Below are 116,290 nucleotides of genomic sequence, written 5' to 3'. Positions count from 1 at the left end.
TCTGGAATGTTCCCATGGTGCCAGTTTTATCTAAGTGGATGATTAGAAGTCTTGGAGCCAAAATGATAACTGCCAGATAATATCAAATGAATCAAAGAAAGAAAACCCACCATGGGAAAGTCATCTAAAGTGGCCCTATGTTCCTGCAGTGGGTGGATGATGCCAACTATATAAGGTGACCAGGTAATGATCCATCTAGGTAAGGAACAACTTCTGCATTCCCAAATCACAGTTCACTATCTTGGTACAAAAACAAATAAATCCAAAACATGCAAGGCATAGGTGGTCATGAGTTCTTGATTTGTTCCAAATAACTGTCCATGGCATGAGTATTATAGTTCCCAGGAATTAAAAGCTTTAGAAATCTGAGCAACATCTATGAGTCTAGATCCAGAGGCAAGGATACTGTTGGGTGCCAGCGTACAGGGTACAGCAGACATGTGGAATGCAATCTTCAATCTGTAGCATCTTTGAGAAAAGACAGGATTAAAACTTAAGTGTTGTTAAAGTAGATCATTAATACGTACAGTTTAAGTTAATCTAACTTTAAATTTAAGCAGAAATAATGTATATATTTATATATGTAAGTATTTAGTGTCACAACCCCTGGTATGCCCAAATATGGGAGGAAGCTTACTGCTTCCTTTCTCTGTCCATCGGCTCGTCATAAGAGACCATCCAGACAGAAACCCAATATTTTTACTGTTGCCTTTGTTACATTTGTGTTGCATTTGTGCTGATAAATAAATAAAGGGAGACTAGTATAGATCTATTTCAAGCTATTTAGCTCTCATCAGCTAGCCATACCCTTACTGGGATTTGAACCTGGGCTGTATTACATATTAGGCAGATGTGTTAACCACTAAGCCACATGTAAGTATATAAGTATATATATACTTATATATGTAAGTATATATAAATATTATATATCTATATATAATATATATAGTATGTATAAATATATTATAACTATATATGCTGGTATAAATGATATACTGTATAAAATATGTACCGGTATGTGTGTTTGTGTATGCTTGCATATGCGTATGTGTATATATATGTATATGTATGTATGTATGCATGTATGTATGTATGTTTTTTTATTTGTGCTGATAAATAAATAAAGGGAGACTAGTATAGATCTATTTCAAGCTATTTAGCTCTCATCAGCTAGCCATACCCTTACTGGGATTTGAACCTGGCTAGCTGATGAGAGCTAAATAGCTTGAAATAGATCTATACTAGTCTCCCTTTATTTATTTATCAGCACAAATAAAAATACACAAATATAACAAAGGCAACAGTAAAAATATTGGGTTTCTGTCGTGATGGACTCTTGTGACGAGCCGAAGGACAGATGATGGAAGCAGTTAGCTTCCTCCCATAATTGGGGCTTACCAGGGGTTGTAAAAAATCTAATAGTATGTATGTATGTATGTGTATACATACGTGTGTATGTATGTATATGTGCGTGTGTGTGTGTGTGTGTGTATGTGTGTGTATGTGTATATATATATATATATATGCATGCATACACACACACACATCTATATCTATGTCTGTCTGTCTGTCTGTCTGTCTGTCTGTCTGTCTATCTATCTATCTATCTATCTATCTATCTATCTATCTATCTATCTATCTATCATTATTACATATTGAATTGCTCCGGAAGCTTTCATAGCATTGAATTCCTAAACAAACACAGGATCCATCAGGAAAACATGTTGCTGTTTAATTTCCTTGCATTTCAAGCTATTCCCAGGTGATAATGTTTTAAAAAATATTTTAAAGTGTGATTGAATTTCAGATTTAAAGCTGCAAGAGGTAAACATTTGCTATCTAATCAGTTGGTTATAGAATAAAATTAATACAGCTGAGCCTTAAGCATCTCATTATTTCCCTTTCCTGATTTCCCTCTCTGTTTTGGAGAGGGACTGCCTCTCAGAACTCCTCTCTTGATATCTTCAAGGCTCTTCTTTGTAATTAAAATTTTGTTCAAGTCTGTGGTGGTTTCAAGAATGGGAAATGCAGCTGCCGTGAAACATGAAACCCTATCGAATATTCATACAAGCAATGTGAATTGGACGGAGGGTTAATCTTTAAAATAAGTAATTGCATGAAAATACAGTGTTGATAATTGAAGAGCAGTAGAAAACAAAATGACTCACAATAGAGAAGAAAATAAGCTAAGGATACACATTGTCTCAGTTTATACCAGAAAATACCATATAAAACAATTTGGAAAAGTTGAGAGATGAAATCAATATTGGAATTCAAAACACTAACTATTTGATATTTACAGATTACCTCATTTTGTGACCTGGAAGTAAAGGAGATTTATAAGAGTCATAATGAAAATGAAATGTTTGAATTCATGCTAAATATTAAGAAAGTAAAAGTTACAGTATGTCCACCTGCAGGTTTAGCAAACTCACATTTGACAGTAAGGAAAGATGGTAGATACTTTCGTTTACTTGGGTAAAGAAAAAGACAAAACTGAACTGTATTCTTAAGAAATAAAAATAAGATTATCCCTTAGAAAGTAGGCAGTAAGTGTCAAAGTAATGAATTATAAGATATTTTTTCCCAATCTCAGCAAAGATCAGAAGAACTAAAGCTGCAGTTTTTCCAAATAAGAGTTTTCCCTTTATTTCAAATTGTCTAAGTTATCCTAATAATAGCATGTCAAGAATTTGTGATTATATAATATAAATATCATTGCGTGGAAATAATATAATTTGTCAAGACTTACAATTACACAATAAAAAGTGGGGGAAAGACCTTTTTGTCTTGCTAGAGGCTTAAGCCTATTCTTTGCTTTCACACCACAAAATTGTCTACAGCCAAAGTATACCTACAAGGATAATTTCCTGATTTGTATTTCCTATTTGTTCAACTTTTTCCACTTCTGGCATTAATCCTCATTCAATGGAACAAAAATCAAAGGATTTGCTAGATTAAATTTTAAAGATTACTAATTTCAGCAAGAGGTTTGCTAACTATCGCTCAACATTTCAAAATCATGAATTTTAAAAAAATGCTCCTCTCAATAAGCCTCAGTACTTGTTTAAACATCACACTCAATGGAGATGGAATTAAGAAGATCATGCACAAAATCTCATTAGCCTCCTGTCGAAGTTTAGTGTGTCATGTAACACACCTCTAAAGAGTGTCAAAAGCTAGAAATTACAAGCTGGGTCATGAATTACATCCACCTGAGAAATAAAACACTTTATGAGTAATTGACTATTTATAAATCCCTTTTCTACACTGAGTACAAACATTTCAAGACAAGTTCTAATAATTTGCAGCTTGATTTTGGGGAAGTGTCCCTAACTTCTTATTTTGCTCAATCTTAGAAATGTAGTTCTTAAAACATCTTTTTGCTGGTTTTCTGTTTACCCTTGCCAAACTGATTGCTTGATTTCATATAGCTGTTATGTTTAATAGAGACTGAAATTCCATTTCTGCTTAATCCCTTAATTAAAAGTTAATCCAATCACTCAAACCTGTGATCTGTTTTTTTTCCCCTTATTCTCACATACACTTACCCATATTTTTCAAACTATAAGACGGACCTTTTTCCCTCAAAAAAGAGGGTGAAAATCTGGGTGTGTCTTATACACTGAATACAGCATTTTTGCCCTCCCAAAACCCACCCCCTTTACAAAAATGGCCATGCATAGCCTTTAGGAGGCTTCCAGCTCCTGGGGGCGGGGGAGGGCAGAAATGAGCAAAAAATGGGCCGTTTTTTGCTTATTTTTGGACCCCTGCAGCCCCCCAGGAGCATTCTACAAGCCTCCTAAAGGCTATTCATGCCCTTTTTTTGACAAAAAATGGGCTCATTTTTGGGAGGTCTGCAGAGTACAAAAACTTTTTTTTAATTAGCCTCTTTAAAATCTTGGTGCATCTTATACTCCAGTGCATCTTATACACTGAAAATACAGTATATAAATATCAGAAGCTATATTAAATAAAAATCCAGTATAAAATGTTTAGTTTTTACTAATGCAAAATGTACAATGTTGATGAAAATTTGTACTTGATAAAATGTCAAGCCAAACAATTGGATTCTTCTTTATAGCTCTATACATCATTATTTTGCCACATATCACTTGGACTAGTTACTCTGGTTTTTCTGCTACAGCTTGTGTGAACATGAATGAAATGCCTTCTTTAATTTTTGTTACACTGAATAGAGGTATGTATGTATGTATGTATGTATGTATGTATGTATGTATGTATATAATTGATTTTACAAAAAGTAAGAGTTGAAGTTCAGTCTAGTCTAAGAGAAAAATTCTTCATGAATATAAATTTAGAGGTGGGTAGCATAAATGTGGCTGCATATATCAAGTCTTCCCATATGGAATAGCTATTTATAACCTTTTAGTATTAGTCATTTTGTCTGATTGGCTATGTCTAGTCCAGAAGGACTGTCATTCATTGGCAGAATTAATGGATTCTAACTCGTACAAGATCTCATCGTTTACTGGCCTATTGTTCCTCAAATTGATACACTTTATAATTAATCTTTTAGAACTATAATAGCCACACTATTCTTCAAGTATAAGTATTTGCATGAAAATAGTAGTTTTGGTTTTAAAACCATGCGGTTGAAATTTTGAGTATGAATAATTATAATTACACGGAAGATAAAATTGCATTCAATACAGATGCCAGAATGCGTTCTCATTTTCTTTTCTTTGCCTGTGTGTATTTTCTCTATAGTACAAAATCCAGTGTTGGAACTTCATTTTTGCCCTGATTCTGCCACTTTTTTTTTGCCTGTATATCCTTAAAGAAAGGTCCCTAACATTCCACATAAAAATCCTCAGACTGAAAAAGCATGTGGTCTCTGTGCTACGTTATTAACATGGACAAGTAAACAAGATCACATCCCACTAGTTCCTATATCAGTTAGTGATTCATACTTGGGCGCAAATGAAAACCCGATTTCTTATACAGTGTCAGCTCTTCAAGGCAGACAAGACAATGAAAGCATGATTATCAATGCTAATGGTATTTTTACTAATCAATTTCGTTGTATTTATTTTGTACAACGACAATAAAGGCTATACTATACTATACTATACTATACTATACTATACTATACTATACTATACTATACTATACTATACTATACTATAAGGTTACACAGTAACAGAATCTTATAAGTTTGAATGTGCCTCCCTCTCTTTCCTTTTATCTATGGTAGAACTAGGGAAGGTCAAATCTGAGAAGTTTTGTCAAATTACATTTCTGCCGCAAACTTAATTTTCTTTTGTCTTATCATTGACTTGATTCCAGTTGTTCCTCGTATTCCTCAGGTTTACTCTTACAGATCATTATCTAGGACCTTAAATGTTATAGTTCAGGCACTTCCTTCTACAGCTTCTTCCACATAAAGTAATGTTAGGGACCAGAATAGAATATTTCCATTCCATTCCACTTTTGAGCTAACTTCTGTAATTTTGGAGATGGGGACCTTCTCGGGTATCAATATTATTCTTTAGTTCAGCCATCTCCCATTAGTAATTCTCCAAAAGCGAATCTCTTGGCACAAAAATGTTATCAGAAATTGCATAGTTTTTACTACTCTTAATATGATAGATTAATCAGTGTTAAAAGTATGCATTTTGTCAGTGACTAAGATACTGAGCTTGTCAATCAGAAAGGTCGGCAGTTCAGCAGTTCGAATCCCTAGCGCTACATAATGGAATGAGCTCCCGCTACTTGTCCCAGCTTCTGCCAATCTAGCAGTTCGAAAGCATGTAAAAATGCAAGTAGAAAAATAGGAACCACCTTTGGGGGGAAGGTAACAGCATTCCGTGTGCCTTCGGCATATAGTCCTGCCAGCCACATGACCATGGATACATCTTCGGACAACACTGGCTCTTCAGCTTTGAAATGGAGATGAGCACTGCCCCCTAGAGTTGGGAACAACTAGCACATATGTGCGAGCGGAACCTTTACCTTTACTTAATTCAATCAACCAATTACTGATAGAAAGTAAACAAAATTGCTTTTGCTGGAAACTCTAAGTATGGCTTGATGCTAACCATGGATATAGTGCCATGGCAAACTATGGGGGAAAGATTACATACCCCTGACTCATTTGATTCCCAATTCATCCCTAAATATCAACAGAGAGTGAAAACAAATACAGAACAGAAAAGACAATACTGCAGATACAAATTATCTTTGCATCTATTCAAGCCATCTGGTTCTTGTTCACAATCCAATGTAATAGTAATGACACATTTTTCATTCCTAATGAGGTGAATGTTTCACCAAGCATTAATTAGATTGCTTGTATATGAAGGTAGGTCAACCAATGCAGCGGCACCATTCATTGCCGCTTATGCTTTTGAAAAAGATACTTTCAAGCCTGAAGTATTGCTTGTGTCTCTTTATCTGCTTTATTGCTAACCTCAGTGGAAATATAATCAATCATTTTAGGGCCCTAGACAATTGTACAGAACTAAACTTGCAAAGAGTTTTATTACACTTGCAAATGTATGCCTTCTCCTCCTCTTCCTGCTATTAATTTTACCAATATTGATAAACAAATAAAGTTGCTTCTGGCATATGGAATATAAAACTGTTCAAGGTATTAATGTGCTTGGCCTACCAAAAACTGCATAATTGTAAGATTTGAAATATGTAAAAAATACAGTGAAGGGTTTTTTAACTGTTATTGCTACTAAACAAACGGCATGTAAATTAATGTCTTAACATGTTGAGATGTGAATTGCAAATATAAATGATAGTAATAAATATAAAAGCAAATGAAGATTTTTAAAGTAGTTGTCAATCATTGTTTTCCAGTACAGTTTCCTAACACAAACAGGATTAGCTTTTATTTCACAGAAAATAATATAAACCACCCTACAAATAATAACACGAGATAGAAAAAACTGCTATAAATTTAGCCTTGGCAGTTATTGTTATTTGGATTCAAATTACTGAGCAGTTATTTTTACAGTTCCAAATGTGAGAAATGTAAATTTAGAGTGCATTCCCTCAGGCCACATAGCAAACAACTTCTAAAACAAAAGTTACATTGTGAGGATAATATTCCTACAGCATTGATTTTCAACTGTTCCAAAAAATAAGGGCAAGTCAGTCCACTTTTGATTCGTAAGTCTTTCATTTCATTTCTACAGTATAGTCATCTGAATATGTCAGCACCTCTGCATTTAATTTTTATTTATAAAAATATTTCTAAGTCATCCTTTGGCTAGAAAGGGACTCCCAAGGCCAGTGACAATTTAAAACATAGGACTTATATTCTACAGAACAAGAATACACAGATGTGGTAAGGTTGGCAGCTGTCTGGGCTTTCTGTGGCATACTATGTGAAATGTTTCTCAACTATACTTCAAAGGCTCGGTAATCTAGTCAGGACAATATTAATGGGTGACTCACTAGGGCTAAATCTGTCTTCTCCATGAAGGTGCATATAACTGGAACATCAAGTGAAGGAAGCCAAGGGTATTTCTACAGCCCCAATAAGTACTTTGACAGTATCACACCACCTTTAGTTATATGTATATGTGAAATAAATATATTTTTATTAAGAAGCATATACTTACATTTCTGTCTAATTAAGGATTATTAATTAAATGAAACAGCAAAGTTAAGACCAGAAAAATACGTTAAATGAAGTAGAACTAATTTACCTAAAATCAGTTGGCAGCCAAGAGGAACAAAAAGCTTTTAAGGGACTGTTTAAAACACAATCCGGATGACATCTTAGGAAATGTCATTCTTTCATTTTTACACACTGCACTTTATTGGATAGTGTAAACACTGAAGGACCTCAAAGGAAACTATGAACAGGCTTACAGAGGTGGAGGCAAATTTTCATAGCTCTTGATCCCAACCCAACTAATGCTTTATAAGTAAAATGCTTGAATTGTGCTCAAAGCAAGGCCAATGAAATAACTACTATATTTTGTACTAACTTTGGTTTCTCAACTACACTTCAAAGGCTCAGTAATCTAGTCAGGACAATATTAATGGGTGACTCACTAGGGCTAAATCTGTCTTCTCCATGAAGGTGCATATAACTGGAACATCAAGTGAAGGAAGCCAAGGGTATTTCTACAGCCCCAATAAGTACTTTGACCTTCCAAGAGCAATGGCAGGATCCACATAGCTTCAAAGATGTCCCCATTCATTTAAATGGAGTACAATCTCATTAGTAGATTACTTCTGTCTTACCTGTGAAATAAATCCAGTTTATTAAGCATAAAAACAAAGGCTTCAACCAGCGGTGGGATTCACTTACCTTCCTACCGGTTCACAAATATGAGTGCACTCGCTGCATCTGTGCCTTCTGTGCATGCACAGTGCTCACACATTACATTGGGGCCAGTGGGCGGAGCCTCTCACATCCACCATTACCGGTTTGCCCAAACCAGAGAGAACCAGCTTAATACTACCTCTGGCCTCAATGTATCTATAGTTCTGAAAAAACGTATTCACTTTTTCTGGATTTTATAATCTGCATTCTGCTGATATATAAAAGGACTTGAAATCAACGAATAAACCAAAGTTTGGTGCTACTTTCATTTATTTCATAAACAAAGTCATTTAGCATGTGATTTGCCATACTACAACTTCTTAGATTCAGCAATGTATTGTGGGAAGTTATCATCCAGCCCTCTCCCAGAAAAATGAAATATCCTAGGAAATATTGAAAAGGCAGAATATTTCTCTGGATATGAAAAGAAAGAAACATATTTTAAAAGACAGAATAGTTGCCTGTAGCTTCCTGCCCATCCCCACTGTTAATGGCCATTAAGAAGACCAAGCTAATCCCTTTTACATAATAAAGACTTCTCCACTGCAGCCCCAGGGGGGGTGGGAGTAAAGGCATGATAATATCGACCCTTTACTCAACTGACCACATGGCATCTGATAACTCAACTAAACCTGGATTCAAAACACAGCCCAGAGAGTTGCCGCTGCATGGCCCTATGGGAGTCTGACAACCAATCAGAATACATTTCTTACACAGGAACAGGAAACAGAGAGGTGGGACTAAACAGGTTATGAAAAGCCTAGCAAGCCCCTCCTTCAGCCCTTCTCTTCTTCTCCACCAACATTGAAGCATGCGATCACCTTTTCTATTCAGGGCTCAAGCCATGTGGCCCTGTCCAACAATAAACCATCTTTCCAAGCAGCCTCCATGTCTCCAGTGTCTTTTTCCCCAGTTGGAGCCGAACCCAGAAGGACATTTCTTTCATCAGTATCACACGACCTTTAGTTATATGTAAATGTATTGAAATGCTCCCTATAATTGGTGATCATGTTATTCCACACATGTGGAAACTAGGGGGTATTCCTCCATGATGAACTGACAGTAACATTTGACCAATCTAACCCAAGCAATCAGAATGAAGAAGCAACAAATGTGATGGAGCTGATTCCTGGCAACTTTTTAATCAGACTTTATTATTCAGTATAAATATCTGAAATTCAGATATTTTTTTAGTGGTTCATCTGGTTTTCACTGTGTTCCAATATTAAGTTTTAATTATACTCCTTTGAGGAGAAGCAATCTCTAAGCTTCCATGAATATATAACCATGCAGCCATCCATCATCTTTGGGATTTCTATGGAATCTCTTTGCTGGGTGTGATTATGATTAATTCCTTTAGTTAAAAATCTCTTGCAAAGGCATAAGAATCTGCATAAGGTAAACACATACATGCTTTAAATAAAAAAACCTACAATTTACTTTAGCTAGCAATTTTTGTTATTCATTTGACAAAAGGTTATGCATAATGCAAATAAATAGCAGTAGACTTAGCAATAGCAGTAGACTTATATACCGCTTCATAGGCCTTTCAGGCCTCTCTAAGCGGTTTACAGAGAGTCAGCATATTGCCCCCAACAATCTGGGTCCTCATTTTACCCACCTCGGAAGGATGGAAGGCTGAGTCAACCCTGAGCCGGTGAGATTTGAACCGCTGACCTGCTGATCTAGCAGTAGCCTGCAGTGCTGCATTTAACCACTGCGCCACCTTGGCTCTTATTATGCAAATATTTGCATAATTCTACCCGGACCAGAAGTTGAACCAAATAAAACAAGGTGACTCCTTCTATATCCTAAATAAAAGATTCAAAGCTGGAAACTTTATTATGGTAATAACAAATTAATTTGTAATGACACATACACACTTCTGCCTGACTCACAATGTTTACAGTTATAAAAGTTGTTCAGGAGACACTGTTTACCCAAAGAATCTTTTTAAATGTTCATTCTGAGCTGACTCAAATATTTGTATACAATCATTTGCTGGAAAAATGTCATAATCCAAATTATGATATTCTTTCTGGCCCAAAGGTGGCAATAAAGATTTGATTTGATATCATTAATGCCTTCCAGGAAAAAACAATGCTAATTGCCCAAATGTTATTTTAGAAAACAGATCATAACATTCAATATAAATTTTCAAAACTAAATTCAAGGGGAAGGCTTGTTTTAAAGGAGAATGTTCTCAGTACGAAAGAAAACACACTTGATATTACTGGTGTTCTCTGAGCAGAGTTACTAGCCCTAAAGGACCTAAGGAAGAGTTGCTATTAAGGAAATCATCAGATAAAATTGTTTGTTGTGGTGATTCATAGAGTGGCAATGTAGGAACTACCAAACAAATATTTAATACACCATTGTTAAAACAAACCTTGTGTTTACCCATGGAGCTGAAATTGCATAGTGATTACTCCCATAATCTCCTGTGCCATAGAAGTGTTAGATCAGTGATGGCTAACTTTTTCCCCATCGCATGCCAAAAGCAGAGGAGTGCAGGGGGATCATGCGCGGCATGCCCACATCCATAATGCTATGTGTGCTGCCCCTGCGTGCATGTGTGCGTGACACCCCCCCCCCACGTGCATGCATGCATGAGCCCCGCCCTCCCCCTGCTTTTTGCATGTGAGGGACCCATTTTTCGTCCTCCCCAGGCTCCAGAGGCTTTCTTGGAGGCACTCTGGAGATTTTCCCTGAAGCCTCCAGAATGCGAAAATCGGCCCTACGGGCAAACCAGAACTTCAGGAACGGACTTCCAGTTTGCCCATAGGGCCATTTTTCTCCCTCCAAAGCCTTCAGGAGGCTTTCCTGGAGCCTCCGGAATATGAAAAATGCCCTGATGTGCAACTCGGAAGTCCGTTCAGGAAAGCTTCCGGAGGGCAAAAAATGGCCTTAAAAGAAGGCTGAAGTCAGTTGGCCAGCGTGCGCATGCGCACTAGAGCTGACAGGGCAACGCCTCTAATGCCCTAACAAATGGCTCCACATGCCACCTGTGGCACGTGTGCCATAGGTTCGCCATCACAGTGTTAGAATATGGAGGATACTTTGGACTACGACATCCATAGTCAGAGAGAGGTCTATATTGATTTGGGATAATAAGAAAGTCAAATAATTTAGAAAACACCAGGTTCCCCTCCTTATCTTAGAAGAGTCCCCAATCTGGAAATTGCGTTCTTCAACATAAACAGGAATAGAAATAGCTGACTCTGAACTTCACTGCTGTAGATAAATGGGCCTTTTGCCAAACCTTCACTAGATGGCATCTAATGGACACAGAAACCCTTAATATTTGCTTCCAGTCAACAGTCCTATTGCAACTTACATTATTGACTATCTATCCATTGACAGAAAACTATCAACATAATATTCCAGCAGATAACATACCAGTAGTCTGCATAGAATTTGTATTTACTCTCAATTCCTCTCCTGCCTCTAGTGTTTCCCTTTTAAGTCAACCGACCTCCTTCCAAAGTACTAGAGGGCAAAACTAGTACAGGATTTATATACCTAGAGGTCATATTCCAATAGTGTTTTAATAATGGAAGAAATGCTTCTTTACTATTGGGGAAACTAAAGACAATTTAAAGTGGAGTTTCTCATGAGTTGGAAACCAGATAAAGGCAAAGTCATGGGGAATGTGGCATAAAAATTCTGGCACAACAAAGATAAGATGCAGATGAAGACACAATGCCTTATACCACTGCCATTTAGTGATTGGGGTGTAATGCATAATGCACACAATGCATAACGTGTATTAGTCTGACGCCAAGAGACAACTGTGATCAGAGGACAGTGGTGGGATTCATTTTTTTTTACTACTGGTTCTGTGTCCGTGGCTTGGTGGGCGTGGGCGTGGCTTGGTGGGCATGGCTTGGTGGGCATGGCAGGGGAAGGATACTGTAAAATCTCCATTCCCTCCCCACTCCAGGGGAAAGTTACTGCAAAATTCCCATTTCCTCCTGATCAGCTGGGACTGGGGAGGCAGAGAATAGGTGAGGGTGGGGCCAGTTAGAGGTGGTATTTACCGGTTCTCCGAACTACTCAAAATTTCCTTTATTGGTTTTCAGAAGTGATCAGAACCTGCTGAATATCACCTCTGCCAGAAGAGCCAGCAGCAATAGCATTGGATGATTAGGGTGCACCAGCATAAAAAAAAAAGCTGTGAAAGAAAGAGAGGAAATTTCATCTATTGCTGCAGAAGAATCTAATCCTGATTTTCAACTGTGGCTGACAAAAGAGATCTGCAGGAGGAGGAAGAAGCTACCAGCTGCCGTAGCAGTAGCTGCAATGTACTGTAAGTGGCCCTCTGGGCTGGGCCAAGACCTACCACTCTTTTTACATGGGGATGATGCTCAAACAAAAGTTCCTGGACAGTTGAGGGCTGTCAGTGTGACAAACCAGGGCACTCTCTTCTCCAGCAGGGTAGAGGTCTACAAAAAGGGAAGGGAAGGGCAAAAAATAAAGAGAAACAGAAAGAAATGGAAAGGAAAGGAACAACAACAACAACAACAACAACAACTGATTGTTGCAAATTAAACCGAGCTTTTTGGATAATAAACCTGGCATCTTGTATAAATCAGGTAAAAAAGAAAAGGTTTCCTTATTACTGTGCAAACAGCAACCAGAAATTTAATTTGCTAGATTGTTCTACTCCTTTTCTGGCTTCCTTTCGGAGCTGTGCTATAGAGGAACAAATGGAAAACTACCACACAAGTGATCTGAAAAGCTTTCTGATTCTCCGAGGGCCCTACTAATATATTTAATATATGAGTTTACAATGATATCATCTGATTACTCTGTCATGTGTCCAGACTGCATTTCAAACCAGCAGAAAATAACAGGAAACATTTCTGTGTATAAATTGCCCATGAGATAAAGATGGCTTTCGGGCTCTGTTCACTGCAGTGATAACAATCAGTGCACAATAAACCATTAGAGATAAAATCTCTTTTGTATGAAGTCTGAGTCCTTGTGAGTTCCTAGACACATCTGTATAATTTTGGGGGGGCAATCATGAAGAAATGCCTTCCCAGCTTAAGTTTTCTCCCCTTTCGGTCCTGGATTTCCTAATACTTTCCTATCAGAGCTATCCGAGGTAGGGGTCGGGGGTGGGGGGGGGCAGGACAAACGACAAAGATAAGAGTTGTGCTGTAAGGCCTGCCCCTTTTGCTTCTTCCTGATGATAGACTGTTCCCCATTTCTGGCAGGCCAAGGGACTGATGCTCAGAGGCATCTTGGGGGAAGCAGCACTGGCTGTCTCGAATGGCCTCCTAGTAGAGATCAAAGAAGCTTGTCTCTTGAAAGAATCAGAGTTCTTCTGGAGGGCAGGTTGACATAGATTGTTTGGGCCCATACGTTTTATGGTTTTTGGTAATGTTTTGTCACTCTTGTTCTCCATGAAGTGTTTTCTCTGTTTTGTAAGCTCCTAAGAGTCTGATTACATTGCAACAGGATGGAAATCTCATAATAAGTTTGACAAGCAAACAAACAAATAGTAGCCCCAGATCCATGGTGAATGAGGAACATCTGCCCAGGGGTGGGCTGCTACGGGTTCATACAGGTTCCAGAAAACCTATAGCTAACATTAGGACGGTCCCGAGGACGGTCCCGAGAACGTCCAAATGCCACCCCTGGCTGGCCCCGTCCACCACGCCAAGCCCATGTCCACCCTAGAAGTTTCCACGCAGCCCATTTTGGATACGAGGTAAGTGCAGATCCCGTGCAGAAGTTCAGGGACCGGGGGAAAACAGGCCCTCCCGGAAGGCCTCTGGAGCATGGGGGAGACAGTTTTCGCCTTCTCAGCAGCTCGAGTAGAGACTCCAGAGCCTGGGAAAGGCAAAAATACCCCCCTCCCCCACACTGCACTGTGGTGCAGGAGGCCACACCCACCCAGCAGCAACCGAACAGAGAACCAGTTGCTGAAACTTTTGAAGCCCACCCCTGCATCTGCCCCTGCTCGGGCCAGCAGCAGGATGCAAAGGGGTTTGCTTTTGCCAACGTCACACAAAGGGGCTTGCTTTTGCTGGCTTTGTCCAAAGGAACTTTTTGGCACAAAGGGGCAGGGTGGGCACACCTTGTCAGCAGTGGAGAAAGAAGATGGCGAAGGTCAGCTACAGCCGCAAAGTGCAGACACAGATGAGGAGAGATTGGGGGTGGAGGAATTAAAGAACCCTTATGGTTGTAATTGTAGTTGAGCTGCCAAGAACCCATCCAAATTTTTGATCACATCAGCATGGGGACAGTGCAATGGCTGTAACTTTGGGTTTTGGTCATAAGTCCTTTCACCATAGTAGTTTCAAATGGTCATTGAATGAATGGTTGTAAGTTGAGGACTATATGTAATCTGTTCTTCAGCTGCGAGCACCAACCACACAGCATAGCCAAGTCATCTAGAGACTCCCCCTCTTCCCCTGCAGTTCAGTTCAAACTCTGTCTGAGTTTCTGGGAATGCAGTCAGCACAAATACTGTATTCCATCACAGAGAGCTGACCTTGATATCTTAACTGCTCTGGTATTGGTGGAAATATAGAATGATTTATATTTTATATAACATACAAAATCTCTTGATAAAATAGTTGTCTATACTAGATGTTCCAAGTTCTATGGATTTTATATTTTATAGGCTACATAACTTGATGTAAAGTTTTATTTTAGAAAAAACTTGGAATAAATTATTTTGATGCTCTGTGTATATTGTGTTTTGCATGCCTAACAGTTTACTAAATGTCTAGAATAATTTATACCACCAGTGAAGCTATTGATTCTCCACTAAAATTGCATAAATTCTAGGAATTTGAATTGTTCCTTGAGCCCAACCCAGGGAATCATAAACAACCTCTCAGCAATCATGTAAGCATATACCAAATACAAATTGGAAAACTAATCTTCCATCTTTTATATGTGTCTCCAAAAAAAAAAAAAAAAACCAGACCTCTTAGACATTATTAATGTCTGACATAATATAGGAAAAATATGTCCTCAACTTCAGAAAATAGAAAATTGCTTCACATTAACTCCTTCAAAGCATCACTGAAAAAGTTGTAAGATTATTCCATAAGTCTTGGTTAGTGAAATATGTAAACCTAGCTTCTGCTTTTCTATACTTCTTGTCCTTGCTAGCATATTCTTTGACAAGAAGAAGTATATAAAATAAGTTATGATAAAAATGTTCCATGTTAGACCTCCCATTATTATTATTATTGTAGTTTTGGAATATATTTTGAAGGTTTTGTGCTCCCCAGGCTCAAAATCAAGAAAACACACAGCTTCCAAGCTGACTTCTTTATTGTTTCACACTTACAGACAAAATCTTACATATATTATCTGTGTTGACAATATACTCTGTGAACTATTATGGAAGCGGCTCTCCTCACCCTCTTCTTGTCAGACAGGGAGTCTTTGACTTAAAACCATAATTGAATAACCACAATTTTGGTTGTACGTTATGATGGTTGTAAAGTGGGTCACAATGCTTGATTTTACAACCTTTTCTGGTGATCGTTAGTGACTGTGGTAGACATAAAGTAAACACCATGGTCGGAATATTAAATCTGAGTCATAAGTAGCAGAATAATGGCAGAATAACAAGAGTTGGAAGGAACCTTGAAGGTCTTCTATTGCAAACTCTGCTCAAGCAGAAACACTATAACATTTCAGACATTTGGCTGTCCAATCTCTTCTTAAAAACCTCCAGTGTTGGAGCATTCTGGAGGCAAGTCATTCCACTGATTATTTGTTCTAACTGTCAGGAATTTTTTCTTTAGTTCTAGTGTGGTTCTTGATTAGTTTCCAACCATTGCTTCTTGTCTTGCCTTCAGGTGCTTTGGATAATATCTTGATTCCTTCTTCTTTGTGGCAGCTCCTTAGATATTGGAATACTGCTATCATGTCACCCCCTAGTCCTTCTTTTGATTAAATAGACATACCCAATCCTGCAACCATTCTTCATACGTTTTAGCCTCCAGTCCCTTAATTTTCTATATTGCTCTTCTCTGCCCTTTTTAGAGTCTCAACATTGTTTTTATATTGTGGTGACCAAAACTGGGTGCAATATTCCAAGTGTGGACTTACCAAGGCATTATAAAATAGTACTAACACTTCATGTTTCTGTCAGAAAGAGATTCTATTCCTCTGTCAACGTAGCCTAGGACTGGACTGGCTTTTTTTGGCAAATGCAGCACACTGCAGCTGCCAAAGTAATTGTCCACTTGGACTTTAAGATCCCTCTCACAGTTACTTCTATTGAGCCAGAAACCATTTATTCTATTCCTCTGCATTCAATTTTTCTTGCCCAGGTATAAAACTTTAACATTCTCAGGGTCCACTGTAGGTTTGAAAGGTCACTAAGCCACCAGTCATAAGTTAAGAACTACTGTATATCTGGGATGAATTGCCTATTATCCTTTGGAATGCGCCACCTCTCGCCTGGGAATCTATCTCCTCACAGGTGCCTTTGGAATCATATGGAAATATTAAGCAAGATATCCCAATGTTTTGGCTACAAACTCTTTTGCACATTTGCACATCTATTGACAACCTTGCCATAGTTGCAACAGGTCAAGGAGTAGCTGCTTTTAAATGATTTCTTTTTATTGTGGTTTTATCAACATTTTCCATTCTGTATTTTGTGTGTGTGTGTGTGTGTGTGTGTGTGTATAATGATATATTTATGTTTATATATGTATGTTAGGTAAGCTCCCCATTGGGAGAACGAGTATGTTCAGCAAAGCGTTGTGAGAGTTGGGTTGGAGAACACACAAACCAGCATACAGAGACACTACAGTTTAAATAGGCTTTTACTTTCGTGGAAATAGAGATATCAGAGTCCATCAAACAGTCCAAGTCACACACGGATAAGTCAGTCAGTCATCAATGTCTTTCAGTTAAGGGATAATCCAAATAACAGAGTCCAGTAACATGTAATCAGTCCAGTAATCAAAGTTTGCTAACAGTTGCAAAACTTATAATAGCTCACGGCACTCAGATCAGATCAGCATCTAACAAACAGACAGAGAGCTAACAGTTGTTCTGGCTCCCTCTTATGGCCAATTGAGGAAAACAGCACTCAATCATATTTTACAGTATGGTTTAAAGAAACAGATATAACATTGTTACACGATTTATATATTTCCAACCCAACCTTTAGAATTATATTCATATATATATATGGAATATATATATGAATATATACATATATATACATATACATACACATACATACATACATACATACATACATACATATATGTTGTATTTGTGCTGATAAATAAATAAAGGGAGACTAGTATAGATCTATTTCAAGCTATTTAGCTCTCATCAGCTAGCCATACTCTTACTGGGATTGGAACCTGTGCTGTATTGCATCTTAGGCAGATGTGTTAAACATTAAGCCACAGAGTTCCTCTCCTTATCAGCTGAGCCAGGGAGAAAGGTATATATTTAAAGTCACAATCCCTGTTATGCCCAAATATGGGAGTAAGTTTACTGCTTCCATTATATATATATAATTTTTTGCAAGCTACTTTGAACATATTTTGTAGATGAGTGTGAAATACAAAATAATAATATTGATAACTTCCACAGGGTTACATAACCATTACAGTTCAAACATTTAAGGACAGGCAAAGGTTTTCAAAGGAAGGATATTACAGCCAAAAGCCATTAATGGGCATGGTATTAAATGATGACATATAAAACAAGAAATAAGCATGTGCTAATTAGTTCTGCTTGCATAGTTTGGAAATGAAATGCTGATCTTGACTGTGAGTCAGAAAGGCGTCATTTGCACTTGTTTGGTGTATTTTAACAGTAACGTTTATTTCCAATCATTTAAGTGGAACTCACTAACTGACCTATACTTAGCTGCTTGTTCTTCCCTGGATCTCACTTTAAAAACTGATGTTGCAATGGGAATTTTCTAATTCTCTGATAATGGCTGATCTTGCAGTTTAGTTGCACATCTTCATTACGACATCAGAAATTTTATATTTAAACCCACATATGATTTTCTCCTGAATCTGGTGATTTTTTCCCCCCGTTTGTTAACTTATTTTCTATCAACACCATATCTATATGATATCTTCGTTACAGAAGAGAGCCAAAAGGCTTGCAGCTTTAACTATAAATGTTTTTAATTTTATTCAGACATAACCAAATTCATATTGTGTTTCTGTAGAACGCAGGCCTTCTTACACCTGAATCACAACTGGAGCTTCTTATTTAGTGTTGGAAGAAATGTCCTTCTGGGTTCAGTTCCAAGTGGGACACTGGAAACATGGAGGCCACTTGGAAAGATAGTTTAATGGTGGACAGGATCACATAGCCTGAGCTTCTGGGTAGAATCACATGGCCTAAGTTCCTGAGCAGAAAAAGGGTTGAGAACCTGAGAGTCCCTGGGTTTTATGCCCTCTCTGAGGCCCTTCCTCTCTGTTTCCTGTTCTTGTGTAACAAATGTATTCTGATTGGTTGTAAGACTCCCAGGGGTGGGTGGTCTTAGCTAACTTTGTAGGTAGTGTGCTAAGTTTGGTTGAAACTTGGTGGGTGGTTCAATGAAGGGTAATGAGAGGGGGTAGATCTTCGTTATGTAGAGTAGGCTGACTCAGGCCTTAATGCCCATTGACAAAGGTGGGAGAGCTATTATGTAAGAATGAATCTGTTTCCTGCCTAAAAACATGTTTCTCTGGCTTTGGTCTTAATGGCCCATTGACAAAGGCTCTGTGAGTTTCTACTTCTCTTTTTAGAGGAAATATTTTGCCTTTTTAATATTTCATAAAATATTTCATTTTCTAGGAAAGGGGTGGGTTTTTAACTTCCTACAGTAGTGAAATTTTAGATGGCAAGGACAACCAGGTTATTTAGCTCAGGATTTTCACAGGAACATTGCTGGATGGGTGACCCAGTCCTCCTCCTCCAAAGTAAAAATTGCTCAAAGCTATATGAGCTCACACAAACATTTCTTTCCAAGACAGGAGACCAACCAAGCCAACTTTGGATTCATGACAATTTTGTGCCTCAAAAGAGTGCTTTTTGAGGGAAGCGTGTTTTACTATATATATTGTGCTCAGAAGAAGTAGGAAATAAGCCTCACCATGGGATTTAGTATAATGAAGTACTGAGAGCTTATATTTGGACTAGTGGGAAATACAAACTGTTGAAATGGTGCACTTGAAGTATTGTAATAACATCATTGCAATATAAAAAGCATAGTGAAATTATCAACAGGTATAGTACTGTGTTTTCCCCAAAATAAGACAGGGTCTTATTTTCTTTTGACCCCACAAAATAAGAACATGGCCTTATTTTCGGAGAGGTCTTATTATTTTTGAGGTGCAGGAGGCAGCAAGCGTGGTCACCTCATGGCTGCTGCTGTGTTGCAATATTTTCAGGGAGGGCTTATTTTCAGGGGAGGGCTTATTTTAGTGCATGCGCTCTAAAGCCCGATTGGGCTTATTATCCAGGGAGGTCTTATTTTCAGGGAAACAAGAGTATTTCACTATGCTAACGTAAAGATTAATTCATTATTTTTAACCCAATTATATATTTAAAGCATATTTAATACCTTGTAATTGATCAATTTCATTACCTCAGCAGTTTGAGCTAACTGTACGTTTCTCTGTAAATAATACATGGTGGAATAACTTGTTTACCAGCTTAAGGAGAGAAATTATTAAATAAATAGTTGAAAATATTTATATGATCTAGTTTTCTCTCCCCCACTTCATTTTGATGTGTAAGAGATGAGAAGTATGTTGAAGGTGAGAAAAATATACAAATGATAAAACTTTGCAGCCATAATCTCACCTCCATTCCAATAAGTTTTTAAAAAATGTATGAGACAAGGGAAATAATTGTAGATTTCTCTTTTAAGATTTCCAACTGTTCTTCCTCCAGTGCATTCAAAATCTTGTTGCTTTAACCCCAAGAAGGCTGGTGTTCCCTTGGTAGATCTGGAATAGAGAAATTCTAAGATACAACCTAGGTTATGAGAAAGTAAATACTATTTTAATAGGGTCTCCTGTTGGACTAGAAGACCTCCAAGGTCCCTTTCAGCTTATTCATTCTAAGATTTTATGGGGGGGGGGGAACCACCATGAAGCAGAGACAGTACCTCAGATTACTCAAGGAAGATGCAACTTGCTCACCGCCTACAAAAAACAAACAAATCCTGATGTTAGCATTTGATAGGAAGGAACAGGATGGGATGTGATGGAAGCTGAAATGGAAAATCATGGAACTGGCTGGAATATAATAAACATGAAGATTCCATTCTTGAAATGGAACATCTTACATCTTGTAGATATTAATGCACAGGTATGTTACATTTATTATGCATATCTACATCTATAGACACAGAGATATAGGTAAGACATGCATAATAAATGTAACATACCTTATTATGCATCTCTCTCTCTCTCTCTCTCTCATCCATCTATCAGCTATCTATCTATCTATCTATCTATCTATCTATCTATCTATCTATCTATCTATCTATCTATCCATCCATCCATCCATCCATCCATCCATCCATCCATCCATCCATCCATCCTTCCATCCATCCAATGGTGGGTTCCAGATCCCGTTCCAAACGGTATGGTTGGAACAGGCCTGGCCTCATCCACATGGATGCGCACATGCATCTTACCGCCTCCATGATGCTCCAGCTGCTCAGGGTGCTCAGCGGAGTGTCACACAGGCGCTGAACATGCCGTGCATGTGCGTGGAAGCCCTGAAGACTTAAAAGACAGGTAAGGAGCTCGAGTGGGCGGGTGGGCCCTCTGGAGCACTGTACCGGAATGGTATCCGGTACTCCGGGCAGGCTCCAGTACACCCATACCGGGGTGTACCACCTGCAACCCACCACTCCATCCATCCATCCATCCATCCAAATCCACCCACCCACCCACCCATCCATCCATCCATCCATCCATCCATCCATCCATCCATCCATGCATCCATCTACCCATCCATCCATCCATATGTATCACCTTTAAAGGCATACATAGAATGCAGAAAAGGACTGAGTTAAAATAGGCTTGGACACCAGTCAAAGTACTACAGTGATGAATTTTAAAAACCCTCACAGATTGTAATTGGCCCACTGTTTCACAGTGGCAGCAATGCTAGAGCTGGTAATGGTGGTGAGGCCTTGAGGCTTTAGAGATGCTCAGCAGCATATCTTTCAGGCTGGTGGTAATTTATTGACTGTTTAAAAACCAGACAACCATGAACTGAATGCGCAGCCTGAGTAAAATTAAACAAAGGTAAAGTAAGTTTATACTATGTTCTATATTTCTCTGCATCTTTTTATCTTTTCCACCCTATCGTAGGATTCTGAGTATGTATCAGTATGCTGCTTATACTTCCTAATTGGTAAGCAGCAGACAACAATATGTTGGCTTGCAACATGTCCTCTAGATCAGGGAGGGGGGTCAAACTTGTGATCCACAGGTTGGGTGTGTCACGCACTGGCCATGCCCACTCCCGCTTTAACGAAGGCGGGAAAAGTCATGATATATCACGTGACAGTATGATGATACGTGTTTGACACCCCTGCTAAATAAAAGAAGCTTTTGTTATGCTTGTGGCCCAGGTGTATCAACACTGACTGGTATTGTCCTCATCATAGCCAGGAGATGCTTCATGTAGCATGGATATGGCTAAAACTGGTAATTTAGTCTCTACCTCCTCTACATTACTTCATTAATATCAAAGATCTGTCTGTTTACCAAAAAATGAAGCTTTTGTATAGGCATATCTCTCCCCTCAATGACAGTTCTATTGTAACTATACAGGTAAGTTTCCTCGTCCAGTGGTATCTGAATCTAGGGCACAGTGCTCATCTCCCTTTCTTGGGCAAGGAGCAAGCATTATACAAAGACATTTTCCCTGGTCATGTGGCCAGCATGGCTATTTGCCAGAATTATTGTTACCTTCCTATTAAATAGTACCTATTAATCTACAGGGACATGGTGGCTCAGTGGCTAAGATGCTGAGCTTGTCAATCAGAAAGGTCGGCAGTTTGGCGGTTTGAATCCTGCCAAGTAATGGAGTGAGCTCCCATTACTTGTCCCAGCTTCTGCCAACCTAGCAGTTTGAAAGCATGTAAAAATGAAAGTAGAAAAATAGGAACCACCTTTGGTGGGAAGGTAACAGCATTCAGTGCACTTTTGGTGTTTAGTCATGGTGGCCACATGACCAGGGAGACACCTTCGGGTAGTGCTGGCTCTTTGGCTTTGAAACGGAGATGAGCACTGCCCCTTAGAGTTGGGAATGACTAGCGCATATGTGCAAGGGGAACCTTTACCTTATTAATCTACTCACATTTGCATGTTTTTGAACTGTTAGTTAGGCAGGAGCTAAGGCAGGAGCAGGAGCTCACCACATTGCATGGTGCTCGGGTCTCAAACCCAGGCTGTCCAGCTGACAAGCTCAGTATCTTTAACTGTTGAGCCATCATGCCCCCTGCATTGGAACTTAGGTCCTATACTTATGTTAAAAAACTTACAAGAATATAATAAAAGTGGTGTTTCTGATTTGCATTCAAGCTTTGCTACTGGTCTGACTTTCTTGTCTTCTGCTAGCCTATTTTTATGACTTTCAAGTTTTCCGAGTTACCTCTCTTTGCTCTATTATTTGTTTTATATCACAAGGAACCTGTGATTTCCATAGGCTTTCTATTTGTTGCAAAGTATATGATTTGAGCATCAATGCACAATTGATGCACCTGTAACAACAGGGAAAGTGATAGAAATGAAGGATATGGCATGCTGTGTGCAACTTGTTTTTGCAAATTATTTGAGAGCGGGAAGCAGTATTTTACTCTTCTTTAAATACAAATAGCAGCACGATAAACAAGCAGGGGATATCAATGATTATGTTACATGATGTATTTCAAGTGAAGCACAGTTTGGTTGACAATCTCTTCTGTTTTATATTGTAGTAAATAATACATGCTGCTGGAGGTGTCTTGAATTACATCTGACTGCATTTCCTAAACATACAGCATCTAGGAATTACTCCCCTTCTCTTACTCAGGAGCAATGTTAAGACTGCCATCCAGTGGTGAATTGGTATAACATTTCTAAACTTCAATATTAATTTTCTAAAAAAATACATGGTAATGCTGTGCTTTTAATTTGCTATGCTTATCTGTATTGTTTTTATTACATATATGATATGTTTAGAAACCTAGTTTTCAATAAAGGTATAGGGTAAAAATGTTTCTGTACTTTTCTGTAAAAAAGTAAGGCAAAATGATTGCTTTCATTTAAGAGAAGCGGAGACAAAAAACAGAAATCCATGTCTGAACAATAAAACAAGATTTTGGAAAGTATTGGCCCATCAAGGAAAGAGGTACATAGCAGTATCCAGGATAGAATTGGCAAGGTGATGGACAGAGAGTCAAGATACAATCCTTCCCTCTTTGGCACATGTCACTTCACATATATGTTCAAAAGTAGTAGACTTTACGTACCATACTCTGTCCTCCATCTTGCTGATTTTGCTAGATAATGCTGAGGAGGGCAGATGCCATGAGAGCTTTTTCTCAGGCAGTGAAGTGTCTTGAATCAGTACTGACATACAGTATAATGCAATAAAGGATGATTTCTACACAAATTAGGGTTTTGATAATAAAAGAAAAAGGATTCTGAATTGTAGTAGTGGAAGAAGAATGCATGCTGTATGTTGGGTAGATCCAGTAATGAATATGGTTCAGTCTTTTTATTCCAGCCACTTTTTTTCTCAAATAAGATCCTTGTGGGGAAAATAGCACACCGAGAGAGAGAAGGTTAGAAGAAGGATTTGTAGTAATGTTTAAAGTGCTCCTTTATCTGCTCATCAGCTGGGCTGTTCAGTGGTTGGGAGATAATGTAGAAAAGATGGTTCGGAGTACACACAAGTCCCAACATAGCACTAGTCTGCAACTCTTTAAAGCAATTGCATCTTTTCTCTGGATCATGCAGGTAAAAGATAATCCAGAGAAAAGCTGCAGATGCTTTAAATATTACACGTAACTGATAAATGTCCTCATGTATCCCAAAGCAGCTTTTAAAAACTGAAACCAAACTATCATACAAGCCTACTCAAAACCACTTTTCTGAAAATCACGTACCCCGGTTATGTATATTGTGCAATCTGGGCCAAGAATGTCATTGAACATTTAGCTGAATCCATCATGTGTGACTTGTATCCATTTGTACAATGCATCAAGTTCAATCTGCTGTTACTTACCTGTTTATCAAATCTCTGGGTGATACAGATATCTGAAAAATGCAGACCTGTCCTGAGGAGCCATTTTGCCTGGTAACTTTGGTTTCTTTTGAGGCTAATGTATTTTGGTTTTTGTTTGAGTTTCCTGATGCTTAAAAATATGCAATCTGATGGGGGTTGGGTCTTCCATAAATTATTAGAGGAAGGCTTGCTACAAGTTCATTTTCATTTAGCTCCCATTTTGATTAGCAAGGGTAAAAAACAGTAAACTGAGAAATCCAGAGATCAATTGTGGAATAGCCCATTATGTTGGGAATCTTCTAAAACCAAGATTTGCTGTCCAAATCACTTCAGGATTACTGAAGAATAAGTAACAATTAGGGTATTCTAGTAGATTTGGTGGCCTGATTTTGACTCAGGTAATATTTGTTTTCTTGAGTTGTTTCACATGGTAAGAAGTTTAAATTATGAATGTGTTGTGCAAATGGCCCTTTTAATGTTTTCTTAGGAAGCCGAGAGGAGACATCCCATCTTAAAAGTCAAGTAAGAAATTGTGTATCTGATCGTCTAATACCTATGTATCCATGATCAATTCATTTCCAATACAACTGTCCCAGTAATTAATTGGAACAATCTGATAATTGATTCTCTGGAATGCAGATATACACGTGAATGACTCTTAAATTAGTTATTTTGTTGACAAAAGCTTTCTTCGTTGAAAAGTGAAGTACTGTATAGAAGAAATGTCCTTATTATTTGACAAGACTGTCCTCTGCACTGGTACATTTTGTATTTGTATGTTCATTGTATTATACTGTGCTTTTTATATTTATATTTGTAAAGTGAATTGATACACACATTACAAAACAAATGCCCTGGGAATTTTTTGTCTTGTCGACATCTTTACTTATGAACAAAGGTTTACCTTTGTTTCTAAGCAAAATTTATTGCATAAGATCTTTTCAGATTTAGAATTAAAAAATTACATAACACACAAGTTCTAGATTGTGTTACATCTCGCTTTTATACATTCTGTATATGGCTTTAAGTGCTTGGCAAGTGGAAATTCAAGCATTTTGTTAGGAAATTAAACTTGAACTCATTAAAATCTAGACTTCAAATCTTGAGAAATTTTGTGAGCAAAGCACACTTCAAAAATTCTGTTTAGCTCTCCCAAATTGGGTTTAATTACACTTTAATATATCACAATGCTCCTGTTCTAGCATCCCTCTGGTGAATTGTAAGAAAATTAAAATGCTGATTATTCTGAGCTGACTAGTATTGCTTCCTGTCTGTGCCATCAAACTGGCTTACTGGAGAGCCATCAGAGTGTATTTCCCATAAGACTCCCTCAAACAAAATGATTGTGCTCCTTCTAAAATTTGCCATACTCTGGCAGCAATTTCATTTCCTTAAAACAAAACTATTGCAGCTTCTCACAATACTTTTTTTCTTCTTCTGTTCAAATGAGAGAAAGTGACTGGCTGGTTTTGTGCCTAGGGCAGGACTAGGACGCAGTCTCCCAATTTTTACTCTAATGCCTTAACCAGTACCCCAAACTGGTTCTTATCAGTCCTACCATTCTTTAAAGTACAATCTTTTTGGGCACAAGATCTTGTGTTTCAGCCTGGCCTCTTGTTCTTCAGCGGGAGTTTTCCATACTGTGATGGATGGGGGGGAAAAACACAAGGCACAAAACTAATTTCAGTTGCAGTCAGATCAGCAGGTAAGGGAGATCCATACACAACCCCTAGCCCAAGATAAACTTGGATCTCAATTCCCCTTAGTCTCCCAGCCAGTAACGGCAGTTAACACCCCAAACCCCTGGACGGGAATCATATATTAAAAAGGGTAAATAGGACACTTTCCTTAAAAGTACAATTCCCAGTGCTCCAAAGCGAAAGGAAACCACGACTCCCATTTCTTTTCCGAAAGAAAACCATAACTTTACTCTAACGAAGCGGAAAGACCATTAGATTTTACAATTACGGTAATTACAGCGGGGGCGGTTTTAGGAGGAGGAGCGGCGGCAGCAGCTCCCCCTGGCGGCCAAAAAGGCACCGAAGCGAACCAGAAGCTTCTAGCTTGAAGAAAGGCCGATCTGGTGACGGGCGGCTGACGGCAGCCGCTCACGTGACGCCGCATGGGCCGCGGCCCCAACAGCTGAAGCAGCAGCCCGGAGCGGGGCTTGGAGTGGACAGGTGTTTCTGCGGCAGAAGCCCGGGGGAGTTGCGGGTGAGTGAAAAGGGGAAGCCGTGGGACGGAGACGGCCGGTGGGAGAAGTGAGAGAAGGAGCGTTGCCCTGGGTGAAAGTTTCATTAGCCACTCGCGACGTCTTGCCGTCCCCAACGCCAGTCCTATCGGCTCAGCCGGGATGCGCTGTTGCGGCGCTGGAAGTGACCTGTGGACCGCAGGCGCGTAGAGGCCCTGCGGTCGGTGCAGGGTTGGCAGGAAGAATACTGAAAATCTCAAGGTCGAGTCTAGCTAAATAAAAATAAAATAAAACAAACCTTCTCGTGGGTTGCTCTGGACTTGCGGGAGGTTTTGCGTTAGTTCCTTGGCTGGTTACGCAAGTCGTGAGTATTGAATAATTCAAAACAGCGTTGAAGTCTGAAACCTCACTTCCCATCGTTGAAAGAAGGTTGCGTTGTTTTATTTTTAATTAATTGATGCATTCAAATAACTACTTTGGAGCTTGATTCTCTGTGTTCAGATTGGTTCAGTGGTGTTTAACTTCAAACCAGTAACATTTACCAGCTGGTTCCCACAGGGTTCAGCAACAATTATGTCTAAGTGAATTTGCACGTGGAACCTATGTATAGGTGAATTGTGCATAGGAAGTACTCATGTCTAGGTGAATTATGCATAGGGGGCACTTATTTCTAGGTGAATTGTGCACAGGGGGTATTTATGTTTATGTGAATTTGCACAGGGGGTACTTATGTCTAGGTGAATTGTTCATAGGATTTCAGGAGTATGCGCCCCTTCAGACTTCAAGTGAAAAACTTTAGGTCATACCGGGACATGCTATATCTCAGATTGTAGATCTAGCTCTTGTTAAAATTGGGTTAATCATAGGTAAGTCATTGTTTAATCTTAGTTGCCCACTAGTGGCCAGAGGATTGACCTAAAATTTATTTAGCTCCTAAATAATCTCTTAAGAGTTGTTCCAGCTTTTACGTTGTATAATTCTCAGAATAAATCAGAACTGGGAGAATTTACTCATGCCAGGCCTCCATAAATCGTGGGTAGCGGAACATGCTCTATTAAGTATGTGCAAAAATGAGCTGTAACCATCTAAGTAGTCCCTACTCAGCAGTAAACTGATAAAATATCTTGCAAAGCTAGTGATGTGGACCCAGAATGATCATGGAAAGTAAACAAACTGTAATGGCCCTATTTGTACAATTTGCTCAACCAGACTAAGTCACATAGTTTTAGTATGGTCTTTTTGCTAAACCACGATCTGGTTTTGGCTCAGCAATTTATAAGTCATGGTTTCAGATGTTGGGTGTGAACACAGGCAATTCTGCACACAGGATGTAGAATTATAGCCATCCGGGATTAGTCAGGTAAACTATGGCATATCTGCTCCAGCTCAAGCCATTCGGTCTAATGGTTGTAGATTCTCATAGATTAGAATACTGATAGTTGAGGCAGAACTTTGTAACTTGAATCTGAAGTTAGTTAAATTATACATAATGTCATGACTAGGATATTTCCTTCCTTAAGTGCATTGCTGATGTTTGCTGTTGTCAGAATGTTGAATTGAGACTGTAGTCAGAGGCATTTTTAGTCCCAAAACACAACAAACCTAACTATTATTTCTAGGAAATATTTTCATTGCACCAGTCATACCATGATACATTTTGAAATAACTCATTTCCTAGAAAAGATTTAAGCTCAGAATGTCTAAATCAGAATTAATCCACAATATGGATTTATGCATCCTATGTAAAACTAGTTTTTGTGACTTATAAGCAAAAACATTGGCTTATATTGACCTCTGGAAGCATTTGGTAGAATTCATAGAGAACCCCAGAAATTGTGACTTTTAAGGTAATGGATAATGCCATTTGATACTGAAGAGCAGTCATGTTTGGCTGTATGAACAATTATACTGCCTATTTCCAGGCGTAGCATATTATCTGAACATAATTGTGATTTATTCAGTAAAAAGAATTAACAGGTATGAACCATTTATGTAATTGCACTGAGATTTCATACCATCCAATAACAGTAATTGTCCAAGAGGAATGAGCAAATGAGATATAGTCACGAATAGTGACTATGATTTCTCTTAACTGTAAAGGAGATAACTAAGATTAGTGATTCCCGAAATAAGGCTGTAGCCTGTAATAAGCAGATTGTGGACATTCTTCTAAATAAATGTTGTTCAGTTTAAATTAGCCTATGGACATATTAATGACCATTGTTTTCTCTTTTAAAGCCAAAATGTAAAACATTAAATGTAAAATGAACTGCAGAACTGTGTAAATTTAATCTACAGTTTGAGAAGTTTAAATGTTATTGCTCTCCTCAATGAATGAGATCAATCTTTCTGCACTTAGAAAAGTAAGTTATTAGGTGTTGTTGTTTTCCCCCATAAAATAAAATACTTTATCGTTGGAATTCTATATTAGTTGTGTCTGTCACATTATATAAACTATCTTTAGATGATATCTAAGACTAGATTTTTGGAGGTATGTAAAACTGACCATGTTGGAAGATTATAGTTGGTTTACTTTGATTCAGATGCAGTTAATGAGCACTCCATTTTCCTTTAATCAGAAGTTAATTTCATATTCATAATGAATGTATTTTTGAACTAGGCTTATCTGGAAGCTGGAATTCCAGATGATAGGATGTTGAAGTGTATAATTTTCTATTGACATTGGCAAGGACTGGTGTTAAAAAGTCTGTTAGTTTGGAAGAGCTGCTGAAAAAGCAAATGCTCAGATATCCGAGTTCATAGGCCAATAACAAATAATTTTTTATTTCTCTGTTAACTTAGTATCTTGAGAAACCTGGATAATTTCAGGAGGTGGTTTTACTTGAGGGGACCTTCATTTCTATCTTTCTTGCATCGGGTCAGAATTACATAAAAATTTGATAAGTGAATTGGAAATCTGCAACATTGGGAAGAAATCAGCTTGGTAAAACTTATTCCAAGTTTTCCAGATTCTGATATTGAAAGTAACAGGACCTTGGAGATGTGCCTTGTCTATAGATAGTCCTGCCCTGAAGTTTGTGTGGCCCTGAACCTTTGGTATTTTTGGACAGCTTTGAAGCCTTTTTGAAACAGTGCCTGGGACAGTGTAATTTAGCAACCCATTTGTTGAACTACATTTAATAGTGTTTAATCAGTTTTGTAATCCCCCAACAATAATATTATTTTATTTTTACTTATTTTTATTTATTAAATTGTTTTGTCGCCCATCTTGTTTCGAAGTGACTCTGGGGAGTCACAAAAGAAAGATGGGGAGAGAGGAAGCGGGATTGGGTGGGGGAAGTGGGATTGCCTCTTAATTCATCAACAACATCTAGTGTGTTGCTCCCCTCTTGGAGCCCCATCTGGCAGAGTCAGGTCTTCAGGCCCTTATGGAAGGTCAGAAGGGTAGGAGTTAATCCCACCTCAAGGGGTAAGATATTCCAAAGGACAGGTGACATGGCAGAGAAGGCCCTTCTCCTGGACTCCACCAGCCGAAATTCCTTGACTGATGGAATTCCATTATATGCTTAATTTATCTTCTCATTGTTTAAATCCTTATTATTTATGCTTTGCTCTTATTTCGTTGTTTAAATCCTAATTATATAAGCTTTGCAAGATGCTTAGAGTTACTGTTCAGACTAAGGCAACCTATACATCATGTGTCAAACTCAAGGCCACAGGCCAAGTTCGGTCCACGATGTGGATGGATCCAGCCTGCAAGGCTGTCCTGGGAAATGTAAGGGGCTGGCCTGCATCACTTTGGCACCGGTCTACCCATGTCACTTCGACCTGGTCTGCCTGTATTTCTTCGGCCCGATCTACCCAGTGCAAAGGGGAAACATCGGGCCAGCGTTGCTTCGGCCTGGTTTACCCAGTGCGAAGAGGAAACATGCCAGCAGTTTGGGTAGTGGTGTCAAGATGACCACGCCCACCCAGTCCCCCCTCCCGAAATCAACCACAGCCCTGATGCAGCCCTCAATGAAATCACACCCCTGCTATACACTGATTAAATAAATGATGCTGCAGATAAGGAATGCAGACTTTATAGCTCTCCAATTGTTGCTGAGTAATGTTCTTGAATTGGTCACCTTTGCTCCTGATGGCTGGATTATTAAATTTGAGCAATATCTGAGGGACTCCAAATTCTCCAGACTCGAAGACAAGGAAAACTATTTAATATTAATACTGTTTGATATCCTTTTAAGATGTTATCTAACATTAACGTTCTTTGTGTATATGAATGTATAGCTGATTTCACTTTAAGATTTGGATTTAGATACTTTCCACTGATGTATTCTCTTCTGTTCAGTGTCTCCACTTAATTTATTCTATGTTTCAGTGTGCAATAATGGATCCAGGTCAGGATTCAGCTATGCAAGAAAATGAAAATGCAAGAGCAATTGAAGATGAGTACAAGAAAGCTTTTGTGTTTATTAATAAAGCATTGAATGCAGATGAATTGGGTCAAATAGAAGCAGCAAAGAATTATTATAGGCAGGGGCTTACCCACTTAAGCAAAGGTGTTCGTATTCCATCAGAAGGTCTTGAAGGCACCAAGAGCCTTGCTGTGCCTGTTAGGCAAATGCAGCAAAAGATGAGAGAAACTTTAGAAAACGTTACTGCTCGTTTGAGACTTTTAGATGAAATTTCCCAAGCAAATACCACTGCCATTAGCTCCAATACAGAGATGCCCAAATTATATCCAACAATTCCATCCAAAGAAAAGCCTGAGAGGCCTCCGGTGCCCAGTTCATTGACATCACCCCCTCAACCACTCTCAAGCTATGGAAATATTGGATCCACAAGTCAAGGGCAAATGGCTGCACTGAGTCCATCAACTTCAATGAAGCCCAATGAAGCACCTCCTGCTTATACTCCAGAGGCCACTGATGGCCACTATACTGTGTCTTATGGGACAGAATCTGGGGAATTCTCATCTGTTGGAGAGGATTACTATAGAAAATGTAACCAGCCGCCTCCTGTTGATAATTTTGGAGTAGATGCTGATGAATTAATCCTCATTCCCCATGGTGTGCAGATTTTCTATGTCTCCCCTGATGGACAAGTTAGCGCTCCCTCATATCCTGGATATCTTCGCATTGTAAAGTTTTTGGATACAGATGTTGCAACAGCCCACAATCGCCCTCCAGCTTTCCTTCAGGTAATTCCTGCTCTCTTTGTGCTTAGTTTATAGTCTTCCCAAGCTATTAGAAAGACTGTCTGGATGAAGTGCCAGCAGTTTTGGGGAGGCCAAAGTTGTTCTACTTGTGATTTAGGAAATAATTGTTTTCAAACTATATTCATTCCAAGACTTTTGGATGTTCCACATTGAAATGTGATTCCTAAGGTTTCTTTTTTAAGTAAGGTAATAGTAAAGGCCAAAGCAAACTTCATGTGTAGACTAATAGGCATTTATGAGACCCATACATGCAACTGAATCTATTACTTGTTCTTATGTTGAGGTTTATCTTTATCTGGACTTGCTATTACACTTTCATTGATAAATTTGCTCCATTCTTTACAACCTGTGATCTCCCTTCAGCATATGTTTTACTTTGAACTTCCATCTTCATCAGACAATCTAAGGAATGTCAATCCTCTGGAAGCCATGAAAAATCTGTTTAGCTAGCTGTAAGTCAAAGCTGAAGTCAGCTTTCCATGTCTAGTGAGGAAGTGCTGGAAAGCTACTGTTAAAGAATATGTGTCATCTCAAGGGCTACTTAATATGACTTGATATGAACCAGACCACTACCCTGTAACCCCAGACCATATCCTGTGTATACATTTCACTGGCTTTAACAAAAACCATTATCATACAATGCTCGCTTTTTGTTAAGCCTCTGCTAGAAAAGCCTGCCTTTTAAAGATTCTCTAGTACATATTAAGACAGTCTATATCAGTTGCACAGAAGGTTATGTGTATAATTAAATGCTAAAGTCAATATTTGGGGATAATATCTAGGACACGGGGCACAATTATAATTGGTTAAGTGTTTTTGGGGACCATTTCATACACTGAAAGCTATACAAATATAGTTCTGAAAATAGCCTTATAAGTGTAATCCCTGGTCCCGCACAACGAAGACCTTCTAAAAAAGGAGCCATGCAAGTTTCAGATTTCTTTATTATGTTGATTTTTTAAATTAAACACTGAATATCTTTGTATTTTGTTCATTAAATACTCAATCTATTTGGCTTTCTCTCTTCCAGGTTTGTGACTGGATATATCCTCTTATGTGCGGCCAGTCTCCTGTTCTCTCATGCCAGTCAGGAGTCTATATGTTCCCTGATATGATGTCACAGGTATCAGGATCCTATGTAGGAGTAGTGTTGTCTTCAGAACTTCCACTCGCTGACCGAGAACTATTTGAAGATCTATTGAAGCAGATGACTGACCTTAGAATACAGGTAAACACTTATTTCATGCAGCCGTTCACAGATCTTTAAACAGTTCACTGGAATTTCTACTCATATCACCCAGCATGTGTGTTGTTGAACAAGCATTTCTGTATACTTACCTCAGTTCTATAGCATCCCAGTTGACATGAACGTGGCAAAGTGATTTCTAAGAAAACACAGCTATATTATGGGAGAGTATTGGTTCTATTCTATAATTTGACATTTTAAAACATCTGTTGCAGCCTTTTAAAATTATTGACCTTTTATTGATTTTGGTTATGGATTTAATTATGAGTAGGATAGCAGAATTAGGCATTTTGCATAATTAAATTATTTATGTTTCCCTTCCTCCCTCATTCAAAAAACCCTTCAGGTAGATTGAGGAAGACACTATTTACAACAAAAATGATGGGAATAGTTGACCAGTTGTTTATAATAGAGCAAAGAGTAAGCAAAATCTGTTGCAGATATTTTAAAGAACATTCTTTTAAACCAGATATTTCATTATAAGATTATGAAGATATAATTTATTTAACCCATTCATGAAATGAAATGAAAAATTAGAAGTGGTAGAATGGTAGAAAATTTAGCTAATGGTAATAGAAGAGATAATCATCTAAGATGTATATAAAAGCAGATAATTATTGCCATACCTTATTGATTAAAGTGATAATCTTTAAATATGAAACTACATTCTTCTTTGGAAATCTATAGTAAACAATAGTTGGTTTAATTACAGTTTATTTTTTTTCTCTAACTTTTATTTGCTTATTATTCCCCTTGGGTGGCATTCTGGTTCTAAAATCTGAATTTTTCTTGATCTCATAGTATAAAAATAAGTTGGGATCTTTATTAATGTCTGAATTCACTTGCATGCATCTCATTTAAAAAGGATAATTTTGTAAGGGTATTATACACTGTTACTGTGAAAGAATGCAGAATGGATTCTTTGTTGAGCCTTCAAACTGTTGATGTCCTTAATATGGTACTGCAGGCTCCAAGATCCCATGAGGGAGTAGGGTTTCCATCAGGATGCCAAAGGTCTTACAAAGAGCTTTTTGAGGATATGTTAAAACAGATATCAGATCTTGGAACTAAGGTAAATTTGAGGACTATGATTTAATGGTGGTGGCAAAGTTTTACAAATTGCCTTTATTTTGCAATGTGCAATATTTATTTATTGTAGAACATGTATGTCACAAAAAAAGTTATTTCGTGAGCCAATTTTATTGAACCGCTAAATATTAGATATATGTAAAAAAAGAGGGGGGGAATTTGGAGAATGGTGATTTGGCAATCAGTGTGTGTTTGCCATGTTTAGAAAGACACATGCTAAAAGATGTCTGAGAGTAGAACTGGACAACAATTGAATATAACAGTTGAATGTTGAAAATAATGAGAAGGACCTAAATTCTTAGGTAGAATATAGTAGAGACACTTTCAATGAATATAGAATGTAGATCCAAACTATATCTAACTTTAAATACTATAATAAAACTTATGGAGAGGTGGCACTATTAATGATGACTGATAAAATATTATATACAATATGTAAACCCAAACATAAATAGATTTTTAAGCTTGATAGACTTAGAATAACTTTATTGACACTTTGTATATTAATCGGTGTACATTAAAATGAAATTTTAATGCATACACCTCTAATATACAGTACATAAACATGACTAAATAAATAAAATAATGCATATACTCACATATATTTATGACATGGAGAAAAAACACCTATTTCGATATGTACATGCACTGCTGTCACCAAACCAAACAGTGATGCAGTTATTAAATGCTCTCAATCGTGCCTTTGTAAAAAGTGGCCAGGACAGAAGGAGAAGGATGTGCTCTTCTCATCTGACACAGGAAATGCAGATGTTGGTTTGTGTGCTTCACTAAGGATGATGTGTGGCGAGACCAGTTCAGATTGTTAGTTATCTGCACCCCCAGATACTTAATAGTGTTGACCACTTCTGCAGTTTCATCCTTGATACTGAGTGGAGTATGACTATGCCGGCTCTTTCTAAAATCTACAATGATCTCCTTTGTTTTATTAACATTTAGAACCAGGTTACTTTTATTGCACCAGTCCACCAGAACTTCCCCCCTTTTCCCTATACCCGTCTCCATTGTCATCCCAGATAAGACACACCACTGCTGTATTATCTTCATACTTCACGATATGATTTGTAGCAGATTTGACACAGCAGTCATGGTGAACAGGTGAATAGTAGTGGATTCAAGACACAGTCCTGTGGGGAACCTGTATGCAAGGAGATGGAGTTGGAAACTTTTCTTCCAATTTGCACAAATTGGAGCCTTATCAATAAGGAAATCCAGTTTGTTCACCAAATGCTGAGGAATATGTTGTATAAGTCACTTGCTAAAATCATAGAGAGTTTTAAGTTATAAATCATGTATCGTTTATCACGGTATGTGACCTGAGGTCATCAGTCTTTGTTTTTTTACAGTATACAATACTGTAATCTTCTCAGATCTATCAGTGGAGTTTTATGCCTACTTCCTCTTCCATCCTTCACTGCCTAAGAGTGTATATTAGGAGTCTAATTCACAAATTATGTTATATTTAAATATAGATGTTTTATTTTTAGTTTAGCAGGTTGTGTGAATTTCTTAAGCCACTTTCCTGCAATGATTCATATTTAAAAGCAGCTCCAATTTTTTAAAAAATATACAGAAAATGGATTAGCAATTATTTTTGATAAGAAGGAAAATGTCCCCCTTTTTTAAAAAAAATGATCTTGTAAATTTTATCCATTAACAATCCTAGTCAGATGATTCAATTTTCAAACTATTATCAGATTTAACATTACATTATTTTTCAGTTACTATAATGTTTATGAAAGAAAAAAGAATACTATAACTAATAAATTCTGAATGACCAACTAATAAAATGTTTTTAAAAACAATATGCCTTTTTAGCTACACCTTTGTGGCATAAGAAAACACTGATCTGGCTTACCCAATACCTCTTTCTGTTTCACATTTAGTTAATTTACTGAGGATTAATCATTAATATAGATTAGTTACTTGCATTTCATTCCTTTTCCCTAAAGGCCATTTCTAATCAATAAGCATATATGCTAACTAATAATGATCCATAGAGAATGATATCAATCCAGCATTTATTAAATAGCTATATTCTGTGAATGTGAAATTATTTAAAGAATGTACAAGATAAATGTTTTGGAATTTGCATTATGATGCATATACTCATTGATATTGAGATATTGATGAGAAATAATATAGCATCTTGGGAGACTTAATTGATTATAGCAGTGATAATGGTTCCACATTTTATCTCACCTTCTTAATGTTGACATTAATTTACCTAGACATTTTTATGTCTAGTTCTCAATCCAAATTGTACAGCTGGTAACTTCTTTGACAAAAGGGGCCATCTAACTATCACATGATTGTATTTGTCTTATTTCTGGCTGTGCCAGTATGAGAAAAACCCAGAATAAATACAATGAACGCTTTTATTTTGTTTGTGAGAACAGAACAATACATAGAAGTTCATTGACCCTTCTTAGTCTTACTCTGGGGGTGGCGTGGGGAAAACCCAAAATATCATCTTTCAATTTTGAACAGTTGAACAAAGGATTGCAATTTTTAAGGACAAATAGAGCACTGAATGAAATAATAGTGAGTTTCTTTAAACTGAAAGAATACTTTCTATGTAACCTTTCCATGGTACCTAATTAAGTACAAATAAATGTAAAGCAATTAGTAAACAAATGCAAGATATGCTGTTTTAAATGCTCCCAATTGAAATTAATTAAAAGAAAGCTGGAGAGTAGGTGAGCCTCCAGAAGTTATTGAACTAGAACTTCCAACAAGTCTTCTCATTAAACATGTTGAATAAGGAGGTTCGATCATGTAGCGTCCATTAGGGCAAAATAAATAGGAAGTCATAAATAACTTAGTAACCTTCCAAATCAAGATTTCTAGAGGAAATCTCTTTGTGTAGAATCCCTGTTCTAACGAGTATCAGATCTATAAAGATTTAAATTCAAGAATTTTACTGTTTTGGCTTTATCAGCATATTATATAAAACATTTTAAGTAAAATTCCTTATCATGATAATGTAGAATTATGTGATCAAGAATGCAGTGTAGCTGTCTAGCAACTCTGAGAAACATTATTTTTTAAAGAATATTTAAGCATATTATCAATGAGAAGGTTACAAAACTTGTAAAGTTTATCAAAGGTTAATGCTCAAATTATTAAGAAGAGAAAGATTTTTTAAATATGCAACCCTGTTATGCAATCCTTTATCAAATTCAGTAATAACTCTAAAATGTATAATACTACATATTGCGAATCAGAAAATGTTTTGGTCACAAAGTAAATTCTCTGTAGGATGGCATGATTTTCAGCTAATTTAATATATAACTGTGTTTCTTTGGTTTTCTGTTGTTTTTATTTTTGTGCATATTAATTTCACATATTAGCCTGCTGAAGCTTCAAGTGATGTGATCAACCTTGGGCAGACTGTACGTATTCAGCCAGTGCCTGAAGACAGAGATCATGAATTACCTGAATGGAGTGAGAAAATAGCTCATGGCATCTTATCAGGTATTCTCAGACTTTGCAGAAGACACCAGTCTTTAGATACTGTATGTTGCAAATTTCCAAGTATGGCTGAGTCTTATGGAAGTTATAATCTCTCTGCATCCATATGGTATTAGCTTGAGTAAATCTGCACTGATGCTTAAGTTTATGACTAAAATTATCATAGCTAATAAACAGTTGAATAAATCCAATTTTTAGTAAAACCATATTATAATCCTGTAAACAGAAATTGCAGTCAAACATAATTTGTGTTCATTATTAGTTACATTAGTGCAAATGTTTTTTTTAAAATCAATAGATATATTTAAAAACTGAATAGTTGGCTTCCAGTTTAGTACTTCAGTTCCAGAGTGACATCTAGATGGTGAAAATATCTATCATTTTATAATAATATTTATTTTAATGGATTTGAAAACATAGGTTACAACTGCTTTCTTTAATAGCTTAAATATTTGGCTGAAGGAAAATTAGTGTGTAGTATGAAAACCTTCCCTAAAAATTGACCTGGGCTAATTTTCATTAGTTGAAAGCCAGGTATGAATTTAACATACTAGTGTGGCTAGTATTTAACATACTAGTGTGACTAGAAGGGAGTTAGCAGAGGTTTAGCATAGGTAATCTTCCCTTAACATCCATTTGTTCAGCAATCACTCAAAGTTACAACAGTGCTATAGTAAGGGACTTACAATCAGTCCTGGTAGTTTTAGCTGTTGCAGCACCTCTGTGGTCATATGAACAAATTTCAGACCCACTCAGACACACCTGCATTTATGACCTTTTGGCCACCCACTTGCCAACTGCTGCCAGCTACTTTCCCAGCCTGGCCTTACACCTCTGCTGCACCACCTACTACTGCTGTACTGGCCATGGTCTTCTTTCATACTGGTGCAACCAGAGCATCTCTTGTGCCCAGCCAAGGCCTCTGTTTGCACACCGCTCAAAATCTTCTGGGTTTATTTTGCTAAGGAATGTGATCATGTGACATCGTGTTTTATAACTGCAATACTTAGTAATGGAAATACCTGTACTGGTAAGTTCTTGTTTTAAAATGTGGTTCTTAAAATGTTTTCGGATAGGCAACAAAAATTGTTTTAAAAAGTAACAAGTACAGGTAAGTCCTTGATTTACAACACTTCATTTAGTGACTGTTCAAAGTTACAACAACACTGAAAAAGTGATTTATGACCGTTTCTCACACTTTTTATTATTGCAATGTCTCCATAGTCACGTGATCAAAAATTGGATGCTTGGCAACTGACTCATATTTATGACAGTTGCAGTACCCTGGGGTCACGTGATCACCTATTGTGCCTTTCTGACAACCAAAGTCAATGGGGAACCCACAATCACTTAACAACTGTGTTACTAGTTTAACAACTGCAGTGATTCCCTTAACAACTGTGTTAAAGGAGATCATAAAAAGTGGTAAAGTTCACTTACAAATATTTCACTTAACAACAAAAATTTTGAGCTCAATTGTGGTTGTAGGTCGAGGACTACCTGTAAAGTTTGTAAGTTTGTAAGTTTAATGTTATTTATAGGCCGCCCAATCCCAAAGGACTCTGGGCAGCTTACAGAAGGGAAGAGAAAGAAAATAAAAGAAGTAAAAATAAAATAAGACAAGTTAAAACGACACAAATACATTCATTTCAATCGGGGCTGGACCTCAACAATGAGGTCAACAGCCCCAGGCCTGCCGGAAAAGCCAGATCTTGACAGCTTTTCTGAAGGCCAAGAGAGTGAGTGAGGCCCGGATTTCTGGGGCTAGTTCATTCCAAAGGGTTGGGGCAGCCACAGAGAAAGCTCTCCTCCGGGGAGCCGCCAGCCAACATTGTCTGGCTGACAGCATCTGAAGGAGGCCAACCCTGTGGGATCTTACCGGCCGCTGGGAGGAGTGTGGCAGTAGGCGGTCTCGCAGGTATGCTGGTCCTAAGCCATGTAGGGTTTTAAAGGTAATAATCAACACCTTGAATTGCGTCCGGAGACCAATGGGTAGCCAGTGCAGCTCACGGAGGATAGGTGTAACATGGGTGTACCTAGGTACATCCAATATCGCTCGCGCAGCTGCATTTTGGACTAGTTGCAGTCTCTGAACACTTTTCAAGGGTAGCCCCATGTAGAGCGCGTTGCAGTAATCCAGCCTTGAGGTGACTAGGGCATGAGTGAAAGTTTGGAGTGCCTCCCGATCTAAGTAGGGCCGCAATTGGTGCACCAGGCGATTCTGGGCAAAGGCTCCCCTGGTCACAGCCAACAGATGATGTTCCAGTGTCAGCTGTGAATCCAGGAGGACCCCCAAATTGCGTGCCCTCTCTGAGGGGGTGTACGTTTTCGCCCCCCAAGATCAAGGATGGACTATCTGGGCTGTCCTTCGGGGGGAATACCCATAGCCACTCAGTCTTGTCGGGATTGAGCACGAGTTTGTTTACCCCCATCCAGATCCTAACAGCCTAATTCCCTGACTATTCAGTGACTAAAAATCAAATGGTAATCTAAACCAAGATATTCACTTAGAAGATGTTCAGTCAGACGTCTAGGAGTCGCCGATTCACCTATTATGTACCATAACTTAGAAACAATCCAATGCCTATATTCATTTTACAGAGAGATTTCTTGACTGGTCTTGAGACCATGTGGGGGAAGAGAAGTCTTCTGACTATATGAATCTCCTAGCATTGCAATTTGAATAATAAAAGCTTTGATTACAGTTAACAGGAACAAAATTTTGTCCTGAGGGTGAATTCTTGCTAATATTACTTCATAAATACTGTTTGATATGTTTCCATGAAGGAGCATCCTGGTTGAGCTGGGGTCTGGTCAAAGGAGCAGAGTATACTGGAAAAGCAATCCAAAAAGGAGCCTCTAAATTAAGAGAACACATTCACCCAGAAGAAAAACCTATGGAGGTCAATCCAACTGTAGCAAAGGGACTGCAAGTGGCAAGGCAAGCTACAGGAGGAGCAGTCAAAGTCAGTCAATTCTTGGGTAAGATATGGAAACCCAGTTTCCTTGGGAAAGTCCTGAGTTGCTTAGCATGGTCTATAGTTTCTTACGTTTTGTAGTTTCAGATTTTTTTTTTCCTTTCCTTTTTATAAATATTAAGAAAAAAGAGTTAAGACCATTGGACCAGAGGTGACTACCATGTGACTATCATGGGAGCTTTCACTGAGAAATTAGACATTTATAACTTCATTAATAATTATCTCAAACCATTTTATGCTTGTTTACAAACATATCACTAGGCATATCTTAGCGCATGTTCATTCTCCTCAAATAAATGATGTGATCACTTTTTTGAAACCCATACTATGTAGAATAAGTAGGTCCAGGTCCCTAATTTTGAGCAGGATGTTCTTTGAGTGTGAAAAAAACCTTGAGCTGCTGGTAATTTGCCCTTTAATCCATAAACCAGACATGTCCTACCCAGTCTGGATGGTTTCATAGGCTCAAAAGGAGCTTTGACAGAGTGCACTTTAGTACACTTACTTTATAGCTTATGGAAGTGTACATGCATGGTCAACTTTTAACCAAACATGATTAAACATCATAGTGTAATATGATGGGGATAACCATCAATTATATAGTAAAATCTTACCATCAATTTTTAAGTAATTTGCTCTATTGACAGAAGTGCTAAACTTCAGCATAGCTTCTAGTAATCTATGTTTTTTCATCTAAGAAAACTTCCCCTCAATTTGTTATAGTTCAAATTATGTTGACTACGTTTCTCTGGTGTTCTCTAGATATATTGAGCTTTAACTCCTATAATTCATAACGGTGCACATCTTGGTAGAAGTTGAAGTCCCTTATTTTACAAGCAGGTCTGAGCAGTTCAAATAATTCAGTCTATTTTGACTGTGACTTGGTCTTGTCATCAACTACATGTCCAAATATGATCTCTGTACATAATGAAACTAGATAAACTGCAATGGTTTAAAATCAAACTAATATTTTCTACTGAAAATGCCTTTTTAAGATAGATGATATCCCTTTCAGAAGCCTACGTTTTCTGAGTTGCATTATAAATCAAAGGCGATGAATATCTCTTGAAATTGTTATATTTTAATTTATTTTAGAAAATTTAGATTGCCACCTATTCACCCATGAATTACACAATATAAGCATTATATAAAAATGATGAAATGTTACATTTCTATTGCTGTTTCTGATGAATAAAATCATTGGAAGAAACATCAGGCAAAATGTGTTTATAAGGCTTGGTTAAACAGAGTACAGAATGTATCTATCAAAAATGTCAACTTCAATAGTGCTTTCTGTTTTAGTTGAAGGTGTTTGTTCTGTGGCAAGTTGTGTTGGCAGAGAGTTAGCCCCTCATGTGAAGAAACACGGAAGCAAACTGGTTCCAGAATCCCTTAAGAAAGACAAAGATGGAAAATCAACTTTGGATGGTGCTCTAGTTGTAGCAGCAAGTGGAGTTCAAGGTAACCAAATTAAATAACTATCTGTCAATGCATTTTAAGCTAATTTTTTATATATTAGTTATCTTCTGGCTCTACTTATTTTTGCAGGGTTTTCAACAATATGGCAGGGTTTGGAATCTGCTGCAAAATGCATTGCTAAAAATGTATCTACAGAAACAGTTCAGACAGTCAAGTACAAGTATGTTTTTTCTTCTTCTGCATAAATAATAACTCGGTGTTAGGGAATAACAATTGCATAAAAGTACTTTGTGTCTATTGCTTAATTGTACATTATTGTGATATAAATGTATAGTTTACTCAATTATATAAAAATAAGGCATAAGTTTAAAAAAAAAAAAGGTTTGTTGCTGAGGAATCTCCCTGTCCCCAGATATTTTTCTTTTCTGCTATGCCAAAAGTAACATGGACCAAAACAGCAATCCTTTAGTAGAGCCTTTCTACTTAATATGTTATAGAGCAGCAGTTATCTACATTTTTGGCACTAGGGACCAGTTTTGTAGAAGACAATTTTTCCACGGGCAGTATATGTGTGTTTGGTTTTGCTTGCTTGCCGGCCACTCACCAGTGTGCAGCTGCTTTAAAGCGGAAAGACAACTCCCTAGAGTTAAGCTGGATTCCCGATGGCTAGATGGACACATTCCTATCATTTCTTACCAATAATTCAGGAATGCAAATGGTTGCATTGCCTTCTGGGATGTATTTTGAACCTCACAGTCTAATTTAACAACCAAGAGCTTTTCTGATGGCCTCCCACCCAAACACAAGCCTATTGTGACTTGGCTCATTTTTTAAATTGGGCAAGATCAGTCATGTGCTTCCACTGGCTTTAGTGAACAGGCTGTCTAGATGTTTCTCTGTTTTATTCTGCTTAATCACAAACATCCAACATAACTGCAATGACATGAAAATGACAAAGTATTTTTAGGCTTACAGCATGTAGGCTTTCATGCTGTACCCCGAAGGGAGATTGTATGTATGTAAGTCACATGGTTGGCACTGCAATATGTTTCAGTGTTGCTGGCATCATCCCGACAGCTCCATTGATGCCTATAATCTCATGCTAGTGGCTTTTATGCACACTTGAATTCAATGTTGGTAATACTCCACCAGCTTTAAAGTTGCATCATTTCACGGCCATCGAATTGGAAAGAGTTATTGTTGCTCTTTGGGTATATTGACTATTTAGTTTACTAGCTCACTAGGGAAATATATCTGATAGGCTGTGTGTGGCAAATTATGTGAGGTATTCTTATTTTCTCAGCACAAGTGGGTCTTGATTTGTACATTTAATCCTATGAAATGATCACATTATTCAAATTTGCATTACTTTAAATGATATTTCAGTGGAAAATAGGGTAATAAGTTCTAGCATGATCAACCAGAAAAAAAACGGTTACATATAGTGTTTATGTTTATCATAAAACATAACAGTTAAAGATTAAAATAATATACTTACATCTGAAATTTATCTTTAACGAAGTCACAAGAATAGTCATAGTTACAAAAAATATATAAAAGCCATCATGTTTATCTTCTAAATACATATTTCAAATAAATCAAGTGAACAAAGGATAAACCCATATCCGAAATAGAACTGTTGTCACCTACATTCCTTAATTTACAGCCACAATTGGGACAGGGCTTTCCATTGCTGAAACAATGGTGGTCATAAAGCAAATGTCACATGACAGGATCACTTACTGACTGCAATCCTGTCATCCCGGTTGTCGTTATTAACAGAATCATGGTTTGTTAAGCGAATACTCATCCCAAAATTAAGCCATTCCAGGCTTAATCCTTACCAGCCCTGAGTCTTAGTAAAGTAAGGGATTGTTTCCAACTTCCCCCACCTGCTTATCTCCCCTCCTCCATTTCTGCCATGTGGCTGCCATGCATCCTGCTTTGTGGGGAGGCAAGCAGCCCCAGAACTGCACAGCCTGGAAAGTTACAGCCATATAGCCACAGTTTCTCTTGACACCTTGCACTGTAAGACCCCTGTTGCTATGTGGTCCATTGTCCTAGATGCCTTTCAGGTTGTCCTAGATGCTTTCATGTCTCATCAACTCTTGCTGTTGATGAGACATGCTTGGATTGGCTGCAGGGCTAGCTGTGACAAAAAAGAGCCCAAAGCAGCCCCAGTACACAAAAATGCCTCTTTACAAAAAGCTCCTGGGGCATGGCACACCAAAAAGCCCCACCACACCCAGGAACTCTATGCAAGGCAACTGCTTTGGGCTCCCCCCCCCCATGCAATTGGAAATCCAATTCCTATATTCTTAAGTTTTTTCAGTTAATGATTAACAATGTGCAGCACACGGGAATATGTATAAAACAGTAATTGTACTGAGCCAAAAATTAAGTCTTAACATTTTGCTTCTTAGGTACGGGAATGATGCTGGCCAAGCTACAAATAATGCTGTCAGTTCTGCCATCAATGTTGGTGTAACAGCTTTTAATATCGACCATATTGGAATCAAAGCTATGGTCAAGAAAACTGCAAAGGAAACAGGCCACGCAGTCCTGGATGATTATAAGATTACCGAAAAAGATGAAAATAAAGCTCTAGAAAAGAGAGAGAAAAAGGATGAACACTAAATCTGTGCAACTGAATTGCCAGAAGCCTTAATATATATTTAAATGAAAAGAATTAACAGATTTGGTATTTTTATAATCTTAAACATCTGGACTTGATTTATCAAACTTGAAGATCAACCTTTTCTAAAAATTATTTCTCTTCCCATAATTCCAGTATTGTAGCCTCTTCTAGCCCAGTGATTTCCGTATGTGAAATTAACTTCTAGCTAACATGGTACTTTAACACATATAGAGAGCATCAGGTTGCAGAAGGCCAATTTAAATGAAAATTAAATTTGCAATAGCATTTAACTTGCACAAGAAAACAAGGCTGCTTTTTAAACTGTAAAATGGATTATTAGAACTTAGTTTGATATGTACTGTTTTAACAGCTTCTACTTTATTTTTTCTCTGAATCTTATTCAACAGTTACTGCAACTGTACCTGATTTGACTAGGTAGAGTATATATTTGAACTATATTACATAAACAATTGATTGCTAGCAAATTCTTGATAAGCTATCAACACCAATTCCAATTCTAGAGAAACCAAAGATAGTGTTAATATTGTTATTAATTCAATTTAGTTTAGTTTAAACCAGCTTTATGAAATCCCAGTTTTAACTGGAATAGATGGCAAAATTATTAACTATTTTTTGTTGGCAAAATATGATGTTGAATTCTATGAAAAAAGATTTCTGCTAAAAAAAAGTAAGGGTCCATTTGTGGAGGAAGAAAAAGCTTTGTACTCAATATTTATTGTAAAATCATTTATTATAAATTATTTTATTGAGGGGTCTGTATTCAGAAATATATCTTGTTGCCTTGTAGGAGAATGAAATTCATTTTCTGTTAGACATTTACATTTTCTTCTCTTTAATATGAAAAAAGCAGTTGCTATTAATGTAGAATTTCCAATTTTTAGAGGTCACTTCTGATTTTGATATGGAATAGTGGTGGACAAATGCATAGCAAAAAGATAGCACGTTCACTAGTTAAGAAGCTAAACACTTGAAATGACTTAGGAATTTAAAATAAGAAATAAACTTAAGATGCATATTTTGGCTGTCTTTGTTTTTATTTAAATACACTCATTCTTTGTTTAGTGACCAAATTCAAGTTAGATCATTAAGCAAAATAGCTAAATGAACATATGACTGAAAAGACACTGCAAAGAACACCGGTGGCTGCCATTTCATTCAGTTAAATCTTGCTTGGTCATCTATGTCAACATTACTATCACTCTGGAAGTGTTGTCAAGTATGTAATGCACAAATTGATCCAAAGTATTTTTAATCATTTATTAGCATTGCGTTTGCAAGTGGTCACTCACTTTGAAGACCACTGGTTACTGTGGTCTCTAAATGAAGAATGTAGTATAGACTAATCAATGATTGTAAGTTGAGAGGCAGAATGATCTGTTATGTTGCTCTTGCAGGTTTAAAAAAAATGGACCAAAAGCAATGAACATGTGCAAAGTATAAGTACAAAATAGCAATAATCTGGGTATTCAGTTTGAAAAACATCTTGTGCCAAACAGGGATTAGTGATTATTCTACATTTAGCATTGGATAAAAATAAGGAAATTTGGTATCTGGATGTTATCCATACCAAATGATTGCTAATGAAACTGTTCTTATGTTTGCTTGATGTCTTAATTGACAAAACAGCTGCAGAAACACAAGGCTTGTTTTTCATTGCATCAGGTTGCTGGGCAAGAATTTGTTGTAATATAGTTGAATTGTCTTAGTTCAGAAGGCCCTCTTAAAAAACAAAACTGATGGCAGAAAAAGATCTAAGAGCCGAGGTGGTGCAGTGGTTAGAGTGCTGTACTGCAGCCACTTCAGCTGACTTATCTGCAGTTCAGCTGTTCAAATCTCACTGGCTCAGGGTTGACTCATCCTTCAGAAGTGGGTAAAATGAGGACCCAGACTGTGGGGGCGATATGCTGACTCTGTAAACTGCTTAGAGAGGGCTGAAAGCCCTATGAAGCGGTATATAAGTCTAACTGCTATTGCTATCTAGCGGTCCATAGAGTCTTTTTCCCCTTGGTTTTTTTTAAAATTTCTTTTAATGGTTTTATTTTTAAATTTTTGTTATATGATGGACATAATGGATATCTTATAAAGAAGGATGGCTATTGTTGACCTGTATTATCTGCTCATACCTTCCTTTCCTGATAGAAGTATTTCTATTAGCATGTGCCTATAGATACATATGAATGGATCTCAAGTCTTGGTGACCACATTCATGTAACTCTTATCACCTTCTGAGATAGTTTTATTAATTTCCTTATATGGTCAATAGAGGTGGGATATCTAGTCGGATTACCTTCAAATATAAAGCAAGGCAATCCCGGTTAGTTTCCAATAGCCAACACCTGAATGTTGCAATAAACTAGAAGCACTTAACTGAGGTTGGCTGATTTCGTAAAAAAAAAAAAAAACAAAGCAGGGTCGGCCCTAAGGAATCCTTTAATGGGAGATCCCCAGAAGAGCCCACGGCTATAGGAAGTTCAAGCAACATCCCTGGAAATGGTACCAGCAAAATATTTCTGCACTGCTAGTAGTAACAAGGTCGAAACGAAGTGGGTAGCGACTCCAGACATAATTTTCTTTAGTCCAGGGCTCCAACCTTGTCAACTTTAAGACTGCAACTCCCAGAATTCCTCAGCCAGGTTTGCCGGTTGAGGAATTCTGGGAGTTGCAGTCCACAAGTCTTAAAAGTTGACAAGGTTGCCCCCTGCTTTAGTCCGTTTTCCAGACCGCTTTGCAACTTCTTTCCTTCGGTCGTTCCCCATTTAAAACCTCAGCAATAGACGCCAATTCGTCGTATCGTCGAGATAGTTGCCATGGGAACTTTAGAACTGCCCCCGCGCCCCGCAAAATCCGGTAGTGCGCGCTCCCTTCCCCAAGAAACAAGAGATCCACCCTGCTCCATACCATCCCCCTTTCCTTAGCGCCACAAGGCGGGAGCTCAGCATTGTGCCGTCGCGGGAGACGGGAGTGTTCGAAAACCCCTGCCACGTGACCGGAGCTGTCGCTCTTCCCCGCCTTTCCCCGCGCCTCCCCTGCCTTGCTCTCCAAGGCAATGAGGACGCGCGGGGGCAGCTGCGCGCGTGTAGGAAGCCATGGGGGAAGGAGGCGCTCCCAGCCCAGAGCTGGACTTCGAAGGCGCAGAGCTAGAATTGACTCAGGAGAAGCAAATGAAGTGAGTCCACTCGCCACGGCAGCGCTGCGGATGTCTGATGCGGATGACGCATAAGCACCCGGAAAGGGGGTGGAGGGATGGGGGCTGATGCCAACCCAAAGGGACGCCAGAGAAAACTGCCTTATTCCAATGGGAAGAGATTTATTTATTTATTTTTTAATTGCCGCGCCCTATGCACTTACCCGTTCTGGAAGAGTTCTCCTAGAGCTGCAGCTATACGTGCAGAATAACGTGTTTAAAAGTTGTGACGATATTCCTAATACGTTGCAAGAATATTTAAAAGTTGCAAGTTAGGCCACTTGATAAAAGCGTCGTGTTTTATCTCGGTTGCCAGAGCCCTGCGGGGCTAAGAACTGTTCTTGAATTTATAGCAAAAAAGATTTGAATCTGGGACTTTCTGAGTGTATTTATCTGCATTACCTGAATATATTTACACCCATGGCCTATCTTAATGACTGGACTTAAGCTACACATTTATATTAAATTTATGGAACATAATAAAAAGTAAGATGGCTCTTAAGCTATCCTGCAATCCAGATAGGATATCATATACAGATATCCTATCTGTATAATATGAGGCTATTTCATAAGATCTTGGGAAGATGACATGGCAAAATGACATGGATAAGTCACTGTCTTTTCATCTAATTTTGAAAACTACAGCTGTGATTGGAGAGGAAGCCATGCCATCTTCCCCCTTTTTCTCTTGCCCTGTTGATCAGCCTACAATTCAGCAGTGGAGAGCTTTTCCTCCTCCTAGTAATCACAGATGGCAAACAGGAATCTGGGCCAGCTGAAAAGGCTGAAGCTCTCTTCTCTTCCAATAAATCTCATTGTCACAGCTTTAATGTGTTTTAATGTTTTATTGGATTTTTAAAAATATAAAAAGCTGTACTTCACTTATTTACCACCTGTGGCTCACTGTAGATTTTAGCTGTAAGTGGTGTATGGACATATTAATTTCTTCCTCTCCTTAGCTGCTAAGTGGTAGTCCTAGCTATCTGGGCCATATCATGAGATCTATGTTTGATTGGATATTGTCTCATCTAGACCAGGGGTCCCCAACTCCTGGTCCATGGACCGGTACCGGGCATGACAGAAACTGGGCCACACAAACAAGTGAAGCCCCATTTGTGAGATGCAGGCAGCATGTGAAACCTTAACCCCTCCACTCCATGGAGAAACCTCTTTCCACAGAATTGATCCCTGGTACACAAAAGGTTGGGAGCCTCTGATCTAGACCAATTTTCTTTCCCACACTATTTAGTCATATGCTAATAGGATGCACACAATTCAGACCAGAGTGAAGAAAGCTTTACGATGCCTTTTACTATGCTAGCAACACCTTGCAAAGGGAAAATGCACGAGGAGAGGTATTTGCAGTGGCAGAGCTAGTTTTTATTTTCACAACTGTTGCAAGCCATGGGAAGGAATACAATTAGATCAGATCAAAGATGGATTTGAATATACCAGTATTTTAGAAGTCTTCACTGCAGCCTTGAGGAGGGAGAGGCTGATTCATCCCTGTAAGTCCCTTTATCACTGCTGTGACAGGTAATTTCCTGTGACTTTTTTGAGTCTTCTGCTTAGCAGACAAGAATAATGATGTATAAATGAGTGGTTCTCAGTTTTTTTGCTTTGGGTACCCATCAGGTTCAGAACATTAAAGGGAAGCATTGAAAGGCTTTTTATAAATGCTCTTAATAGTCCTGGCTAGGTATGGAGATATTGTTACCTCTCACTTCATTGTTAAATGTGTTTTAAATACCATAATAGAACATGAGTAATATATTAGGACACAGTTCTGGGGGGAAAGCTCTGGAACCCTTTGGTCACTTGCAGAGTTTTAAATGTCATTTTGCATAGTAGGACCAATTCAGATCATCCATCTATTTAACTAGCTTAATACTGAATCTCTCTATTCAACAAATGCTGGGGGAAGAATATGTTTGTCATGACATCTGCTCACAATTTTATAGACCTTAATTAGTCTTGAGAGAGTATCTGATGGTACTTTTATAAGTAATAGAATCCGGCAGATGCCATATACATAATTTATATTACGAACATTTATGTCATTTTCATATAACATTAGGATTTGTAATTGCCATACGTGCTTTCTCTAATACAGAGAAATGTTAGAACTCTCCATATTTGAAATGAACAATACAGTAGCAGAACTTGAGAAAAGACTTCACAGAACTTATGATGAAGGTAAGAGATTACATTTGACTTCACCTGAAATAAGACTTTTCAGGCCTGTGAATTAAAAATAAAAGATTTAATATATGTTTATGTACAATGTAAACTGTTACATTTCTTCGTGCTCTAGAGCAAGCTGCATGGTGGCTCACGTAGTTAGGATGTTGGGTTGACAATCGGCCTGCGTTTGAGAACTCAAATGCTGCTGTGTGATGAGGCAAGCTCCCATTATTTGGAGGTCCAAAGAGCACAACTGCTAAGTCTTGTCAAAATTGGGCCTAATCCAATTCTGAATTCTCCAACCACCAACAGGGCAAGATCTTGACAGCATTACTTGGGATTGGGATACATCAGCATACTGATGAGACCAGATCCTAAATCAATGGATGACCTCACCCAATAGCATCAGGCAGATGTTTATCAGAACTGATATCAGTGAGTTTGAGCTGCTACACACAAGAAGGGCCTATGATCAGGGTCTGTCTCTGTCCCACCAATATCAACTGAATCTGACTATAGAGAAAGAAGAGAAAACTGGGACACCTTAGGCCCTCATTCATAATCCCACAGGCATTTCACAATACTATGCTAAATAGTATTGAAAGCTATCAAGAGATCAAGTAGAACTAGGATAGATGCTCTACCGTCCATCCTATATTTTGAGAAGTCATTAACAAACATGTCCAGTGCCAATTTAGTACTAGGCCTCAATCTGTAACCAGATGGCAAAGGATTTAAATAATCTGTATCTTCTAGGATCCTCTGATGCTGCAGCCATTTTCTCAACAATTTTTTCTTGGAAAATGAAGGTTGGAGCCTTAATTACAATTATCCAGGATAGTCCGGTTCAGTGAAAACCTTTTGAGGTGCGGGCATACCACCACCTCATTCAAGGCAGAAAACACCACCTCCAAGAAGCAGATAGCCAACTCCGAATTAATCCAAAAGATTTTGTCTGCCAGACATTGGGCCCAGGCTTTCTTAGCTAAGATGGCTTGTTTGCTTTAGTGGTGTGATGGTTCGCCTATGGCACGTGTGCCATAGGTGGCACCAGCACGCACTCTGTGTGCAGACGAGCCGTCGCCCCAGTTCAGTTCTGCCGAGCATGCGTGCGTGCCCCCTGCCAACCAGCTGGTCCTCTACTCTCTGCCATGCATGCGCGGGGGGTGGGGTACGTGCAGGGGGCGCACGTATGGGGGCCGCACATGCATTGCATTTGGGGGTTTGGGCAGTTAGCCATCACTGCTCTAGTGCTTCCTTTTCCTGATGCATCATGGGACACATTTTCTCTGGAATTTATTACTGTTCTCCCAGAAGTGTTATGGTTTTACAACCATTCTAGTGATAGTGTATCTGTTTATCAAGATGACTCATTTTATTCTGTGTAAGAGGCTACCATCTGCTCTGGAAACTACACAGTGATCTCAGATTGCAGCTCCCAGTATATATCCCTCTTCCACTTATTGGACATTCCTATTCATCCAACATTGTCTCCTCATGAAGGGAATCAAATGGGCAGATGGAGAAGAGTATTTATTCTGCTATTTATTGTATGAACATGACAATTAGCCTGATCTCTATTCCACTATTTTCAGAATTTGAGTTTATCAACCTTCGGTGTCCCTTCACTGGCTTAACTTGCTCCCAAACTGTTTTTGGATATAATCCACAGCATTTGCCCTCCATGGTTCTTTGTCCTTCTACAGTTCTTTGTGGCTCCAAGAGAGGCAGTTAGCCGCTTAAGGGAACAACTGGCTTTGATCATGGCTGCATATAAATGGATATATTGACACCTTTGTTAAGGAAAGAGCAAAGCAAAAGATTTTCTTGGCCTTTATAAAGACAACTGCCCTAAATAGAATACAAGTGATAGGAATGGGAACTTATGAAGCTATTTTATACAGGAGTATAACATTGGTTAATAATATTAAGCTAAATGTACCAAATTATTAACCTTGAAAGAAACAAACCAGTGTTTCTTAACTTTCCTGTATTACAAGGATAGAACTGAGATTTTCAGCAAAATATGAGTTCTGTCAGTGAGCTAAAGCTATGCTTGAAAGTTCATCTCAGTATCAGGGGAGTCAGTTTATCCATTTACCAGTAAAAGAAGGAGAAGACCTTCTTCAGGTCTTCCATTCTCTCCTCTTGTGATACAGATTTAGTTAGTGTTAATTTTTAAGTTACAGACAAGAATTTTAGCAATTTTTAAAGATGTTTTAGTGTGTTCAGATTTTAACATATACCGTATTTTTCAGAATATAAGACACACTCCCCCCCCCTTCAAAAAGTGGGTGGGAATGTCTGTGCATCTTATACAGTGAATATTGCGGTGTGGAGACGGGGTAGGTATGGAGCCGATCAGCTGTTCTAGTACGTGGAGCAGCAGTGGCAAATGGACCGTGGTGGTGGTGGCAAACGGGCTGCGGCAAACGGCGGTGAATGGACTGCTGCAAACAGGCCATGGCGACAAATGGGCAGCACCAAATGGGTTGCGTCAAACAAGCCAGGCCAAATGGGCCAGATGGATGCTGGGAGGCAGAGGTAGATTTTTTCCTTGTTTTCCTCCCCAAAAGCTAGATGCGTCTTATAGTGCGGAGCATCATATACTCCAAAAATATGGTAAATAGATGCTTCTCAAGATTATATTTTCTTCTGTTAGATGCAAAAATTCATAGTTATAATATTAGAAGTATTGTGACCTAGTGAAAAAATAAGCAGAAAATATAACAGTTTATTTTTATTTAAGACAGTGAATGGAAAACCAGATATGAAACCCAAGTAGAATTGAACAAAAAACTAGAAAGCCAGATTGAATTTCTTCAAGGAAAGATGGAGCATCTTGGTGGCAATCCAACAGGTATGGATCTTGATGTTACTATTTTGTCATGATAATTTTGACAAAGGTTTTCAATATTTGCATATTGTTTATAAATGGCTTATTTATTTTTCTTCTTTTTAGACAAACTGGCTTCTGTTCGCTCCTTCGAACAAATGAGTACGGTGAGTAAATATATAGGTAAGCATAGATATTTCTTAGACTGTACCATGATTTGAGGCTGGCAGTTTTCTGACACAACTTAATTTTGGTGTGCACTGTTATTCAGTCAGTCAGCTAATCAATCACTTTATATTTTTCCAGCTTGTTACTATCTTTTTAATTTATATTTCTTCAGCTGTTATTGTACTGGAACATTATAACATTAAAAACCAACAAAAGAAAGCAATAAAAAGAATAAGTAAATAGATAATGGTGTCTAAGGACAATGTAACCAAATGCATACAACAATTATATTAAAAATCACATTGGTAGGCTCATCCAAACTCCAGACCTCAGGAACATACAGGTCTTTACGGATTTAGAAAATTCCAGAAGGGAACCAAGTGAATTAAGTAATTATAATACCACAATAAGCTTTCATCAAGGGCTCAAAGGACCATATTTGCTGTGTGTTTTCAAAGATGTTTCATTGCTCTTTATGGTATAGTCATTACTGTGATCAATATGCCCAATAGACCAACAGAATGATAGAAAAGACAGTAACAATCCTCGCAGAGGAATGGTTTAGAATATAAATTTGTGTGTTTGTACTTTAAAAGTGAAGGCAGATAAATAGTTTTGTTATATAGAGGTGCATGAACCAGAAAATATGTTTTGTTCCATGCACAAAAGAAATATGTAGCAAATTAAAAATCTGGTCAAACTATTTGAGGAGATGCAAAGTTTGATCATACTGAAACATGGAATGTTTTGTTTGTTCTGGGTTTTGTCTGAGTGGAACTCAGAGATGTTCTATGGATGAGTAGGGGCTGTGCACCAGTCCTCCAACCAATCCTTCCAGTGGCTTACCTACTTGCTGCCACATTTGAATTTAAGCAAGGTCTACTTGACTGATCGATCTATCTTTTTCCCATCTTCCAAGTCCCTTCCTTCTTTGTAGCTACTTCTCCACTGATCTTCCCAACGAATGTCTTCTGCTTATCTCTGTTTAATCACAATGACATAGCATCATCCATGGCCTTGTGCTTTTCATGCTATCTCTCACCTCAGAATACTTCTATCCAAAATATATGTATTTGAGAGAGGTATAGATCTACCCTGTTTCCTCGAAAATAAGACATAACTGGTAAATAAGTCCTAGCATAATTTTTCAAGATGCTTGAAATATAAGCCCTACCCACAAAATAAGCCCCAATTAAGATTGTCAGGCCGATGGATACATTTAGTACCGTATTTTCCCAAAATAAGACCTAAACAGAAAATAAGACCTAATGCATCTATTGTAGCAAAAATTAATATAAGACCCAGTCTTAGTTTGGGGGGGGGGCATGGTAAACCAAACCAAACATGTATGTTTCAATCTGGCTACATACCACTGGGTACTGTCTGTTCCATACGTAGAATATTTTATGCATAAGTAGAAATTTCAATCAAAAGCTTTCCCAAATTTCATTGTTTAATTGGAGAAACTAAGTGTCTTTTCTAGATAGACTGAGGCTTTTAAAGGTTTCAAAACATTTAAATATTCCTGAGTTGTGTTTGTCTTGTTTCAGAATACCTGGACACAAACATTTTTTTAAAAACTCAACATTTTTCTCTTAAAACTTTCTGAAAGTTCTTCAGGCTTCTTGTGTGAATAACTTTATAACAGAAGGAAATTATTTAATTGTTACTTACTATTATTCATACTTATAGTAGAATAATGGCATCAGAATAAACTTTCTGCAAAAATTCTCCCACATTTTGGTTTTCTCATAATGTCTAAATATGCTGGATATCTTCCCAGCAATGTGGAGTGGAACAGATAAACATGCATTCAAGAACACAAGACTTTCTGATTACAGAAAAATTGAGAAGTCATTGCAAAAGGTTTGCACCCATTGTTGTAATTCAAATATGAGTTCTATTTATACTGCAAACAATACTGAAATTCTTAAGTTCTTTTTTCTGCCCTACCTTGTAAAAAAAACTACAAGTGACTCTTATGCGTCAGAGACAGTTTCTATCTGTTTGTTATTTTGGAAATGGCCAGATTAAGTATCAAGTAATTTGCTTTCACAGTGTCGCAACTTGCTCTCTTAAAAATTATTTTGGGTATTCCCACAGATATTTTATCTGCAAAAGTCAATATTCTTTGTTTAAACAAAAATGAATGCATTTAAGGCACCATTGGGTTAAGCATACTTGAATCAACATACAATTCTTTAATGATAATGAAAATTCTTGGATGATAAATAAGGAAGCAGATTGCAAAAGGTCATGATAGCTGTTTAAGAAGATTGCTTTTTGAATATTTTTCCCTGTGTCTTAGACTGTTGATTCTTAAGTAAACTTATATTTCTAAGGACATCCTTTCAACTTGTTTTCTTCTAAAAGTGTAATGGAGTAGGAATCTAGAAGTATGGTTCAAGTCAATGGAAAAGAACTGATAGGCATAATAGATTTACAGAATTTGATTTGGATGGTGGCATCGCTTTGTGCTAGTATCAAGGGCAATTCAAGGCCATTCTTGTTGTGAACTAGATCCAATGGGAAAGTTATTTCATGCCCCATATGTTTTATTTTATAGAGACTAATTATCACGCAGTCATATTGCAATCCATCGAAGCATGCTTTGTTGCATTATAAATGTTGCTATAATTAAGAAAGATTGCGGGAAATGTGTAAAATATTCTTCTGGAATTAAATTTGTAACAGAAAACTAATCTTTTACAACATGTTGCTTATAATAGAAAAACTTAATGGAGGAAGACTGGTATATAAGACTGCATTGTTTTTAGGGACACTATTTCAATAGCACCATCTTCAAAACATTCTTATCCAAAATTGCTGGAGAAGTTGGGTGTATGATATAAATATTATCATAATTTATTGCTTTCTATAAGGCTAGATTTCATAAATCCTTTGTACGGGATCTGAATTTCAAGGAGGAGAATGACTAAGATAATAATACTAATGCCAGCAAATATAAGGGTGTGTTTTCTTTGTACATAAATCATTTTATTTCACTATGAGTTTGCTGTGTATATTAGAGGTAAATGTGTAAGAATTTCCCTAGATAGAATTGGTTAGCCCAGTCCTGATTGATGCTACTCCTTTAAGCATATGTCCATACCCTATTCATTCAATGTTTTTAGACTGATTATAAACTGACAATTAGATTTCAGTGTTAAACTGTGGTTAATCTCCACGTATCTGACACAGGTGTTTTTTTTACTTACAGCCAAGTAAGTGGGCTTCAAAACCAAAGAGAACCATAACAATCACACATGTCCTTAGGCAATACACATGCACTCAGAGGCTAATATTGCTTACTACTTCATTCTTTCCCTCTTCTATTGCACCTTCTACTGTTCCTCGAGCAACTACATGTAATGAGTCTCCCTGCTAGAGAACAGTATTTCTTTATATTTGCTTTAGAGACATATATACCTCCTTCCATCTCTTCCAAACACCATCACTCCCAGCTGCCTCTTTGTTCAGCTTTTATAGCCAACAGTTTTTGTGCTGGCTAGGGTGAGGACTTGAAGGGACAGGACAATAGCAGCACAGGTGCTGGCCACTTTGTAAGCAGTCAGCCTTCTGACATGTCTATTAAAAGATTCCCTTCTTCGGCAATATTCTTTAAATTACATGGGTTTTGAAATATGGTGTAGAGTTTTATTAGGAGGGAGAAAGTACTGTTTTTTCGGACTATAAGACTGAAAAACACACCAAGATTTCGAAGAGGTAGTAAGAAAAAAAAAGTGTTTGTCCTCTCCAGCCCCCAGGAGTACTCTGCAGGCTTCATCAGGGCTGGGGGAAAGCAAAAATGTCCCCATTTTTGCAAAAAATGGGTGGAAATGGGCCATTTTCCACAAAAATGGGGGTATTTTTGCCTTCCCCCAGCCCTGCTGAAGCATGCAGAGGGCTTTTGGGGGCTGGGGGAAGGCAAAAATGCTTCTGTCTTTGCGAAAAATGGCCTGTTTTCCACAAAAATTTATGTGGCTTTGGGGGGCCAAAAATGGCTGTATTCCTGGTATAAGATGCTCCAACATTTCCATGCTCTTGGGGACGGGGGGTAGGGGAATCTGCGTCTTATACTCCAAAAAATACGGTATATGCAAACTGGGCAGTCTTGATTGGATACTACTGTTGACTACATACAGTCTGCAGGCTGTCATTCCCTACACAGTACGAAGGCTCTGTATTTTTTAGAGTCATTGGAAAAAATACATTATTTCCTTATTTTTCACTTTAGATATGAGATGACAAACTTCAATTTACCTTTCCTGAATACTTTGTTTGTCTCATTAGCCAGTGGATTTTAATGGTTATTCATTCTGCACTCCATTTCTGAGATATAATAAATAGGATTTCTACGTCCACTTTATCTTGTGTCATATTTGTGCTGGGGCAAATTGTTTGGATCCTCCCTGAGCAGATATATGCCTCAATATGCCAAACAAGACTTTGCTTCAAGTATAAATGTCAAAAGCTCCAAGGCTAAAGTAATAAGTAGTGTTCTGTTTATATATTGAATATACGGTAGTCATTTTGTTACACAAGCAGTTATTCAAATTGCATTGAATACTCTTTCTGGCATCTAAAGAGCTTGACATGTGGCATTTTTTCCAGCCTTCTCCCACTCTTCATCGAAGACTAAACCATAGGCAAACATGATTTGAACAGATGCAGCATTTCCCCATCATGATTTCATTCCTGGGTATTTAACGTTTTGCTTGGTACTGAATTTCTGAATGCTGTTTATAAACCTTCATTGATGTAATAAAGATACTGCTTAATATAGAATTCTATTTTTTGTAAAGCTTATGTAATCCACCAGGGGGCACATTGTATTTACAATATATATGTACCAGACTTTAGAGGAGTCTTTTGTCTCTTTGACAGGTTGGATATACAGTGCCACGATCAAGTTGGGCAACATTAAACATTACACTGTCCCACAGATCTTGGTGAAAGTAATGGGATTTGAAATACGTTTCTATTAGCTGTACTGTGCCTATTCTGTTTTTGAGTTTCATATTTAGAGGAAAATCCCTTTTTACATGCATATGTACATAGCCAGCATGCTGCTTCTTTTGGAATAAGGAACATTATGCAAATTACAAAAAAAAGGGATATTAAATAGTGAGTTGTAGGAATGTAGGTATGAGTTAAAGAAAGGAAATATAGTTAAATCTATTTTATGCCACTATTCACTATATTGCTCCATTCCTTTCTATCTTTGCAAATCTTGCTTATATCATGACCATACACCACTTAATATATTACCTCTTGTTCTTTAAACTTCCCTAATGTTTTTGAGCATCTTATCAATTTTAACTAACCGTGGTCTTCCTGATTTACTTTACCCATTCATTCTTCATATATTTGTTTTATATAGTTCAATCCTCATTTTATTCTTTCTGTGTGACAAATCAATATTTATTTTGTGCTGAGCATTTAATTTGACATTTAAGCCACATTGATTCAAAATCCATACACCCTTGACTATATTGCTCCTTGTTTGACTGAAATGCTTCTTAAGTATCAGTTTCTCATTGCATCTAACTTCTGTGGTTTTTCTTCATAAATCTGTCTCTCATTTCCAAAACAAAGTGCACAGAATCATGCTTGTCTATATATTTATTTCCATTTCTTTCAAAATTGATTAATTTCTCACATACATTATGATTATTTTTCTATCAGAATTTGCATACCTTAGCATTTATCCATCCATTTCCCCATCTTTAATAAATGTTCTGCCAGAAATAAAACTTTATCTATTTATATTGATTATTCACCACCTTACAATTGTTAATTTCATTTTCCTATCAAACACAACCACATTTGTTACATCTATTTTCAGATCCAGAATCCTCATTGAACAATACTGTGTCTAACCTTCACTTGAAAAGTACATACATATTTATGTGTCCACCCAACCACTTTTAATGTCACTACAAACACTTCTTATATATCCATTAAACCAGGCATCACAAATTGTGAGGTTTATAGGTAGTCCTCTAGTTATGGAGGCTGCTCATCAAAGTCATAACTTGTGACAGTTGTATTTTTTTTGTGGCTGGAAGCAAATGCTGCAGTCATAAAGCAACTGTTGTGGTTGTTAAGTGCACACTGTGGTTGTAAAATGAACCATTGGTTCACGGTGGTTTGCTGAAAACCAGGAAGTAAATACTGGTTTTTGGCAAAACTGTTGTAAAATGTGACTGTGGGGTGCTTCTAATTAATATGAATGCAGTCCAATTGCCAAGTGCCCATAGTGTGGTCATGTGACCGCAAGAGGAAGGGAAGCCATTCAAACTTTGAATCCAGGTCTTTAGTATCACCTAGATGAATGTGTCGGCATTTCAAATAGTTGCTAAGCGATTAGTCATAAGCTGAGGACTACCTATAGCTCCTTTGGAGAGGAGCAGACAGTCAAGTGGAGTCATGAAAAAGATCTTATTTAATAAATATTCCTTTCTCAAAGTTTAATTGCATTATTTTCATTATTCATTTTTGTTCATTTTGGTATTTAGAGTTTTAGGGGAGTTGTGTACATTAAGATTACACTAAAGGGAGGTGTTAACAGCAAAAGGTTTAGGAATCTCTGATTTAAAAATCATATGAACAACACATAACCATATCTTAATCTCTATTCATCCCTAAGCATATTATGTATTCTCAGCAAACTTTACATTCATCATATCGGTGGGTTGCCCACCCGAGCTCCTTACCGGTGTTTAAAGGCTTCTGTGTTTCCGCGCATGGTGCATACAGCACCTGCGTGATGCTCCACGGAGCAGCTGGAGCGTTGCGGAGGCACTAAGACACATGCGCGCGTGTTGCATGCATCCATGAGGACGCCACCAGCCACGTTCCAACTGTACCGGTTGGAACGGGATTTGCAACCCACCACTGCATCATATATAACACTTGCTACATTCATTAACTACCCTGTATTTCATATTCACACAAAACCTTCCACAATTCAATTACTACCGTATATTATTCCATATAAATACAGTAAACAAACTTTCTCATAACAATTATTACATGAATAATAAACCTTATTATAATTTTAAATAATATTTCTTTTTGTTTTGGTGGCAAAATTCCAGCATTTCTATTCCTTTCTTTTCATTTAGAATTCCTAATATATAATACCTTAAATATCTAAGTGCTGACATGATAGAAGAAATATTGGCCCTAGTATCAAACTGTATTAAACTAAAGATTGTCTATTCATACGTAAGGAAGGGACATTGTTCCATCTCTGACTTTTCATTTTAATTCACATGTCATGTTAAATGAAATAAAATTGTGCTTCACAATTTTATTGTAGCTTTTTCCCCTCCCCAAACATGAAAGTCAAATTTGCAGTCATATATGGGGAACTCTTTAAATTGTATTTTGAATTTTAGGGGCAATATTAACCATAATTAATTAAGAAATGGTGCTTTTATTGTCAGTTGTGAAATATAGTGCATTATTAAGGGTATAATTACTGCATTAAGAATATAATTACTGTATGGCAGGGTTATTTATTATTTATTCACATATTAAATAATTTATATGGCTGTCCCTCTCAAAGCCATGACTCTTATGGTTATACAAAGATTAAAAACTTATTTGTTAAAAATGATAGGCCTGATTTTATGATGTCTTCCAATCATAAAATCATATCAATAATAGGCACTCCTGGCCCAAATGCTTGGAGAAACTTCCAAGTCTTCAGAGCTTTACAAAAAGTAAACAGTCAAGACTATTGGATCTCTAGGAGATGCTGTTCCACATGACAAGGTCTTCCACACAGAAAACTCCATTCCGGGGTCAAACAAATGAGTCAGAAGTGTATTCAACCAGTTCTGATGGTTCTGGTGAACCAGTAGCAGAAATTTTGAGTAGTTCGAAGAACCGACAAATACTATCTCTGGCTGGCTCCGCCCCCATCTGTTTGCTGCCTCCCAAGTCCCAGCTGATCAGTTGTGTCTTCTGTTGCCCTGCACAGGAGAACAGAGCTGAAAAGCAGGTTAGTGGGTTGGGGAGGAAATAGGGATTTTACAGTATCCTTGCCCTGAAGGAGGTGAAAATGGGGATTTTGCAGCATCCTTTCCCTGCCACGCCCACAGAACTGGTAGTAAAAAATGTTGAATCCCACCACTGAAAATGACATTGTTTAATAGAGGAACCTGGAGCTCTTCTTTCTGTATTAGATCTGGTAGGCTGAGTAGAAACCATGGGTGAAAAGGTCCTGTTGATAGTCTGGCCTTCTTAACCTTTTATGCCATAGACCCCTTGAAAGTCTGGTAAAACCTATAGATGTCTTCTCAGAAAAATGAATTCAAATGCATACAGTAAATGCATAGACACCAATTAAGTTCATATGTATGTTGTTGCAAAGGGTATTAAAGCTTCCATAGTTTGCTTTACAAGGCAAATATAAACTTTTATCAAAGTACACCAGAATACTCTAAAATTAAATGTCAGCAGGTAATGAATATAAAGTTGTATACTTTTTTCCTCATTGCAAGTTTGTGGATCCCCTGATATGTATCGATCTTAATTGTCCCAAAGGTGTTTTTTTCAAGAGGCAACTGGACTTTCTGGTTTTTCTTTGAAGATGTTTCGCTTCCCATCAAAAAAGCTTCTTGGATGAGGAGTGAAACTTCTTCAAAGGAAAACCAGAAAGTCCAGTTGCCTCTTGAAAAAAAAAACACCTTTGAGACAACCATGATCTGGATGACTGAGAATTCCATAGACATTTATTGAGCTTAATCTACCAGGTTAAGAACCCGTGCTGTATCGGTTTAAGAAGTAGAATTATGAGAGACTAGGTGAAAGCTAGGAAAGAAATGGAAGAGAGTAAAGACAATTCAGCCAAAGTGGGAAAAATCTGGGATGAATGGAGCATTTCAACAAATTCAGAGAATCTGTCTTAATTAACTCATTGCAAATGAAAATTCCTATTAGAATTTCCAAGATTTCTTTATTTATCTCAAACAAGCATTAAAGGTAATTTAAGATTAGATTAGAATTAAGATTTATTTAGAAGTCAAATCAGCCTTCCTCTTATTTGAATTGATGTTGCCTTCTTTGTATTCTCTTGTAATGTTGGGGTGCTTTTTAATGGGGTATGCTTTATTTTGTACATTTTCTCTGTCAACTGGCAAAAGTTTGAATTGTGGCAGCGAATATGTTTAATAGAAAAAATATACCCATAGTCTGCCTGAAAAATACAGAAATCAAGCTCTCTGTATGTGTCCAGCCAGCCAGCCCACTGGTAAGATGACCCTGTGGTTGCAAATAAATAAATAATCAAATTTAGAAACTGCCAATTTTACTCCTAAGTCTTAAATCATCTTTCCCTCTTGTCCTTCTAAGACTTTTCCTAGCCTTGAAATTGAAACTTCTCAGGGTGTATACAACAATTATCTCAATGCTGGTTCTATTTGCCATCTTTAAGCCTTAACACCATCTCTGATATGTCTGTATTTGGGGAAAGAAATCACTATAATTAAGACAGTCCTATAATATTCTATCATATTTAACATTCCATTCACCACATTTTTTACAGATAGACACAGTACTGTATCTCCAGATTTTGAGTCCCAGTGCAATACCCATGGAAAACATGTGCTTAGCATTATCTGCCAGAATCCTTGTCCCAACTTATTTATTTATTAGATTCATTTAATTATTGAAAAGGAAGCCAGTATGTGCAAAGTGAAGCACCAGCTTGAAATGTAATCTTTATTTACAAGGATGTCTCTGGGCTCCACGTAAACTCATTATTTGTAATTAAGTATATATTGTGCTCTGTGCTTTATTTGGAATAGTTCCCTGTAGAAAAATTTCCTTCATTTTTTTTCCTATCAATTTTCATTTTATTCGATGGAAAGGAATTTGCCTTCAAAATTCTTTCAGAGGAGAAGATAATTTTGATGAAATGTGGGTGGAAGGTGATATTTGGACATTGACTTAGTAAAAGGTTGCCAACAGTGTGTTTGAGTGAGACAATGTTCTCCCTATGGCTTCCTGGCTTCCTGGCTTCCTGTAAATCTTAAGGGCTTTTCAGATGATGAAATGCAGGCAGGAAGGGGTGAGGGGCATCAGTGTAGTGGAAAGATTAATAACTGTCAAAACAGCAATAGCATTTGCTGCCTCTCACAACAATTCTCTGAGCTCAGAAATATTACCCAGACAATCTGAAAGCAAACACCCTGAGAATCAGGCCAAAAAAAATCAGGTTTCTTTTATGGGCCAAGAAAATTTTTGAAAAATTATTAATCAGATTTCAGCAGTGTTGAAACTGTTTCATATCCAAAAACTATTTGTTAAGATGATAAGAGAATACTTGGAAATGGTGGTTGAAAGCAATCTTGCCAATTTGTTTTCCGGTGTTTTGTGACTGTCTAGGCCAGGGGTATCAAACTCGTGTCATCACTTTGTTTTCATGTGATGTACTATGACTTTTTCCCCTTCACTAAAATGGGGGTAGGTGTGGCCAGCGTGTGACGCATCCGGCCCATAGGCTGCGAGTTTGACATCCCTGGTCCAGGCCTATCATGGCAGTCATTTAGTGAGCCTGTCATAACACACATTCGAAAGTCTGAAGGTGACTCCGGATAAAGAGAAGGTATGTTGCAGATCCCAATGGTTAAAGAATTACATTGGGCAGGTTTAGGAAGAAACCCTTCTTTGCAGTTGTCCTGCCCTTTGGAACATTCTTTCCCAGTTCTCCTTTTGGAAAGGTTTTAAAACATGGCACTATTGTCTTGCTTGAGGCTCACAGGGGAGCATGCTGGTTAGCACCCTGAAGGCTCACCCATTTTAATGTTGAATTTTGACAATCTTTGCCACTTTTTAGAATTTATATACAGTTTTTATGTTTTAGCGGTTTACTTGTATGTTGCTTAGAGTTCCTCTGAAGGAGACAGATTGTTTCCAAATGGATGGATGGATGGATGGAAATAAATAATAAATAAATAAATAAATAAATAAATAAATAAAATAAATAAATAAATAAATACTGAGGATTCCTGTTGTGGTTGGATTTTCATTTCAACTCTTAGCTTTCTATCCATATTGCTAAAAGAACAGATTCTCTTAACGTCAGTTTCTCAAACTTAGTTTCATTCCTTTTGTTATTTATACCTAGACTAGGTTGCATCAGGTTTAGTTGACTACTGATGGTGCGTCTTTACTAACAATGGCGTCTTTGCTAACAATGGTATCTGTGAGGTTTTTTAAATCTTGTTTTCTTTAGAAAATAAGTGTTGCAGTCGTTAGTCCTCTGAATATTAAACAGTCCTTTAGCAGTCATTTTTCAGATCTCTCAATTGATAAAAATGCGGGTTTGCTAACCATTCTGGGCATTGTTTTAGAGTATTCATGAGATAGAGCACTATAATTTGTCAATCTCTAAAATATTGACGTGTATTCGTTTAGCTTCTGGCACATTAAGTTTCTTTTGACTTTATTTAACAGCTATAAGTAAAATTATGAGAAATTCATAATGTATAGTGCAGCTTTTCAAAATCCCTTGTGCTTCTGACCATTTTAATTCTTTAAAGAAATCTTTTTAAAAATTTTGGAGGTCATACCTCCTTCAAGTGGCATTAGTGTTGCCAGCCCATTTTAAAAGAGTTGCCAGCATTCTGAGTAACGCATCCATTGAAAGCAGAATTCCGAGGCATGTCAAAGGACATGTTTATTAGGTACATCATATTGGCACAGCTGGTGAAAACCAACTCTTAAAAGTTCCCGTGGTTTTCACCTAATTAAAAGAGCAAAGGTCCCCTCTCCCAGATGTCACCAACCACATTGTCCAATGAAAGTAGCTGGCAGGCTGCTTGGTCACTCCTCTCCTCCTTCCACAGAAACCTGTTAAGATGACCTTGTTTCCCACAGGGAAACTTTGTTTTTGACAGTTAACTAGTCTATCTATTATCTACTCCACCCCCTCCCTTCCCCCTCTCAGGGTTCGTGGTAACTATGAAGCAGCAAAAGATGTCTTCTTCAGCCAGGTTCACTTCAGAGTTGATAACATTATCTTCTCTCCTCTCCCCTCCCCTTCCCTCCCTTTCCTTCTTTTTTGTCCCCAGCTTTGTATCACAATTTGCAAATAGTGAGATGTTAATCTATATTATTGAAGAGTTACATTGTACTGCTGCACTGCTGGATCAGCTTCCCCCAATTGATGCAGCTTCCATAATACTCCAAGCAAACATGGCAGTGTTGAAGGCATGAGATGCAATGGCTGACCTTAATACAGAACAATGTTCACTGCAGAATTTGATACGTTTTGCTCTTTATAGTAACTTTCCTACCTTAAGCACAATTTGCTTAATGGTTGTTGACAAAATATTTTGGGCAACAGAATTCTACTCTATGTATTTCAATAATTTCATTTTGGCTAAAGTATCAAATATTTGTTTGGATTGCAATGATGTTCAGCATCTCAGAATGTAACATGCCAAGGTTGGCAAGGGACTGCTCTGATTGATACCTGTCTCACCTCTGATGGCAACCAGAAGGAGAGTATTAGCAGATGCCAAAAGACTGGGAAGTTTCTGTAGAATACTGTAAAATGGAAATATTTTATTCAAAAGAGATTTATTTATAATTGGTGATACTTCAGTTTATTATAAGTAAAATAATAGTTTTGTATATTTCCATGATGTATATTACTTCCTTAATTCTGGAGGATTAAAATTAATATCTTGCTGTAAATTGTAGGAAAACTATTGAAACTGTGGATCTTGTGTCAGTTTCCTAACATCTAAATCATTGGGGGATTTATTGCAATATGTCAGCATCTTTTTAAGTAATATGCCATTTCTGTCTACATCACTATAAATTCTACTTTGTGATTTTTAACCATTTTGTTATCTTATGGAAGGTTCAGCTATAGGCAGAAATCTTTCATAGAAAGTATGAACAACTCACAAGTAATGTATATTCTATGTTCATTCATATGTAACATTGAAATTGTGAAGGGTTGTGCGATAAGCTTTCTGCTGAGATTTAGAATGCCTGTTGACTTTGAAATAAATCGTCCTGTATTCAGAAGAGCCTATTCTCATGTTAATTGGAAATAAACTGAGTCAATTCAGTAGTACTTATTTCTGAGTAGATATACACTTTTTATTACCATAGTGGTAAAATGGTGATCTTAGTGTCTATAGCAATGATAGCAAACCTTTTCGGTCACGTGTGTGCGCGTTCGTCAGGGCCACACTCCTGAAAAGCCAAACTTCCGGATTCTAGTGCTCATGTGCGCCCGACAATGAGCTCACTGGCGTGCATGTGCAAGCTGATTTTCGGCACTGCCGTGCATGCAAAGGGATCGTGGTCCGGAAAAGCCAAACGTCCGAGGCATGCGCACCCAACAGTCAGCTGGCCGCCGCACATACGCACACCAGTTTTTGACACTGCTGCATGCACGAAGGAGAGCTGATCATCATGCATGCATGTGTGCCAGAATCCCGGATGACAAACAGGCAAGGCCACGCCTGCCAGGCGACATGTCTTTGTGTGCCACTTTGGGCATGTGTGCCACTGGTTCACTCACCATCATGGGTCTATAGTAAGTACAGTCAGAAGGGCAGTAGTTCCTTCGGTTTAACCGTTTGCAAAACAAACTCTGGTGATGATCAAGCTTGTATACTGCTTTTTCACAGATTTGAGTTTTGTGTGCGTATGTAAATCTCCAAATTAAATTTCATCAGAACAGATCATGATCAATTTGTTTCAGATCATGAATTTCTGTCAAATCATAATTTAAATAAAACAGAATTTCCTGAAATTGCACATAACAAGGACTGTTGGGAATATTATTTTTTCCTGAAGTCTGTGGCTTATTCAAACTGCAATATTTCATGGTTTCCCTTGGATCTAAAAAGAACCATCCATGAGGCTCTGAAAAATCAAAAAGCCAAGGCAAGTTTTTGCATGGATATGTTATTGTTGAACAAGGAACAAAGATATAAATTCTGTAGCTGTATTTTCTTTAATAAGGGGTTAATGGATTTATTAGTCTGTGTGTGTGTGTGTGCGCGCGCACGCATGTGAATTAAAAGTAGCCCAAACCAATCCTGTGTATGTCTCTGCAGTTGCTTGGGCAAATAAATAAGATACTTTGAAATTATAGCTTATAATTGGGTTTAAAGCATGCAATCAATTCTAAATTGCTAATGGCCTTTTTCATTCGGTAACAGAATAGCAGTAAAACTAACAACTTGGTATATTTTATTTTATTTACATATTTAATGTCAGGATTCCTTAAATCAGTTTCTTCAAAAATTGGAAGAGGAGAAGAAAAGTCTCCAGAACCAGCTGAAGGAGTATGAACTTAGACTGGATCAAGAAGCAAAGGTCTGTATCTACCATAGTTCTTCTAAAATAGATCCATCTAAGGTGCTTCATGGTCACCTGTTATATTGATTGTACATACCTATGCATCAGTGGTGGGTTCCAAATCCGGTTCCAACCGGTACGGTTGGAATGGGCCCGGCTGCATCCACATGGACATGCGCAGCACGCACTTGCGTCTTAGCCTCTCCGCGATGCTCCAATTGTTCTGCAGAGCGTCACATAGGCACTGTACGCGCCAAGCGAGGAAGCCTTAAAAGACAGGTAAGGAGCTCGGGGCGGGCAGGTGGGCCCTCCAGAGCACCGTACCGGAACGGTATCCAGTGCTCCGGGTAGGCTCCAGTAAGCTTGTACTGGGGCGTACCGCCTGCAACCCATCACTGCTATGCATACATATGAATCCTGGACTATGCCTATTCTCTAATTTTCTGTTTTCTTCACTTATTTCTTCTTCTGGAATTTAGGCTTACCATAAAGCCAATGATGAATGCCGTGCATACTTAGCAATGATCTCACAAGTAAGTCTAAAAAGCTCTGGAGAATTAAGAATGATAAGAAAATATTTTGTCCTAACAAATCATTACTCTTTCCTTCTGAACTTTCCTTGTCTATTTTAAGCTGATTCACCTCTTGGCCAGAAAATTCTGCAAAGCTGAGTCAGCTAGAATGCTGGAGGGAATGTTAATCAGTCTTGCCATTTTCTTTCTGCCCTTGTAAACTTAAAATTGGCTATATGATGTTACTGATCCTTAACCTCTAACTAACTGTGTATTGTATTAAAGTGTATTACTTGTACACTCATAAATGTCACTGCTCATTATTTTTCTGCCTCTGGTTCTTCCTTTCCCAAGTCTAGTTAAAATTAGTGGAAGTGTTACATCTGCAAAAGAGCACTATGTTGTGGAAGATAAACTATTTATTGAGCCTATGACTGTAATTTTATTGGTTTGGCTTCAGAGTACAAGTAAGAATAAATTCACCTATCTTACCTATCAACAATCCATGGTATTTCCATATACGTTCATTCATAAGTCACTTTGGATGTGACTTTCTTTTCTTTTTTTAATGTACAAATTCAATAAGTATAAGTATAATCTTTATTGTCATTGTATTTAAATTGGTTATGTTTGGGGCCTATCTTTAAAACGTCCAAAATGGGATTATGAGTATTATTTCTTGCTTCATCTTCAACTACGCTTTGCAAAAGTCCTTGGTGGAACTTGCACTATTTTCCCACCTAATAGCACTAAAATTCTTTACACACAGATGCAAACATGTTCTAAATATTATGAGAAGACATTGTTAGGCTACATTAGCCCAAAGTCTGGAGGAGGTTTGATAATAGCTTTTCAGACTAGCACAATTTATTAAAATATGTAAAATTTATAAATATATTTAAATATTTTTAAAGGAGAAGGGTGGTTTGAAGTGAGAACAATAATTCCATTTTAAGAATAATCTCCATTTGAATCTAAATGTTATAAAGAACAAGTAGGGCTTCCTTTATAAAAATAGAAGGCAAGATACACTAGAAAAAGATTAAATTCTGGCACAATAATTTGATTTTTTTCAGCTACAAATAAATTCAACACAACGAAAAGGCATAGCAGAATTACAAAAAAATTACTGTAATTTTAGTAGTTAAAGATATTTAGTAGAATATCTTTTCTACTTAAAATGTTTATCTCTCCTATAGCCATCTGCACAATTCTCAAAGGGCTTTCCCATTGGCCATTTTTGCTGGAATTGTCAAATTGAAGAGTAGTAGCATTTGAAAGGCACCGAGGATATTTTTCTAAGTTTCAGTATTCGTGAATGTCTTTCTTGGCATGCAGTATTTCAAATACTGAAGTAATATTTTATTAATTATTTTTACCTCACATTAGAAATGTCAGCCTTTTCCAGTGACAAGGGTCTTAAACCCTTTTAAAAGCTTAAAATATTTGAACCTGGCAGTTTGAAATATTCCTGGAATCATGAATTGCTATTGATCAGCTTGTGATAATATTATTTTAATTTAATATTAAAAAAACAAGTGTTTATACTGAAAAGTCAGCCTGACATGTCATCATCACTTGCATTCTCCTGGTTCTATCAGTGAGGCTTTGTTTGAGAGGGAGGGAGGAAAAGTTAATGAAATTTGTTGATTTGTTTGTTGGTTTTACTAGACGTAAATATCATTCCAGTCACAATTGACTCTTCAGTAGCATTAGCAATATAATGGTAGTATTTTGAGCAATAGTTTTTAATTGTTAAAAGCTGGAGGTTTGAGAAAATATTCAGGTTTGCGGGTACTTTCTTCCTTGCATTGTTTGCAATGCTTATTAAATGTACACATAAATGAAAACATAAAATATATAAAAATATATCTTTCTAAAGATTAACAAATGTATTATATTTATTCTCATGAATCATAGCCTATTCCAATAGATGCATAAGTCTAGTTTTCAAAAATATTGTATGTCTACACTGCTATAGCAGGAAAATTGAATGAAGAGGCAGAATTACCTCAGTGACGTAAATAAAGCAGTAGGTAGTTATAACTATCACATTCATGTGTTATGTAATTGTATTACTTAATTTATTTATTATGCTTTTAGAGGATAATTTTTCCAGAGAATTCCTCAGTAGTAGGTGTCAGACCCTCTATTAACGGTACCAGAGACAGCTGAGGCTACCTAAAAAGGATTGTATATGCAAACCTTTCATATAGACTTTTGCAAATTACAATATACTTATGATTGGTGCACTAAAATTAGTGATTGAGTGTAATTGATTGGATATAGCACAATGTCATGTATTCAGTGAGGTCAGAATGATAAGGTAACATGGCAACAGTACAAAGAGTACTACTTGAGTTCGACTAAGACTTTCAAACAAAATTGTTATTGATTGATTACTTTATCTCCCAGGGATCTTGTTTATCGGTACTGTTTTTTGTCTGTCCTAATCTATGTTCCTAGTGTTGAACTGAGCTGACAGTAATTTCTCTGGAAAAATGAATACAGGGAGCACGGTGACTTTCTGTCTTGACTAACACTATACTTTATATTCCATTTATATGCTATTTTAAATATAACTAATTCTGAGCAGTTTATAGACCTTTAATAAGATGAAAGCTGTATCAGCAAAAGTACTTTGCTGATACAGGAGCCGAGGTGGCGCAGTGGTTAAATGCAGCACTGCAGGCTACTTCGCTGACTGCAGTTCGGCTGTTCAAATCTCACTCGGCTCAGGGTTGACTCAGCCTTCCATCCTTCCGAGGTGGGTAAAATGAGGACCCGGATTGTTGTTGGGGCAATTGCGGACTCTGTAAAACTGCTTAGAGAGGGCTGAAAGCCCTATGAAGTGGTATATAGTCTAACTGCTATGCTATTGCTACTTGTACGGTAAGAGATTCACCCCCAGGAGGAATGCAAATATAACTGTCTTACTTTATAAAGATTTAGTGAAAAAGCCAAAAGAAGTGGAATTTATCTGATGTCAGGAACAATGCTGTTCTGTAGGCTCAGTGAATCAGAAGACCTTGAGTCCAAGATCCCTTCAAATGGCACTTCCTAAAGAGCAGGCTCTAGAAATAGCTCTTTCTTCCAATCTGATAGAGAGGCAAGGATTTTGGGGGATAGGTGATCCATAGATAATCCTGAACTGGAGAAGATTCATAACATGTTAACCCTAATTGTAACACTATTCATGTCATTTTGTTGTTGCTGCTAATATAAGCTACTAACTTAGTTTAACTGACTTTTATCAAATTTTTCAAAGGCAAGATAACTTCAGGAAAACAAGTACCACTGGATTAAAAAAAATCTTTGCAAAGATTTTGGATTAGTAGTTGGGTACTCTAAAAGAAGAGAGACATGGTGGCTCAGTGGGCTGAGCTTGTCAATCAGAAAGTCAGCAATTCAACGGTTCAAAATTCCTAGTGCCACGTAACGGAGTGAGTTCTTGTTACTTGTCCCAGCTTCTGCAACCTAGCAGTTGGAAAGCATGTAAAATGCATGTAGAAAAATAGGACCACCTTGGTGGGAAAGTAACTGCTCTGTGCGCCTTCTGCGTTTAGTCATGCCAGCCGCATGACCATGGAGAAGTCTTCGGACAGTGCTGGCTCTTCGGCTTAGAAACGGAGTAAGCCCACCCCTAGACCCGGAAGCAACTAGCACATACAGTATGTACGAGGGGAACCTTTACCTTTACTCTAAAAGAAAACCTGTTAAAACTATATACAAGTCAACTTAATGTTTCATGCTTCTCTCCCTTTCGCTTCTTTGAGGTTCTTATTTGCAAATGATCCTGTATCTCATATTTACAACATACCTGCACGTTAATCTCAGTGTGGGTTGTAGATATTGATTATAGAGTATTTTAAATTGTATTAACAAGGAGCAGTAGAGAATCTTTTCAACCATATTCCCAAGTTTCTGGTTTTATTGGAAATATCTGCTCTCTACTAATACAACTGAAATGAAATTAATATCTGCAGTCCAACATACAATTTTGTTTTGTGCCAGATTCCTTCAATATCAAGCTGATGTGTTAGTGAATCACATTTTCAAACCCTTTCTATAGCTAGAATTGTTCAGTGTGCCAACCTGAGTAGTCTAAAGACAGGGTTTAAAAGTTTTCTGTTTTATGAGAAAACAATAAATAACAGTTTTCTAAGTTTTTCTTGTAATTGGAATGTCTTCCTATTGTTCAAAATTATAGACCTATAGTCTAATAATATTTTTCCTCATGAATCAGTAAGCCTCTCAGTAATACAATGTTTCATTTGTACATTTGTGTGCGTATCTATGTATGTTATTGTGTAATAAAGAAGATAAACTTTGGTTCTATTGTCTCAAAGAAAACTGTTCTTTAAATAGTGTTAAAAAAAAATAAAGATACTATATTTTACCTCTATTACACAACTGCTATTCTTTTCATCATGTACAAATAGGAAGAAAGGCTGCAATTAGCCATGAATCCATGTATTTTAAACCAGCATGCAAATGGTTTCACTCTGTATAATTATCTCTTGTCTTATAGAATGAGGTGCATTTGCTGAAAAACACTTCCATTTGTAAAGCTAGCTCTTAGTGCATTGGATTTTGTAATAAATGTATATACATTGCAGAAGTGAAAAGAAAGAAAAGGAAAGAAATCAGTTGTATCTGGTCTATGGACATCTTCTCTTTTTAACTTCTGCATTCAGTAAACACTTAACTAGCACTGAAGGATTTAGTTTAATCTGTGAACATTCCAATGGCAGAGCATTGGAAATTTGATTAATAGCTGATTGCTATTGAGATCTAAATAGGGAACTTCCTGGGGGCGGAGCCTGTCGCCGAAGAGGGCTCAACGGAGCTCCTCTCAGAGATACTGGTCTGTATATCTAAATAAGATCATAGATATCACCCTTGGTTGGCTAGAAGGGGCAGGGAGTAGCTCTGTGGCTAGGGTCTATTCGTAATTCACAGCCTTTTTCTTTTTTGGGGGGCTGTGGACGGAGATTAGATCCAGCGTAGCGGAGCTTTATCTCCAGCCAGTTCTTCTCAGCTGCTTTTTTTTGCAGCCCTAGACAGGCGACCCCCCCCCCAGGACAAAGCAAGTTGTTTGAAGCTAGGATTAATACGGGCGGGTCCCACCCCTGTGAGATTTATGCTTTTATTACTATCTTAAACACCAGCCTCATTTGTCCTAGAGGCTTCTTTGTTTAAACGGACTTCAAAATGGCGATTTCTCTCCGTTGGTGACTGATAGGGGATGTACTTAGCCGGCTTTAACCTTCCTGCAGACCGCTCCTTAACAAAATAATTTTTTTTTGGAAACAGAGGGGAGCGAGAGCGCTGTTTATTTGTTTATTTATAATGGCACCCAGGTCAAAATCGAAGCGTCTCTCTACGAATGTGCTTAAAGAATCTACGAATGAATTTAAAGAATGCACTATGAAATCGCTGCCCTTGTCTCCTACGCCCTCTACTGGAGAATTCTTAACACAGGAATTTTTCTTTCAAATGCTCAATGATTTTAAACAAGAAATTAAAGAATTTGTATTGGAGCTATATGGTAATTAAAGTCTAAGATTGCCCAAATGAAGGCGAATACGTTTGTAGCCGTGTCTGCCCTGACAGATTATACCGCTGAAATGGAGAATAAATTGGAAAGCTGGAGGAGGCTAATTCTAATTTGACTACTAATATCCAAACATTACAACAAAAAATTAGAGATACTCAAGAACAGCTTCGTTATGATAAACTTAACAAGAAGGCATTTGCAATAAGAGTCAGAGGATTCCGCGAAAAGGAGCGAGAGAATCTGAAACAGACCTTTGTTGAAGCCTTCAGCCATGCGGTGGGAAGCCCGGGACTTAATTTTGATTGCAGATTCGGAAAATCTAGCGCCAGATTCGTTGGTAGCGGAACAGCGACAGCTCCCGAGGGACATATGATATATTTCTCCACCAAAGAATCCAGAAACGCGATCGTGCAAAAGTTTTACAATAACAGGTTGCGAGTTGATGGCCAGGATTTGATTGTCTTCAAAGAAATACCATCCCAGATGTTAAAAGCAAGAAGAGACTATACTTTCTTAACTAAAGAGCTTAGAAATCATCAGATTCAATATAAATGGAGGCCCCAGCCGGCATTACGGTCACATTTGAGAATCAAAGACTTCGTCTCAATTCTGTTTCGGAGGCTCGAGATTTCTATTACAAGACTTTGAAGGCGGGACTTCCTGATTCACTTGGAAAGAGGAAAGACAAGCCGAAGGAGAAGGCAAGCAGCAGACCACATGGCTGCAAGATGGAGGGGGTAGCTCTCCCTCTCTCGGAGAAGCAGAAAAGCGGAGATCGAGGATTTAGACATTCTAAAATATTCGTCAAAGTTGTGGATTGAATGGGGGTTTGCGACTCTCTCCGGTAGAAAAAGCGGAATCGATATTGGTGGGGTGATGCTGAATGTATATTTGTAAAATGCATGCAGAATGATTACGCTGTTTAAATCCTGTTAGAAGGGGAAGTTTGATGGATTATTTTAAATAGAAGGTAAAGTGATTCTTGTTTTAAAGTATTATTTGAATAGTGGAATGATCCATGCTACTTAATTTTTATTAGAAGGGAAAGCTTGGTGAGATTATTTTGAGCTAGATTGTAAACTAATGTCTGCATAAATTTGATAGTGGTAAATATCAGAGAAGCAAGGATGAGGGTAAAATGCATGTGGAATGATTTACGTTGTTTAAACCCTAGTAGAAGGGAAAGCTTGATGGGATCATTTTAAGATCGAATGCAAACTGATTTTTGTGTAAAGTAATATTTGATCCACGCTGCTTAAATTTTACTAGAAGGGAAAGTTTGGTGAGATTATTTTGAGCTAGATTGTAAACTGATGTTTGCACAAATTTGTATAAATTTTGACTCTTGTGTGAATTACTGTTTGAAAATAAGGTTGAAAGATTATTTGGAGGACTATGGGAAATAGTGGTAATATTAGAGAAGGGACGAGGGTAAAATGCATGCGTAATGATTTACGCTGTTTAAATCCTATTAGAAGGGAAAGTTTGATGAGATCATTTTAAGATAGAATGCAAACTGATTCTTCTGTAAAGTAATATTTGAATATGTGGATGATCCACGCTGCTTAAACTTTACTAGAAGGGAAAGTTTGGTGAGATTATTTTGAGCTAGATTGTATACTGATGTCTATACAAATTTGTATAAATGTTTATCTGAATATAAGGTTAAGGAAGATGAACTGGAGAGTCTACAGGAGGATGGGGTAAATAACAAAGAAGCAAGAGACGAGAATAAATACATATAGAATGATTTACACTATTTAAACATAAATAAAGATGGGGGCTGAGCTTAATACAAAGAGTTCTTTTTTTCTTTTTTTCTTTTTTTTTCTTTGTTTTTCCTTTATATAATTTGTATTTTCTTTCTATCTATTTTTTTATATATATTACTTTTATTTTTATCCATACGATCATAAGATACTTTAGACAGAGGGCAGTGCCAGGTGTGGGCCCTGGGAAGTCGGGAGGATTAGGGATGGGGATTCATGGGGTGGGTGGGTGGGTGTTAATATAGTCTCAATAAGAAAAAAATGCACTTGTATACGGTTGTTCTTTTTTTTTTTTTCTTTCTTTATTTTTTTTTCCTTGGTTTATTTTATTTTTTATCATATTATATTAATAAACAACAGTTGAATAAAGGAATACACCAAGGGGAGAGGTAGAGGGAAAGAAGAGGGAGGAGTAAGGAAGGAGTAAGGGGAATGTAAGGAGGGTGCTGGGAGCAAGGGGAGAAGGAAGGTTTGAGGGGAAAGGGAAGTAGGAGGGGAGTGTTAGAGGAGGAAAGGAAAGTTGGAGGGGGAAGATGGGGTGTATAGGATGGAAGTGTCAGTGGGGTTGTGATTGATGAGTTGTGTTTTCTTTTTTTTTTTTTATTTCTTTTCTTATAGCAAATATCCAGTATATAAGTGACTGTAAAATGGAATGTGAAAATGAATAAAATAATTTGGAAAACAGAGATCTAAATAGGTTCCTTTTCATTCTTTTCTTTCTATGTTTGTGTGTTCTGTTATAAAAGGAAATAGTTTTGCTCTCCATCTTCAATAGAAGTAGAAGGTGCTGTTAGAGTGTAGTTTACATAGATGTTTCTATTGTTAAACTTGCCTAGATGATCTTTATAGCAGTTATTCCTCCTTTATTCTTAAGCAAATCTTCAACAGTATCCTTTCAACTGATTCCAAAATGTGCAATGATATTTTTTATTTATGTAGAGTGCAGTGTACATACTCCCTGTTATTTGGTCTGTTCATTTTGAATTAGTTGTAACTTTGTGCCAATCATTGGTGTCATCTCATCAAGTTTCAGTAATGTCTGTGACATCAAATTTGTTTTCTTAAGTTAGAATGCTAGTTGTCTAGTATTTCCTAAACTCTGTTCATTGGTATATAAATTTCTGAGGTTTTGAGTGCCAGTCTGTTATAATGTCCTAAACAAAACTGATCTTCATCTAGTGCTTATCTCTTTTGTGTTCTTATTTTTTGGCCCTGGTCCTTGGCTGTGTTTCAGTCTGGCACTTTACTCCTGACATTTTAGTGAGCCCCTGCCAAACTTTATTTTAATGAGATGTGTCCCAACTCTTCCCAGTAGTCTTTCATGAATATCATAGGCCATTGTGTAGAATCCAAACCCATATTGGCGACTTAAGTTGTTATATCTTCTTGCTTTATGGCCTTCATTATCTTCTACTTCCAGGTTAGTGATAGGGGTATATCTTAGCTAGTCCTCAGTAATATCATGCAATCATTATAAAATGAGATGTGCCACATATTTTAATGCAATTTTTGGATCATAGTTCAAATACTAATGAAGTATACCTACTATGTTTTTAGAGCAGCCTTTACAAACCAAGCATTCTGTCCAGATAGACCATTATGCAAATTATATAGAGGTGCTATTAGCGAGGAAAGCTTATGAAGAGTAGGGCTTAATATATATTGACTTTTGCAGATATCAGGATCTCTAAAACCATTAGAGAAGCAGAAAATAGATGCAGTTGAAATGAAGAGGGAGAACCAAGTTCTGAGGTAAATAGTTTTCATTACTGCTTTAATGGTTCTATTACTCATGCTAAGATGTGGGACTAGTAGGAGAGTGACATATTCCCCAAGTTATACCCGACATTGGGCCGGATTCTTCTCTTAGCCCAGTCTATTTCGTAAATTACCTGATACTGTTCACATAGCACATGAAGCTTGAAAGTGAATTGTTTTATTTTGGTTATAGTTACCTGTTCTGACCCCCCTGGCCTGTGAATAAACCAGAACCCAGGCTTGGCTGTTTGCCACTATTTAATTACTGAGGTAACAAATCCTTTTGCTGAGGGCCCAGACACTCACATTCAATAAAATAGCTTAGCAGATAGTTCAAATGAAGCAACACTGATAATCCAAACGAACAGACACAGCTAGGATACAGACAGATTTTCTTCACTTCTAATTTGTACAGTTGTTTCCTGCAAATGTCCCCTCCCAACGCCTCTTTTATAAACTCTCTTGGGAGGGGCCAATCCACAACCACCTATGCTTAATTATCATCTATGAGTCTGCCTACGGAGTTGCATCTTCCGTTTCTCAGCCCTTCTCAATCTAGCATCCGGGATAAACTGCCTTTGATCCTCCCCCCACTGCTCCATGCCTCAGGCACCTTCTGGTAACCAACCAGCCTTTCTGGTCCCTGCTCTGAGTCTGAACCCTGCAAAGGATCCTCCACATCTTCCATGGCAGACTCATATGGTTCTTTGCTATCTGAGTCCATCAGCAGCTCAACCGGATCCTGCTGGGCCACAACAGTTATCTATGGTTAACCATAGACCAAGGAGATTAGATTCAAAGTGCTGTCTGAAGATCATTGGAATGAGTTGTAATTTCTTAAGCCACTTATCATGGGATATTGTTATGGATATAGTTAGGAAAAACAACATACATACATCCTTAAGTGTTAAAATGCAAATAAACTTAAAGTAAATAAATATGCTCAGTTTTGTTTTATTCAACAACCCATAACACAGCTTACCGTATATACTCGAGTATAAGCCGAGTTTTTCAGCCCACTTTTTGGGCTGAAAAAAGCCGGCTCGGCTTATACTCGAGTCTACAACTGGATCCGGCAGTGCTGTTGCCTGTTGGAGGAGGAGGGGATTCTTCCTGCGAGACCCGTCCAGAAAAATGCGGGGAGCGGCATTTGTGGGAACTCCGGCCGCTGCCCACCGTGGGGAGAGAAGAGCCCCGAGCGAGCCGCCTCGGTTTGGCAACCAAACCCATCCAGCCTTTTACCTCCCGTCCCCCCGCCCCCCGCTCGCAGCCCCCTCCCGGGCTGGCCCAACTCCTCCCCGTGCCCGGCCTCCAGCCGAGGCAAGTCGGTGTCTCTTTAAGCTAGAGAGAGAGGGGAGGGAAGGCAGGGACCAGCCTCTGACAATGGGCCGGAGCGGCTGAGTTGGAGCAAATTCCGCGGCGGAGGCGGCGTCCCAGCTCCAGCGGCTCCGAGCGAGCGGCTGGCCTTCCGCTGGGCGCTCGGAGATGAAGGCGCGCTGGCGCTGAGTTGAGCGGCGAGCTTGCCGAGCGGCGCTCCGGGAAGCCCCCCTTCTCCCCCTGCTGGAAGCCGAGCGAGCCCCGCGCCCACGGACTCCCGCGGCGCCCCAGGGCTCCGGAGGCAGGACCCGGAGGCAGCCCAGCCCTGCCGCCGCCCCGCGCCCTCCACCCGCTGCGCGAGAGGGGACCCCGCTTTCCCCTTGCCGGATGCGTCCCTGGCGGAGCTGAGCCATGCGGCGGAGGCTCCTGCTCTGGTTCCGGAGCTTGCTGTGCCTCTGGCCGTCCTGGTGGGACCCGCGGCAGGTAAGAGGCGCCGTCGAGCGCCTCGTACAATGATTATGTATGAGGTAAGTGACTGAGACACACTCCTGGCTACGCAGCATGTTATTTCTGACTTAGTATACTATGAAATCCCCCAATCCTCCCCACTCCAGGGAAGGATACTATGAAATCCCCCAAATCCTCCCCACTCCAGGGGAGGATACTATGAAATCCCCAAATCCTCCCCACTCCAGGGGTAGGATACTATGAAATCCCCCAAATCCTCCCCACTCCAGGGGTAGGATACTATGAAATCCCCCAAATCCTCCCCACTCCAGGGGAAGGATACTATGAAATCCCATCCTCCCCACTCTCAGGGGAAGGATACTATGAAATCCACATTTCCTCCCCCAGGGGAAATACTATGAAATCCCCCTCCCACTCCAGGGATAGGATACTATGAAAGCCACATTCCCTCCCCACTACAGGGGTAGGATACTGCAAAATCCCCAATTCCTCCCCACTCCAGGGAAGGATACTATGAAGCCACATTCCCTCCCCACTCCAGGGAGGAAATAAATATTCAAAAACATTATTGGTATCTATTTTTATTTTTGAAATTTACCGGTAGCTGCTGCATTTCCCACCCTAGGCTTATACTCGAGTCAATAACTTTTCCAGCTTTTTGGGGTAAAATTAGGTGCCTCGGCTTTATTCGGGTCGGCTTATACTCGAGTATATACGGTAAATAGTGTGCATACTGGCTTATTTTTGATTTTCCTAATGCCCTGATTATTTGTGTGCATACAGTAAAACTTCACAATACCATTCAAATAGCTTATGCTTTTGAAAAATTAAAAAAAAATAAATTGAAGATAATTATATATTTAATTAAAACTTTAGTGCAAGACAAAAATGGCTTTACAGATGAGTCTGCAGATATGATGCTAAATTCAAGCTTACATTTTACTTTAAAACAGGTGATAACAAAATGAAAAATAATGAATTATTATCTTTAATGCTATTTCAGCTTCCCACTTTTTATAAAATTAGTTCCTACCTTATCTTTAACATCATAGAGTTGGTACAAATCCCTTTTATATAATGTGGATAATTTTAAGATGGCACTACTCCACCTCCTAATTACTTTATGTAGGTTTGTAAAAGTCATACTTAGTCTTTTAATTATATAGGTACCACAAAAAGTAGTCTATTTCTCTATTATTAAATATTCATCATGAAAAGAGCCAACCCACTTGAGGGGTCTAGAATGTAAGACTTTTGGAGTGGTATTTGTGTGATCTGCTCAAAGCAAATAATTATTGTATTCATGATTATCCTTAGAACTAGAATTAAGCGTCCCATTTTGAAAACCAAATCTAGCTGTCTTATCTACTACAATTTAAAAGCCTGGCTAGACACAGATTAAGATTTTTGGTCAGTTTTTGGGGCATTTCCAACTAAAAGTACTAGTGTATATAGCAAACAATTCAAACAGCTTACATTATATTATTATTTTGTAAACATCCCTTTCACAAAATCAGGAGATCAATGTAATATTTTTTTTAGGGATCTATAAAGCACTTTATTAAGAACTATCTGGATGGCATTATTTGTAGCAGATGTACGTATATAGAGCAAAAAAGCATTAGGCAATAGAAATCAATTGTTTCAAATATTATTATAACAAGAATGATTAAAAAGTCAAGAATGGCCACTACAGTGTGATCAAGGTGCCACCTATTTTTTATTATCATTTTCAACTTCTTTAACTCTTACTCTTTCCTGCAAATCTGTGGTAGGCTGTTTGACATTCAACCAAGTTGAATGTCAAATCTAAAAGCATTCTTCTAAATGGGAAATAATGCAATATGCTGATAGGCTCAAATAGTTTTCTAACAAGCAGATGATTTCTTGGAAAGAGCTCAGAATATAGGTAGCTTATGTGCAACAACGCATGTGGAAGACTATTTTCTCCAGACAATACTTGACATTTATTAAAAAATCCATGCCTTCTAAGGTCTCACTAGAGGCAATTAAAAACACACTCTTTTTATTTCTTTGATTCTCACCTCATACTAAGCCACAGTATATTATAACCAAGAATTATTTAACAAGCCATCACAATCTTGCTTCTGTGTATTAAGCCATAATTAACTCTTTATAAACCATAATGGCCTGGATTCACACATTATAGTAAGCTCAAATCAAATAATTTTGTTGTAGTTTAGTGTGACCTATTTTAAGTTATGATAGAAGGAAAATCTTATTTTCCAGGTTTAGTGCCTGGTAAAATATTGGTCTGATCCAATCCAGTCCTAGATGAAATGGTAAAAATTGTGGGGGCGGGGGGAAGAATATATGCTTCGGCTGTCATTGAAGGCAGCCATGCTAAAAGATTTCTTTAAGAGCAGGTTGCTGTTAATGTAAAAGGGTATGCATCCCTTTCATACCCAGCCAAAATTTAGTCTTGTCTTCCTTCTTAAAAAATAAATGTTCCATATTTTTGCCATCTGCAAATGAGGCTGGCCATTTTGCTCTAGCCCTGCTATCTAGTAGTGGTATAACAATTATCACAAAATGCCACGTTTCTATAGCAACAGGCAAGTGAAAGTGTGTTTTCTGAATTTTCTTCTTCTTTTTTTATATTTAGGAGAAAGTGTAATATTCCAAGAAACCAAAGAATACTGGACCCAAAGAAGGGACCAATTAAAAAAACAGCGGGAGTGAAACATCTTCCAAAGCTGAAACTCTGATTGCTTATTTTAGAATTTCTCCTTTTATTGTTTATTTTGCCACTTGCAATTACAGTAAACACAAAATGTTATTTTAAAATAGTATTTTAAAGGTTCCTCAACTCAAATACAGGACTAGCACCAGTGATGTTACCTAGTTTGTGAAATGAAACATCTGCAAGAAAACAATCAAGCTCAGAGAACACCAAGGACCCCTCAAAGAGAAATTCTTACGGCACAGTCTCAAGATATACTTTCTACATATGGGAACAATGTTCTAGTGGATTTTAAATGTATTGGGTCTGGCCTTTAAGATGTCATCCAGATCTAATACATCATTCTAATCCAAAAGCAAACAGGCTACTTTATGGCTTATGGTGTCATGTACAATTAGCCTTATTTCTTGTTGAAATGCAAGAAGCTGTAGAAATGTTTATGAGTCTCTGTTCCACATTGTAGTTTGCCTTCTTTCAACAGGCTGAAGTGGACACAGGCACAACAGGCATTCTGAGATACACAATCTTTTTAAAAGTAGTTTTTTATAGAAAAGGCAGTGGAGCCACTATGAAAGAATTTCAACAACTTCTGTGAATTGAATGCAGGCCTTATTTATAGTGAAAGCAAAGTTTACATTCTTACAGTTGAGTGTGTCCAGTCTGCATGGTATATTTGTCTTGAAACCACTCTTTTTTTGGGGAAGTGGGATCATTTCTTCCTGTTCCTTGTTTTGAAAAAGGACTAATCTAGTTCAGGCTATTTGCTCTTGCCTTTGAAAATAAGCCAGACGTGCCTTGCCCAAGCTAAGAACTCCAGAGTGTAGTGACTAAACAACTCTAAAATTTCCTTGATCATGTGTGCAGAATCAGTATTCTAGTTGGTTCTTATTTGGAATCAAAATGAGAAGCCATATCATTTCACTTGCCTCTATGACAGGCATTTTATGAGGAAGACAAAGAATGGTTTGTGCCTTATAACATATGGCATATATTTGGATAGTTCTTGCGTTAATCCAACCATTGTGATGCCTCTATTTGGTAGCCAGACCTTCATTAAAGAATTCTGAAAAGGAAGAACAAAACAGAAGGATTTTGATCAGTATGGAATTATGGAGGAAAAACAATTATTTGTGGAAGGTTTTGCAATAGTTCCTCTTTAACTTGCAAATCTCAAGTTATATTAAAAATATTACAGAACAAAATTCTCATTGATTTAATTCATGTATCTCTGAGTCATAAACCATGCTCTACAATTTACAATAACTGAATCTATTCATCATTTTAAGTCATAAACAAAACAATACCTCTAACAGCTTATTGAATTTTATAAACTCATTTATTTTAAAATAAGCTTTCTTATTTGTGAAGGGGACTATCTTAACGGGTCACGCATTGCACTAAAACCTGAGCTGGTTTGTTCACTCTTGGATGAATAAACATATAGAGAATTGTGCTGAAAGTAAACATTCTTTTATGATTAGATAGAAATTTTGTCCAGAGCATATTTTTCCCTTTCCATTTCATACGAAGTTGGTACACTATCTGTTGGGAAGCTATACAGCCCAAGCTGTTACATTCATATTTTCCAGGAATTGTTGCTGAAACAGCTATTGACCTTATTGTAATCAGTAATGCTCCTCATACTCAGGCATCCCTGGATCATTTTCTAAACCTACCCCAACAAGAGGTGGTATTCAGCCAGTTCTGACAGGTTCTGGAGAACCAGTAGTGGAAATTTTGAGTACTTCAGAGAACCGGCAATACATTGGCCCCATCCCTTCTGCCTCCCAGCTGATCTTCTTTTGTTGCTCTGAACAAGAGAATGGAGCTGGAAAGCAGGTTAGTGGGGTGGGGAGGGAATGGGAATTTTGCAGTATCCTTCCCCGAGCACGCCCACAAAGCCACACCCACAAAACCAGTCGTAAAAAAAATTTGAATCCCACCACTGATCCCAACCAATAATATACAAGAAACTCTTAGACTAATGAAGTGCTCAGTCATTTCTTGTAACAGTACTGGCATTTAGATTACAGGAATCTCTCTTTGTTCTCCTTATGGCCATAGAAATTACTTCTGCATCCTTAGAAAGAAATAGAAGGATAGAATATCATTTTTCTTAGAAATAAGGTATATTTTCAGGAAACTGTCGGAATACTGGGCAGAGCAAGAGAAGGATTCCTGTTTCATAAATTTATCATAAGCAATGGGGGATGAAGTAAACTTCCCAGATGATCAAACTTGCTCAATTGAGGATGACTATTTCACATTCTCTAAGCCAGCTATTGCAAATGATGGGACCCTCCTGAAGTACAAATGTAAGCTCAGAATTCCCTACCCAATATGGCTATTACTGGGAATTCTAGAAATAGAAATCCACAAAATGTAAAGCACTATAGAGCGGTATATAAGTCTAAATGCTATTGTTATATGCAAGCAGCAATTGTGAATATATGTTATCTCCAGCTCTTTAAAACAGTTAAAACCTTTTTTGGTAGGATCTATATAAGTATATTAGGGACGTAAGCTTACACACTGCTAATTCTTAATTTGTTTAAGCCTTGTATAGATTATGATCTGGTATGATACAAATCACAAGCCATGATTTATAAAACACAAGAATTATGTTTGTTGAACATTCAAATCCAATGGTGCAGACTCCTTACAATGTCTTAACTACTGACCACAAGGGACAATACAGCATAGATAGATAATTAACTTTACTCTCTGATCCCCTTTCTTATCACTCCACTCTATCTAAAAGATTGCTAACTTGAGGTAACTTCCTTCTGGTTTTCTTCTTGGACATCCATGCATACATGGGATACATGGATGTACAGTACATAGCTGTGTGCTTAGCCCTTGAATTATTGTGTGATAAACATTTTTACTGAAACAGGTGCAAAAGAGTAAATCTACACTAGATCAATTATTGTTTTAATGATATTTTTTCAGCAGCTGTAAACATGTTTCTTTAGCATCAACACAAAAATGTAGGTATATCCAGTTAAAATAAATTTCGACAGCTCAATATGGAGTTACATTTCAACAGCTTCTAAAATACCTGGTATATTGCCAATACTAAATAATTCAATCTCATAATGTCAATTCTATATTTATCTAGATCAGGATGGGGCGATGATTTTCCTTCAATCCTCTTCTGGTTTCCCAGAGGGCTAGTGAGAAGAGGAGAACTAGTTTATAAGAAAGGGGTAATGGCAGCAAAGAGACCTAATTGTCCAGTAGTTGCTCATCTCTAGGTGCAAGTTATCTCATAACCAGAGTACCTTAGAGGGAAGATTTGGCTTGACCGAGGGGGCTTATTACAGTTGGACACTGCTGGATAGAAGTTACCTGAAGATAGAATAACGAGTTGGAAAGGACTTTGTAGGTCATTTAGTCCAACCCTTCGCCCAAGCAGGAAACCCTATATCATACAGAATATAGAATAACAGAGTCGGAAGGGACCTTGGAGGTCTTCTAGTCCAACCCCCTGCTTAGGCAGGAAACCCTACACCACTTCAGACAAATGATTATCCAACATCTTAAAAACTTCCAGTGCATTCACTACTGGAGGCACGTTGTTCCACTGATTGATTATTTGTTAATAGCTTCCTCCATGAATCCGAAAGCTCAGAAGACTAAACCTCTGGTCCCGGTAACCAACCCCGGTTGGATCCTGCAATATTTTTCTGGGACACATGTATTTGCCTTCATTCATGACACTGAGCAATACTTCAAGAAATACATGATCCTGCCATACATACTATTGTATAATGTTGCATATTGTGAGAGATGGAGAAAGAAAACAGAATAGGCTGTGAAAATAACCTTGGAGGCAGAAGGAAGAGCTGCTGCCCAGACAGTAGCTCTGATTAATGAAATTTGAGTACAAAGGAGGAATGGGGCTGGGCAAAATGTCTTAGAAAATATCCTCTCTAATTCTTTGGAAAGTAGTGGCAGGGGAAAGGCAGTGCTCTCAGACATGGCAAAATTCTATTGCTGTAAGGCGTATTGCTGCTCATAGATTTTGGTTTCCTGTCTGCTTTGGAATTCCCTATATCCAGGCAAGCAGCAACCACAGTATTTGAAGATGCTCCTAATCAAATGCCTAAAAGGCATAAAGAGCTAGTTGGCTACATAAAGTTTTAATGAGCTTTGAGACAGATGAGCCATGCCAATAATCTGGCCTAGGGTCAATCAAGGATATATTCAAATGGGAAAAAAGTACATCTAAATGCAGATAGACCCAAGTACCACCATTTTAGAAGTGTTCAAAAGAACTCATCCTAAGAAATCCTGGCAGATGGATTTATTGACCCAGAGATCAACACACAATCTTTTTGGGACACGATAGGAGTTGGAGGTTAACAAGCCTCCAAGTGAATAGGGAGGTTGAAGATCCATATGTAATTGAACTGGTGGTTCAACATTACATGACTACTGAGAACAGTGATGTTTAAGTGTGTCCCCTCTCTGTCCTTATTCTGATTGCTTTTTGTCAAATCTGATGCCATTTCTTTCTTAGACAAAAATGCGTGCAGAACCTGCTCCTGGATTATTCTGGTAGAATATAGCCAGATGCTAGGTTTTGCCAATGCTGCAATGTATTTCCTTAAATAAATATTCTTTCTGTTATAATTCTAAAGTATGCTTCATTAAGAATTGCTCAGGACAAATTCTTGCGGTCAGCAATGCTCATGTGTAGAAACAGATGTTTCAACCTCTAACAGGGCTTACATTAAAATGCTAAGGTAAACCCAAACAGGCTGGTTTAATTAACATCAATTATTTAAAAACCCATTGCAAAAACAGCACAATATGTGAACCCAGTCACTGAATGCTACTATATTTAAGTAGTATTCCATTTGCGAGGCTTTTTATTTTAGCTCTTGGAGCACCACAGGTAATTTCAATTAAGCTTCATACATTCATCAGTCCTCTCCTGACCCCAATTTCTTCACATGGGTGAAGCCACCCACCCACAGATTGCAGTTTTTAGAAAGGGAGCCTTCTGCATTCTGGTTATAACGCCAGCCAGCCAGCCACACATATCGCTTCTCCCTCCATTCTGTTAATAGCAGCACTGAGGGTGGGGATGGAGTGCCATTTTGGAGTGGGTGCTTTTTGAGGTTTAGCATCAAACATTGTAATTTTAGCACATGAATTGAATGTCATGTTCTTGTCATTCACACTGAATTAGCTTGGGTGGTACAGTTATGTTTTATTGTTGAACCTCTTTTATCCTGCTTTAGTTTAGAAGAAAGGATATTTAAAGTTCAAGTGGATGTTCTGTATGCATCAGGAGAATAGGATCAAAATAAATGAATGTGCACATGTGCGTAGCAGCAGGGAAAGAGAAACCAACAGTCCGTTGTTAGCACTGCGTCTTAGAAGGCTATTGGCTTCAGCGTCCAATGCTTTCAGAGATCAGAAGGTGAGAAGTAATTTTTCAATGAATCAGCCTCAAAAATTGCTATAAAATCTCACATGGCATTTAGCATTTCTTCCAACTGGCAAACTGTGAAGGAGCAGTGTTTCTAAATGCATGAAATCACTCATTAAATAGCAGAATTATTGGGTCCAGCTACTGGATAGAACAATTAGTTTCCTCTTTCCCATCTAACTATTATGGGCATTTTAGAAGAATACATTATCTCCCACATCCCTAATTAAATTGATTCCAATAATATAAAGTTTTGCAGAACTTTAAAAGCAGTACAAGCCTCAATTCTCTCCATAACAATGGTTAATATTCTATCTTTTGTGGGCTTTAATATTCTTTCTTTCACTTTTATGCTTCAACATAATGCATGCCGCTAAATAAATCGACCAGCTGAGCTTTTATCTGGAACATTATTCTTCTCTTGTTAATAGGCAGGATAACCTTGGTTATGCTTTCCCTTTCCTTCCATAAGGGAACTTGATGTTCTTCTGCTTGCCTCCTATCCTCCCAATTGTCCTTTGAAGTAGATTAGACTGAATGGCTGGCCCAGATCATCCAATTAGTGTGATACTTGAGTTGGACTTTGAATCTAACTCTTCTTGTTCTAAGCTCAACACTTCATTAAGACCACTGTAGTCATAATACTAATTCAAGTATATAGTCTTCTACAATATGATGTTAAACCCTGAAAGTAATGAGAAAGATCTCACAGCTTGAACTTGATAGTTTGTAAATGTCCTTATGCAATTTTCAGGACAGATGTATGGAAACTGCTTAGTTTTTAAAATTTATTGGCCTCTGAATGCCAGTGGACTCGGAGCAGCATACAAAATAGGGGGGAAAAATAGTTTAAAACATTTACCATGTTTTTTTACTATGTTTTTCTTCTTAAATCCAATTAGCTTCTCAAAAATCTGGAATTCCCAGCATTAATGGGGACCCGAGTTCCTTAGTTTCAGAAACCAGTGAAGGTCAGCTGCCTTCTGCCATTTGATAAGGCTAAACATATTCTGTATCTTCATGTACATTGTGTCTGTCATGAGCTGTTACCAGCATAAATTGATAGGAGTTGATGCTTTGTCACCACAATTGTTCACCATGGTTTAATAGATCATGTACTTAGGACCAGGTAACTTGACTGATTATAATGCATTAGCCCTGAATGCTACTATATACAGCACAATTCTCACCTACAATTGTAAATACAAAGAAAAGCCATAATAATCTAAAATGTGCCTACAGAAATGGTAATGTTTATTCCTCTAGATCAGTGTTTCTCAACTTTGGCAACTTTAAGTCCTGTGGACTTCAACTCCCAGAATTCCCCATCTTGCCTGAATCTATTTTCTCTCAGTTTCCCCATCCTTTTTTACTTCTCTTTTTAAACTTTCTACCTTCTTGTGTAAAATGTCCCCTTCAGTTATTCCTGCAACTTATTATTTTGATTCAGCCTAGAATCATAAACTTTAATTATAAAATCCAAATGATTTGTGTATCTAGAAAATCATTTTAATAAGCATTTAACTTTTATGTCTTTTGTTATTTACCAAAGAGGGCAATATTTATTTACTAGCATTTTAAGCTGCTGATTTCAACTACGCTCATCATTGCCTAGTCATTTTTTAAAAAAAAAATGCAAATAGGTTTCTCACCAGTCAGTTTATATGCTGTACTTCAACAACACCTAAAGGGCCAAAAGTTATCCATCCACTTAGAATAGGTTTCTAAACATTTAATAAGGCCATGGTGGCAGCCATGTTCTGTATAAGCTTTGAAGAGCCGAGGTGGCGCAGTGGTTAGAGTGCAGCACTGCAGGCTACTTCAGCTGATTGCTAGCTGCAGTTTGGCAGTTCAAATCTCAACAGCTCAAGGTTGACTCAGCCTTCTATCCTTCCGAGGTGGATAAAATGAGGACCCAGATTGTTGGGGCCAATATGCTAACTCTGTAAACCGCTTAGAGAGGGCTTTAAAAGCACTATGACAGTGATGGGCAACCTTTTTGGCGTGGTGTGTCAAAATTGGCAAAAAATCGAGCATAACTCGCGTTGTGTGTCACTTCGACAAAAACATAATTTTGCGCAATTTATAGTTTAAACTACAAAAATGTATAATTGCAATATATAATTGTATTTAATAAACAAAAAACAAATTATTTAACATACCTGCTTAGTAACTTCTTTGTTCATCAGTCGATTTCGTATGTTGCCCTTGATATTATTGAACTTGTTTGGGGTGCCGTGAACCAGGGCTGTGGAGTCGGCTGCTTCCAGCTCCACGTCCTCATCAACATGCCGCTCCAGCCCGCCCCTGCTATGAATATTCCTAGTGACGCGAGGGCGAAGAATATGAATATTCATAGCGGGGGCGGGCCGGAGCGGCATGTTAATGAGGACATGGAGCTGGAAGCAGCAGACTCCACAGCCCTGCCGTGAACTGAGATAAGTGTGGTGCGGTCGTAACCGACAGTCCCAGGAGTAGACTCTCTGTGCCGGCCTGACTGGAGAGAGGCGCGCACTGTTCCCGTGCTCCTCTCCTGCGGGTCCTCCCTCGCCGCGCTGATGACGTGTGTGCGCACGGCACGCACGCCTTACCAGCAGCCCCTGCGCTCAGAAAGGGCGGCGGCGATACAGTAAGTGAGTGTGGGGGGGGAGATCACACGTCCCGCCCCCCCCGTTCCTCCAGCACAGATTCTTTCATCCTCGGCGGCCGTGCAGGAGCCGAGGATGAATCGCATGAAATCCTGTGCGTGTCACCCCAAATGGCTACGCGTGTCAGCACTGACACGCGTGTCATAGGTTCGCCATCACTGCACTATGAAGTGGTATGTAAGTCTAAGTGCTAGTGCTATTGCTATAAGTAGGTCCCCCCTTCCTCTGCGCAACCATACTCACTTTTAAATTGAAGAAATAAATACTTTTTTTGCAAATGTATCCATATGCTTTCAGAACATGCCTACTGGTCCAAGAAGCCTGGGGACCCTTGGTTTCTTTGTGCAGCACAATCTGCTATACTTCTAGATTAAGGAGTATTTTAAATAATGTATTCATGATCTTTTATATGAGGGGCAAGTTAACAGTTTACAGGAGGTTTATGTATTTGATACTAGACATTATTTAAAATATTTTGGTTAAATTTGGTGTTCTTTTCTCCCTATAAAGGTAGTAACAGACTTTAAAGGAAGTAACAAACAAATGTAGCTATGTTTGTAAAACTTTTCTGTTATTTTTTATGAGAAAATAATCTAATAAGAGATTGTACTTTGAATAAGCAACAGCTTTTATACTAAAATAATTGGGTTTATTCTATACCGGTAGCTTTTCTGCAAATAAATTTAAGAGCAATACATTGCTAGTACGATATTTGATCACTGGATCTGTGGTCACAGAAAACAAGAAGGTTTATACAGAAATCAATGTTTACATTGTTACTTATTTTTCACCTCTTTAACTTTTTGGTTTGGAGGGTTATACTATTCCTAAATATTGAAAAATTTCACAAAAAGTACCATTCTACTTAAAGAAGTAATTACAAAAAATCAACTTATAAACAATTTCCAGTTTAAAAATAATACAACTTTGGAGGTTATTTTTAAAACATGTATTCTGTTTTATGGCTCTCATTCTAAAAACTCAAACAATATAGTATATACTAAAGAATACTGCAACTTAGTTTGCAAATATGTCAGACAGTTTAAATGGCTTACAAAGAGCTTTCTTTTATTTAAAACAAATGGTCTGGAATATTTTCTTAGAATTCAACTCTTACTCTGATATAATACTGTAGTCATAACAGCCAAGCTTAGTGTCAAAAGAAAATCTTTCTTCAGCATTTCAAAGATTCAGGGTTAATTCAACAAACCAATAATCAGACCATTACTGTAAAATCATACTAGACACTGTAAAGTCTAGTATGTATATAGGTACGTATGTATATAATTGGTATAACATTTGTGGATTAATATATTATGCTAATATATGCTTTGTTAAGCCATAGACTACCGAGAAAGCCACAAGTGACTAGGTGACATGTTGTGCTTTGACTTACAACAAGAGACATAGCCAATATGTGTATATTTTAACAGAAGAGTGAGTGAATATTGGAGATTGTAACATCTACTTGTACTTTTGAATCATTGGTAAGAGCTACATGATGGGACCAGTCACTGTTAAGGTAAAAGGTAAGGTTCCTCTCCACATACGTGCTAGTTGTTCCTGACTCAAGGGGGCCAGTGCTCATCTCCGTTTCTAAGCTGAAGAGACAGCGCTATCTGAAGACGTCTCCATGGTCATGTGTCTGGCATGACTAAATGCTGAAGGTGCACGGAACACCATTGCCTTCCCACCAAAGTGGTCCCTATTTTTCTACTTGCATTTTTACATGCTTTCAAACTGCTAGGTTGGCAGAAGCTGGGACAAGTAACGGGAGCTCACTCAGTTACACGGCATTAGGGATTCGAACCGCTGAACTGCCAACCTTTCTGATTGACAAGCTCAGTGTCTTAGCCACTGAGCCACCATATCCCCTCCAGTCACTCTTATCTGTTTTTAAATGAGTCTCGCTTTAAGAGTCAAATGAACTTCCTATTCCTTCTCTACTCAAGATGTAGTTTAAGAAGCAGTGAAGCTTTCCCATCCTATTTCTTAATAAACCCTTTTTTATTATTTTTTATCCCACCTGTATTTTTGGTCAGCCCCTGAAACAAATGTAATGTCCACTACCATTCATTTAATTGGGCTAAAATCCTTCAAGATGGGCCTGTAATGAGACCTTCTGCTAATTACTCTTTCAGCATATTGCTTAGATTCAAGGAATGTATTTTATGACAAAGGCTCCTGCTGAATTTATTTCTCCAAGAGACAGAACCCTTTGCTTGGTCTTAGAAGTTGTTGAAAATTATCCAGTTGTTGGTCAGGGATGCGTCTGTTTTCCTTCTTCTGCCATTATTGTTTCAATTCCTGGCTTTATAGAATTTAGCATCCAAAGGCAAGCCAATATTTCTCCTGATTTATGCGGTCATTCTGTGTAATGTAGCAATTCTTCTTCAAACTTTTACAATAAAAAGAAGAGAACAACAATCCATAAGGAAAACAGACATGCCAAAATTCTGTCAACAGAACTAGGGAAAAAAGCAGCACCCTCAAAGCTTTAGATCTGTATTTTGGATACAGAATAGCTGTCTGTTGCATAAAACAATGTTCATTTATTCAGCAGCTGTTAAAAGAGCAGACAGCCAGAACAAAGGTGGTCCAGGCCCTGGAAGCCTTTCTTCCATACCCATTCTAGCTAGAGTTCTTTATACCAATGTAGGAATTCAACGTGCCCTGCATAATTTAGGAAAGCACATATCATATATAATCCAGTATTTTCTTTCAAAATTCTTTCACAGATGCTGGGAAATATTCACACAGTGACAGTCCTAAATGCAAACCAGCAGCATAAAACACACTCATCAAAGCCAGCTCTAAAAATGATTCTATACAATTGGAAGTATTTGGAATTTTAAAAACCTTGAAAAGTATTAATATAAATGGGAGTCGAAAAAATATTTCCTGAAGATTTCTTTAAAACATTGGGGTGCAAAAGGTAAAAATATGTCCCATGAGGGGAAATTGCAGTAAACTTTCTACTTCCAGTTTATGGTCTCATGTGGGTCCACAATAAAATTGTTATTTCTCCCCCCCCAATTTATTTTATTTTAATCCATCTTCCATTAAACAGTGTTGTCATCTGGGTACAAATGTTTGTGCAATAACAGTTCAAATTTACAATTATAATCATTATTTAATCTATTCTTAGCTTAATACCAACACATTAAATATCTGATACTTTACATCCTCTTCTTAGTTCGCTTAGCACTATTAACTATTTTCTATATTTTACTCATCTACTTTTATATTTTATATTTATCCTCTAATCATTGATAAAATGTTTCCCATAACGCATAATAACCAGTTTGTTCTTTCTCTTTAATTGCCAGTGTTAATCTATTCATTTCCGCACATTCTAATATTTTCCTTATTATATTCTCCTCTGCAGCAATCTCTTCACTTTTCCAGTTTTTGTGCAAATTCAATTCTAGCTGTGGTTATTACATGAATAATCAAATATACATTTTCTTTACTATTAAGTTTCTGGTAAGATTCCCAATAGGAATATTTCAGATTTCAAGTCAATATGTTGTTTTATCATATTTTCCAATCACTTGCATATTTTTATCCAATTTTTTTAGCTTCTACCACATATGATAATGTCCACCACATATGATAATATGAGCCAGGTGTTTGACGACATTTCCAACATTTAGCTGATTTATCTTTAAACATCTTTACCAATCTTGCCGGTGGAAAATGCCATCTGTAAAGCATCTTATAAAATTATATTATTATTGCTAATTCTTTTTAATTGCATCAGCAGAAAAGATAAGCTAGATACCACTATCTGTAAAATAGAATCCTTGTCCCAGTGCTGCCTTAAAAAAAACCTTACACATAAAAGTTCTATGATTTAAACATTTAATCAGCCCTATTTTAAAAAATGAGCCTCTGAAGTTAGGGATTAGGTTTCCCTAACTACCTTCAACACAGCCAGATTTTGGATCAAGATGTTATATTTCAGTTTCAAGTCTTGCCTTAGCCATGAAAGCCAGCTGGCTGACTTTAGGCCAGTCACTCTCTCTCAGCTCAACCTACTTCACAACTTGTTATTGTGGGAGAAATAGGAGGAGAAAAATGTTTGCAGTCTTGAGTTAATAGTAAAAACAATGAAGGTGGGAAATAAATAAACTAAAGGCAAGATGGGATAATAAGGAATATACAGGTAGTCCTCAACTTAAGACCACAATTTAGCCCAAAATTTATGTTGTTAAGTGAGACATTTGTTAAGTGAGTATTGCCCCATTTTACAACCTTTCCTGCCACAATAGTTAAGTGAATCACTGCAGTTATTACACTAGATATAGGTAAAGGTTCCCCTCGCACATATATGTTAGTCATTCCCAACTTAGGGGGCAGTGCTCATCTCCATTTCAAAGCCGAAGAGCCAGTGCTGTCCAAAGATGTCTCCGTGATCATATGGCCACCATGATTAAATGCTGAAGGTACACAAAACACTGTTAGCTTCCCACCAAAGGTGGTTCCTATTTTTCTTTTGAACTGCTAGGTAAAGGGAACTCATTCCGTTACACAGCGCTAGGGATTCGAACCACTAAACTGCCAACCTTTCTGATCGACAAGCTGAGCTACCATGTCCTTATACATTAGTGACATGGTTTCCAAGCATACAAGTACAGATTAGGTGAAACCTGGCTCAAAAACAGTAACTGTGAGAGGGACCTTGGAGTCCTAGTGGACAATCACTTAAACATGAATCAGCAGTGTGTGGCAGCAGCCAGAAAAACTAATACAATCCTTGGTTGCATAAACAGTGGCATAGAATCAAAATCACGTGAAGTATTAGTACTACTTTATAAAGTCTTAGTATCCACACCTAGAATACTGCATCCAGTTTTGGTCACATTACAAAAAAATGTTGAGACTTTACACTTTTTTTCAAAGAAGAGCAACTAAGATTAAAGACCTGGAGACTAAAACATATCAAGAACAGTGGCAGGATTTGGGTTTGGCTAGTCTAGAGAAAGAAGGACTACTGGGATATGATCAGAGGTGGTATTTAGCAGGTTCTGACCATTTCCAGAGAACCAATAACTGGCCCCAACCCCATCTATTCTCTGCCTCCTGAGTCCCAGCTGATCAGGAAGAAATGGAGATTTTCAGTATCCTTCCTGCCACGCCCACCAAGCCACGCCCACAGAACCAGTAGTAAAAACATTTGAATCCCATCACTGGACATGATAGCAATATTCCGTGTTTGAGAGGTTGCAACAAAGAGGATGAGATCAATTTATTTCTGAAGCACCAGAGGGCAGGCTAAGAAACAATGGTTGGAAACCAGGTGGGTTCCTGCCAGTTCTAACTTCTTCTATAGAAGAGGTTCCACAAATCTACAGTGCCATTTAGAACCGGTTCCAGCTCCCTCCCGCCTGTCCGCACATCATCAAGATGAAGAGCAAGAGGGGGGAATTCTGGGAGTTGAAGTCCACAAGTCTTAAAGCTCTCAAGTTTGAACATCCCCTGGGATTTTTTTTTCTAAAGGGTTAGGGGTGCAAGGGTCTTGTAACTTGACAGCTTTAAGACTTGCGTGCTTCAAATGCCAGAGTTTCTGAGCTAACATTTTGGTTGCTAAGCAAGAACATTGTTAAGTGAGTCTCTCACCACATTTTACAAGTTGGCCATGCACCACCTGATCACATGGCCAAGCAGCCACTCCCACAAAGCGAGCCACACCTACAGAAGAGGTTCTAAAAAAATTTGAAACCCACCACTGATGGAAACTAATCAAGCAGAAAAAGAATCTGGAATTAAGAGGAATTTCCTATTTCCTATCAGTAAGGACAATTAACCAGTGGAACAACTTACATTCAGAAATTATGAGTGCTTAATCACTGGAGGTTTTGAAGAAGAGACTGGACTTGTCTTAAATGGAATAGGATTTCCTGCTTCAGGGGACTGGATTAGAAGCCTTCCAACATCCCTTCCAGTTCTATTCTGATTGATTGATTGAGGTTTGAGGTTTATTGGACTTATATGCCGCCCTTCTCCCAAGGACTCAGGGCAGTGTACAACATAAAAGAAAACACATATTACAAAAATAAAAGGGACATTAAATAAGTATCCAAAAAAAACCAATTGATATTACAATAAAATTTTAAAATTAATGAAAATTATTTAATTTGATTGACTTAGTTTGCCAAAAGGTTGTAAAAGCTGATCACGTGATCCTGTGATACTGCAACTGTCATAAGCATGCCAAGTACCTGAATTTTGATCATATGACCACAGGGATGCTTCAATGATGATAAATGTGAAAATAGTCATGCCACTTTTTCATTGCAGTCGTAATTTGGACTGGTCACTAAATGAACTGTTGTAAGTCGAGAATTGCCTATATACCTTGTCTAATTTATCTCTAAAATAAGTGGAATTTATGAGGTATCATAGTTGTGATAATATGATAAATGCTGGGGAAAATGAGTTTTAGGGGGCTTAGACCCCCTTATCTGTCTTGTTTTCAAAGTTTGGGGCAAGTTTCTTTATGCTATATTCAACATTTAAAAAGCTCTTTTTTGTGAACTGAATTCTTGTTGGAGCAAAAAATGCAGATTCAGTGGCATCCTAAGGCTCACATTATCCTGCCTTACATTCAAATTATTTATCTTATATAGACTGTAAAAAAGATGTTCAATCAGGACTTGATACTATTCACTTTCCACACTAGATGGCAGCGTCTAGTTCCATGATGGGGAACCTATGGCACGCAGAGCCCTCTCGGCGGGCAGGCGAGCCTCACCCCAGCTCAGCTCCACTGCACATGTGTGTGCACCTTTCACAATCAGCTGGTTTTCGGGTCTCTGCCGTGCATACACAGGAGGCTGGGTGCATGCATGGGGGAGATATGCACACATGAATGAGGGAAGCGGGAGCATGGAGGGTCACGCTCACATGCGTGGGGGGTAATGCGTCCATGTGCGGAGAGGAGGAGCGCAGGGGGGTCATGTGTGCATGCATATGGGGAGGGGCACATTGGGAGGGGTTGCAAATGCATGGCATTATGGGTGCACGCATGGGCACATTTTGGCACACAGCAACGAAAAGATTAGCTGTCAGCGGTTTAGTTGATCTGAGCTGGTCCTGAAAAAAGCTAGAGGGCCACACCAGTTAAGTATTTGGACCCAGACTACAAACTGGTTTATAAAGTGGATGGGGGCAGAGGGGGGGTAACCAAGAGTTCTTGAAGACAATGGCGAACACTTTCTATTTTTGCAAAAATAAACTCAGAGATATGTCCATGCAGACTTTGACAAGCAAACTTGTCTTTCTCTTTAATCTTAATGGAACAAGTTGGGAGCTATTCAAAGATCATTTGCCGGTAATTCAAAGAATTTACCCACTTTGCATCTTCACTCTCCCTAGATGTCGCAAACCATGAAATAAAGCAGAGAACCCCAATACTTGTTGGATGGGTTGCCCTCTTTCCTAACTATTCTCTGTATTTTAATGCAGACTGTATTCTTTAATATGGAAACTACCACGGGAAGGATCCATGACCATGGCCTAGTTATGGTAGCAAAACACAGTATCTTTGCACAAGCATAATGAATTACCAGTACCCAAGTATGTGACAGCTTACCATATTTTCTATCCCAGCCCTGTGGTTCTTGGTTCCACATCATATGCAAACCTAGAAACCTGGGTTGCATAAACTATGATTAACCTAACTGTGGGCAAACATCTCTTTAAGTAAGGCTTGAAGAGTAGAGCACATAGCCTAGTTATGGTAGTAAAACACAGTATCTTTGCACAAGCATAATGAACCACCAAGTACCCAAGTATGTGACAGCTTAGTGTATTTTCTATCCCAGCCCTGTGGTTCTTGGTTCCATGTCATATGCAAACCTAGAAACCTGGGTTGCGTAAACTGTGATTAAACTAACCGTGGGCAAACGTCTCCTTAAGTAAGGTTCGAAGAGTAGAGCATGTCGCCGTTTAATGTCCACTTACTTAGGACTAAGACCTGTTTTATTTAAACGGGATCCCTTCCAAACAAACAGGACCCCAGTTACGATGTAGAGGGCTCAATTGGGTGGCAAGCGGGTGGAGACAACGTTTGCCGCGTTCCCGGTTCTTCGGGGTCTCTAATTCCGCGCGGGGGAGAACAAGGGCGGAGGCGCAGGCACCGCCCTCTGGCAGATGCAGCGTGCTAGATTTGCCTAGCCTGGTGTGAAGAACCGCATTTCAGGAGGGACGGGCTAATGCAAATCGCTCCCATCAGCGGCAGGAGAAGAAAGGCGAAGCAGCTGTAGGGAAAGGCTCAGCAGCAAATTGAGCCGGCGGAGAAAAGGAGACAGGCGGAGTCGCACAACAAAGCCAAAAGCCAGTTAAGCCTTCCTTGGGCAGCCTCCCTTGCCAAGCTTAAGGAGCCCGGGTAGCACAGGACTGCTGGTGGCCGTGGAATCTGGGCTTTGTCTTTTGAGGTACCCACCCCTTTTGCAGCAAACAAGTCCCAATTGCTTGCAGTGGCGAGGAAAAGCACGACTTGACATTTTCAAGGCACAGGTAAGCGTTTTGCGGTAGTTTTCAAAGCTGTTCCCCGCCCCATCCCTAGCAGAAGGCAGCCAGAAATCGGGTTGGGATCCCTTCCACCTTAGCTCCATGCTCGTCACGCCCGGCAGAGATTTGGGTATGGAAAAACGTGCGCGGGTGTTTTCGCATACCTGTCCCCATTGTTTAGGGATGCGTGTCTTGGAAGAACGAGGCTTGGGGGTGTGTGTTGCTTTAGGGGGGCCCTTTTCCTCCTGCCTCCCACAATGAGGAGGTGGTGCTGTGTAATTTTAGCACCATTTTAGGTTGGTAGTTTAAACCAAAGGGATGGAGGTTAGTGATGGTGGTTTCCTCTGTGTCAACGAGGGGAGATTTCATTGTGTGGATCGTTCCTGTGGGGAAGCAAAGAGGTTGAATTTTAGAATCGACATTCCCAGTTTTAAATTGCTTCGTCTGGTAATGGATACTGTGGAAGATATTCAGCTGAAAAAATGTGCCTGCACCTCTCTGAAGCTTTGACGGGAGGAGACTTAGGCTAAGCATGGATAGCTGCAGCTGTGTTTTAGAAATGGGCAGGCAGAAACAAGGAAAATGTGTCCCATCTGGTAACATGGTGGCAAATAATGACACTTTTATAAGAAAAGAGAGTACAAATATATATATATATATATATATATATATATATATATATTATATATATATATATATATATATATATATATATATATATATATATATATATATTTATATATATATATATATTTATATTTTCCTCCAATTAATTAGCCAGAAAACGTATTATCTCTCCCTGAATCTAGGTGGTCCACGTGTCTCCCTAGTCTATATTTAAAGCCTTTGCGCCACATTTTAAAGGGTGCCTTAAATAAAACAAAAATGCTGTTATATAACCGAAGATGTGGGTTTTTTGAATGCCTGCCTATTCTTCAGTGTCTCTGGATGATTGTGGCTTGATCTGTGTCATTTATTTGGGTTTGCATTTGATAGATTTATGAAATCACCCACCCACATTTGCAGGGTGTGAAATCTGTCTGTAATAGATGTATGTAGTGTGAACGGTGGGTACCAGACACTCTACAGGGTGTGTTCAGCAACCTGTAATCAGTATGAAGACTGATAAATCACATGAAAATTTTATTTTATTTTATTTAAAAAAACATGTTGGCTTTAAATGCTATTTTTGGGTCTTTGGTTCTAACTCTGGTTTAAGAACATTAGGTTCTTGCCTTTCTCCTGTGATGCATAGGATGTGAGGAATGAATAGGTGTGCTGTGGTAGAATGGTATCCCGATTCCATTTTAGGAGTTCCTACTGAATGATACGATTCATACTGAAGAGAAGATTCCCCCTATAACTTTTATGGTCTTTTCAGATCTGTAATTAGTCTGAAATATTAATCTTCAGTTTTATTTGCTTTGCAGAATACATTTTCAGCACTATAGCTTGAAATGATAGTTGTAATGCCTTTCTAATGTTATATGTATTCTATATAATCTCCTCCTTGGAATTTGAAAATACTACTGGTTTGATTTTGGCTTTACCTGGCCCTTCAGCCTCCAGACACAACATAATTGCTGCGTCATAGTTATTGTTACATCTCATTATCATCTTTGATTAGATAGGACTTCAAATGGTAGCTTTACTTTGAAACTAAAAATAGAGGATCCCAGTGTACTAGTATGTATAGCTCATTGTCTAATTCAAGATAATAGTACATTCACATTAAGTCAACATGAACTGCCAATTGTAAAAGGACAAGACTTCTAAATGATGTTTGGCTGACTTCACATGGTTTATTAACTCATACCATGATATAGCATCTTGCTTGAACTCAGACATTATGATTTATAAACCATGGTTTATAGATTTGTATGATCTGTAATTCCAGCCTTGCTCTTCACTCTAAAGATTTTAATGTCTTTAGTTTTGAATCTAGATGAGAAAGTTGGGAAAATGCCCTAGTCTCACGATGCTGCCAAGAAAACTATATGGATGAAACCTCTGGGACTCAAGCTAAATTTGAAGATATAAGATATCTAAGATATAATTATATTATATCTAAGATACAATCTTAGGTTTATTGGTAGCAATTGTATTAATGAGTTCCTTTAACCAGACTTAAAAAGATGATAAAACAGATGAAGAATGTTTGGCCCTCAAAATAATATTGAACTAGTTTAGTTGGTATGGTGATTGAACATTGGAGTTATGATTTAATAACATTTAGAGAGCTATGTTCCCTGTCTAAGCTAAACAATCCTTTTAAATTGATATCTAGAACTCCTAGTCATTAACACCAATTATGGAATAGTAGTCCCATCAAGCTAGGATGACATTTACCATGTTAGTTGGGAACTCTTCTACTCCCATAACACACATATATGATTAGTTTATATGTAGCCTACTCAAATGATGATAGATGTTTACAGTCATATATTAAAGATGCCCATATTTTTTAAAGAATCTTTAAAAATCTGGTGCTCTCCTCCAAACTCCCTATCCCACAAAGTCCAGCAAAAAAGGATGATCTTCCATTGCTTCCTATAAAAATTGTATATTAGCCTTACCTCAAAGTGTAAGCTCTTTCACAGGGAAGGCCAATGACATATTCTAACCCTTCTTTTGAGGGACAACTGCCTATAGCATTGTCTCCTAGCTAGATAATGTAAGGTGAACATATTCTACTTGGAGAAGATGATCCCAAAGGTAGCAAGAATACCAGTCTTATAAGTAACAGCCAGCACTACAGTATGGAAGGCCCGAAAGCCCAATAAAACCAGTGCAGCTCTTGCAGAATAGGTGTTAAATTCTGCTGAACCAGTTAGCGTTGGCCAGCAAGTAAGTAGATATATTCTGTGCCAATTGAAGGTTCTGGTTAAATTTTAAGAGCATCACAAAATAGAGCAAATTGCATAGTCTGAAAGATGACAAGGGCATGAGCCAGTGTCTTCAGTCCCGTCTGCTCCAAGAATGGCGAGAACTGGTAAATACACCAAAGCTAGTCAAAGGTTCTACTCATGAGCCTAGCAGGAACTCCAGATTGCCTGTTTTTCTAGGGCAATGGATTGAGAATAAGAGATGGGCATTCCGTAGTGTAATATCTGGAATAGTATCCTGGTGGCTAAAAATGCTCTTTATATTCATTATATTGGAAATCGGCAACAGGGAATGTTTCCACTTTAGTTCCTATTGATACATTTTCAAGGAGTAATTGTCAAAAGAGCCAGTTTGGTGCAATGATAGCTTTGTTCACTCTTCAGAAGTGGACTATAGATCTACACAGTAACAAATAACTCTGCACATCCAGATCTTGGTATGCCCAGTTTATGTGCATCATTTGCACATTGTATTAAGTTACTTATATTTTTTGTAGCTTTCGTCCATTTGAATAAGTCACAACTGGCTGATTTAACACAGCACTAAGCCATAAACCATGCTTTATAAATTACAATGTCTAGCTTCATATAATGCTAAGCTAAAGCAAATTATGTCATGATTTTATCTAATGGTATATTTCTGCTATATTTTTAATGTATGATACCCAATTAAGGCTGGGAAAAAAGGTGTGATTGGGTTTAAATTGGGTTCTCATCTAAAGTTAAAAGTAAAACTGGATGATAATTTCTATTTGTGGAAGATAGGAAAACCTATAGTTTTAACTATAATTATAAAGTGCCTCAAAATAGATGTTGCTGAAATGAGATTTTTCGGACAAATATTTTGAAATTTTTACTACCCTATGTTCTATTTTTCTGCCTTTTCTGATCATCCATTTAACTGTTGCTTAATTATTAGTAGGAGGCATCTGCTATTTTTTTTCTTATTTTGATTGCAAAGTAGAATGATAAACCACTTTCAAACTAGACGTATATATTACAGATCTTTGGTGCAATTTTTGCATTTACTAGCCTCACTTTCTACCTGTTGATTTGGAAATAGGCTGTAATGAGTCCAAGGCAGGGGTGGGTTCCTGCCAGTTCTAATCTCTTCTATAGAAGAGGCTCCACAAATCTACAGTGCCTTTTAGAACTGGTTCCAGCTCCCTCCCCCATGCTCATCTGCACATCATCAAGATGAAAAGCGAGAGGAGGAATTCTGGGAGTTGAAGTCCATAGGTCTTAAAGCTGTCAAGTTTGAACACCCCTGGGATTTTTTTTTCTAAAGGGTTAGGGGTGCAAGGGACTTGTAACTTAACAGCTTTAAGACTTGCGTGCTTCAATGCCAGAGTTCCTGAGCCAACATGACTGGAGGAGGAATTCTGGGAGGTGAAGTCCACAAGTCTCAAAGCTGTGAAGTTTGAACACCCCTGGGGTTTTTTTTCTAAAGGGTTAGGGGTGCAAGGGTCTTCTTGTAACTTGACAGCTTTAAGCACACTTCAATGCCAGAGTTCTTGAGCCAACATTTTGGTTGCTAAGCAAGAGTGTTGTTAATTGAGTTTCAGCACATTTTACAAGTTGGCCATGCCCACCCGGTCACATGGCTGGCAAGCCACTCCCACAAAGCAGGCCACACATATAGAAGAGGTTCTAAAAATTTTTGAAACCCACCACTGGTCCAAGGCCAATTTACTCATAGAATAGAATTGAGTTCTAAGCTTTTTCTTCATGATACTGCCATGCTGAATATGCATATTCTATAACATTTCATAACATGCATGCTTTTCTATTCAATAAGAAGAAAAATGTGAGTTTGAACAATTAATTTAAGCATGATATAAAAATTCATACAAGTAGATAAGCATGGTGTGAGTCACTGAGTGAGTGAGATGGGCGGTCTCTAAATTTGATACCATAGCATTCATGTCAGGAGCACCGAGGTGCTTCCGGGTTGAAAGGATTAGCTGGTGACATCACTATTGCCTGGGAGATGCCGAATTGGGGACTCCTTTCATGGTAGCAGCTAGAGCGAAGGATAGGAGCGGCACCCCATGGCAGCACTTGGTCTCAAATGTGGGCTTTCTAGTCTCTTGCCCAGAATCCTAGCCACACGAGCCACCATACTCCTTTTAAAATTTGACATAAATAAATAAATAAATGATATGGTGGTGCAGGGGTTCGAAAATAGTATTGCAGGCAAACCCTGCCTACAGCCAGGAGTTTGATCCTGACAGGCTCAATGTTGACTCAGCCTTCCATCCTTTTGAGCTTGGTAAAATGAAGACTTAGATTGCGGGGGGCAATAGGCTGACATTGTAAACCATTCCGAGAGTGCTGTGGAGGGGTATCCTGTATAAGTCTAAGTGCTATTGCCTTTTCTATTTTTTCCAAAAGTAACATTGACATTATATGCGTATTCTTATGAAACTGTTCTTTCTTAGTAAATATGTTTAGAATTGTAGTCTTGTCGTATTAATCATTCTGCAGTGAACTAAGAATAGACACAATGCTGCAGGATATGTTTGCTTGTCAATATTTTCTCACTGTTGTTCAGGGTCATAGTGTGACGCTTTGCATAAACACTTCCCAGTCTGAACTCTTGCATATTGAAGACTCTTGTCTGGAATCAGGAGGGACGCACTCAGCTAGAATAAGATCATGATGTCCTGATGCAGACAACGTGCTAAGTCATAATAGAGTTTGCGTAGCTTTGACAAACAATTATATGTTTTATTCAATAAATCATAGCTCATGTATTGTTTGAACCTAGCTACTAAATGAGATTGACCAATAGCACAAAGACAGCTCCCTGTATAGGAAGTGTGTGTGTATGTATGTATGTATGTATGTATGTGTGTGTGTATGTAATTGTGATATGCTACTTAACCCTGAAGGCTGTAAGCTGAGTACAAATAAAAGTGGTAATACATTAATATAGTGAGAGATTGACATCACAAAATAATGAAAATATTGTGCCAAATCCAGGGGACTAAAATTTCACCAAAGGCACGAGGGCCCTCCAAAAAATGGTTTTGTACAGATGTCCAGAATATCATGAAAGGTATAATCTATAACATATAAAATATATGCCTTTGCCTTGGATTGGTTATTCTGAGGATGCCCTACAGAGAACACCCTTTGCAATTCACCTCTTGATAAGTGGGAGAAAGTACTGTGTATTCACCCAAGTTAGGCAAGCAGAAATTGCTTTTTCTGGGTGGGTGATGGTCTGAGAGATACTCCAGTTCCAAGCCATATGGGTAATAACCTGATTTAATCAACTTCTTTGAAATGTGGTATCATGTGACAATATCACAATTCTCCAATCGGGATATTTTGCATCTGCAGATGGGTTTTTAAAATTAGCAGCCTGCAAAAGTGAATTACAGAAATCCATGTTCAGGAGGATGAACATAGACAAGGTTTGGCTACCTTCAAAAATTTTTGTTCTGGTAAATGCCACAACTAGACTAGCAACTGAATCTGGGCTGGTGCTGTCACAGATTCCACCTGTTGTTCAGTCAGGAACTGTGACTCCAGGAAAACTCCCAAGTTGCCAATTCTCCATTGGAAGCCTGTTGAATGAGTAGCCACTCAAATTGATGTGTGTACCTAGCCCTCCTACTGCTCTAAGACAACTAAATAAAAATGTCCCTAGAGGTTATCTATATTAAGCCTCAATAATCTAATATAGAGCTAGTTCTTTATATACTATTCTGGGAATGAATAAGTCTCATTCATGGAATTTATTTTTGAGTAAGACATGTTTTGGCTTCAATGCAATCCCAATGTAATAGAATTACAGTAAAGGGAAAGCAAATGATTGCTTCTATTAAGTTGATGGTAGACAGTGTTAGGCACCTTGCTTTGTCCAGTTGGGTTTGTATAGGAAAAAATGATATTCATTTTAACTGACTACTATACTAACAGGAAAGTCAGCATTTAAATAACAGTATTGTAATTCGGTATGTTTATTCTGATCAAGTGGCAGAAGCTTGGCATGATAAATTTATCCATGCATAATAGATTAGGCAGTGTAGCCTTCTCAATGGAGAAGGAAAATTATTTTGTCGTAGAAATGGAGTGTAATAGGGTGGGTAAGAGAACACAGATTTAAAAAGAAGTCTTAGAAAAGAATGGAACACTAGTGCAGTAGATTATTTTGAGACTTGAGTGTGTGTTGTTGATATCTTTTAGAGCTAAATTGTACTTCTGGGTATTAGTGATATAGGAATTAATACTGTAACATTTTAAAACTACACATTGTATAGAGTAGGATAACCCAAGTTCTGTTCCCTATAGATATTTGGAGTTTAGTTCTCATAGTTCTCAGCAACAGCCATGCTGACTGGGAAATTTTGAGAGTCCTCAAAATGGTCCTAACCTTTTTGCTCTCTTGCTGGTGTTGGCTCGTTGCTAACCTTAATTCAGAGATCTTCAAACTTGACAACTTTAAGACTTGTGGACTTCAACTCCCAGAATTCTCCAGTCACCTGAATTCTGGGAGTTGAAGTCCACAAGTCTTAAAGTTGCCAAGTTTGAAGACCTCTGCACTAATGTTTTGCTACACAAGACTTAACTGACAACAGTGATGATGATGATGATGATGATTGTTATTATTATTATTATTATACAATTGTATCACAGCGGCCAGTTGTTTCGCAGGATTTGGCATTGGTTACTAGTCGGGCCCCACCCAGGGGCCTAGGACGTCGTAACGTATTTTCGTAATATGCGTGCAGATCCAAGCAGTGAGGCTTTTTGCATTTGACTGATGGTGATTTTGTCAATTTTTAACTGTTTTAAATGTAATTCCAGTGCTTTTGGAATAGCACCCAGTGTGCCAATTACCACTGGAATTATCACTGCTGGTTTGTGCCATAGTCGTTGAATTTCAATTTTTAAGTCCTGGTATCTTGCAATTTTTTTCATTATTATTATTATTATTATTATTATTATTATTATTATTATTATTATTAATTAAATTTATAGGCCGCCCAATCCCGAAGGACTCCGGGCGGCTTACAAAGAGAAGAAAAAATAAAAATAAAAATAAAAAAATAATTTTAAAATTCACAACACACATTCGTTCTAGTCGGGGCTGGACCTTAGCAATAAGGTCAACAGCCCCAGGCCTGCTGGAACAGCCAGGTTTTAACACTGAGCCGAGGTGGCACAGTGGTTAGGGTGCAGTACTGCAGGCCACTTCAGCTGACTGTTATCTGCAGTTCAGCGGTTCTAATCTCACCGGCTCAAGGTTGACACAGCCTTCCATCCTTCCGAGGTGGGTGAAATGAGGACCCAGACTGTGGGAGCGATATGCTGACTCTGTAAACCGCTTAGTGAGGGCTGAAAGCCCTATGAAGCGGTATATAAGTCTAACTGCTATTGCTATTGCAATTGCTATTGCTATTAACGGCTTTCCTGAAGGCCATGAGAGTGGGCAGGGTCCGGACCTCTGGGGCTAGCTGATTCCAAAGGGTCGGAGTTGCCACAGAGAAGGCTCTTCTCTGGGGGGCCGCCAGCTGACACTGACTGGCTGACCGCATCCGAAGGAGGCCCAATCTGTGGGATCTTATCGGCTGTTGGGAGGTATGTGGCAGTAGGCGGTCTCGCAGGTACGCTGGTCCTAAGCCATGTAGGGCTTTAAAGGTAATAACCAACACCTTGAATTGAGTCTGGAGACCAATTGGTAGCCAGTGCAGCTCGCGGAGGATAGGTGTAACATGGGTGTACCTTGGTACATTTAGTATCGCTCGCGCGGCTACATTCTGGACTAGCTGTTGTCTCCGAACGCTTTTCAAGGGTAGCCCCCTGTAGAGCGCAATTGGCTGTAGCAACTTTCATTTTTTTGGTTATGAAAGTTTACTTTGAAGTCCAAAAAAGTGACATCCTATATAATATTCCTACTAACCAAATAATTACCTTAAAAAAACCCAGTCACTGCATCACTGGAATTAAATCTGCATCGATTATGTTACAAGATAACATTAGCTGGATAAGTCTTTAGCTCAACAGAATGAGGAATTTATATCCTTCAATTAGGTTTTATTATTAAATCCTATTTAATAATCTCAGATGCTAATATAAAAGGTAATGGAGAAAAGATTAGGTTGTATGGAGGGAGGAAAATAGCTTATTTAAAAAAGAAAATTGTTGCCTTTATCTCATATATGGAGAAAAAAAAAGATCATCCAAAAACTAAAGTAGTTAATGTTGGCCACTGGTTTTCTTAGCTAGCGTTCTTAAAAGAATTGGACAGATTCTGTGGCTATAGAAAAGTCCTTGCTATCCTATGTTAATAAAGCAATTATTTCATTATAGCTGTATTGATAAGCTTCTCCTTTGTTCTTTCCCCCCTTTTGCAGATTAACTCTAAAAATGTCCTTTGGGAGAGATATGGAGCTGGAACACTTTGATGAGCGTGACAAAGCACAGCGGTACAGCCGGGGGTCACGGGTGAATGGGCTTCCTAGCCCGACTCATAGTGCCCATTGCAGTTTCTATCGAACCCGCACCCTACAAACCCTCAGCTCTGAGAAGAAAGCCAAAAAAGTCAGTTTCTATCGCAATGGGGACCGATATTTCAAAGGGATTGTATATGCCATATCTCCTGATCGCTTTAGATCTTATGAAGCCTTGCTGGCTGACCTGACCCGAACTTTGTCTGATAACGTCAATCTGCCCCAGGGGGTGAGAACCATCTACACTATTGATGGAGCAAAGAAGATCACCACTTTAGACCAACTTGTGGAAGGTCAGTTTCTAAGCAAGGGATGCAATGTTCCTGTGTAAATTGTTCATTCTTCTGCTCATGATCTCTTTTATGATTCTCCTTTTCATCGCTCCTTTTGCCTCAGAACAGCAATCTTTTGGGGTTACTGAGTGTCATACTCCATTTTGTTTTTTTTTAATATTCCTTCACATGGGAGAAGGTTCAACACACCTAAGGGTTCCTAGGCTTGCTGAACCTTTATGCCTTTATATGGAAGGTATTGTTTTAGCCACATTGATGAGAACATTTATGTGCTTATAACAGATATAAGAGAAATGATGGTATAGTAATGAGTATTACATGTACAGCTCCTCTACCCTTTGGGGCCTTGTTTTGTTCTATATTGGAAGAAACAGCAGCAAATGAGTCATAGTGCCAGGAGTTTTTCCACATAAAATGATACTTATGAACACGTCTAACACTGGCTCAGTTTCCTGTCCCACCTGATTCTCTCCTTCTTCAAAAGAATAAATAGATGGGTAGCAGCCACACAAGTAAGCTCTGGCTTTCAACTTTATTATTTTCAAAATAATTCCCATGGAAACTGTTCGGAAATGAAAATGCTGTGAATGCTTTGTATGGAAAAATGCTCTCTTGCTTACACACACAAACACAAATTAATAATTTGAGGGATCAGGAAGGAAGCACTTTGTCTTCTGGTGAATGATTGAAACCACCATTATTAATTTTGTGAATAGTTGATTCTTCCATGATAGCTATTTTTTAACACCCTGTGTTACCTTCCTCTTTTTTAAACATAAAGAATTCAGATCCCGGGTGTATGGCAGTTTCTATAATTACATTTAACAAGGAAGCTGGTGTGTACCAAGGACCTGTGGGTAGCCAGAAGAACTGAGGCGGAGACAGGAATAAAAGGCTAACAAGTTTATTCCCTTAAAGTACAAGCTAACATTTCAGAACTGGCTTAGATAGGAACGCGCGCTGCTCGTTTGATCGTCAAACGATCAGCCAATCAGCTGTCGAGCGCTTCCCGCTTAAACTCTTAGTCAGCGCATGCTCAGAACACAACACTCCTCCCCCCTAAGTTTGCGCAGGCGTAGTCTTGTAAGTATGCTGGACGCCGCCTGATACGGCCGGATGCCCTAGGCCCTTCTGCACCGCTTGGAGGCTCTGATTGTTCGCCCGAGGATTCTGCATCGGAGGACGGAGATCGCCCGGGCCGTTGAAGAGCGAAGGACGGAGCTGGCCCACCAAGTAAGTCGCCGCTTCGGTTTTGGGCTCCTGCTGCTTGTCCTCCGTTGGCCTCCTCGTTTCTGGGCCCTTCGTTGTCCGTCGGAGCTGTCAGAATGGGTAGGTCGGTTGACGGCTGCTGGCTTGTTGGTGGTTGGCGCCTGCTCCGCAACTGGTCGCAGTGTCGTTTCCAGACTCTGCCGTCGAGGAGCCTGACCCTGTAGGAGCAGGGCCCAGTCTGGTCAGTTATTACGCCCGGTAGCCACAAGGGATGCCCTCCATAATTCCGGGCGTACACTGCCTCGCCCTGGACGAAGGAGCGAGACCCCCCCTGGGAATCCAGAGGTATTGGGGTTGAATAGGCAGGGTGCAAACGGTCAAGGGTTGTTCGCAACCGAACAGGAGGACATGTGGACGACCTCGACCCATTTCGAGAAGGCGTCCACAGCAATGAACAGCATACGGCCCTGAATGGGGCCTGCGAAATCAATATGAACCCGGGACCAGGGAGTGGATGGGGGCTCCCATGTATGCGGCTCGGCTTTTGGCGGCAACGCTTGGGCGCTCTGGCATTGCGAGCACCCGGCGACATGGTCGGCTATGTCTTGGTCAAGCTTGGGCCACCAGACGTAGCTTCTGCCTAGGGCTTTCATCCGGACAATTCCGGGATGTGCGTAATGCAGCTGCCGCAGGACAGTAGTCCTCAGTGAGGCCGGCACGACTACTCTATGGCCCCATAGTAAACAGCCGCGTTGGACGGAGAGCTCCGCCAGGCGAGCTTTGAAGGGCAGGAAAATGGGGTCTACGGGGTCTTTCGGCCACCCTCACCTAGCCCAATCTAGCACTCGGGATATTACCTGATCCCTTGCGGACGACCGGGCGATGTCGGCGGCAGAGATTGGAAGGTTGAGGTCGTCGATAAGGAACACTGGGGCCACAGCAGCAGGATCCTCATCAGCTTCTGGCAGGGGGCAACGGCTGAGTGCGTTGGCATGAGCGATCTGCTTCCCTGGTCGGTGGTGTAATTGATAGTCTTATGAAGCCAGGAACACAAACCAACGAGTCATGCGTGGAGATAGGACCTGTGGGGCAGGCCGATCTCCTGCCAGCAAACCCAGTAGGGGCTTATGATCAGTGACAATTTGGAAGGGGCGGCCATACAAATAGTGATGGAACCGGCGCACCCCGGCCACAATGGCTAGCGCCTCTTTGTCAATTTGCGCGTAGTTGCGTTCAGAGGCAGAGAGCGTGCGGGAAAAATAGGCGACTGGCACCTCTGCCCCACTGGGTAGCTGGTGACAGAGAACGGCGCCCACCCCATAGGGTGAAGCGTCGCAAGCGAGCACGAGGGGCAAGTGTTCGCTGTACTGCACTAGGACATCGTTAGAGATGAGCAGGTGTTTGACAGCTAGGAACGCAGAGGCCTCTCGGCGGCCCCACACCCAGGGGGCACCCGAGTCTAGGAGGCGATGAAGTGGCTCAGCGACCGTTGCCTTGTGGGGAAGGAAGATAGCGTAAAAATTAAGTAGGCCTAAAAAGGCCTGTAATTCAGCTCTATTAGTTGGAGCAGGGGCCTCCACGATGGCTTTGGTTTAGGCAGCCATGGGGTGGATGCCACTGCCATCGATAAGGAAACCAAGGAATTCTATCTGGGATACCGCAACCTGGCACTTGTCTCTCTTAACCTTCAGTCCCACTTGTTGGAATCGTTGGAGAACCAAGCGCAAACGGGCCATGAGTTCGTCCATGGAGGTGGCTGACACGAGGACGTCGTCAAAATAGGGGACGACGCCTCGGAGTCCTTGGAGCAACCGCTCCATCAAACTCTGGAACAGTCTTGGGGCAATGCTGACCCCAAACTGCAATCTGCGGCAACGGAAAGCACCCCGGTGTGTGATGATTGTCTGGGCTTCCGCTGCCTCATCATCCACCACCAGATGTTGATAAGCTTTGGCGAGGTCGAGCTTCGCGAAAACAGTCCCCTCGCCCAAGGTGTGCAGTAAATGTTGAACCACTGGCACCGGGTATGCGTTGGACGGCAAGGCACGGTTGATGGAGCAGCGGTAGTCAGCGCAAATCCTTACGCTGCCATCTGGCTTGATGGGTAACACAATGGGTGTTTCCCACAGGGCATGGTCCACTGGCTCCAAAACGCCTTGAGCCACCAGTCTGTCTAATTCAGCGTCCACTTTTGGTTTGAGTGCGATGGGCACTCGGCGAGGCTTCATTCGCACCGGCTGGACTGACGGGTCGAGGTTAAAAGAAACTGGTGTGCCTGTGTACTTGCCTAGGGTGCCGTCAAATACAGCTGGAAACTCGTTAACCAGGCAATCGAGTGCAGTTGCGCTGAGGTGGTGGATTCCGCTGATCTGCAACCCTAGGGACTGGAACCAGTCAAGACCAAGAAGGCTGGGCAGCCGTCCCTCGACTATGATGAGGGGTAGCCGGCCGTCAAACCCCTTGAACTGCACTCTGACTTTACGGGTGCCAATTATTGGAATCAGGTTGCCCTGATAGTCTCTTAATGTGAGATGACAGTCTTGTAGCTGACGTTTGGAAAGCTGCGGCAAGAGGCGTTTGATTGTGCTCCACGACACTATGGACGTTGCGGAGCCGGTGTCGAGCTCCATCACGCAGGGCTTCCCTTCTAACGTAACCGTCAGTTGGATTTTCTTTTGAAGTTGGTGGCAAGAGAGACCCTGTTGAGAGTTTCGGAGAATGGCATGGCAGTCAATTTTGGCTTTCTTGGGGTCCTCTGTCCGGGTTCGATATTGCCACGACCGCTCGGCTTGGGACTCGGAAGAGGACATGGGCTGCGCTGCTCGGCACACCCGAGCGATGTGGCCCTTCCTGCCACACTGCTGGCAGAGGGCTTGCCTGAATCTGCACTCAGCTCTTTCGTGGTTGCCTCCGCACCCACTACATGCAGATTTAGGTTTGCCCCTCTGCCGTTGCCAGCTCTTTCTGTTCGCCTCATCAAGGCGGTTAATGTCCTCATTAAAGGTTTCAGCATTGGAATCTTCACTTTCCGAGTCTGGCTGACCGGTCACCGTGTTAAAGGCATTGGCAGCCTGCGCGGTATTGGCGGACCGGGCCTTCGCGATGGTGGCTAGGGAAGCAGCAGCCATCTCAGAAGCCCGAACTTCGTCAAATGCGGTTTGGAACGACAGATCTGTTTTTGTTAGTAGCCGCTTCTGTAGCTTGAGGTCTCGGAGGCCACACACAAGGCGGTCGAGGAGAGCTTCATCCAAATCCCGGAACTCGCAGTGGAGGGCGGCCAATCGTAGGGCAGCAACGTATGCGCTCACGGACTCCCCCTCAGCTTGGCTGCGCTGATGGAACGCGTGCCGGCGGGCTATTTTGGACGGGGACGGAGCATAATGGCTCGTCAGCTTTGCCATCAGCACAGGCCACGGAACGGCCTTGATGGGCTCAGGAGCTGTGAGAGCGCTGGCTGTGTGGAAAACGTCTGAGCCACACACGGACAGGAAAAACGCGCATTTTCGCTCGTCCGTCAGCTCGGTGAGGTCGTGTGCGACCAAAAAACATTCAAACCGAGCCGTGTAAGACTCCCATGTCTCAGCTCCATAGTTGAATGGCGCGAAATTTAACATGGCCATTCCTGTCAGAGCCAGCGACGTCTCGTCGCGGTAGAATTAAGTGCGGTTCTAGTGACTCAGCGAGTGACTTCAGCAGTAAGTGACTTCAGCTTCTCGCACCTCAGTTTGGCGATCCCACCCTCGTCGCCAGTGGTGTGTACCAAGGACCTGTGGGTAGCCAGAAGAACTGAGGCGGAGACAGGAATAAAAGGCTAACAAGTTTATTCCCTTAAAGTACAAGCTAACATTTCAGAACCGGCTTAGATAGGAACGCGCGCTGCTCGTTTGGACAGCTCCCTATTTATACAGGAGCTGTCAAACGATCAGCCAATCAGCTGTCGAGCGCTTCCCGCTTAAACTCTTAGTCAGCGCATGCTCAGAACACAACAGAAGCCTCTCCTATTTTGGTTTTACAGAAGTTATTTGCAGATTTTTCTTATTGCATATGCAATTTCTAAACTGCTTACATAAAGCAGTTGAGAATAAAGTTTTAAACAGTAGAAGTAGCAACTTATTTCTAAGTTGATATAAGATTTTTGTTTGTCTAGTTGTATATTTTAAAACAGGTGGAACCTTCACAGGTTTTAATGGCAATTTTTTTGCCCAATTGTTGGTTTCATTAAGCTGTTATATTTATCTGGCTACTTACCTGATTTTGTAAAAAAAAATCTCATGGCAAAGCAAAAGCATGCAATATCTTTATTTCTGATTTGTATAGATCTTGTAAACCAAATTCTATCTAAACTCATATATTTAATCAGTGGACATTGATGGATATTTTTTGTCAGTTATCATTCCTGAACAAGTAAATAAAGTTATCATTGGTTTAAAGCTTCTCTTTTCAAGGTTTAACATTTCAGATTTTTACATTTTTTTTCTTGGAACTTTGATTCTAGTCATTAATCATCCTCATGTTTTTCTCTGAATCTATTCTATGGAATGACCAAAGCAAAACGAAGTGGCAGCATTATTTTCTGGGATTTGGAAAAAGTATTCTTTTTATTTAATCTAATATTTCATTTGTCCTTTTTCACAATACTCAGTTTCTAAGCATTTGGCATTCCAAAATCTTTTTCACAAAAACTATTAGCAAGCTAGATAGCCATTTTCCTATACTGTGGTTATTTTGTTCCTTAAGTCAAGAGCGTTACATCTGATTACGTTAAATTTTATTTAGTTATTTTGTTTTGCATAGCAAGGATGTTTTAAATTGTATTTGTTTTCTAAGATAGTTACTGTACCCACTTTTGTACCCATCTACATGTTTGTTAAGAACTTCCTCCACCTTTTCATCCAATTCAGATTAGAGTTTCAAGACTGAATTTAGATTTTTCTTCCAGTTTGGTGAAAAACTAATGATGAACCTTTCTTAAGGATTTCGCTAATAATTCCCTAATTTCTTTTCATATCCTAAGAGGCAATTAATCTGTCTCCAATATTTTAGCAATTTAGTAGTCTACTTTTTGCAGGATCTATTAACACTTTCATAGCAAAGCCTGAATTTCATTAATTAAATCAAAATAAGGGTTTAACTGTGAATGTGTAAGGGTTACAAGTAATAAAACTAAGTAGTGGGCATCCCTGTACATTAATATTTTTTCTGCAGGGGCAAAAACAGTTTAAAATACTGGCAAGGATTAAAAAAACAGAGATTTTGCAAGGTCAAATCATAGGTGCTAGATGGAAAAATTCTATGGCTTTCTAGTACCCATTAGAAGCAGTCTAAAATGATTCAGATACTTTGATAAATCAAGTTATCAGCTGCTGTTTAGGAGTCATGTTTCTGCTACATTTTTGCAGTTAACTGTACTGCATTGTATATCAGAATCTATGTCTTATCCAGATGTCCTGCTAGATTCAGTTCTACTTTCATAAAGCACTAACCGCATTTTAAAAATAATATTTTAATAAAAGTTTACAGATACAGAGATAAACTAATACAAATGTAGGAAAAATAAAGTTGTATAGTGAAATGACTTTACCTTTCAACTGGACAAGTAGAAACAATTTCAATAACTTTTCATTTTCTCTGATGTTCCCACAAAAAAATCTGTTCCTATATTTTAACTCTTATTCATAAACTAATAAATGTCATTCAATCCTAGTAAGCAGAAGTCTACTAAGAGCTACAAAAACAGCAACACATATATTTTAACCTTGATCAAATAAGCCAATTTTACATTCTTTCCTTTTGTTTTTAAGAATCTTGATATTTAATCTGTTTAAAATATCTCAGTTGATTTTTTTCACTTCTCAAAAAATCTTTTCATTTGTTTAACACATTTTCTGTAAGGTAAGAAAGACATTCACATCATTCTTCTGATTATATGTCCCTTTTAATTACTAGGACATCAGCCAGTTTCATTTTTAAATCCATTGCTGTGTCTTTTTTTATATAATTGTAAATTAGCATTTTTAATTCCACATTTTTATAATAGGTAACCTTAAAAATAACTTCTGATTGCATTATTTCCATAAATTCTTCCATATTTTGCTTCATTGTATATTAGTCTCTTTTCCTTTAACAATAATCTTTAGTATCTTTAGTATTTTTCTGATTAAAGTGTTCAAATTCAGAATTCCTTCTAATGTTTTTTTTTCCTACTCAACATTTTCACATGGGAAGATTTCTTACACTTAGTTTCAAAATCTTCATCTATTTTTTATAGAATTTTAAACAAACCACATGAATGTATCTTGTAATTAATTTTGAGATACTATTTCTCAAAAATAAGGCACTTTATTCTGTTTATAACTTTCCAAAACCAATGTTTTAAGCATACTTTTGCTGTTTATTCCAAAATAAGAATTTTTTAAAATTCCTTAAATTTACATACATTTATTTCACCAAAGATAGAAGGAAATTTATCTAGTATAATGAAATTGCTTTTTTTTTAAGATTCCTAATATACAAAATTTCACTAATAAGCTATTTCAAGCAGTGATTAAGAAAGAAAGTATGCAAACAAAATGTTCTTTTGAAGGCTCCAAACTACAGTCTGGGCAAAGATGGCGTTCCTTTGGCTCCCATGGCTCTAAAATATGTAGCAGACCATTGACTTACAGTCTCCTGATGAGCTCCATAGTACAGAGCACTTCTGAGCAATCCCAGATCATCTCCTTGCTCCAGAGAAGAATTCTGAGGAGCTTATTTGTTTTCTATCTCCTTGTTCTAACACAGTCATTGGCTCCACTCTCAATGGAGCCATTTTAAATATTCCATTGCTTCCTAGTTACTCAGAAACTACTAACTTCACAATACTGTCAAAATACAGGGAAAGAATCATTTGAGAGTTTATACCTCTTGAGCTTAATATTAAATGGTGTGCTCCCAACTTTTCTATTTCTTTTTGAACATATAGAGCTTATGGTTGTTAATATCTATAAATAGGTGAGCATGTAATATTCCATTTTCCAGTCCCTTTTTTTTAAAAAAAATGGACAAACTGATCTAGTTATACACCAAATATGTTACTAGGTATTATCAATAAGCCCTGTACAAGACTTGGAAATTATTAGAGTGGTTTGATAGAGTGAGCAACAAGAAGATATTTGAGTCAGGCAACTCTGGACCAGGCCATTTGTGGAAAAATGTGATAAAAATTCATAAACATGAATTT

The 116,290-nt window shown here is 38.5% G+C and overlaps 3 protein-coding genes across 7 annotated transcripts in view; all 3 read left to right on the top strand.

Moving 5' to 3' along the window:
* Positions 1–26,606: 26,606 nt before the first annotated feature.
* Positions 26,607–45,824, top strand: SPART (spartin). 3 transcript variants are annotated; one of them, XM_032219442.1, is made up of 9 exons: positions 26,607–26,770; positions 31,087–31,908; positions 32,957–33,154; positions 34,140–34,244; positions 37,633–37,756; positions 40,541–40,735; positions 42,034–42,192; positions 42,280–42,370; positions 44,574–45,824. In XM_032219442.1, exons 2-9 carry the CDS (start codon positions 31,096–31,098, stop codon positions 44,785–44,787), a joined length of 1,899 nt encoding a protein of 632 aa, XP_032075333.1. In that variant the 5' UTR covers positions 26,607–26,770; positions 31,087–31,095; the 3' UTR covers positions 44,788–45,824. The 3 variants fall into 3 exon arrangements, with proteins under 3 accessions (XP_032075333.1, XP_032075334.1, XP_032075335.1); XM_032219443.1 differs by lacking the exon at positions 34,140–34,244; XM_032219444.1 differs by lacking the exon at positions 42,280–42,370 and having other exon boundaries at positions 44,574–44,685.
* A 1,865-nt stretch (positions 45,825–47,689) lies between these two features.
* Positions 47,690–83,062, top strand: LOC116510429 (coiled-coil domain-containing protein 169-like). Its single transcript, XM_032219990.1, has 8 exons — positions 47,690–47,975; positions 50,107–50,189; positions 52,927–53,037; positions 53,140–53,180; positions 67,444–67,542; positions 68,004–68,057; positions 77,041–77,117; positions 81,535–83,062. Exons 1-8 carry the CDS (start codon positions 47,896–47,898, stop codon positions 81,635–81,637), a joined length of 648 nt encoding a protein of 215 aa, XP_032075881.1. The 5' UTR covers positions 47,690–47,895; the 3' UTR covers positions 81,638–83,062.
* A 24,424-nt stretch (positions 83,063–107,486) lies between these two features.
* DCLK1 (doublecortin like kinase 1) overlaps positions 107,487–116,290 on the top strand; it is a 169,706-nt gene continuing 160,902 nt past the window's right edge. For all 3 annotated transcript variants that reach the window (XM_032220086.1, XM_032220085.1, XM_032220087.1), the window contains exon 1: positions 107,487–107,862. In XM_032220086.1, the coding sequence (XP_032075977.1) occupies positions 107,487–107,862 (376 nt within the window). The remainder of the gene's footprint in view (positions 107,863–116,290) is intronic.

This window comes from Thamnophis elegans, chromosome 6, assembly GCF_009769535.1.
Source record: "Thamnophis elegans isolate rThaEle1 chromosome 6, rThaEle1.pri, whole genome shotgun sequence".
In the NCBI taxonomy this organism is placed as follows: Eukaryota; Metazoa; Chordata; class Lepidosauria; order Squamata; family Colubridae; genus Thamnophis; species Thamnophis elegans.
This window is presented reverse-complemented; position numbering and strand designations above follow the sequence as displayed.

What these genes read in the sequence shown, in the direction of transcription:
- SPART (XM_032219442.1), top strand. Translation starts at nt 31,096, where the DNA reads ATGGATCCAGGTCAGGATTCAGCTATGCAAGAAAATGAAAATGCAAGA. An exon ending in GCCCTCCAGCTTTCCTTCAG is followed by an intron (nt 31,909 to 32,956) that starts GTAATTCCTGCT and finishes TCTCTCTTCCAG; the next exon opens with GTTTGTGACTGGATATATCC. An exon ending in TATCAGATCTTGGAACTAAG is followed by an intron (nt 34,245 to 37,632) that starts GTAAATTTGAGG and finishes TTCACATATTAG; the next exon opens with CCTGCTGAAGCTTCAAGTGA.
- LOC116510429 (XM_032219990.1), top strand. Translation starts at nt 47,896, where the DNA reads ATGGGGGAAGGAGGCGCTCCCAGCCCAGAGCTGGACTTCGAAGGCGCA. An exon ending in TCTTGGTGGCAATCCAACAG is followed by an intron (nt 53,038 to 53,139) that starts GTATGGATCTTG and finishes TCTTCTTTTTAG; the next exon opens with ACAAACTGGCTTCTGTTCGC. An exon ending in CCTTCGAACAAATGAGTACG is followed by an intron (nt 53,181 to 67,443) that starts GTGAGTAAATAT and finishes ATTTAATGTCAG; the next exon opens with GATTCCTTAAATCAGTTTCT.